The following is a 144,179-nucleotide window of genomic DNA, read 5'->3' on the forward strand; positions in this document are numbered from 1 at the left end:
GCTTAGAGCAGGGGTCGGCAAACTCTTCCTGTGAAGGGCCAGATGAAAAGCATTTTTAGCTTTTCAGGCCATAGGGTGCCTGTCTCAACTACTCACCTCTGCTGCTGGAGCACAGAGCAGCCTCAGACAATACTTAAACGTGTGTAGCTATGTTCCAACACAACTTTATTTACAAAAACGGACAGCAAGCCAGATCACTGTTTGCCAACTCCTGGTCTAGAGAACTCTGCTTCTCTGTTTTTTTCTTATTTTATCAAGGATATATTCTATTTTATAGCTCTGTAACTCAACACTTTTTTTATATACAGTGTTGCCTAATTCTGTTTTATCTTGCCATTGCTGTTTTAATTGGTTCTACCATTTATCTTTCTAATCATAAAGCTTCTAGGGGCTACTCCAGTTTCCCTTCCTTTTTTTACCTTTACCACAACCCAAATTTCCCCAGCCATCATCAGCTGGTGAGTACAATTGATACATGGGCTGTAATGCCTGTATTAATTAGTTATTGCTGTATAACAAAGCACCCCAAAACTCAGTGGCTTAAAAACAACTACTATTATTTTTCCTGAGTCTTTGGGTCATATAATTATCTTGCCTTTTTAGTACTTGTTATTCCAAATGAATTGATAAAATTGTAATTCCCCCCTAAAAGATTCATTGAGCTTTTAATTGACTCAAAATCATGAATTTTAGGAAAACTGACATTTTTATGCTATTAAGCCTTTTCACCTGGGACCAAGGTATACTGTTCCACTTTTTTAGATCTTGCTTTTATGTCTTTTCATAAAATTTTATAGTTTTACTCAAGTAGACCGTTTCTTTTCTTCTTAATTCTGTTCCTAAGTATTTGACAGGTTGTGTGACTGTCATCGTTGGGACATTGCTGGTTTACAAACTTAGGAATTTCCCCAGTGAAATCTGAAAACAGCTCCTGAACACAGAGGGCAGGGAGCAAAGAAAGCAGCAGCCACTCCAGATGCCTAGGCGGCAGTTTTAATAAGCAAGGGAAACTTACAAGGCTTGTCTCCTAAGGCTGCAAAATGAGTACATCTCCACACCCACCCGTCAGAATCTTGAGCGTGTATAGCAGCCTGAACAGGGTTCAGCCCCGCGTACCATCCAGATGGTCTCAACAACACATTATCTCTCAAGGCTGCATCCTTGAAATGGCTCTGGCTGTGGGACTGGTGAGCGGAATGTACATTCCAAGGATGGAGAGGGATGAGGAATGTCTGATTGCCTGTGTCCAGTTCGCAGGTCAGCTGGCAGTCATGCCCTTTTGATGACCCCTGCAACAGACGTTTTCACGTGTAGTCACTGATTGTTAATACAGATTTTGATTTTGGCACATTTATGTGACTTTGGTTTTTGCATGTTTCTCTTATACTCAACCTCTATCAAAGTTAACTTTTAATGTTAATTTCTCTTCTAACAAAATTATATTGTTAATTTCTACCGCAATTCTTTGAAAAAAATTTTTCTTCTCCTTTCTTAATAGTTCTTACAATGCCAGTTACTGTTATAAGCATTAAACACAATAATACATGTAAAGCACTTAGCACAGTGTCTGGCAAATAAAATAGTAAGCACTTAGCAAATGTTAGCTATTATGATGATTTTGATTATTCAAGATAAATTTAAATTTTATGCTATTCTTTACTCATTATCCTACTCTTAGCTATGAGATCTTTTGACTATATAAACAGGAAAAAAAAATCCCTGTGTGGAAAACTCTGGGAAACAGTATACTATTTTGTATTTCATATTCCTAATACCTTTAATTCCTGTTATGTCCATAGAAGATACAAATAATTTTCTAGTACATGAAACACCACTTACAGTTCAATTCTAAAAGTTAAATATATTTAAGATTTTATGCTTTGATCAGAGGTGTCAACAAGCTGAACTTTTAAATGAAAAGTGTTAACACTTGTAAAATGCGGCTTTAATATAGGTAATGACCACATTAATTAAGGCAGGCCTTCTTCAGTAAACTTGATGTTGAGAATAAACTACCTTTCTAATCTTGATCTTCCTCTCGATGATGCTTTCCCAAAGGACTATCATTTTTTCACAGGATTAGTCTATGCTTGCTTTAGGCAAATGTGTATATTTTTCTGCTTTTTCTCTTTGCAAAAATGTACTAGTTTTCTTAATCTAGAAAACACAGGAGAAGTTGGACACAGGGAAAAACTGAGGGGAAAGTATGGCTGAAACAGGGATACTGTGTCTGCCTTTAGATTTGTATCTAACATATATACCTGTATTTAGTCACTTTGCTCAGTGGGCTAGAGAATGGTTTTATGAAGCAAAGATTACAAGGTATAGTCTCATAAATATTGATATCACTGTGTTTCCTGGCCAAAAGACTACATCTTTAAATAAAATAATAATAATAAAGGAGCAGTGCTTTACAAACATTACCTCATATAATTCCTGACTATAACCTTTGGTCCACAGATAAGGAAATCAAGCCCTCATGAAGCTGAAGGTCACATAATCAACAAGGAATTGGTCAAGTTCGACTTCAGAGCCTGAATTCTTAACCACAAAACTATACTCTCTCTTTTACGCTTGTGCTTCTGTTTAAGTCTAAATGGCTCCTAAATAAACTTTTTTTATTCAAAACTCTCTGATTGCAAATGCCCACTAGAATTGCCCACAACGTATCAAAAGTCATATTGCTATAACTGCCCTGTGTACGACATATAGATCACACAAAATAGCACTAGTCACACACTGAGGTTCAAAGTCATTCGGGGCAGGCTCTGGGCAGCCAGGTGGTGAACCAGTCATGGGTCAGACAGAACTCAGTCTCTCCTTCGCTTGGCTTTTTTTTCTTGAGGACCTGATTGTGCAGCAAGGCCCCAGTTTACTTCTAACAGATAATTACTTTCTCTTGGGCAAAAGAAGTGGTTATGCTCTCCGAGAGAACAGACACTTTTCAAAGAGGACAAGCCAGAGCTGTTGGAAGAAAAGCAGAGAGGGAGTCGGTGTTCTAATTCATTTCAGTGGAGAGGTTTTCCTGTTCTTTTCCTTTTTTAAATTGAAGTATAGTTGATTTACAATTTTCACGTGTACAGCAAAGTAATTCAGTTTTACACACCTATATCTGTATATTTTTCAATTTTCTAGATTCTTTTCCATTAGAGATTATTATAAGATATTGAATGTAGTTCCCTGTGCTATACAGTAAGTTCTTGCTGTTTACCTATTTTATATATAGGAGAGTGTATCTGTTAATCCCGGATTCCCAATTTATTCCCCCCCCTCTTCCTCTTTGGTAACCGTAATTTCTTTTCCTAACAAAGGCAGATCATTATAGATGCTCAGTGCTGATGCAGGTCTGGGAAATAAAGGTCCATGATGAGATTTTTCATGTTTCTAATTTCAGTTCTTCAAATCTAGGCCCTAAACTCTAGTGCCATTTTCCTGAGGATCTGTTGAAACAGGAAGTTAGGAAAAAGAGGTTCCAATCTCAACACACCCCTGGCTCAATTACAGTCCTCAAGTACTTACCTTTAGGGAGGCCAGCTTTTACCTTAGTCCAGAAAAGACTGACCGAGAGTTAGGAGGGCAGAATGTGTTTTGCACAACTTATATATAATTATATTCAGGACAAGACTGTGTGGAGGAGGAAATGGAATCCGCAGAAATACAAAGAGGCTTATAGGCCCTCTAAGAACTAGAGCCCACACATAAAAGAAGCCCGGTCGGCACATACTTCCTCACTTTGTGAGCCAACTCACCCCTGGATACATCTGTGCTAATAAAAATCTACCATATGTGGGAAGCATGACTTCTGAATTTTTCCTGATAAGGTATTTAAATGCTAACTTCCAAGATATGCACATAATTGTTCCCCTCTTGGATGGAAATGAAACTTAAATACGTGGTCTTATCAGAGTGGAATACAGAATTGACAGATTTAAAACACTGTATTTCTGCCAAAACCTTTTATTTCTGTACTTTCTTTTCCTCCTTCTTTTTAAAAAAATAATTATTTTTCCATTCATTTTTCCAGCTGATGGATAGATAAAAATGGCATTCAGATTTCCAACACCACTTGGCAGTAGAGGTTTGGTGTAAGGGGTAAAGGTTTTAAAGATTGGTTTGGGGTCATTTTTATGAGCTGGGAAAGAAAAAATTTCTACATATTTCCTATTTGTAGATTAAAGACACACATACCAACCTGTGGACTGGTAGAAATCACTGGGTACTTTTATTTTCTTCTCCATCTCTCTAAAACACACAAGTGGGTGGCCAATCCCAAGAGCAGAGGGGCTTAGAATCATGTTATTATCATGTCCCACTCCGGTGGGTTGAGGACAAGGGGCACTATGGGACTAAGAAAGGACAATTACGTGACAGAACACAAAGCTCCTTTTTCGATCACATTTCACCCTGATGCTGTTGATTTCTGTTCTAAATGTTCTCAGCTTGATTTTATGAGTATATTTTTGTAATTTTAGAAGGATAAGTTTTCTGAGTGCTAAGAATTAAAATTTTTTCTCTATATTTAAACTTTTAAAATATGCTAACAGGGACTTCCCTGGTGGCACAGTGGTTAAGAATCTGCCTGCCAATGCAGGGGACACGGGTTCGAGCCCTGGTCCGGGAAGATCCCACATGCCGCGGAGCAACTAAGCCCGTGAGCCACAACTACTGAGCCTGCGCTCTAGAGCCTGCGAGCCACAACTACTGAGCCCACGTGCCACAACTACTGAAGCCCACGTGCCTAGAGCCCGTGCTCCACAACAAGAGAAGCCACCGCAATGAGGAGCCCGCGCAATGAAGAGTAGCCCCCGCTCACGGCAACTAGAGAAAGCCCTCGCGCAGCAACGAAGACCCAACGCAGCCAAAAATAAATAAATAAATTTTAAAATAAATAAAATATGCTAACAGTAAAAATCACCTTGAATTTAGCAGTATCAAGATTTTAATGTGAAGTATACATTTTTTCACATCACCTGTTACAATCAGGTTGTTGGCAAACAACAGAAACTCTAGATAATTTAGGCAGCAAAGGAATATATGGGGAGGCTGTTGGGTCTCTTACAGAATTGATGGAAAATGCAAAAGAATGAGGCTTGGAAAATGGTCAGGAACGAAAGGAGGTGAGTGGCAGAGGACTCAGCCAAAGTCATGCCCTGGAATATTCAAGATAGGGTACTACTTTTGCACAGGAGACCCCCACTGCCATGAGCACCACCACCACTGCGCCCAGAATCTTGAGTGTCGCTGCCACCATGAAACCACGACTCATTCTGTCCTTACAACTTTGCATCATTCCTACACATTCAACACTTCAGGTTGGAGTTTCTGAATTAGCTGAGCTGAAGCACTATGTCACACCTTAGCTGTCTGTGGTTGGAAAGCCGCTCTGCAATCTTTCAACCTCTATATATACATAAAAATTGAAGATTTATACAAGATTTATATAAAGGAGATCTCCCTAAAAGAGATCTAGATAATGTGTAACCAAAAAATTCATATCAACTATCACCTCTAATTCTTCCCATCAACATACGCATTCATATACTTTTTACATTGTCCACTAATGAATATTTTCATTCAGTATCCACTAGTGAATAAATCCATCCACTAGAAACTTTTACTCATATTCTCCATTTTTTTTTCTATTTATCAACTTTCTAATTGATTCCCTCAGTGATCTGCTTTTACTTTGTTTTCGTTTTTCCTTCTATTTCTTTTCCTAGTGGCATTTTATTCCCATTTGCATTAATGACAATACACTCTCTCTGTGTATAATCTGCCATGTCTTTGTAATGCTGAATTTTCAAGGCCAGATCACGCAAGATTATTTCATCATAGGAAATACGACTGCAAATCAAAAATACTGGCATCTCAACCAAAATTAAATATCCAGCCCCTAAATAAGCATCTCCTCTTGAATATTGTACTTGAGGATATACTACAAAAGCAAACTTGATATGCTGCCCGCCCCCTGCCATGAACTAACCTCCCCCTATCATGTCTCTATTACTAGTACCACCATCTTAGGTATTCAAGAATATTAGAGAGATATTTGGGGAAACAGGTTGAGCTTTTGGATGGAATGAGAATGCATTATTATTTTCCCACTTAAAAATTCACTATGAAACAGTGCTTGGAACTAATTATTATCAATAGATTCCAGTAATGAAAGATGCCTGACGCCTGTATTTTCCCTTCCCCATGAGAAACTTCTTCACAAGAAGGATAAGGTATGTGTAAACAAAACAATATTTTTAAAAAGTCACATAAATAAGCCAAAAAGTTTAATTTTATTGAATAAAGTTCATTCAGGGCTTACATAGATATTAATATACTTTAGATTATAACAGTTGAGAGATCAATAGCTGATGGGAAGGAAGGAAGAAAGCAGTTTGTACTTTCAATGTAGAAAAAAAAAATCTAAATGCTACAGACGTCTTGTAAAATTCCCAAAACAAGGTCTAGCCAAGTTTATTGTTTAGTGGATTTTTTTTCTTTTTTCAAGAGATGAAAAGTGAGATTCAATGTGTATACTATTGGTTACAACTGATATAACAGCTTGAAAAATAATGAGACAGAAGCATAAATATAATACAAAAAGACTGTATTGTAGGAATATTTAACTATAGTAAGTGGAAAAGATACATTAAAACCAGGAGTGTGTTACACTAGTTCAGAACAGAACTCATAAGGCAGACCAAAACTGATGCTAGTTAAGGAAAAGGGTCTGTTTTTAGGAAGCATGTCCATACAGATACCACCACACTTGTTACTCAGTGAGGTGTCAAAGGTGAAATGACTGGGTTAACAGCTTAAGCTTTCTCCAAGGATTTGTAGTATTCCATCAGCACGGTCCAGGCCTTGGGAGCCATGAAACCTTCAGGAGGTTTCTGGCCTTCTCGGGCAAGTTTGCGCATTCGTGTTCCTGAAATAAATTCAAAGTCTTCATGGCTGAAAGGGAGAGAAAAAAATATTTCACATTTTTAAAAACTTAGTTATAGTGAAATTTTAAAAAAACATTCGTTCCTTCTGTTCATGGAAGACAAGCTTAATGAAAAAAATATCTGGATGAAATGTACTACTTATGAATATCAACCTGATTTTAAGTTTGTCATTGAGCAAAAAACACCACACTATCAAAACTTACCAAAAAAAGCCAACAAAAAAACAATAATGATCCCTCAGGTTGCCCTTTTATAGACATACCCATTTCCCTCCCTCCTCCCCAACCCCTGGCAACTAATAATTTAGAAATTTTTTTAGAAAAACATCTAATTTAGATGCACATATTGAAAACTTTTTAGGAAGTCTGAATCTGGAAAGCTAAATGCATTTTGGAACATTAAGAGAAAAACTGGAACTTAAAAAATAACAACAGCACATAAGTAGCAATAATTAATATTATTCCATTGATAAGCTATTACACAAAGGTAGTGTTAGTTCTTTTCACCTTCACACCTACAAAAACACACAAAAGCCCTTAGACCATTAAGCACAGAGCACCTATGGCTATGACACATACTGTCTATTGGTAATTTCAACCTCTTCCCTCAAACAAGGGAACCGACTAGATAGCAGACCCAAGAACAGAGCAAGAGTTCTGGGTCACTCAAGTCACCAGATCACATCCCCTGTTTACTCCTAGTCAGCGACTGTATGTTCCATCCCCACTTTGCTATTTGTGGAGTTAATCTGAGAATTGAGTGAAACCATAAACTGCAAATGCCCCTTGTTTCTAGAGGTATGCCAGGTATGTTTTAACTAATAATCACACTTCTAGGAATCTACGTAAAGGAAATAATCAGAGATGCCAACAAACATTATGCATAAAGATAGCTGTCTGAAAACTGTTTTATGATAGTTAAAATGTTGTAAATAATCTAACAGTTGAAGGTCTAAGTAAATTGTGGTACAGTCCTGAGCAGAATTACATAGTCATTAAAGTATAGTTAAAAATTGGATAAAATGTTCACGATGTAATAATGGGAAGTGAAATAATCAGGATGCAAAACTTTATATACAATACCAATGCAATTCTCTTAAAATAAGGGGGTGCGGGGAGGAGAAGATCATAAAGAAATACACCCAAACGTTAATAGTGGTTATTTCTATGAAGTGGTATCACAGGTGCTTTTAGTTTTGTCATGATGTTTTCTGTAGTTTTCTACAATGATGATTTATATTATCAATATCAAAATAAAATTTTAAATAATATATTATTATCAATAAGAGCTTATTTTTAAAATCTCTATCCAAAAGTGACTTAAATAATTTTAAATAATGTGACCTTTAACTGATCTGAAACCTCAATCATTTAGAACACTGCCCTGATGAGAGCAGATAAACAGGATGCTGACATAGCATTACACTCCCTATTCTGGACCAACAGGAGTTACAATGGCTATTAATTCACCCCTAAATGACAGACATCAGCAGTAAACAGTATATCTGAACAGTGCTGGGACATAACAGCATATTCAGTAAATAATGACCAGTGATCAAGTACTTTATTAGCTTTCTAACTAGGAACTCAGTATATATTTGGTGAAATACGAAAGAATGAAAAGGTATATGTACAGAAAATTTTTATTCAATATAGAACCATTTAGAATCTTATACAAATCACTACTCTCCATCCTCTGGCCAAAAAAGGGTAAGAAGGGGTTTCTGATTGCTGTAGTTCATCTGAGCTCCTTATATATTCCCTTTCCTCTAAATCTGGACTATTCACACTAGAGGTTTCTACAAGCCCTTCATGACCTCTTCAATAGTCATCTTCCGATCTAGCTTCTCTCTTGACCTTGCTCACCTCCACTTTATTTGGGGGAACCTGGTTCACTTAGTCTATCTATGAGTTCTTGGGTTGTCCACTTGGTAGGACTGAGCTCCAGACCAAGGAAGAATTATTGTGATTTCCTCATGATCCAGTGTGCCCCAGTTTCTGGCCTCTCCTGCTTTTCTAATTTGCACTGTCTGTGTGCTCAATGACCCGACTGCTCACTGGTCTTCTGAACGTTGGACTTGGTTATATTATCACCAGCCTCTACGTATCTTGCATCTGGCCTGTCCTTAGGCCTGCCCACTACTGTTAGTTCCTAAGATCAACTTGACTCTTGGTCCTGGATCTAAGGTTTCCCTCTCATATTTGCTGCTGTCCCTAATTCTGGCCTTTCCAACTCCCCAGTGAGGTACCCAGACTTTAATGAATGTCCTACCCCACTCTGAAACACCTAAGAGTCTGAGAGTTTTATTCTGGAATGCTACACATACAGGATAAGAATATTAAAAAGTGGGCTTCCGTGGTGGCACAGTGGTTGGGAGTCCGCCTGCCGATGCAGGGGACACGAGTTCGTGCCCCAGTCAGGGAAGATCCCACATGCCGCGGAGCGGCTGGACCCGTGAGCCATGGCCGCTGAGCCTGCGCTTCCGGAGCCTGTGCTCCGCAACGGGAGAGGCCACAACGGTGGGAGGCCCGCGTATAGCAAAAAAAAAAAAAAAAAAAAAAGTGTAACTCATTTAATCAGCCACAGGAAAATCAACGTTAATGCTTTATAATCCCATCTCTTGCTATTAAGCAGAAGTCAGTACTTCTTTAACTCAGGCATGTGACACCTTCCCCTAGTCACCTGTCCGCTCTTCTATTCCCTGCACTACCAGAAAGACAGGAAGATATACATTCAACTCGATATTTCAACAGCTCTCATCTTCTTAGGTAAAACATCTTTTAAATGTCTGCTCACATTTTCAAAGATGACCGAAGAAAAGGAAAGTTTAACAGATATTGCTCCAAAGCAAGATGGATTCAAGTAGTTTAAATCTAGGGAGTATCTCCCACTTCTATCATGTGTTCAATGTGCAAGAAAAGTCAAATCTACTATAATAAACTGGCCCATGCAGATGTGTTGGTTACAATAGTTCAAATATGAAGTAAGCTATCATCTTTCTCTTACATAAACGACTACAAACTTAAGGGGAGAAAAAGAATTGACTGCATGTGAGATGGGCCTAGGAAGAAAGCAAGACTATAAGAGGAGATTTCCAAAAAATTCAGGAAAGGTTGATAAATTTTTAAATTTATCAACACTAAAATGAAAACCCAGTTTGAGAAAATGGATAAGCTCTCCAAGAAAGAAGACTTGCCAAAAGGGAAAGCATTTGTCGAAAGAGTAAGAAGAAAACCAAGATGATTATATGCAGGTCATGGAAAAAGAAAAAATTTTAATGTGAAGGCCACAGAGGGGCTAAGGAAGATGACCATGGGGGGGGCGGAAAAATCCACTGGATAAACGCATCAGAATTTAAATTTTCTTTAATCAAGGAGTTTCAGTGGATGATGAAGGAAAGAGATGGAGTGGTAAAGTGGCGGAGACACACAGTGGAGAAAAGATTTTCTTTTTTTTTTTACAAGAAAAGGGAGGTCTTAGCATGTGTATAGGCAGAAAAAAATAGTGGCATAGAATGAGAAAAGGGAGGAGGATGAAAAGCCAGGAGAGGGTAACAGGAAAGAAATGAAAGATGGAGAAGTCTGGGATGAAGAACACACAGAAAGGAGCTCTGACAAGGAGGGTGAAAAGTGAAGGAAAGAAGAAATAGTGATGACGTGGAGTTAGAAAAAGATGAGGGGGTTAATGCAAGATGGTCTCAACCTTCTCAATAAAAATGTAAGGTTGTCTCCTGTGGGTAAACAGAACCTGTGTGGGAATGAACTGATAACAGGATCCATCAACACAGTTTGGTGACTATCTCTAGGCTAGAGAGGTTACTCCTCAGGGCAGGGCTCGGCAAAGCAGCATCTGGAGAGGAAGTCAAGGGTGTGGAGGGGTCCAGATCTCTCCAATTGCATCTAAAAAACCCTCATTCCAACCTGATGTAAAACTGGTTAGTTCAGCTGAGAACCATTTGACAAATATTGCTTGAATGTTTTAGTTCCTTAGGAGGGTCACTTATCAATTCCCTAAATAAGTGTCATTAAGGAAAATTGTGACCGTAGATCTTTCTGGCCATGTCAATTTAAAATTTTGAATTCAGAAAGGAAACCCTGTGTCCCATGCATAAAGTACCTGTTCCTGATGGGGCAAGGAAAAAGAAATGAGGGAGCAGCTTGTAGAATGACTCTGTCCTGACTTTGTGATTAAAAGGAAAAAGCCAGACCAATTAAAGTCCTTTCTTTCCTCACAATGCCAAACAGTCTGAAATCCAGAAGTCGCTTGCATTCCTTCTGAAATTGAATTTTAAAACCGAAGTCCCTGGGTACCTCTTTTCCTGATGCTATTTCACACTCTATCTGCCCCGCATGCCACAAGCATTTCTTCATCGCATGAAACGGGAGTTTCTGCTGCCACATGCTGGTGGTTCCACTCCACCCTGGCTACGGAAAACATTTATTTCCCTCTGCCTCAGACTTGTATTTCTATCCCTCACATGAGGATTTTATTTTTTTATCAGAAGTCAGGTGCAAGGACTTGACACTAGAGTCACTATCTGTAATCCAATCACAGTTTTCACAATTACATCTTTAAATGGATAGCATTTTACAGAAAAAAATAAATCAAGTAAAAACTGAGGCATTTGGGGAATGCTCTAAAACGAGCTCTGAACTTCTTTACCTGTGAGTAATCGGGAATCTGGCAGAAGCAGAAAAGGCTACTAAACCTTAGGCTTTCACTACAAAGCAATTCTAGCTAGTCCATCTAATTACACTCGTTAGCCCATCTCCATGGCACCTGAAAAAGGAAATGCAAGTCTGCTTTTTTTTTCTTCCCTTTTCAAAACCACTTGGTCACAGATTCTTACAATCCACAGCTGACAGAACACCTCCTCTTAAAACACACACACACACCAAAAAACAAAACAAAACAAAAACAACTGAACGGGAAGGGGTTAGAACGCAAGGACAGAAAAAGCACACCCCTGTGGGTCCAGCATCTTGTCCCATGTGGGACACACAACTACATATGGCCAGCATCTTGACCAACTGCGAAGTACAACAGCTCTTGGACACTTGTTGAAGATTTTAATTCTTTACAAATATCTGCTGTCTCTCAGTTCACATATGTGGCCATCAGAGCCACCAGCACAAGCTGTCAGACAAGAAGCTGGGGTCAGCCCAGGGGCCTTCAATTTTATCTTTCAAAAGTTCATATTCAATTAGACCAGCTTTTTAAAAAATACTAATTAGATGATAAGCAATCAGAGACGCAAAGGGGAGCTTCTTCTCTGATAGAACTAAAAATAATGGTAGTAACGTATAAGTGAATCTAATTAACTATTTGGGGGCTAACTACCTTTCATTTAACTCGAAAGAAACTCATATATAATACAGTATACATAAAAAACTAAGAATTCTCTTCAAATACAAATCATCTGTTCAAAACCAGATAATTAGTTATTTATGGCTTTCTTTCCAGGAGCCAAAAAGCATGGCATCATGCATGACAAATTTAACCATTTTTGTTTCCAAACCAAAGACCAACTGAAATACATGAAAAATTTAATTGTCTCGAACTAATTTATCAAAATCCTTAATTCATCATGTTTTCCTCCCCTCAAAAATCTTATAAATAAAAGCTAGAGAACAGCTCCTATCAGACATTCAGTCAAACAAGAAGTTTCCAGGGAAGCCTACTCATCTTTCTTCCAATCCCCCTGTTGCAAGGTACCTAAACCTAAACCATCATTTCATTCATTCTCGCCTGCACTAATGCACACCTTCATGCTGACTTCCCTCCCATCTTTCTCTTTTCTATACTGCTAGGTCATTTCTATACTTTTATGTGCCGTGTAGTAGTTTCAAACTTGTTTTTGTTTTAATAAACACGGCAAGTATAGTTACTTTGTAATCCATGTCTGGTAATTCTAGGATGTGAAGTCTCTGCAGGTCTGCTTGTGCCAACTGTAGTTTCCCTTTTTTTTTTTTTCCTTGCTTTGGTGCTATGTTTCCTTGTATACTTTATCATTTTTTACTTAAGCTGTTCATTACGCTTGTATAATTATTTGTGGGAATAAATTGAGGTCTAGGACACAGGAGTAATGCTCTAGCGACAGTCTACATTTGCTTCTGCTGAATATTTAGAAGCATGCCCAGTTAAGAACCACCAAAAACTAATTTCATGGCTTGAGGGCTTTTTGGTTGTTTATCTGTTTTGTTTTGATACAACCCGGGTAGTATGAGTTTGGCCCACGTGAACAGTTCTGAGCTTTGAAGCCTAAAGCTCAGGGCTGTGCTCAGTCTCCTGGGGTAGGGGGATGGGTGGGGTTCCCTTCAGATTCTCTCTTAACTACCTAAGGTGGGAGGGAGCATCAGCTTAATGGGAGTGTCTCCTGTTGGGACTCCCCACCTTGGTCAAGACCATGGAAATCAACACTCAAATTTGCTCGGTCAACCAGGACAAAAGCAACTTCAACCCTCAACTTACCTGAAGTTCTAACCTGCATTTAGTGGCTTAGCCTCACAGTTCTTATCAGCACCACAATACTTTTATGAAAACGTTTTCCTTTATCCAGAATTTTTAGTTCATTTCTCAGGAGAATCAACCTGTATAATCCAACTTACCTAATGACCAAAAACCTGAACTTCCCAATATTTAATGTACATGGTAACAACACACTATCTTTTCAAAATCTATTCCAGTGTGTACCTTTCAAAGAACTGCCTTATCTAGTCCCTGTCTCATCCTCCTCCTTTCACTCTCTTTTCCAGCCCACCCTGGCCTTCTTCCCAAACCCTCTGAGTCTATCTCACCTCAGCACCTTTGCATGTACTTATCCCTCTGTCCAGAATGCTATTACCTCCTTCTTTACCAAGGGAATGCCTAACTCATCTTTTGGAGCTCAGCTCAAATGTCTCTTGCTCCAGGAACCCATCCCTGATAACCCAGACTTGGTCACACAAGTGCTAGCAGAGCTTCCCACAAGTCTTCTGCAAAGCACATGCCATCCTTAAGTGGTTTACTGTCTGTCTTCTCTAGAATGTAAGTCCTATGAAGGCAACAACAATATCTGCTTGTTTCCAACCACAGTGCCCACATTTAGCAATGACATGTACGTAGTAAAGACTCAACAAATAGTTAATAAATGAATAAAGCATAGCAAAGTTGGAAAGTTTTATACTAATTTCAATGTAACATGTTGACTTTAAAACAAGACACAGCATATATAAAATATATAATTGGACTTTCAAAAATATACATAGTATTATGTCCCTAATTATGATTAAACTGTATAGTAAGAAAAGACAATGCAATAGATTTTAAATTAGACCTTATCAGTTAATAGTTATGCAATAACCCCCTGCAATAAAATATGTGCAAAATCTACAAACACAGGACAAGATTCATTGGCAAGTTCATGCAGTTACAGTCAGACTTCTACAAGTTTTTATAAGAAACATCAAAATTAATAAAAACAAAGCACGTTATAAATGAATGGAAAAGACAGTTCCCCAGTACTCTAACAGAAATATTTATGTATGGCAAAGACTACATAGCAAGAAAGAAAAAGAAAAGAATTCACACAAGAAATATTTCAGGGGTCAATATGACAAGACCTGGATGTGAAGAGTGAGGTGGAAGGATAAAGGACTTCAAGATTCTACACAACGGGGAGAACAAGTAACTAAGGAAATTTAGGACTTGGAGATATATGAGGGGAAAGGTAAAGTTGCTTCTGGGCATTTTAAATAATAACAAGAAATCTAAGCAGAAAACACCCATTAGCGTGGTAGATAGAATTCTAAGATGGCCTTCATGACCTTCACCCCATGGTGTTACTATCACGATATGTCCTTATATGGCAAAAGGAATTTTGCAGATGCCATTAAAGTTGCTAATCAATTGATCTAAAATAGTGAAATTATCTGAGTGGGCCTAACCTAATCACTAAAGCTCTCTAAAAGCAAATATTCTCAGATGACAGCAGTAGTCAGAGATTTGAAGCCTGAGAGGGATTTGACCTGAGGGAGGTTCTACTGCTGAGATGAGGGGGCCCACAAGGAAGACTCTTAACGTGGCTTCTAGCTGCAGAGAGCAATTCCCCCACACTGTGATAGCCAGTAAGAAGATGGGGAGCTCAGTCCTAAACCCGTAAGGAACTGAATTCTGCCAACAAGGGTCATCTTGGAAGTTGATTCTTTTCAGAGCCTTCAGATAAGAGCCCAGCCTGGCCAGAGTCCAGCTTGGCTCACCCAGACTTCTGACCTAAGGCACTGTGAGGTAAGAAATGAGTAATGTTTTAAGCCACTAAATTTGTGTCAATTTGTTACACAGCAATAGAAAACTAACATAATTAGCAACTTGGAAACACTGAGGAATAGCTTTAAGAGTCACCACACAGAAACCACTAGAACAGATGAGCTTTCCTGTAGAAAGTAAATAAAAGAAGTTAAGAATACATGAGAAAAGCCTTGAAGGACGCCTCTAAGTAGAATGCTTTTAAAAAATGACACTAATAGGGCTTCCCTGGTGGCGCAGTGGTTGAGAGTCCGCCTGCCGATGCAGAGGATACGGGTTCGTGCCCCGGTCCGGGAAGATCCCACATGCCACAGGGCGGCTGGGCCCGTAAGCCATGGCTGCTGAGCCTGCGCGTCCGGAGCCTGTGCTCCGCAACGGGAGAGGCCACAACAGTGAGAGGCCCACACGACACACACACACAAAAAAGACACTAATAGTACATGATTTAAGGTATACTCTAGCATTAAAAAGTATGAAAGAAGTACTCTACTGATAACATGGAAATAACCAGACAGCAAACATTTATGTCCACCTGTCCCTTCACTGACCCATTTCCACCAGGCACTCTCACTCATGTGCACTCTCTTTTTGGTGAGTTGCTACTTCAATAATCTCAACCTAAATTTTGCATTTATCTATCCAAATACAAAGAAGATTTACTGCATAAAGAGAAAAAAATAGAAATAGCTGAATTATCTCTAAAAGTTTGTAATATCTGAAAGAATGGGCTTTAATCTTGTACTCCTAAAACTATATTTCCTTGAGTCATTATTACAGCTAATATGAACCTACTTAACTTCCTAAGTATAAACAGATGATTTTTATCATAATTCTTATCAATAATATCTTGCCTGTAATCTTGATGAAGTTTGTTTCTTTCTCCCTAAGCCTTGCCTTACACTGCTATTTAATCAAATCAAAAGCTACAAAATCATTAATTACATAAAATCTGGCATTGAATAACATCCATTAATCAAACATAAGACAACCTCATATGTGCATAATTAATAACTGTGTTTTCTCACTACATCAAAGACTATCGCCTTTCCACAAAATTTTAATCACTTTCCAACACACCCCATCAACTTAATTATATTTGAACATAAATATAAAAAAATTAGAAAACTAAGGCAGTTTTAAAGCTTCCCAAGTTACAATTTATAAAGATTTGGTAACTCAAAAAAAATTCCAAGAAAATGAGCCAGTTATGCAACTAATATAGAATTCATCACTGGAAAATCTTATGAGAACTGATGTAATTATTTAGCTTTTGAATGATTAAAAGAGAGACTTAAAGAAATATTACACAGATTTAACAAAACATGAAAGTTATCAAGGGTTTCCCAGCACATCATTCAGCTACATACAGATGGGTTCTAGGATCCTGTGTGTGATTAAATCAGCTGATCACGCAAAGAAACCACAGGAAGGAAACACAGCGGCACAAGAAGTGTAAAAGAAAAGCTCAACTCTATTTAGTTTTGCTTCCTTAACTCATCAAAATGGAAACTCACCTAAGTTTTAAGCATTTGGCCACTAGCAGAACAATTCTATTTCTCACCCCTCACTCTATAAGTGATTAATTGTTACTTTCAGAACAAGGTTATGCTCAAACATCTTGTACACAAAGTATACAAATAAATTGCATGCTGGGTGAGAAGTGAAGGGTTGCCCTGCCCAAGATTCCATCTCTGACACTATATAGTCTACAGATTTGTAGGAAGGCAAGGCTACCCTCTGTGGGGCGGGGTGGGGGGGGGCTTTCAAAAGAACTGTCAACGGGTAATCCTCTCTCCAGACTAAGGAAATTAAAATCTCTGATGGTGGCCCTACATATTTTGAACCACAGAAGGACAGACCTATATTTGAAACTTTTTTATTTTCCTTAACATTTAATTTGTACTTTCAATCACCTTTTGCAGTAATATAGTTCAAGGTTTACTCTAATTGCTTTTTCTTTAAAGAAATTTTCTTTAAGCTTGTAAGGCATCTCTTTGGTCCATTTACAGCTCTCAGCACATCACTTTTATAGCTGCACTTTTTTTTAGACAGTGAAATTGTAGAATGTGTGTATGTATGTATGTAAGTATATATATATAGACATACATAAACACATTTATTTTTAGGGCAAAACAAAACACGCCACGATTTAGACCTATTTCTAGGTATTGGCAAACCCTGATTTTGTACAAGGGTAAAAATATTCTGGTTTATTGCAAATTCTTCTCATGGTGTGGTTCTGAAGTATACTGTAACCTGGGCCACAACTTGGATCTTCAGAAAATAATAGTCTCGAGTGGCCACACCAAGGCTATTGGGAACAGTCAGGAGTTCTTTCATATTTCCCCAAACCAGCTATCCAATAAGCCTTTTCTGTTCATTGACTCATAAGGTTTTCCTGTATATTGCTACAGTCCATCACTCAGAGAAGACTGCTATCATCTAAAATTATGCATTTTCTCCAGAATTATTATCCTTAAACGAGAAGCCAACAAATCCCTCAAACTCCATTGTTAACAGTAGTATTTCTTTATCCAGATAACTTATCATTTAATGAAATGACACCAAATTTTATGTCCCTTTCAGAAACAAGAGAATGTGTTGATTTTTAAAGTTTCTTTTTCCTTCTTGTCTGCACCATTACAAAAAAGGCTACAACAAATGAGGACACAGGGTTAGGATCAGCGTTATTCCTGAATCGCAGTCAACTGCACAGTCAACTGCACAGGGAAAAAGGATGAGCGCTCTCAGATTAGAAGTTATTAGACTCAGTCAGTTTTTAATTAGCACCTGCCAGTAGAGGTGAACTGATAAAACATAAATTAAAAATAGAGCCAACCCTCTATATCCATGGTTTCCACATCCAAGGATTCAAACAACCTCTGATTGAAAACATCTGGAGGTAAGGGGAGAATTCCAGAAAGTTCCAAAATATAAACCTGTAAAACCAAGAGCGGGTTTTTTGAAAGGGTAAACGAAATCAACAAACCTCTAGCCGGGCTCACCAAGAAGAAAAGAGAGAGGACCCAAATAAACAAAATAAGAAATGAATGAGGAGAAATAACAACTGATGCCACAAAAACACAAAAGGCCAAAAATAAAACTTGAATTTATCATGGGCAGGCAACTACTTACATAGCATTTACAACTATTTACACAGCATTTATATTGTATTAGATATTATAAGTACTCTAGAGGTAATTTAAAGTAGAGAGGAGGATGTGTGTAGGTTACATACAAATACTATACACCATTTTATATAAGGGACTTGAGCAGCTGCAGATTTTGTTACCTGTGGGGGGTCCTGGAACCAATCCCCCCCCCCCGCCCCAGATACTGAGAGACAACTACTTACTGAACATGAATTGCAATTTATACTAAAAAAGCAGGGGTACTAAATAAGCAGATGTAATTTGTACTAAATAAGCATCAATCAACAAAGCATGAAGCACCTACTAATGTAAAAATAACTAGGAGCTACGATTCCCGGAAATGACTACAGATTTTGAGCTAGAAGGGAATCAGCTCATCCACTGCCATCACTGTAGAGAGGAAGAAACAAGGCCAGAGGTGACACAGGAATCTCAAGTCACGCAGGAAGCACAGGGCTAGCACTCATACCTTCTGATTCTAGAGCCTCCCACTGCCACTCTAAATTGACAGAGTGTACTACCTGCAGGCCTATCTCATTTATTGCACTTCATTTTGTAGCGCTTTTCACATATTGAAGGTTTGTGGCAACACTGCATCAAGCAAGTCTGTTAGCGTCATTTTTCCAACAGCATTTGCTCACTTCGTGTCTCTGTGTCACAGTTTGGTAATTCTCACAATATTTCGAACTTTTTCGTTATTATTATATTTGGTGATCTATAATCTTGGATGTTACTACTGCAATGGTTTTGGAGTGCCGTGAACCACGCCCGTATAAGATGGTGAACTTGATCAATAAATGTGTGTGTTCTGACTGCTCCACCAACTGGCAGTTCCCCAGTCTCTCGCCCTCTCCTTGGGCCTCCCTATTCTATTCCCTGAGACACAACAATATTGAAACTAGGTCAGTGAATAACCCTACAATGGCCTCTAAGTTTTCAAGTCAAAGGAAGAATTGCACGTGTCTCACTTTAAATCAAAAGCTAGAAATGATTAAGCTTATTAGTGAGGAAGGCATGTTGAAAAGCAAGACAGGCTGAAAGCTAGGCTTCTTGTGCCCAACAGCCAAGCTGTGAGTGCAAAGGAGAAGTTCTTGAAGGAAATTAAAAGTGCTGCTCCAGTGAACGCATGAATGACAGGAAAGCAAAACAAGCCTTATTGCTGATATGGAGAAAGTTTTACCGGTCTGCACAGATGATCAAACCAGCTACGACATTCCTTTAAGCCAAAGCCTAACCCAGAGCAAGGCCCTAACTCTCTTCAATTCTATGAAGGCTGAGAGAGGTGAGGAAGTTTAAGAAGAAAAGTCTGAAGCCAGCAGAGGTTGGTTCATGAGATTTAAGGGAAGGCCACCTCCATAGCATACAAGTGCAAGGTGAAGCACCAAGTGCTGGGGTAGAAGCTGCAGTAAGTTATCCAGAAGAACCAGTTCAGATCATTAATGAAGGTGGCTACACTAAACAACGGATTTTCCATGTAGATGAACAGCCTTCTCTTGGAAGATGATGCCACCTAGGACTTTCACAGCTAAAGAGAAGTCAATGCCTGGCTTCAAAGCTTCAAAGGACAGGCTCTCTTGTCCTTTGGCCTCTCTAATGCAGCTGGTGACTTTAAGTTGAAGCCAATGTTCATTTACCATTCCAAAAATCCTACTGTCTTCAAGAATGATGCTAAATCTACTCTGCCTGTGCTCTATAAATGGAACAACAAAGCCTGGATGACAGCACATCTGTTTACAACATGGTTTACTGAATATTTTAAGCCCACTGTTGAGACATACTGCTCAGAAAAAAAGATTCTTTTCAAAATATGACGACTCACTGACAATGCACCTGGTCACCGAAGAGCTCTGATTAAGATGTACAACGAGAGTAATGCTATTTTCATGCCTGCTACCACAACATCCATTCTGTAGCCTGTGGATAAAGGACTAATTTCCACTTTCAAGTCTTCTTATTTAAGAAATACATTTCATAAGGCTATAGCTGCCATAGATAGTGATTCCTCTGATGGACATGGGCAAAGTCAACTGAAAACCTTCTAAAAAGGATTCGTCAGTCTAGATGCCATTAAGAACATTTGTGACTCCTGGGAAGAGGTCAAAATACCAACATTCACAGGAGTTTGGAAGAAGCTGATTCCAACACACATGGATGACTGGAGGGGTTCAAGGCTTCAGCGGAGGAAAAAACTGTAGATATGGTGGAAATAGCAAGAGAACTAGAATCAGAAGTGGAGCCTGAAGATGTGACTGAATTGCTGCAATCTCACAATAAAACTTAAACAGATGAAGAGCTGCTTCTAACGGATGAGCAAAGAAAGTGGTCTCCGGAGGTGGAATCTACTCCCAGTAAGATGCTGTACAGATTTTTAAATGACAACAAAGAATTTAGAATATTACATAAATTTTAGTTGATAAAAAGCAGCGGCAGGGTCTGCGAGGACTGACTCCAATTTTGAAAGAAGCTCTCCTGTGGTCAAATGCTATTAAGCAGCGTTGTGCGCTATCGAGAGACCATTTGTGGAAGGAAGAAACTTCACTGCCGTTCTGCTTTAAGAAATCACCACAGCCCCCGACACTTCAGCAGCCACCATCCGATCAGTCAGCAGCCCTCAACACCTCAGCAAGACTCTCCACCAGCAAAAACATTACAACTCACTGAAGGCTCAGATAATGAAGTTTATTTTTTAGCAATAAATTATTTTTTAATTGAGGTATGTAGATTGTTTTTTTAGAAATACGGCTATTGCGTACTTAATATACTACAGTATAGTGTCAACACAACTTGTATATGTACTAGGAAATCAATATATTTGTCTGACTTGCTTGCTTGAGATACTTGCTTTAATTACAGTGGTCTGAAACCGAACCCACAGTATCTCTGAGGTATGTCCGTACCGATATTATCTATAGATAGCAATAAAAGTGTGTCAGTCAAAGGAAGATAGATGCATGCTCAATACTACCAATAATTTGTATTAAAAGGTTGTTATTTTTTTGCTCCTTCTAAGATCTTTGAAGAAAGAAGTTGCACTCTTAGTGGTCAAGAGCACAGGCTCTGGAGCCATACTGCTTGAGTTCAAGTGCTGAGCTGCCATTTACTGGCTCTGTGACCTTATGCAAGTTATTTGAACTTTGTAGCCCTCAGCTTACTACCAACCTACAAAAGGGGGATAATAATTGCACCTACTGCACAGGATTATTATGGGGTATTAATTACAGGTATTAATACCTGTAAAGCAATTATGACAGTGCCTGTTCACCCAACGATTATACAAACATTAGTTAAACTCACTCTCATTACATAGATCCCCTGGGCTTACCAGCAAAATCATCACTAGGCCTTGGTACTAAGTCCTAAGCACTTCTATATGCTCAGTAATATGGCAGACAGAAATGTCATTACTGCCCTTGAACACTTCACAACAAAATTCCTGAGATCATGAACCATGAAACCAGATTCAATTTTTATTTCTACTTCTAACTTCTGAAATATTGAGAAATTCGTTTCCCTGGTTTGCCTTTCTCTGAAATGGGTACAACAAAGCTTGTCACTGATAAGTTATAGTAAAGATGAGACAATGTGTTAAAGCCCTCAGAGCAGCTTAGAGCACAAAGTGTTTCACAGATTCGTGCAGAGACTGTAAAGCTTACTGCTCAGAGTCATAGTAGTCCATCCGCTTCTTTTTCTTGTTATAAGCCGCGACTCGAAAGGGAACTATTTCCAAGGTGATTAGGCCAGGGGCCATGGTCAGCACTTTGGCGCCATGAGTTGGCTCATAGAGACCCTTCCCTGTTTCTGGATGAGGCATGCCAGCAGGGTCTCGTCCAACGATGTAAAAGTTGGCTCCTGCAACCATCCGTGCTCTGCAATGCCACTGGACCTAGAACAAAAATTTTCCTATTAGATAACCATGATTTTATGACCAGCACTTAGGAGTAATAAGTGGATAATAAATGCATATACTTCTTATACAGTCAGTATCAGTAGGAAATCTCAACAGATTAAAATGTTCACTTTGGGAAGCGAGAAACAAAACTGGCAACCCCTCGCCTTCCAAAAAATCTAAAAGTATATGTGGTATGGATGTTTATGTATACGTACCTATATATTTGTTTTACTGGTAAGAGATATGTGAATGTACATCTGTGTCTATGTGTAGGATTCCATACAACTACTAGATGTCATTTATATATAGTTCAAAATCTAATATGTTGGTTAGAAATCAGGCTAGTGGTTGATCCTCTGAGACAGGCAACTGAAAGGGGCTTCTGGGGTAACGATAATGTTCTTTTTTTCTCCGCAGCTTTATTGAGTATAATTGACAAATAAACCTGTTTATATTTAAAGCCTACAACGCAATGATTTGATATACATATACATCGTGAAATACCACAATCAAGTTAATGAACACATTCACTACGGCACAGTTACCTTTTTGTGCCTACGGTGAGAGCACTTAAGATCTACTCTCTTATCAAATCTCAAGTATGCAATACAGTATTATTAACCGCAAACACCATGCTGTTACAACAGATCCTCAGAACTTACTCATCTTATAACTGAAAGTTTGAATACTTGGACCAACCTTGGAAATAAAAGCTTGTACCTAAACCACTTCGATGTTAGTTCTAGGAGTCCCTGGTAATGTTGTTTCTTGACCCAGGATCCAATCCGGGTGCTGGTAATCAGAGTCTGCTCACTGTAAGAGTTCACTGAGCTGTGTGTACACTGTGATGTATGTACTTTTCTCTATGTTATACTTTAATAGGTTAAAAAAAATTGGATGAAAGTTATTTAAGTTATATGAATATTTACATAAACCGGTATTGAGAAAATCCTGTCACCTAAATGATTACTACCTAAGATACTAGGTAAGAATAAAACAAGGTGTTGGTTGTGACTAATAGCCACGCTGCATCCAAAGCTACCTCTGTAGCCTATACTTTCACATTAATACTGTTTAAAAACAAAAATTAGTTAGTCTAACACCTAGAACTATAGAACTTTAGAAGTTAAAGTAACTAAGAGACCGTCGTTCTCATTAAAACTCCAAGGAAGTAAACCCTCAAAGGTTAAGTGACTCGGCCAATAGAGTGTAGGACAAACCCAGGTCTACAAACGTGGTCTTAGCTCCCTTTCAGTGTATGCCTCCATTATTTAGTGATTTACAAAACCATCTTGGTTCTGTGTGAAAAGAGGTATAAATGATGACCACTACACATCACTTTCATTTTATCTCTCTTGATAGTTTCTCTTATATCAAGTACTTTATTTTTATTAACATAGTTCAGAAAGTGCAAGAGCACAGGGGCAATCCCATACACTACGCTTGAATTGGTCACCCTGAGGAGTTTCAACTTTTTTAGTTGTTTCTACAGATATTTACCTCTGTATTTCTTTTTCTTTTAAATATTTATTTATTTATTTGGGTGCATCGGGTCTTAGCTGCGGCACGTGGGATCTTCAGTTGGGGCACGCAGGCTCTAGTTCCCTGACCAGGGATTGAACCCAGGCCCCATGCATTGAGAGTGCGGAGTCTTAACCACTGGACCACCAGGGAAGTCCTTACCTCTATATTTCTAAGCAGCATGTGTACACTGCTGCATCTCGACTGTTTAATTTTAGATATTATATACTGTCATCCTCGATATCTGTGGATGCTCATGTCTCACAGTCAGCCCTCTGCACCCAAGGTTCTGCAACCATGGATTCAATCAACCAAAAACTATGTAGTACCGCAGGTATTTACTGAAAAAAACCTGCGTATCAGTGGACCCGCACAGTTCAAATTTGTGTTGTTCAAGGATCAACTGTAACATAGCCATTATTCCCACATGACTTGTATTTCCTACTGTAAAAGAAGATATGGGACTTCCCTGATGGCGCAGTGGTTAAGAATCCGCCTGCCAATGCAGGGGACGTGGGTTCGAGCCCTGGTCCGGAAAGATCCCACATGCCATGGAGCAACTATGCCCGTGCAGCACAACTACTGAGGCCTGTGCTCTAGAGCCCACGAGCCACAACTACTGAGGCCGGCATACCTAGAGCCCGTTCTCTGCAACAAGAGAAGCCACTGCAATGAGAAGCCCCTGCTTGCCACAACTAGAGAAAGCCTGCAGGCAGCAATGAAGACCCAACATAGCCATAAATAAATAAATAAATACATTTTTTAAAAAAAGAGAAGAAGAAGATATTTGGCTCTTACTCCACTATCTCATTCCCTATCCAATTTTTCCAAGAAATACAGTGATACCAATACTTTGGTGAAATAAACATTCATCTGTAAAATGGGAATTACAATAATATTTATCGCATTCAATTTTTAAGAAAATTAACACATGCAACATGTGAGGACTTTGAATAGTACCTGGTATCAAGTAAGTACACAACAAATGTTAGCTGTTATCATCTTTATTTTATTCCTCTCCTTGTACAGCTGTTTGCTTTTCCTAGAGTTAATAATTGTCTTGATTTTCTTCCACTTGCTTAGTTTTCCGTATACGTGTGTTTCTATGTACCTTGTACCATCCTTCTTCTTCCTGAACACACAGTTTAATACAATTCTCAGTCTCCCTTGCAGTGTGGCCATATGGCTGAGTTCTGGCGGAAGGAATGAGAGCCCAAGTGATGTGTGCCACTTCCAAACACAGACCATTAAAAAGCCTCCAGAGCGCTATCCTAGTTTGCTTTCCCCATAAGCCAACTAAATAGAAAGGACCCTAAGGCCCTATAATAAACTACCTATTTTCCTACTACAGTATTACTTCTGCTTGCATTGAGCTGCAACAGTTCTGTATGAACAAGATGGCAAAGCATGATGCTCTGTTCCCCACATACACCCACCCATCCCAGATTCAGCTCTTCATGAAATTTCGGCTCATTCCCCTCTGCCCCTTCACAATAGACCCACAGAAGACCTTTGCTAGTTCACACTCAGAATTTTTATCAAGGGGTCAGTCAGAACCAAATCATCAATTAACTAACTCTGCAACTCCACTTAAATGGAAAATCTTTTCTGCCTCAGGAAAAATAGGTACTGCTTACAGAGTTAAATTAAAAGGGCAGTCTAAGTTTTCTGAATTTAGGTGAACTTACTTTTCTCATTAAGTATTTATGTCTGGATGCTTAAATCATTCAAGGGCCAAATGGCCATTAAACTAGGAATATTTTTCAAAAGCATATTGGTGACAGGGGCCAGTGCTAATTCTGTCTTGTAAAATTGCCAGAAATTTAAACTGCTTCTCTGACTTCTTTTAGAAGGTATATGAGTCAATTAAATGTAAACACAACAAACATGGAGTCAGCATTCTCCTGCAGATGACCTGAATGATTTCAATATACATTTTAGTGAATGGTTCCCTTATGAGAATACTTTTTAAATTTTAACAGCCATGAACAGGCAAATCACACGTAACTCTTCCAAGAATGCCTAGTGTGAGTCAAGTTACAACCTACTGAACAGGTAATATGTTTTCATCCAGAGAATGCAAGTCAGCCCACAGCCATCAGTATCTGGTTAAGAATACAGGCTTTATTTAGAGTCAGGTTGTCCTAGATTTGAATCCTAGCTTTGCCCCTTGGTGATGGAATGCCCTTAGGCAACTTCCTTATATAAGCCTCAGTTTCCCAGTTTATAAAAATGAGAATGATAATACTTAATGCAAAAGATTGCTGGGAGTTTTGAAAATATTCAGGACACCATCCGGCCCTCAATAGAGGACAGTCACAAATATTGCTGCTGTTAGTATTATTCTGTAAAGTATTTTCTGACAATCACAGTTGAAGTAATTGCTTCCTAACCAGTGTTTCTAAAGAAAATTCATTCACTCTCTAAAGGTGACATACTACCCAGAAGACGGCTGCTAAAAATCAGTAAGAGCTATCTATCTACCCAGCAGACTGAGGTCAAGATGTATTATTTATCTTTTCATGCCCAGTGGCTAGCATCATTATCGGGAAACTGAATGCACAGTGAAGAAGGAACACAAGATGATACCTATAAGTTTCCTATAAGCCCCTCTAAGAATCTGTAAATGGCCAACTGAACAACAAATGACTTATTTTTGGCTTTACTTGCACCTGTGTAGCAAATAACAAATAGCTTTGTCATTCTTTTTCTGATTATAAAAGTAATTTAATTCAAAGGTGGCAAAGACTGCTAGTTGCCTCCACAACAACTGATGTCTCTTTGCCCTGATCTCCCTATTCCTTGATGACAGAAACAGCACCCTAAATGATGGAAATGCCGGGTCCTTGCTTTTTCAGCCTTCCCTGACATAGAGCCCTACAGCACGAGCATCTAAGCAAATAATAGAATCTCCTGGGAAGTCTGCTGGAGGGTTCTGAAAAACTTTTCCTCCCTAATAAAATTCTCAACTTTCATTTATCTGAAACGTCTTTACTTCACCTTTATTTTTGCTTGAATACAGAATTCTAGATTACAGACTTGTTTTTACTTCTTTTCTCGCTTAAAACTGTTACTCCGTTGCTTCTAGTTCATAATGCTCTTGAGAAGTCAGCCATCATTCCTATTATTTCCCTATTGTTCCCTCTTCCTCTCACCTTCCCCATCCCTCTACTTTTAAGGTTCCTCTCTTTATCATAAATTTTCAGCAGATTGACTACTATGTGCTTAATTGTGCTTTCCTTTGAATTTTTTTTTTTTCCCCCCCGGTACGCGGGCCTCCCACTGTTGTGGCCTCTCCCGTTGCGGAGCACAGGCTCCGGACGCGCAGACTCAGCGGCCATGGCTCACGGGCCCAGCCGCTCCGTGGCATGTGGGATCCTCCCAGACCGGGGCACGAACCCGTGTCCCCTGCATCGGCAGGCGGACTCTCAACCACTGCGCCGCCAGGGAAGCCCGAATGACTTGTTTTAAGGAGTCTGAATGGTGCTTTTTTCCTTTAGAATGTTAAGAGCCTGATTCTAGCAGGCAGGTAATTTACTGGCACCTCTCCTTATCTTTTTGAGGCTCAGTTTTAAACCTTGTTGGGCTGGTCCAGTCTAGTTTTTTGGGCCAATTATCAACCCACTGCCTTTCAAATCCAAATTCACCCTCAGTATTTGCTCTGAGATAACGGATTGAAAACTAAGCATTTCCCCTTCACAGTGAGCAAAATGTTAAGTTTTATCAGTAGAGGGACATTGTAGAAGGAAGGGTGTGTAGTGGTACCTGAGTATGGGGATAGTTGGCGGCAGTCTGGTCCAGCAGCAAACTCAAAGTGCACAATCCTTCAACAACCTCAGAGCCCTAGCCTGAGTCCAGTGACCACCTTGCTGCAGCCCTCCTAATGCAAACACCAGTGCGCTCCAAGCCTACCACCAGCAGCTAGCTCCCAGACTCCCTCTGCTCACTCACTCACCACGCTGTGCTCACCTGTGCCTCAGAGGGTTGTTTCCTGCATTAATTCCAACATGGGTATCACACTGTGCACCAATCTGGCAGCAAGCCAGCTCCCAATGCCCTGACCCCCACTGAGCCCAGTCTATTAGCCCCAGCTAGCTTGTGAACCAGAGGGTTGTTCCCTGCTATGTGGCATCTGTGAACCAGTGCGGTCCAGGCAATCCACTGAACTTCACCATCCAGTGGGATGAAACCATACCTTTTCCAATGAGATCTGAAGCCCAGCTTTGGGGAGAGGATCCCTTTTCCAAGTGTATCTATTTTTCCTTTGGTAATCTCCCTCAGCCCCAGGACACCCTTTAGAGTTCACTCTGCATTTTTATAGTTACTTCTCTATTAAAGCTTAACAATTCTTTAAACTTCCCCTGTCCAATTCTGTGTGATTTCCCACCTCCTGACTGTACCCAAATTGATACACTGTTTCTCTAGGGTGTGGTCTCTGTTCCTAAAGCATGTGTTTCTGATGTCTTAGTTGAATGCCAAGGGTGTTAGCAAGGTTTCTCCACTCTAGCTGAGCTGGAATGTCATCTTCCAACAATGAATAACCTCTGGTGTCTTCAATCCACTCTCAAACTTACTGCAGCCACTCTCTACCAGGTCTCAGAGTCTTGCCCTGCACGATTGCAGTCCAAGGAACCACAGGGAACACCCTCACAGTCTTCTGCTGCCTTAGCTCTATACTGCAAGTCTCAGCTGCTCCAGCAGCCCTAAAAGCCAATCTCTGCCTTCTCAGCTCAACAGGTATATTTATACAATGGAATATTACTCAGTGACAAAAAAACGAAATACTGCCATTTGTAGCAACATGGATGGACTTAGAGATTATCATACTAAGTGAAGTCAGAGAAAGACAAATATTTTATATCACTTATATGTGGAACCTAAAAAAATGATACAAATAAACTTATTTACAAAACAGAAACAGACTCACAGACACAGAAAATAAACTTATGGTTACCAAAGAGGAAAAGGGAGGGGGAGGGATAAATTAGGAGTACTGTATGGGATTAACAGATACACATGACTACGTATAAAATAAACAACAAGGATTTACGGCATAGCACAGGGAACTATATTCAATATCTTGTAATAACCTATAATGGAAAAGAATCTGAAGCTGAACACCTGAAATTAACACAATATTGTAAATCAACTATAGTAAAATAAAATAAAATGGATGCCAGAATAATGACTACTCAGAATAAGTCATAGAAATAAATCAATATTTGTTTCAGAATTTCCTCCCCAAATACATTTTTGCAGCTAATGTTTACTTGACTCTTTACTTAGCTTCCACAATGTAACAGAAGTAAGAATTAAGTTCTGCTACCCAGTAGTGCTAACAGGGGAGTAGTTCATGATTAAAATTATAATCAACTCTTAAAGAAATGAGATTGATCTATGCAAATCCTATAATGGCTTCTCCCCGCCAGCCATCATAGATTAAGATATTGTGCAGGACTTCCCTGGTGGCGCAGTGGTTAAGAATCCGCCTGCCAGTGCAGGGCACATGGGTTCAAGCCCTGGTCCGGGAAGATCCCACATGTCGTGGAGCAACTAAGCCCGTGCGCCACAACTACTGAGCCTGCACTCTATAGTCTGCGAGCCACAACTACTGAGCCTATGTGCCACAACTACTGAAGCCCGCGTGCCTAGAGCCCGTGCTCCACAACAAGAGAAGCCACCGCAATGAGAAGCCTGCGCACGGCAATGGAGAGCAGCCCCCACTCGCTGCAACTAGAGAAAAGCCCGCGCACAGCAACGAAGACCCAACGCAGCCAAAAATAAATAAATAAAATTAATTAATTAAAAATAAATATTCTTAAAAAAAAGATATTGTGCGACTAACAAACCAAAAATCATTGATATATAGAAACCTAAATTACCCATCTCCATACACATAATATTTATAATGTAAATTCTTTAGAATTAGAACTGTTCCTGAATCATCCCACTATGGCATATTACCTCGGAGTGTGTCACTCCCCCATTTTTAATTCACGCCCCTTTTTATAAACATAAAAGTCTCATTTGCTCCCTGACTCCATTAGAAAACAGTACCTATCATTTACCTCTCTACTTGCAAACCTAGCAAGGATTTTGGTAAATTTTATTTTCAGTAGTTTCCGAGAGAAAAATAAACAAATTACTTTCCAAATTTAAAATATTACATTATAAGATTATAAAACTGGACTATACACTTACATACAACACCACTAGTACTACACCATCTGCTTCGTACCCCACAATGGAGAAATTCCACTGTCCTAGAAGCCTGGTTAAGTATGTAATATTTTCAATTTTATTTAATTAAAAATACTGAAGATAATAAATAGAACAGTTATTTAAGTCCCCACTTGAATAACCTATTTCTTTATACATTTCACATCAAAATTTTCTTCAAGTGTAATGAATTTTATTAAAGTCAACATTCCATAAACCCAAACTCATATACTCAACTGGTTTATGAAAGAACTTCAGGCACAGAGACTTTTTTTTTTGTAAATGTGCAAATTTGTTTTTTCTAAATCATCAAAAATGTACTTGTTTTAATGTACGAAAATTCTTTAGAAGGTCAAATCAATTATCTATTTTTGTTGGGTAAAAAAATCTATATCTTCATCTCATGAATTTCACATTAAAATACTTGGTCGTACATTATCACATCACTTTAGTATTAACCTATTTTCCTGAAATTCCCAAATCTTAATGGTCTGCCTCTTGATTTCTCAATGGTAGGAACCATTTTAAACTCTTCAAGTTGACTGGGAAAATCAAGAGAGGCAAATGAAAGACAAGGTTCATCCTTCCCATCATGTAGATTCTGGGTACTTATGACTTTCAATCTTTGTACAACTAAGTATTCTAAATGCTTCTAGAATTTCCATCCCTCTGTACAGGCACTGAACAGTATTCAGTCGTCATGAGAGTCACATTTCTGATTTGCAAAAATTATGAAATCTACTTAGACATTCCATTCTCCAGCTTGTAGGAGAGAATTAGACACACCTTGTAATTACTCCCATCAGAGAATTTTAAGAGTAGAAAGGGAATTTAGATTGTGGAATCCAAACCCTTCAGTCTGCACGCCAGGAATCTGAGGCCTGATTCCTCACAAAATACAGACTTTCCCAAAGATTTCCTTTACCTTCAAGGATAAACCTCAGCTGTCTCAGGATTCAAAATAACACAATTCAAATGTAAGAGAAGTATTTGCTCAGAACCATCAGCAACCAAACTGATTTTATTCTTGTAAATTACCTTGCCCTGGCTGAGCCCAGGCCCCCAGCAGGTGTGAAGAGAGAGGGTCATGGGATAGAGAGCAAATCCAGTATCCTCCTCCCTCTTCCTGCCTCCCAAGCACAGGGACCACAAAATTTGCTTTTGATAAAAGCCAAGGGGCTTCCCTGGTGGTGCAGTGGTTGAGAGTCCACCTGCCAATGCAGGGGACACGTGTTCGAGCCCTGGTCCGGGAAGATCCCACATGCCCCGGAGCAACTAAGCCTGTGCGCCACAACTACTGAGCCTGCGCTCTAGAGCCATCGAGCCACAACTACTGAGCCTGCGTGCCACAACTACTGAAGCCCGCGTGCCTAGAGCCTGTGCTCTGCAACAAGAGAAGCCACCACAATGAGAAGCCTGTGCACTGCAATGAAGAGTAGCCCTCGCTCGCCGTAACTAGAGAAAGCCCGTGAGAAGCAACGAAGACCCAACGCGGCCAAAAATAAACAAAAAAAAATAAAAGCCAGGGCTGCCCTGGTGGCACAGTGGTTGAGCCGATGCAGGGGACGCAGGTTCGTGCCCCGGTCCGGGAAGATCCCACATGCCGCGGAGTGGCTGGGCCCGTGAGCCATGGCCGCTGAGGTTGCATGTCCGGAGCCTGTGCTCTGCAACAGGAGAGGCCACAACAGTGAGAGGCCCGCGTACCACAAAAAAAAAAAAAAAAAAAGCCAAAAGTCCTTGATAATCTTCTGTCTCTCCACCCCCTCACTGATTATTAAGGAAGGCAACCATGGTGGTGTGTCATTGGAAAGCATTTCATGATATCCCTTACAGGGGTGAGAGAAGAAAAAAATAGGTACCAGTTATTGAGTTCTTCCTAATATGAAAACAAAGTGTTTTATAAATACCTCATTTAATGTTTAGAGCAAATCAGTAAGATAATATTTCTGTTTCACAAATAAGAAAACTTTCAATAACACATTCAAAGCTGCAAAACGAACGACTAAGAGACGGAATATTTGAACTGGGTCTTTCCGACCCCAAAGTCCACGCACACCTACTCTTATTGAGCTACTTACACTGCATCACGCCCTACAACACAGGACATCAGAGCAGGACAGGAAACACAAGTTAGTACTACATTTAAGGAAGAAACAGCATAGATTACAATTGCAGAAAAAAAGTGAAAAGCCAAACTAAAACACAGTATCTGCCTGAGTAAGAAACAGGTAGAAAGAGATTCTGAGTTGGAAATCTACAGAAAAGTCAGGAGAAAAACAGGGTTTCCCACTCCCCCAGGAAAAGCATCCTGAAACACCTGTAAAATCTAATGTTTCTGAATTAAGTTAGTAATTTCAGTTCTTAAGACACATATAAGCTAAAAGTATATAAAACAGACTACAGGAATCCCCAAATTATTTTTTAAATAAATCAACAGACTCTAAATGTTTTGGTGATAAAGATCCGCAACTGCTTACCAGAAAATCTGAAGTTCAATTTTTTTCCAGCTTTGTTGAGATATAATTGACATACAACTTTATGTAAGTGTAAAGTATACAACATGATGATTTGATATAGGTACATACTACCAAGTGGTTACCATAAGAAGACTACTCAACACATCCATCTGAAATCCAAAGGCCCAGTTTTTTAACTAACTTAGCAGAACCTGATCAAAACTGACATGAAGTTATCTATGGCCTTTGCTGATCCCAGTTACTGTGGAAAGTCATTCACTTTGCTACAGAAATATTAATGTGTTTTATGTCTCAGAACCATCAGGAGAATTAAGTAGTAATACATGACCCCAAGTATTTTGGATAAGAGACTGTGAATCTGTGTTACGCTATTCCAGATACATCAATAAAATAAATGAGCAGAAGACAAAATTATCAAAGACCTCAAAGAGAGTCAAAGGTTACAATTAAAACTTGGGAGTTTATGGCTCCTATAATTAGGCTCAGACCCTAAGAGTGTCCCTTTAGGTTGTTAAAGCTCTTGGAAGTGTTTAAGGGGAAGAACAGGGTTTATACCCTAACAGACATCCTATTTACTACTCCAAATACTGGTGTAAAGCAGGAACTAATTAAATATACTGGCATCATGTGGCAATATGTTCCTACTGTAGCTGTTTAAGGGCATCCGCTCACTTAAATCCAATCAGTTGCTATTAAGGAGTCATTTACCAAGTGCACGGATAACTTTCATGGCAAAGAAAAATCCCAGCTTCTAACAATGCATTTTCTCCAAAATTCAGCTCGTAATTTTCACTCAAATGCCTTAAGCTCAAGACAGAACTTATTATTTGTACATATCCACATTCCAAGATACATCTTACTTTCAGCACTTTCACGTAACATGTCTTAAAAAGTATTATTTGTCCTTTACAGAAATGGATTTAGCATTTAGTGAGATGGGACAATTTTCTACATAGTAGATTAATGCCTCAAAAAAAAAGTACATGTATGACACATTTTTAGCATTAGAAAAGTAGCTCTCCCACATGCTGCCCTGCACCCCACCTATCCAATTCCTAAAACGGAATTTAGGAATCAAGCCATTAAATCTTTACAGTCTGAAAAATCAGGGACATCCTGTTGATAACCAAACAGACTAACAGCTGCTCGTTGTTCTGAGAAGCATTTGTGCTGCGGAAGCAAATCTAGTACCAATGCCTTCTAAATGACCTACAGAAAACGATTAAAGGAAGAGTCACTGTTTTTTATTTTATTATTATTAGTTGGCAAATGAGCATTACTGGCAGACTTTTTCCTGATGTCACTGGGTCAGCTACAAAATGAGTGTTGTTTTGGTTTTTTTTTTTTTTTTGAACTATAAAAAAATTCTTCACTTGAGGCTGTGAATAAGCCAAATAAGTCAAACACACAAGTGAGGCACTTGAGAAAAAGAAATGGATAGTTTTCAAAATCCACTCAATCTAACAGTTTAAATCCTGCCAGTTCATAAACATTAATATATTTAATGGTTTAAAAATATGAAGCCGTGGGCTTCCCTGGTGGCGCAGTGGCTGGGAGTCCACCTGCCAATGCAGGGGACACGGGTTCGTGCCCCGGTCCGGGAAGATCCCACATGCCGCGGAGCGGCTGGGCCCATCAGCCATGGCCGCTGAGCCTGCGCGTCTGGAGCCTGTGCTCCGCAACGGGAGAGGCCACAACAGTGAGAAGCCCGCGTACCACAAAAAAAAAAAAAGGAAGCCGTTTATCAGAATTTCTAAAGTTTGTTCTATAAAAGTTCAGAAGTTAAAAAATGGCCTTTGCTCAAGCACCAGATGCGGTGCTTCCTGAGAAGAGCTACACCTCTTAGCATGTAACTGACACTCCAAACAGAGATCTACGGACAGAAACTACTCTAACACACCTTTATACCCTTCTAGGAAACCTGGGAGCTCTGTGTAGGCTCAGGGGATCCTTAACTTCTTTGCCCTCCCACCGACTGCTAAGGCCCCTTGGAGGCTTCCAGGCAGCAAGGAGCCTTGTGCAAAGAACACACAGGCCTTGGAGTCAGAAAGGCTCGAGTTTCAGTTCCAGCCCTGTGTCTTGCTGGCTGTAAGATCTGACCAAGACTCTCTCCCTGACCTAACTCTGGTCAGGTTCCTCCAAGCCCTCTATGCCTCGACCTTCAGTGTCTATCCTTGTAGGGCCTGTACCACCCAGTTGCAGCAAAAATCTAAGTCAGTCTTGAAACCCTCCATCCTCGATATCTGATCAAATTCTTCATCCTCACCACCCCCCAAGTGATATCTGATGAGGCTGTCCTGCCTTCCGCAAGGATCCTGCTAGGTCTGTTTAACTAGAATTATCCCATGCCCATTGTTTCTGATGTTTCCTCTTAGTAATTTTCCATCCACTGACTCCCACTCTGCTCCTTGGCTATAAATCCCCACTTGACCACGATGTATTCAACTGAGCCCAGTTCTCTGCTGAGGTCTCTTTTCCCCTGCTCAGTAGTTCCTGAATGAAAATCTGTTTTTATTGCTTTAACTACTATCCAGCTCTGGTTTTCTTGGACAGACCAAAGTTATGTTACTTGGTCTCTCTGAGCTTCAGTAACCTCAGCTATAAAATTGAAATAAAACCTATCTCACTGAGCTGTTGTGGGGATGAATACAGGCTAAACAAAGATCACAACCCACAACTCTAGGCTATGATAAACAAAAAGTACGTTTGAAAGGCCCTGTACTAGAGATTCCACCTCTAATGAATGTCAGCCAAGGCCATCCTAATTCAGCGTTCTGGAACTCCTACAGGATATTTTAAGAATTTATTTCCAGTCTGTTTTCCAAAAATCTGCGGCCACATATTTTAATATTATACGATAAGATAAAAAATATGCTGTGGCAGTTATAGTACCTGGCTCTGGAGCCAGACTATCTTGACACTACTGTGTGATCCTGAACAGGTTATTTAACCCCTCTACCTCCGTTTCCTCATCTCTGAAGTGCGAATAATAATAACAGTACCTATTCTCTTGGTGTCGTCCTAAGGATGAAGTTAGCTAATACATGTCAAGCACTTGGAACATTGCCTGGCAAATACAGTAAGAGCACAATAAAAATAGGCTATTCTTATATTCTCAATCATGGTATATAATTTACTTCTCCATTTCCTCTTCAGTGAAACTGTTTCAATGAAAAAAATTTTGAGGTTCGTTAAGAAATAGTAAAAGTATTACAGAACGTTTGGTTAAATAGGGCTAGAGGGCCCAAATGGCTAAAATGAAAACAGTCATCAAGTTTAGATGAAGAAATACACTGCTGACGAGAATATAAAATGGTACAACCACACTGGAAAATTGACTGGCAACATCTACTAAAGGTGAACAAAGGCATACCCCTAAATTGTCTAGAATTCCTAGGTATATAACCAACATAAATGCCCACAAAAAGTCATGCATTAAAATCTTCGTACCAGCACTATTCTTAATAGCAAACAACTGAAAACTGCACAAACGCCCATCAACAGTACTGGGTGCAGTCACACAATGGGGCACTCCACAGTACTGAGTGACCAGTTACAACTAACTACACACAACACTAAGGGTGAGTTTCAGCAACATAATGTAAAGCGAAAGAAGCCGGACGCCAAAGAGTATATACACTGTATAATTTCGGTTATGAAAAGCTCTAGGACAGGCTGGACTAGATGCTGTGATGCAACACCCTGGTCCCCCCAGGAAGGAAGGATTATTCCCCCAGCTTTAGGAGTTGCCAACACAACACCCAGCAGCTGTCAGCCCTCCTTAGAAACTGCCTCTGTGGAAAAGAGCAGCAGTGCCCAAAGGCATCATGTCCTTCTTGTGCAACTCAGAACATCTCTGAAGGGCCTTTCCAGAATTCCACATGGGGTCAACTGAGGCTTCCACTGAGACTGAACTGCAGCTCAACTTCTCCCCCTGCCCAATCTTGCTCGCTTCCTATCTCTTCTCTTCCACAAGCGTTGATCCCAAGAGCCATCCCTGATACATTTCCTGAACGCTAATCTCTCACTCTTAGAGTCTGCCTCCCAAAGTATCCAACAAGCAGATGAGATCTATGATGCGAGAAGCGAGAACAGTGACGACTACCGTGGGGAGAGCAGGTAATGACAGGAGACGGCAGGAAGGAGACCATCTAGGGTGCTGGTAAAAGGCTTTTTACCTATCTGGGTGCTGGTCCTGTGACTGTTCAAATGGGAAAAATCCATTTAATTGTAAACCTATGAAATATGCACTTCTTCCTACGTATATTATACTTCAATACAAAGTTAAAAGAAAATAAGGCAAATAAGAAAATGATAATGGGACAGAACCTTAAAGAATATTTAGTCTCACCTCCTTGTGCATCCCTTAAATAACCCTTTTCTGTGCACTTAAACATAGCTCAGCAAAGTCTAACCTGCTATTACAGACCAGCTGGTGACAAACCAGGCCAAGAACAGGCCCAGGCTTCGACAACAGCCTGTGTTGTCTTGACCAGACCACACTCTTGTGGGTAGCAACAGGAGTCAAATCCGAGGTCGGGGAAAGGCCTGCTGCAGCCGGCTCACCTCGCTGTCAGCTTTGCCTTGCAAGGAGGGAGACTCTGAGGTTAGCCGAAATGCAAGCACCCCAAAGGCACCTTTAGGTACCTTCACCTTTGAATCTTGAGAAACACACCTGGCTCTGAAATCAAAACGCTTAAAAATGTTTCTAGTGTAGACAAAACAGCATGCTTGACCCTTTGTGGTGTTATCTCAAGAAAGGCCTTTCTCTCTTACCATAGCTGTTTTGTTTTGTTTTTTAATTAATTAATTAATTAATTTTTGGCTGCGTTGGGTCTTTGTTGCTGCGCTCAGACTTTCTCCAGTTGCGGCAAGCGGGGGCTAGTCTTCGTTGTGGGCACGGGCTTCTCATTGTGGTGGCTTCTCTTGTTGCGGAACACGGGGCTCTAGGCGTGCGGGCTTCAGTAGTTTGCGGCACAGGGGCTCGTAGTTGTGGCTCGCAGGCTCTAGAGCGCAGACTCAGTAGTTGTGGCACATGGGCTTAGTTGCTCCGCGGCATGTGGGATCTTCCCAGACCAGGGCTCGAACCCGTGTCCCCTGCATTGGCAGGGGGATTCTTAACCACTGAGCCACCAGGGAAGTCCCATCTGCCTGCTTTTATTATTTATCTATCCCTTCATTGCCTCCTTCTCAAAAGCAGCTTTTAGTTTATTTAGGTAATAAAATGTCACATCTTCCCCTTTTACATAGGGAATAAAAAACACAAATAGGACAAAATATGTCCTCAATAGGGAAGATAAATTCCTTCATTTTCTTCATTGGCTCTTAATGAGATTATTGATAAACTCATTCCTGACCCTAAATTCACCTACATCATTCCCACAGTGAAAAGCACTCACCCTATAATTCTGGAAAACTTCAGTCCAAATGATTCCCTTAAAATGATGATGATGAAGACAGCACCAAAAAAGTTGAGAAACTATTGGAACAAAATTGTTACTTTATTTCCAAAATAATTTAGTTCATTGAGATGTAGGAACTAAAGACCATGGTGGTCTCTGGGAAACTAAAAGGGCTTTTGGTGCCCAATTCTTATGAACATTTTATACCAACAACCAGGGAAGAATATGAGGAGTTTTACCTCATATGGAAGTTCTAATGCATTATTTAGGCTGGATCCAAGAGAAGAGTCAAATACATTGTAATCTTTTAGCTTGTTGTTATTGTAGTTTTCTGTCAGTATTTCTTAAAGAGTTGCACAGCCCCACAACTAAGGTCAAATAAAAATTTTTAGGCTTGCATAGCACAGGGAGATCAGCTCCGCGCTTTGTGACCACCTAGAAGGGTGGGATAGGGAGGGTGGGAGGGAGATGCAACAGGGAGGAGATATGGGGATATATGTATACGTATAGCTGATTCACTTTGTTATACAGCAGAAACTAACACAACAATGTAAAGCAATTATACTTCAATAAAGACGTTAAAAAAACCCACAAAATTTTAGGCTTCATCCCAAAGAATAGCCAAACACACTTGTATTTCCTTTTAAACTTTTTTTTTGAAGGAAGATATCTCAGAGTATATACAACTAAATTATTTAATTCTTTCTAAAAGGGTTTGCCTCTCAGATAAATCTAAGTAAATTCATCTCCCTTCAAGGCAGGGATGAAAAAGAATGCAATAATAACATGCATTCCATTCTCTATCTTAAACACTCAACAAGAAGCTGGCTAGGAATTTCCCACACACTGTTTTTTAGGTCATTTATTGATTTATTCATTTATTCAAACAAATATTTTTGGAAAGCCAACTCTACTTTGAAGCAAAAACCTAATTAACTCCTCTTCCTTACATATGGTTATAAAAAGATCTCAAAACCTCCCTTTTGACCACTAAGTAGAACTCGAAAACTCTCCTCCACCCCATAACAAGAAGCAATTTTACTTCCTAACCCTATTAGTCCTTCAATAAAGAACAGATGAAAAATGTCTTCTGAATGTTTTTTTGAAAAGATACCATGCTTTCCTTCCCACTGAAATACGAGAAGCAAAAGTCAGACCAAATCTGTCCCCTGGGAAGAGTTACTCTGGACTTTGCTAAAGGGATAAGATGAGTGTTATCAGATCTGCATAACATGGTCAGACAAGAGGCTGTGTCACACCTTCCCAAGCTCGCCCATGCGAGCATGCCCTGTGTTTAGAATAGACCTACAGATGAGAGAAAAATCAAAAGTCAGGTCTGTTGTTGACACTTGCTGTGTGAGTAACAGTGGTTCAGCACTGCTGCCGTGAATACCTCAGTTGGTCCAGCATACATCATGGGAGATGGGAAGATGGCCACCACTGTGGTTTCAGGATTCAGGACTCCTTCCTCCAGCACTGCAGCATGCTGCTTCATACGCCACATCAGAGGAACATCATCGTCCTTTGTCCAGCCACCAAGAGGGTGAAGGAGAAGGACAGGGCGCCGGTAGCCCCTCTCTAGAAGTTGCTTATGGGTATCCTGCATTAATAGAGCATGGCCATTGTGCACCGGGTTGCGTAACTGAAATGCAAAGACAGCATCTGAAAGAGAATATTCAGAGTTAATAATAGTCCTTTTCTAACAGATTCCCTTCCAAAGGATAAGCAATGCTTCTTGAAGCTCGATGCTTAGGATTAAGCAAACACGCATGCCTCAGAATCAGAAACTGGTGAAAAACATGTACCGCGCTGACCATGTACTCCAAGGCAACACGATACAGTAATTATTACTTTACAAATCTTACGAGCCTGAGCATGTGTCACATAGTAGTGATGGATTTATAACAATTACTTTCTGAATTCATGGGCAACCTGAGAATGATAATCAGACTTTCTGGCCCTAACATCTCGGTTCAACTGCTTGCAGCGGATATAAATTCTTGGTCTAAGCCTTAATTACCCATCAAGTCAATCCTGCCGTTGGATCTAAGATACTCCTTTATTGAAGGAAGACAGAAAGACAGAGATATGTAGAGTTTAAAAAATTTACTTACTACCCAAATAAGCTCATTTATACTGATTACTCTGCTTGACTGGAACCCAATGTTGTTTTGTGATGCCAGGTCTCGAGTTTGGATTATAGTTTAGCAACAACAATATCCCTTACAAGGACCATTGCTATGACTCAAATGTTGAAAACTGCTGGATTAATTAAACTGGTTAACTATGTAACATCTGGTTACAACCCTGGCTCCGCTCCTACATGGGGCTCTTGCTCTCAGAAGACCTTTCTTAGAAGGCATGGTTCCTTGGAGTCATAGAGTAATTTCACAGAACAGAGTTAACAACACAGTTAGAGGAGCTCTGTATTTGATGCCCTCACAATATCTGATACATCATCACGCCGTGTTGACCCAATCTTGACTCAGAGAGGAACAACTTCCTCTTCCTGCATAATTTTAAGCCGAATAATACAGCATCCCCAATCTAGTCTCAGTTCTGACCCTCTTCTATCACCGTGACAAAAGGCACAGAAAGAAAACTATGGCGCCCTACCTGACCAGGAGAGTTTTGGGGACACATCCTGTGATATTCCAAGATTTAGAGCATTTTCACTATGCTTTGAAGTTCTCAAGTTACCTTTTCTTGAGAAACAAGGCTGGTTCTCACCAAAGAAATAGCTGCTAGCTTTTATCTGCTAGTTTTAGCATGCTGCAAATACTGTCAAATGATGATTTTTTTCTAATTCCATCATTCCATCCACATTTATTAGTTGAATTTCTACTATAAGTTAGAGTTTCCACTTCTCCTCCTTATATGACATAAGGTACAAAAAAGAAGTCTTGATACAAATATGTGAGTATTTAAAATTATGCTGCTTTAAGGAAATGGGAGGAGGGGTACAGACTGGAAAGTTTTTCTATCCTTCTGAAATCACTTCAAATTTTGGATATAGTATATGGATTTCAAAAGATTTCAAAACATCCCTTTTAGCCATTAAGTAGAACTCCAGAACTCCCCTTCCCCAAGACCAAGAAGGAATTTTACTTCCTGACTCTATTATACTCCAGTCCTTCCAAAAAAGAACAGACGAAGACTGTCTCCTGCATATGAGCACTAAGGCTGCTCCATTTGGGGGCGATTACTGCCTGAACTGAACCTGCATTCTGATTCCGGCCTAAGTCTCATCAGCAAGTTTAGTGCTCTCCCCTCTCTTCCCTTCCCTTTGTACTGCCCATTCTTTGTAAACAGCCTTGAAGCACAACAGAGACACTTACTAAGCATTAATAAATCCTACTACTGGGCTAATGTGAGTTACTGCACTGATGGAGAGGTTGGGGGCGAGTGGCTCCAGGCTCGCACCACGGGGAGGAAAGAGAGTAGGAGGACTCTGGCCCAGCACAAGCCTGTAGCACCAGGGCCGAGGAGATGCCTGCGTGGTAGGGGCAAACACGGCCAGGGCTGAGAAGACAGCTCATTTGCCTGGGAGCGTAAACAGAGCAAGTAAGAGCAAATAAGTAAATAGATTGAGTAGAATGGCAGCCAGGATTCTCACTGTAGGAGAGGAGGCAAAAATACCAAAAAGAAGAAAGGCTAGAAAAGACCGCGTGGTATTGGATTAGGGTTGAAAATGGCAGCGTGACCTCATGGTTTTCAGCTACATAGACAGATATATATACAGGAACAGATATAAATGTGTGTGAGTGTACGTGCTTATGCACATTTCTTGGTTCTGTCTGCTGAAAGGTCCTACGAGCAATGACTACCCAGTGGCAATGAGCAAAACTAAAGCCCAAATCTTACCTTCTAAATACTATTCCTCACTTAAAGCAGGGTTCCTTGGCAAAATGGCCAATTCTAGGGCTAGGGCACGGAAAGTACAACATGAGCTGGAACGTCTTTTGTGTCATAAGGAAAGGAAGTGCTCAGAGAATAACGAGGACTTGTCAAAAGGATACAGCAACCAGTCTGACACGGTCCCAAAGGCCAACCTAGGACAAGCTAAATATCAAGTAAATAATAATATTAATGGATTGTAAATCACCGAGTAAAATAGGAACCTGTAAATCCAGAAAGAATAAAATAAATGAACAAAACGAATGGAGGAGAAGTGGAAACTCTAACTTACAGTAGAAAGTCAACTAATAAACGTAGATGGAATGATGGAATTAGAAAAATCACCATTTGGTAGCATGTGCAGCATGCTAAAACTAGCGGATAAAAGTTTGATGACAAGGGGATATTTATGGAGTCTCAAGATCTCTCCCCCAAAACACCTGTTAGTACATACAAAATAATTTGTTAACTTTACAGCACAAAAACCTGGTAAACGTGATCTTAAATGATAAAAGTTAACTTTGAAAAAGTTAGCCTCATCTGTAATAGGACAGAATCAAAACTGTGAGCCACCAAATATGACGCCCCAAGAATTCAGCATTGCTTCCTGCAGGATTCCTGACAAAAACGTGTAACCGGAACCTAATCATGAGGAAACAGCAGACAAACCCAAACTGAGAGACAGTCAAGAAAGTAAACGACATGACTATTCAAAAATGCCAAAGTTGTAAAAGACACGACAAAGACTCAGCGACTGTTCCGAATGAAGTAGACGAAAGAGACATGACTGACATCCTGAACCAGGAAGGAAAGGTGGCAAAGAGAAGATTTTAGTTGTCATTGTTGGTTTTGTGATAAAAGACATTATTGGGACAGTGGCGTGATGTGAGTGAAGTGCACAGATTAGACAGTATTTTATCAATGGTATTCTCCTGAGTTTGATGAGCACACTGAGGTTAGGTAGGAGACTGTCCTTATCTTCAGGAAATACATATGGAAATAACTAAGTAATGAGGCATCATGTCTGCAACTTTCAAAGAAAGTGAGAATGAGAAAGCAAAGAAATATAGTGTTAATTATGGAAACTGGGTGAAGAATATATAGGAGTTCTTGGTACTATTCTTGTAATTTTTCTGTAAATTTAAAATTATTTCAAAATAAAAAGTTAAAAAACAAAGTAAAAAATTATGACAGGAGACATATGAACTGGTTATAACATGTAGATTTTATTTAGATCCTGATTCAAACAAACTATAAAAAAAGAAATGTGACTACTATGAAATTATCAGAAATATAAACACTGACTAGATATTTGATAGTATTAAGAAACTATTGATATTATTATTATTTAGGTGCAACAGTGATATCATGGTTGTATTTTTTAAAGTCCTTACCTTTAAGAAATACTTTCTGAAATATTTAGATGGTAATGACATAGGGTTTGAGATTTGCTTCAGAATAATATGCAGGGATGCAGTGGGGTAGGTAGGGGTACAGGTGAAACAAGAGTAGCCAAGAGTTGGTACCACTGAATTTGGGTTAGAGGTATATAGGGATTCATTCACACTATTGTATCTACTTACAGATTAAGTATCATATGTTTCAAATTTTCCCTAATAATTTTTAAAAGAGAAGATACATGTAGAAGCAGCACTGCTTTGGAACATGATATTTACGGGTTCAAATTACAGGTCTAACAATTTTTAACCATGGACTGTGGTCTTTAAGGACTTAATTTCACTTTTGACATCTTCGTAGTGGGGATGATACTAAGGTTACTGTTATGAAGATAAAATAATATAAAGTACCCAGCACGGTGAGATGTACAGTGCCAATTCATTTAAAAAAAAACAAAAAAACACCATATCTAAAAGTTCCTGGCAGGAAATTGAACCCACTGTTCTACTGGTGACTCAAGGTCTACTCTAGTACGAACCAACACTCCAGTGAGTGTTTCCAAGAGGAGGGTGCATTAGCTCCGTGCTGCAATATGCAGCCTTCGCCTTCCTTAATCAGGAACAGGTGCCTAACTGTGAATAGGACCCCTGGGTAATACATCTCAGGTGTATGATGACTACATTCCTAGACTCCAATCAGGTCAAACCTGATTTTGTAAAACTGCCATTTAGCAAGATTATTTATATGAACAGCATGTGCAAAAGGAAACATAAATAAATTCTGTCTCAAATATACGTATTTCACAGATTCTAATAATTCATCTACCTAGGTTTCCTTTCCAAAAAGAATTAATCTAGCTCCACACTGGACATTTAACAGATAAAGTTAAGATGAATGACTTATTAAAAGTTTACATTAGCAGCATATAAAGGATTTTGCTGCCAAAATTTCTTCCAGGTAGAATTATTTCCTTATTATCAGTTCCATTCAGAAATCCAATGATCATTTGCTCTGTCTGCCCATTTTTTCTTGCCAATATTAACAGGTCTTTCCTAAACTTCCAGCCTTTTCAATCCCTTGTAACTATTTATCAATGAATTACACAAATGGCTTTAACTGCCTGTAGCTCCAGACTGCATTTTCATCCCTACCATCTGGTTTCCCCACTAGAGAACTTATGTGGATGAACAATGTAATGGAAGCACCTGATCCACTGGAAGCTTACATTCCCAAGGTATTGTCCCAACTAACATAACCCAGTATGCATCACCATTACATTTTCCTCCAACAATTTTCCATCAAGGATGGAAAAAGAATAATGGGCCACTATGGACCTGGGGCCACTGATACTTAGAGCAACTTTCAGTAATTCTTCACATTCTCATCCCCATTTTCTAAAGGACAAGCGAATTCCCTGTTGTCACACCATAACTGGTAGAAAATACTTGTCTTTTCGCTTATAACTCTTTACGGATTAGTTTAAGACTGCTTTACCTAAGATCAGGGTTTCAACCGTGTTTGAAAATGGGACATTATCTTCAAAATGACTGGAATTTAATATTAACATTTATGATTTCCATTTCTTTCTAGCCTTCTGCCGCCGTCCCTGGGAAAGGACCAGGAATTCCATAATTGTGATTTACAGAAATTACACTGTGAAGCTGCTGGTGCCGTGCACAAAAACAAACTTTTTCCTTCAAGAGCTAGAGTGAATATTTTAAGCTTTGCAGGCTATGCGGCTTCTGCTGCAACTACTCAACCCTGCCGAGCAGTGCAAAACCAGCCACAGACGATGCATAAGCGACTGTGGATATTTCCCAGTAAAACTTTATTTACAAGAACTGGCAGTGGGCCAGATTTGGCGTGCAGGCTGTGGTTTACCAACCTCTGAAAGACAAATGAAATTCGGGTGATGGAAGTAAGAGCACTGCGACCAAGACGCCTGGTGTGAGCAGAAGTGTGGAGGCAGGAAAGCAGATGCGTCTGAGGACACAGAATCGTCCATCTTGTCAAACATGGATACGAAGCCTAGCACGTGAGATCGCGCAGAATTTTGAATGATAGGTTAGGAGGGATACTGTGTTCCAAACAGAGACTGTGAGTTAATCAGTAATGTTGCCCAGAAAATTAGGCTAGTAGACTGTGCGGGACTGAGCTGGGGGAGGGTCAGTGGGTGGAGTGGGGAGACAGCAAAATCAGAAGACTGTGGCGCAGAAACGTGCTCCCATATTTTCCATATAAAATAAACCATCCACCAACTCTTCCATTCTCCCCACTCACTCAATCTATTCCTCCCCCAGGATACAGACAGGCTCGTCTGACCAATGACAACCTACACAGTGGGAATGGGGTCACAACGGCAGAGACTGGCGCTGCCCGCTCCCTCAAACCCCTCCCCGGTGCTGAGGTCACTGAGCAGCGCTCTACGTGTTACTGACTCACAGGTCTACGTCATCTGACCGAAACTCCTCTAAGCTCCAGACCGTCTCTCCACCTGCCTCATAGCACTCCCGCCAGCCTCCTCCTGCACCTCTGGTCCTCCTCCACGACCTCTGAGCGCAGGCACCACTACCCACTGCAGAGCCTCAGACTCTGGAGGACCACTGCCATCCTCCACACGCACTGCATCGCTCTGCTCCCTAAACCTCACTAAACCCTGCTTTCTTCACTCCCCGTGCCCAAATCAGCCCTTCATCCCTGCTTCATGAGGCAACTGGTCCCCCCCGCAACCCCATCTAGCCTCCATCCAGCAGCCAAAGCAGGCAGGGGGGCAGGGAAGAAAGGAGTTGGGACAGGATGAAAATTCTGTTTTAGATACGCTGTCCTGGGGGGACAGTGAAACTGGTCCTGCCCCCAGGAGCTTACAATCTAGTCAGCGGAGGAGAAGCAAACATTCACTTATCAGAGAATAAATCCATGTTAGAAGGAATATACTTCCTTCAGCTCCAAGAGGACATGATTAGATCTTTGTTTTCAGAAGCTAAGTCTGGTGACAATGTGAAGGATAAAGTGATGGAAGAAAAGAACGGGAATGGAGTCACTCCTTCAACTAATTCCTTCCTGCTCTGCCACACGGTGAGTATGAAACCCCTGGCAAACCCAAAAGGTACTTTCCTGTTTTAAAGTCCTGACCTCTCTGCTGCCTCTGACATAAAAAAAAAAAAAAAGACTATGCCACTGTCTTCATAGCCTCAAGGCCTGTTAACCGTGGCACCAACCTTTTCTATTTCATCTGCCTCTTTATGCTTTTTCTTTAGTAAAAACCATGAAACACTGAAGAAAACTTGGAGGGGAAAAACCACCCCAAATGCACTATCTTAATATAACTGTTTTTGGGGTTTTGCATAGTCTCCTAGTTTTTCTCCTTACGCACACGTTTTTACATAGATGTGATCAAATGTGTATGACATTTTATATTCTGCCTGGCCCATTTTGGTCTAGTCACCTGTTTCTGACATCCTGTAGTCCTCTCAGAGCCACAGAGTTCATTGCTGGGTCCTAGGAAATTCTTTCTTTACGTACTCATTCAGGAAACTTACCCCACTTCGCCTGGATTCAATTACCACGTGCATACAGATGGCTTCTGTTAGCTGCATCCCTAAGTCCTGAGCTTCCAACTCATCAGTTACAGAGACTTACTAACAATGTTTCAATAGACGCTGCTCATTACCACCCCACCCCTCAATTCCTTCACCTTCACTTACCACCCTCACATCTCAAGCCAAAAGCAGGTCCAGCTGCTGAAACCTGCACCTTCTCCTATACCTCATGTCTAAGTAAAGGAAGAGCCCCGGACTACAGTTTCTCTCCCTCTCCTCCGGATTCGACACCATCCAGTCCAGGAGCCAACACACCATGTTAACAAGTACGGTCTGATCCCTTTCCCTCCAGCAGACGGAGGGGGAAGAAGACAGTGAAGAAGGTTCTTCTCAGGATGCGCTGATTTCTGACAGGGGAAGAACGGCAACCCTGAGTGTTTTCTGGTGGTGGGAGGGGGCTGGGCCCTGACCCCCAGAATACGTGCAGGACACAGGCTGCCTAATCTAGCGCCACGGCCACGGAACCTTGATGTGGCACAGTACAAACACTGGGCTGGACCCCTGTGCTGCACTTTCTCAGCGAGGGGTCCGGGGACAACTGCAGCTCCCCAGCAGGGCAGCTGTGGGCAACGAATGAGCTGGTCAGCAGGGGAGCGCTGCTAACTCCTTCCCCCAGATTTCTCAGACCTGCGCTTCGCTGCCCAGCCCACAGGCAGAGCCCCGGCCTGCATCCCAACCACTAGACCCAGAATTACAACATCCGCCTGCTGTCTTCCTTTCAACTTCTCTGAAAACTGGCCTGCATACAGCAGTAATTGATAAGTCTTCTCTTGCAGTCCTACGCAAGCTCTATTATCTGCCACTTTACCCCAAAGCTCTAAGTACAGGCATTTCTGATTTTCCCCAAATCAATACAGTAGCTGAACAAGAGGGTCCTGACAATCACTCCAGCGTTGCTGGGAGGCAGGCTGGGGTGCACGCACGCTATGTTTCTGTGGGAGTTTTTTGAAGAGAGCTGGAAATGAGAAAGAGTTTGATCCCCCTCCTCCCTCGGGACTGTCATTTCTTTTACTTAAACTGCTCATGAGGGGGGAAAAGAAATCAACAAGACAGGGCTAGGCTACTTGAGTAAATACGAATAGACTAGAATTTTTCACCAACAGGCACTCTCATACCCCATAACACGGCAGCAAGTTGTTTCTCTTTCTCAGGACTAGAAATGCTTTCAAATTAGAGTGAAAAATAATGTTGGAAATAAAGCTTTTTTGCCAGCTGGACACTGTACTGCCTGTTCTCCACTCCCCTTCCTGTCCAGTCCTGTCTCGTGCCTCTGTGCGCGTGTGCACATGTGCATGTGTGTACATGTGCATGTGTGTGCGTGTTTGGGGGTGGGAGTGCTGTACTCCTGCCTCCATACGGGAGACACCAGTAGGCAACCAGAGGACGGAGGACAGAAGTCTCGCCCCAGTAGCATCCTGCTTCAGCGCTGGGATCCCAGCGGGGTCTACACCCCGGACAACTAGCTCCTGCCCGGCAGCCCCTTGCCACAGCTCCAGCTCCTCTTATCCCACTTCAGAAACAATGCTGCCTTCCGATGCCCTGCAGGAATGGTCATACTACCCCAAATTGCTAGTCCCCGGATGCCTCATCATTCTTTGGCGGTTCCCTCAGCCCTGACCGCCCATCTTTAAACACTCACGTTGTCAGATAATGTTCACAGCCTCATCTGAGTGGGCCTTGACCTGACTGACAAGAGGCTCCGTCACCCAATCTCAGATTACAGCATCTCCAGCCCACTGCCACATACAGGCAAGAAAGCCCAGTGCCTTCAGAGGCAAACTATCTGCTTCCACCTCAGCTTTCTCAGGCATCTGTTGTTCCCCACTTAGCCTAATATATCCATCTGCCATCTCTATCCATTCATTTAAAATACAGTCTGTGGTTCAACAACTTGACAAAGCTTTCTCAGATGTATTCAACACTGTGCTACCACATACTAGCTTGAGAGAAATGATGTCAGCGTTTCCCTTTGTAACCCAGCAGGACACCAGTACCCTGTGTGTAATAAACACTGACTGGCTCTTACTTGGCTTAAGTGAAATTCAGTCTTTCTTTCCAGGATAGTGGTCAATCATCGGTGGTTCAAAGAACGTGCCATCTGGAACCGTGTCACCTTGCAATCACTGACGTGGGTATTAAAGACCTCTCAATCCTTCCAGCTACAGAATGGTCTAGAAACAGCAAAACTGATCATATCAATGTGCACAGGATAACAACCCACACAGGGTAATCAAAGATTACCTTATATTCCCTAAGACGAGGGAAGGAGAAGGAGGGAGAGGTAAGAATAGAAACCCTAAGTAAAAGAAAAAAAAAAATTCCCCGTTTTCCCTCCCTTGAACTATGATTTGTACACAAGAGTAGATGACTTGTTATTGGCTTCCAGAAAGAGTTGAATAAGAACTATAAAGGGACCTCCTCAGTCTGTTGCTTATTTGCCTTAGTCTAAAATGGAAAAGTAAACAAAATAACACTCCATCATCTTTTTTGCTGGATTTAAGGCTAATAACCAGCTCTCAGCTACTTTAAACAAAGTTGCAATCACTCATTATGCAACAAATCCTCTAAATGATTTAAAATGTTTGGTACACAAGGAAGAATGTAAAACAGACGTAATATAAAGTCTTGGATTATGAATGATAATTTCTTGATAAGACCCCTCAACAGTGCTAAAAATTTATTTAGTAACACGAATTCCAGATATAAATTATTTTGAAAACAAATTAAAGTAAGCAAGGCGGTCTCAGCAAGTCCTCAGTGAAACATGTCCTGTTCACCAGAAAAAAAGAGAGAAGTCTACACATATTAAACTATCAGATGCTTCTGGATGGAAATAAACAAAGACCCAACTAGAAGTGTCTTATACAACTCAAACATGCATTAGGTCTTTGAATAACAAATCTGGATACAGATGACCCAAGGGCTGGATCAGAAACTCAAACAGTATAAGATTCTTATGGATCCTCACAGTACAAAATGGCTACCAGAGCTCCAAACACTGCACCCTTACATGACAGCATCCAAAGCAGGAGGAAGAGGAAGGATGGGAAAGGATAACTTTTGTCCTAAGCCAGTTTCTTTTCAGGAAGGAAAACCTTTCCCAGAAGCCCCACTTGCTTACATCTCAAAGGTCAAAACTGACTTACACACGGACCTTTAAGTCACACAGTGACAAAAGAGAATACGGCACCATCACTGACTTACAGCAGTCATAATACAGTTCATGACACAGTCCTCTACGACTGGGCCCAAAACGTGTTAGCAAGAGAAGAAAACAAGCTGCTGTATTAGCAAGCGCCGAGTGTAATATTCGGAGAAATTCCTGCACAAGTAGTTTAAGCCAAATATGTGCTTCAAATTCAGAGGAGAGGAATAAAATTCGGAAGGAAGAACGGGGCACCACACGATCAAATACCGTAAGGGGGCCAACAAAAGATGTGCATGAACGAGGCAGGCTGGTGGGGACTGTGGAGGTCTGAAGAGTGTGTGTCCATCTCGGGCCTCCAGTGCGTGATCCCTTTCACATCATTTCAAGTATCAGCTAATTACGACACAGCTTAAGAAAAAACAGATACTCTTTCTCTTCCCTTTACTTGTATGCCCTTTACTTACTGGTAAAACCAGCTTCCAACTCACGTAACAGAAATAGTGACAACCTTAACCTCTTGCTGTGTGCCAGGTACGGTTACGGTGCCTAAGCATCTTAGCTCATTTCACTTTTTAAAAATAAAAACCTATCTGTCGGGTACCATCACTGTCCTCATTTGTACAACTAGGGAACTGAGCCGTAGAGAGGAAACCCCTTTCCCCACAACCACGTAACTTCTAAGTGGTAAAGTAGGGAGCAGTGTGCACACAGGACTCTGACCAAGGATCTGAGAGGTCACAGGACCTAAACACAACTGATGAAATGGGAGCTCTTGCCCAGATCCTGGAGTCACTTGGGAAGGCGGGCTTCTGCTTAATAAATATGGCTGGGTGGCCAGGTAGTACCTTAAAAGGCATCCACACCCACCTGACTTTTCTCGGCCACATCTCCTCAAATTGTACCCAGAAGATATTTTAAAAAGCAGCACCAATGCTTAGTGCTTAACCCTTTCTGTAGTGGGTGAGAATTCACTAGCAGCATGATTGTAGGCTTCAAATTCTTCAGACCTTAAAAAACAGCCTCCTAAAATCTACAGCGAATGCTGTGGCAGGCCCCCGGAATTTGCAAGTGTGGGCGCACCCGCGTAAACACATCATTTGCCTACTTCTGTGTAAAAGGTCTGCTAATCACAGATGTCTCATATAAAAATCCCTGTCCTGGGGCACTTTCTAAGACAGTATTATAAAGAACAGTTTCTACAAACTCTCTATATTTACTGCTCCGTTTCCTCCTAATCCAGAAATCTGAAATCATGATTAACCTACTCTTCAACAACCTTTTCTGTTATTTGTTGACAGTCTCTCTCTTCTACACCATAAACTCCTGTCTTATTTATTTATGAATCCTCAGCACTTGGTACTCTGGCATATCAAGATGCAAAACAGACACTTGCTGAATGAATAGCAAATGTGATACTGTTGTTCTATTATTTTCTGCAGTGGTACATTCCACTCCAATAAGACATTCTGGGATATAAAGCACATTGATACGAGTGAACTACGTAGGGTGATTCAGATTGACTACCTTTCCTTACATATTCCATTGCTAAATTTATCTTTACTCCTCATTCTGCCTTACATTTTAGCAAGCATTGGAAAAAATCTTCGAGAACCTCCCCATCAAGGAGAAACTCCAAGTAATCCCATGTTAGATAATTAGGTCCATGTCTTACCTGCATTCATATCTTTAAACTTCTGCTTTAGCTCAGTAGGAGTAAGACGGTACTGATCAAGACCATCATTCCAATAAATTCGGTCCAAGACTTGAAGATCTCCTCCAATCAGCCAATCTCCTTGTTCCATAACCATCTAATGGCAAGAGAAAGGAGATAATTTTTTTTAACAGGAACCAATATCAAAATAAGTAAGAACATTTCTCTCATACAAGCTAAATATACCTGTAAACTACTCTCATCTTAAGGTCAATGGTAAATCTGTTTGGTTTATCAACTGAACTGGCATTAGAGATGCTGTAGAATTAGAATATATTCTATAATTTTGCAAAGGATTTGTGACGCAGCTATTATATTTGCATATGAAATGCAAACAAAATCAAAATGAATAATTACGACTTTTTTAAGCAACCTAAACATTCTTTTCATTGCTGTTGTATGTCGATTAACAGAAAAGTGTGTGAGCCTGGGTCATCCCGCCCTCTTGTGTTCTCCAATCCTAAACTTTTGAGCAATTAAAGTATTGATGATGGAGCTGAACACAAATTCTTGCCTTCCAATCTCCACACCACCTCAAATTTCTTTCGGCTCCACTCGTGTCCTTTCTCTGCATCTGAGAGGAGAAGATATACCCTCTAGGACCCAACCATTTTTGCAATGCAGCTCAAGCTCTTCCCCCACGGCTTCAACTTACCTGCTAACAATGCACCTCAACTGCGTAGTCACTTCCTGCCTGGTCTCCCTCACTAGTAGGTCTCTACCCATCCACCAAACCACTCATTCAACAAATATTCACTGAGCACTGGTATGTGTCAGGGCCTGTGCTAGGCACTGGGAAATACAGCAGAAAACGAGAGAGAAAGATCTTACTCCAATGGAGCTTATATTTTAGTGGGCAAGACAGAGGAGAAACCAGAGAACTATCAGCTAGTGATAAATAAATGTTGCAGAGAAAACAAACAGGGCACTGGAACACAGTGTCCAGGGAGTAGAGTGAATGGCATTTAAGAGAAAGGAGTTAGTAAATGCCTCTCTGAGGAAGGTGACATTTAACCGGAGATGATGAAAAGGAACTCGTCACAGAGGTAAAGTAGTTCATGCAGAGGGACACCAAGTGCAAAGTCCTGGCGAGAAACACATTTCTGTCTTTGAGGAACAGAAAGAAAGCTAATGTGGCTAGAAGGTCAGAAAGGCCAAAGCAAGGAGAGGGGCAGCGGTAGTGGAAGAGATGGTGGAAGAAGGCCAGGGCCGGGTCCCACAGGGCCTCACAGGTTTTATTCTGATTACAATGAGCGGCCACTGGAGAGTTTTAAAGGGAGCAGTGATATGTTCAGATCTATATTTTAAAAGACTCACTCTGGCTGCACTAAGGAGAATGGATTTCAATGAGTATGACAGGAAGCTGGACTCCAGCCAGGAGACCGGGAGGGCATGGCTGGTACCGGGGGGCATGGGGCTGGAAGAGGGACACCCTGCTCTAGACCACCCAGCTGGCTTCCCAAATCACCACGTCGTTTGTGACCCTGTCAAATCTGCCTGCCACCTCTCTGTTCCTAGGAAGGCAGAGCAGCATAGGGGAAAGAGCACAGAAGACCTAAGACAGACTCTAATCCTGACACCTCACAGGTACCTCTGCAGCTCTGGGCAAGTTGAACCTACTCTAAGACTCCTCAGAATAAAGAAAATAACCCTGTCTACTTCTAAGGGTCACTGTAAGGACTGAAAAGCAGAAACATGGCTGAAAAGCATAAATACATGTAAATTGTTATTATGACTGAACAAAATTTTAACACCTTGGAGTAGAAACTGAAGCCCAAGGTCCTCTCTCCCACTCGAACCACCAACCCTCTCTCAAACACACCGAGTCTTTGCTCGCCCTGCCACAGAAACCTGGGAAGCCGTTTCTTACAGCTCCCTCCTATCCAAATCCTATTGGCTCCTCAAGGCTGCACACCAAGTCCTAACTAACCTAAGAAGTCTTACAGACTGCTCTAAATAAAAGTGGCACACAATATAAACAGCATTCACATATGTTCAGTGATTAAAAAATGTCTCCTCCAATGAATTCACACAAAAAGTACTCTCTAGTGGTAGGGATTACAGAGTACGGGAAGCTCTACATAAGCCAATAATGACTTTCTGCTAAGGATTATGGAAGATGGCTTTAAAGCCCAAGGTCCTGGATTCAAATCAGACCCTCATCCCAACCATAAGCTGCCTAACTTTGGCCAAGAACATATATCCCCCATAAAGTCTCAATTTCTCCATGTGTAAGATGGAAATGCCACCCATCCTATAGGTCTGCTATGTGGTTCAAAAAATTTACATAAGCATGGTTTGTAAACTATGTTATTTGTTATTAATAACTGTAGAATTTTAATGCTGAAGGAATGTCTGACACCGTTAGTTCAACCTCTTTATTTTATAAAACAATATATTTGCCTGTTTTTTAAGTTTATCCCTTTTTTGTCCTACATAAGACAATGAAATGAAATTGAACACACTTCCATGATCTAAACAGCTGCTATATAAAGTTTCTAGGTAAAGCTACTAAAATTTCACTTAGTTTCTTTTCTTTTTTTTTTTTGGCTGCACCATGCAGCTTGAAGGATCTTAGTTCCCCGACCAGGGGTCCAATCAGGGCCCTGGCAGTGAAAGCGCTGAGTCTAACTACTGGACTGCCAGGGAACTCCTTCGCTTAGTTTCTTTAAAAGTTCACACTAAGTTCCAGCCTTGATTCTGCAAAATATTACCAGTTCCAATGGCATAGTTGATATAGAGGTAATGCCTCACATTTCAGCACAAACATTACTGGCAAATCAAGATAAAATGCGGCAAGGTTTACTCAGGACCTTGATGTAGGGGTGGTTCTTGCATGTTGTTCCCCACTGCCTGGCACAGCGCTCCTCCTTCCTGTGCTCAAAAAACTCTGGATTGCGAAGAATAGCCACGCGGCGGCCCTCGTACATCAGAGCAAAAGCCGTGCAGCCGTCCAGCCTCTCTTTATCTTCCTGAGTAGCTGTCAGAACTATCGGTACTGACAAGTTAATGACACCCCCTGCAGGGCACAAAAGAACATAAAGCACACAGCTTGCATTACTCAGCAGGCCTGACATCTACCTTTCACACTTCAGTAGACGCTCTTCAAATAATAAAAGATTTATTGCTCCAGTGACAGTGTTCCACTGGTACCTGGCACAGAAAAGCAGGGAGAGAACAAGCAACAAACCCAGAGTTGAAAACAAAACAAAACAGCAAAAATTAAGAACATCAACACTGTGTGCAGCAATACTCCTCACAACCACTCATGAAACTGTCTTTAGGGGGAAGAAGCGCAGAAGTTTAAGCAACTGTTGAGTAAGGAAGAATCAGCGGGTTAAGCCTAACATCACCAAAAATACATGAGTAAGACGAAGAATTATGCTTCAGGGCCTTTACAGGAAAAATATTATAACTGATACCGCTGACAACTACATTTTGAGTGGCAAGTTGGTTAAGTAACTTGAGTATACTTGGTATACCTGGATATCCTTGAGAGAGGAAGACGAAAACACTCAAAAAGTTTTTTGTTTTTTAATCAGAATGGAACTGATGCCAGCTATACTGGTCAGGAAACAAAGGCAGTAAATAATCAGTGGCTCCATTTAAACCAAAATATGTTGCCAGTGAGCCCAAAAGCACATTCTCAGTTCCCAACCTTTCAAGCTCTGAAAGTGTTTTTTTCTTTCCTATTCGTTATGCGCAAGTTAGAAAAATAAAATACACTCTCAGATTCATATGTGGATATTATTTACGTTATCAAAGAGAAACCACACTTTTTGGGAAATCATGGCATGCCTTCTTTGGGCAAAAGACGTCAACAAAATCCATGATAACAGTTTGGTTGTTTTAAAATTACCACCGTAAGGTGGAGTTCAAAATGGAAAATTAACAGGTAGATTTACACCACACCCAAGACTAAGTCATAACTAAGAAGGCAGTTCACAAAGACTTTACCATTATTTCCAAGGAAGAAAATCAAGAAGTATAATTTAATTCTTATGTTAAAGGTTCTTGAGAACAATGAGTAGGAATTACATCTTCTAGTATCTATTTTACTCGCCAGTCAAAAGAAGTTATAACACAGAAGAACGTGGTCGCAACTTTGCAGGGTTCTATGACTTTTTTTTAAAAGTTAAGTATTATAGTGGACGTACAATATTATGTTCATTTCAGATGTACAGCATAGTGATTCAACATTTAAACATATTAAGAAAGGATCACCATAATAAGTCTAGTAACCATCTGTCACTATACAAAATTATTACCATATTATTCCTTATGCTGTATATTATATACCTGTGACTTATTTATTTATTTTATAACTGGAAGTTTATACACCTCTTAACCCCCTTCACCTATTTAGCCTACCCCCACCCCCTTCTGGCAACCACCAGTTTGTTCCCTGTATCTACAAGTCTGTTTTTGTTTTGTTTGTTCTTTTGTTTTGTTTTTTAAATTCCACATATAAGTGAAATCATATGGTATCTATCTTTCTCTGTTTGACTTATTCCACTTAGCATAATACTCTTCAGGTCCATCCATGTTGCAGCAAATGGCAAAAGTTCATTGTTTTTTATGGCTGCATAGTATTCCACTGTGTGTGTGTGTGTGCGCGCGTATATATATATATATATATGTGTGTGTGTGTGTATGTATATATATATATATATGTATATATATATATACACCACATCTTTTTTATCCATTCACCTACTGATGGGCACTTAGGTTGCTTCCATATCTTGGCAATTGTAAATAATGTTGCAATGAACATATGTGAACATCTATCTTCTCTAGTTAGTGTTTTTGTTTTCTTCACATAAATACCCAGAAGTGGAATTGCTGGATCATACGGCATAGTTCTTTAACATTCAGCAATATTCTCTTTATTGTAGTACATTAATCTTACCAACAATATACAAAGTTTAAGGTAGCTGGAATGTAATTACAATACCCTAAATATCAATTTCTTTGGCAATTTTTTTTTTTTTAGTGTTTTAAAAGAGTAGGAAGAACCATCCTTTTAACCACCTATTTCAGGACTCCTTAACTTGGGACTCCCTGATTCCTTGTTAGAACACCCGGCTTAAGCAAGCATGGGCTTCAGCACAGCACAATTAGTAAGTATGTACACTTTCTGGGGAGAGGCTTTTTACCGTGATCAGGTAGATATGGCATAGGGAAACTGTATTTGTTTTTTAAATCCATTTTTAGCCTTAATCCCCAGGTTGTCCTTCTCCCCCTGCAATAAGTCACAATCAAGAAAACTAAAAATGGCAAGATCTCATGATACGTTTAAAATATTCAGTACTGATATAATTTAGTCTTTAAGTGCTATCTCCGTTAAGATGTTACCAGTACTCTCTATAAATAGTGACGAATCCCTGCAACTGTGTGCTTTCTTTTCCATACTCAATGTACTTGAATATTTTTAAATGTCTTACCATCCAGAAGACAATCAAAATGAAGACACTGCAAGTACTCCCTCTCTCTCATAAAGCCATTCAGCGGGGTTGCCCAACCTTCTGCCAAAACCTGCACCCACTGCATATCCACCTAGTAAACGAGACCGTAAAGAAAAATGCTTTATTTCATGTACTTATGAACAAAAGCATTAATGGCTTTTTGGAGTTTAATTTTGAAAGCAATGGAAACGAACTTCTCGAGAATGTTTATAGATTTTACAAATCTAATAAACAATAAGGTCACTAGGAAAGTATGTATTTTTCTTAATAAATCTGAATAACATTAGGCTTCCCATAAGAATAGCATCTCCTAAACCAGTGGTCCTCAAACTTTAATATGTATTAAGAAACCTCTGGAAGGCTTGTTAAATGAAGACTGCTCCACCCCCCAGTTTCTGATTTAGCTAGTTTGCTGTGGCACAAGGATTTGTATTTTTAACAGGTGCCCAGAAAATGCTAACAATGATGGTCTGGAAACTACACTCTAACAACCACTGTCCTGAACTAAAACAAACTTTAGATAAAATATTTACCAAAACAAAATCCCTCACCAATGACAGAGTACCCTTCATTTTACAAACACTGTATTATTTCTTGAACTTTAAGATTTCTAGTAGATCCCATCAGAATATTAAAGAATTGATGAATTAACGCAAGCTGGATATGCTCATTTTTTAACTGTGTGTGTGTGTATATATATACACACGGAGCAGTGATTCTCATATGAGAAAAGATAAAGCACCTGGCCAAGAGGTGTGCATTATGATGTGACTTACCATGGATACCCAAAGTATTAGGTTGGCATGTTCCACTGAAAAATCAAATAATGGTAAAGCATTCCCCTCCTTCAATTCACAGGAAAAAATTATATTCGTGCACCAAATTGTTTCACTTTCAAGTTCTCCTCTTACTAATTTTTCCTAAACCTTTGACAATGGCCACTATTCTTCTCTATTGGAATCTAATTCTAGATGGTATCTATTATGGACTGAATGTTTATGTCCCCCTGAAAATATGTTGAAGCCCTAACCCCCAATGTGAATGTATTTGAAGATAGGGCCCTGAAGAGGTGATAAAGAATAAATGAGGTCTAAAGGGTGGGTCCCAACCCAACAGGTCTGGTGCCCTCATAAGAGAAAGAGACACCAGAGCTCCCATGGACACCCTGTGAGGATAAGGTGAGAAGGCGTCTGACAGCAAGTCAGCAAGGGAGCCTCGCCAGGAAACAAATCAGCCAGCACCTGGACCTTGGACTTTCTAACTTACTGAACTATGGGAAAATAAATTTCTGTTGTTTAAGCCATCCAGGGTATGGTATTTGTTATGGCAGCCTAGCATACATTATATGATGTAACCTAATTTTTTTAATTAATTACTTTGTATACTGCTGTGCAAAGAACAAACTACAGTATTGAAAAAAAGATCACATTTAGAAAAGGCAGCTGTTTTTCTGGGTTATTGAGTCTAACTGACCTGGATTCATATGCATTCATTCTCAGTTTCGTTCTCTCTCTCTCTCCCCTTCCCTCCTCCCTGCCGTGTGTGTGTGTGTGTGTGTGTGTGTGTGTGTGTGTGTGTGTGTGTGTTCGTTCATTTGATGCACAGTCTGTCAGTGACAAAATCTATTGTGCCTTTGCAAAGTCAGCTTTGAGTGCCTCTGCTCTCCAACTCTCCCTCTCTCTGCTCCCCTGCAGCATGTCTTAGCTTCTGGTCAGAAACCCAATCACACAAATCACCTAGATAATATACTCCTATCAGGAATGTGAGTAAGTCTTTGAAGAGTCTTCCTCCGACCTCAGAAGGCTTGGGGGGTTATTTTTCTTTCTCCTTACTTGCACATTTGGCACCTCCCTGGGTGTCCGGGATTTTAACTATATTAAAAGAAAGGCTGGGAAATTCTAGTCCCGGTCCACGTTCTTATTCCTAAATCTCTCCATTTTTAAAGTATATCTGAATGACACAATTTAAAATTCTCTAAGATTTGAAAGTGATAAATTATAGTCACCACTGTCATATCTAGTTTAACTAAGCAGTTTTTTATTGGGAAAAACACCTAATGCTATTATTAGAACTAACATACACAGCAGAATTATTCTTCACGATATAAGAAAGGGAAAGTCAGGGTTTTGACAAGGGATTAGGAAACACGTTTAAAGGGAAAAAATGTTCATTTTAATTATTTAATTATTAAAGGTTTTTAACCTTTTAGAACCCATTCCTTCTGATAAGCCTAAAAATCTTACATAATCTTTGTTCTTTGATATTTCATAATAAATAAATGTTATGACTAAAATGTTGAAATCAAAGCCATGGTAATTTGGAAATATGGTTTTACAAATTAAACATATTTCCCATCCCTGGGGAATTGTGATATACACAACTACCACTATCACCCACACCCTCACACACAAAAATAAAATCACAAATTCTATAGACTAACCACTATACATAAGGTTAAATCACTCAGTAGGAAAAGGAACAAAGCACTCACTTTATTAATTTTCAATGCTGGTAATGTTTCTGCATCTGTTTTTGCCAAATGAAGTTTATTTTCTGGCACATACAGTTCTTTCACTTCATAAGAGGCATCCACAGGTACAATATCCTATACATCCACAAAAGTACAGTTAAATGTTTGATTCAACAATTTAGCTTTCCCCAAAGGGTATCTTAATGAAGAAAATTAACATTTCAAAATAAGACTTAAAAAACGACGTGTAAGACAGGGATTTAATGCTGTACCTCCCAATCAATCTTCCTAGTGACAGCTGGTCTACTTGCAAGCAGGTAACATCCCACATGCAAGACTTCATTAATCATAATCTCCCACTATCTAGTGAGACAGAAATTCCTGGAATATGCCATATAAGTCAAGATCATGCAACGGCAAAGAAGAGGTAACCTCAAGTAAGGGGTAATGATAAAAATAATTTGGAAACAAAGAAATAAACAAAAAGAGCACTCTAAACATAATCATTATTTTCTATAACATATTATAAAACCATTTCATTCCAGCTTCCACGTGCATCTTTGTCACCATTGTCACTAAAGCCACCTTCTTAGTCATGTAACACAGTATTTCAGAGCACGTCAGCTCTACTCCCACCACTGCAGTTTGAGAAACAGCAGTCTCTGATGTCTTACGAAATGTAGTCCGGAAATTTTAACCAAACGTCCTAGTATTCATTTATATCACATTGGGACAGTGCTCTATCTCATCTGTCCCACAAGTATCTGTCTGTAATTACCACAAACTTATATACTGCTCTTATACACGGCTCATCCAGTGACCTTTACAAGGCCTGTTCACACTTGTCATATACCTAGGAATAATTAGTAAATGTGTTTTGGGGGGTTTTCCTTTTTTTTCCTTTTTTCTTTTTTGGCCACACTGCACAGCCTGCAGGATCTTAGTTCCCTGACCAGGAATCAAAGCGGCGCCCCCTGCAGTGAAGAGCAGAGTCTTTTCTTTTTTCTTCTTTTTTTAACATCTTTATTGGGGTATAACTGCTTTACAATGGTGTGTTAGTTTCTGCTGTATAACAAAATGAAGCAGCTATACATATGAAGGGCAGAGTCTTAACCACTGGACCACCTGGGAAATCCTACCAAATGTGTTTAATTACTTTAAAACTTTCCAGTCAAATCAATCAAGTAATCTCTATAAGCATACAAAACTGGCACTGATTAAGGGTTTTCCATATGTACCCAAGCAATAATTTCTTATGCAAAATAAATTAATTCTCAAGAGAATGAGAAGACAAGCCACAGACTGAGACAAAATAGCTGGAAAAGGCATATCTGAAAAAGGACTGTTACCCAAAATATACAAAGAACTCTTAAAACTCAACAGTAAGAAAAGAATCCTATTAGAAAATGGGCCAGAGACCTGAACAGACAACTCACAGAAAAGATATACAGATGACAAATAAGTATATGAAACGATACTCCACATCATATATCATCAAGGAAATGCAATTTAAAACAACAATGAGATACCACTATTAGAATATACTTATTAGAATGACCAAAATCCAAAACACTGACCACGTCGAATGCTGACAAGGATGCGGAGCAACAGGAACTCTCACTCACTGGTGGTGTGAATGCAAAACGGTACAGTTGCTTTAGAAGACAATCTGGTGACTTCTTACAAAGCTAAACATACTCTCACCAAATAATCCAGCCATCATGCCCCTTGGTATTTATCCAAATGAGGTGAAAACTTACATCCACCTGCACACAGATGTTTACAGCAGCCTTACTCATAATTGCCAAAACTTGAAAACAACCAAGAAGTCCTTTAGTAGATGAATGGATAAACTGTGGTACATCCAGACAATGGAATATTAATTATTCAGCACTAAGAAGAAATGAGCTATCAAGCCATGAAAAGACATGGAGAAAACTTAAATGCAGACTACTAAGTAAAAGAAGCCCGTTTGAAAAGGCTACATATTGTATGATTTCAACTATGTGACATTCTGAAAAGGCAAAACTATGGAGACAGTAAAAACATCGGTGGTTGCCCAGGGTTACAGGGGAGGGGAGAAGGGACGAATAGGAAGAACACAGGGGATTTTCTAGGGCAGTGCAACTATTCTCTATGATACTACAATGGTGTATAAATGTCATTACACATTTGTCAAAACCCACAGAAGGTTCAATGCTAATGTAAACTATGAACTATGGATGATAACAATGTGTCAATGTAGGTTCTTCAATTATAACAAAGGTACCACTCTGGTGAGGGATACTGGTAGCAGGATAAGCTGTGTGTGGCAGGGAGGGGAGCCATGGGAGTTCATTCTCTATACTTTCCACTCAAGTTCTGCTGTGAACCTGAAACTGCTCTAAAAAATAAAACCCATTTTAAAAAATGCTAACAACAGAAAAAGTAATTCAAAATGAATATTAATGGAAGAACCAGGTGTTTAAGGACAATACCTACTACTTTTAGAAAGAAAATGTTTGGGAAGAAACTTCAACTTACATTTGGACTTTCATTAATATCTTCAGTAGTAGAAAAAAGCAGAGTCAGATATGTGTCTCAAAGCTAGACGATCTCATGAAAGCCTGAGTGCTACCACTCAAGCAGTCCGTATGGGTTCTGAGAATCTAGAAAGAATTATTCTACTACATTTTTCTGATATTCTGTTCCCTCAAAGATGGAAGAGCACTGGCTAAATCATGTACCAAAATCAAGCTCCTCCTACCAGTAAATTCAAGGCCTCTGATCTTTCTCATGAAAAACCCAAGAATGAATAAGAAGAGTAAACATGAAGGAAAAAAGAAAGAAAGAATAAAATTAAAAGACATAAATAAAGAAGCACTGCTTACTACCACACCACATTCAGCTAGGTCTCTGGAAGCCCTGTGTCCTTTGAGCATCCCACCACTCACGGCAAAGTAGAAAGTGTGTGTTAAGCACAAACTCCGCACAGCACAAGGCACTTCATAAACCTTCCAGACCGCCTTCTGCAATTAAGCCTGCAGCAGGTACCCACAGCAGACGGCTACTTATCGTATTTACTAAAGGTAAACACGACATGAGGGCATCAAAGAATAATGATGAAGAAGAGAGACAGCCTCAATTTTCTCTTTGTAGATGTAAATACCGTACAACCTTGTAAAGACTCTTTTTTAAATCTAGCGAGAGAAATAGCTTAAGGTAGTCCATTCTGTACCTTCTAACTCCAGGAATTATTTTTAATACATTTATTTTAAATTATAAAACAGCAATAAAGAGAATGTGGGAAGGAGAAAAACCCATCACCCTATATATGTTCCCCGCCAAGCGTTTTTCACCCATGGGCATTACAGGGCAACTGGTAGTTTCAGCATTTTCTACAAAGGCTATTACTCCCTCAACCAGAAAACAAAAATTCAGAATCAACTTTTCCCAGAACAGTATGATGTGCATTAAGGGAACTGCACACACTCCCTATATGTTCAATTAGCTTCTTGGACATGTAAAGCTCTGAAAGGTACCTTGAGGAACACACATTTTTGTAAAATAAAGAATTTAAGTCCTCCACACTAGGAACAAATGCTAAATTAAATTACACAAAAAGTCAGGCATTCATTAGGGCTTTTGTGAGAAAGAGTATGGTAGTTTCACAAAACACACTTGAAATTAAATATCTGCATTAATCACAAAACATTAGACACACAACATTTTCAAAACCAAAAAGAGCTACAAGAACGCAACACAGGTCTATAGGTCAGTTATTTCTGATTTTTGTACTTAAGACCTGAGTTCAGATTCTAACAGTGCAACCTTGAGCAGGTTATCTAACATTTCTCACCTTGTCTCCGTCTCAGCTGTTTAACAACACTGCCACCAAAAACTGTGTGTGTGTGTGTGTGTGTGTGTGTGTGTGTGTAGTTACAGGGCTGCTGTGACAAATGACTTAAAGTATGTAAACTGCGGGGCTCACATTTACTGGATGCTAACAACAATACCAGCAATGTTCTAAGGGCTTCACGTGAACTAATTCATTTAATTTTCATGCAATCCTACCTATGAAAATAGAAGAAGCTATTGCTATCCTCCTTTTACAGATGAGGAAATTAAGGCTCAGGAGACGTTAATAACGTGCCCCAAATCCCTGTTGTACTGTGTTCCAACGTGCTTACCACACAAATAAATACTCAATAAATAATAGTTATAGTGTGCTTGCTACATGCCAGGAACTGTCCTAAGCACTCTACATTTATTAATAGAATCCTCAGTACAATTCTGAGACAGGTACTATTTTTATTTCCCATTTCACAGATGAGAGAATTGAAGCCAGAGAAATCAGGTTATTTTTTCCAAGGTCGTACAGTTAATTGATAAGTGTTGGAACTGGGATTCCAACTCAGGTCCCAACACTATTCTCCTCCAGATACAAAAACGAATTTTAAAAAATAAAAATTAAAAGAAAAACCTTTACTGTTTTTCCCATAAAACTAAGTTATGAAACATTTTGCCACATAAATTGTTCTTAGTTTACTTTCATGATTTTATTAAACATTTACAGTTCCCAGGGTTTCTGGTCAGTGTGTGATCTTTCTGTGTTAATAAAGTCCTAGACAAAAAGTAAAGATATTCAACATTTCAGTTACATCTAAACATTTCTATTAATAACAAGTGAACGATGTTCAACCAACTTTCTCAAACTCCATCACTGTGAATAAATTGAAAACCTCCACTTCCACCACTTGAGACCCCTTAGAACTTTGAAAACCAGAATCACAGTCTGGGAATAAATGACACAGGAACTCCAGGGAAGAGAAGAATTTCACTGATACAAACAACTCTACGTAAAGCTTTCTTTGCCATCTCTGAAGCCTATATTATTTTGTAAGGATGAGATGCCTTTTTTGCGATGTGTGTTGACTACTCTCCCCCACCCCCCATTTACCACTAATAGCTGTCAACAATCTTGGAGGGTCAGAGGAGCGCATCCAATAGACTAAATCTTTTCATCTCTGTTGGACGCAACAGGGCATTTTTAGCTGGTTTCCTAAGCCATCATCACCAGAGTCAGCTCACAAATACTAATGAATAGCAGCAGTGCACACTGCCCACTGTAATGCTCCCAGCACGAGGCTGGGTGTGTCTCCGCCTTGCCTCCACCCTGGAATCCCCCCTTCTGTAGAACGCCAGGACACTGGAGTGTACACTCAGGTATGTGAACCTGCTCCCTCTGAAGAGACTCGTTCAAAGTAAGAACTGAGAACCAACAAATGCTTCTTTCTATACATCGTGTCTATTTCCTTCCAACCACACCCTAAGTTAAAAAACAAATTACAGTTTGTGAGCAAATCCAAGAGAACTAGTTTGAACATGAAAGAGTGGTATCTATATTATAAATCCAACCAAATTATTTTTTTATGTTCTGTACACTAACAATGCCACAGCTTTAGTAATGCATGTTAGTAATGTGCTGCTTTGTAGGCATGAACTTAGAGGCTATAATCACTTTTTTTTTTTTTAATTTTTATTGGCCATGCCACATGGCTTGCAGGATCTTTGTTCCCCAACCAGGGTTCAAACCCGTGCCCCCTGCAGTGGAAGTGTGGAGTCCAAACAACTGGACCGCCAGGGAATTCCCCTATAATCACTTGCTTTTCAAAAAGGAGGGAAGTCGTTCGAGAAAATAATTTTAAATTACATAAAATTTTATTGCTTAATATTTATAATTAAAATTATTTAAAGGGCTTCCCTGGTGGCGCAGTGGTTGAGAGTCTGCCTGCCGATGCAGGGGACACGGGTTCGTAACCCCGGTCCGGGAAGATCCCACATGCCGCGGAGCGGCTGGGCCTATGAGCCATGGCCGCTGAGCCTGCGCGTTCGGAGCCTGTGCTCCGCAACAGGAGAGGCCACAACAGTGAGAAGCCCGCGTACCGCAAAAAAAAAAAAAAAATTTAAGTATAAAACTGTTTTCATTACAAGCATGTCACAAAATTCTTCCCTTTTCAAAACTCACACCCTGCAATTATTTTAAACTGAATTTTAACCTCACAACTTAGATATAAAATTCTTCTGATATCTAACCAATGGCAAAATAAAGGTTCAAGAGGTTGCTAATGTTTTTCTCTTCTAAAAAGGTACATAAAGTGAGCACTTTTGGAATTAACACAAACATAGCAGGAGCCAACAGGAACATGGAACACATACTCAGAGGAAGTGAGTTCTCTGTGGACTGGACAACTATCAGGAACACAAAAAGGTTTTAAAATGCAGACACAGTCAGTTCCTAGCACATTCTACTGACAAATAGTTTTCGTTTCCAAAACCACTACTGACCATCTAAAAGAGTCAAAACCACCTCAAAGTGAGACAAGAGATCTGGACAACAGAACATGAAGTCCCTGCCACGTGAGCTACCCATTTTAGTTGGGATTCATTCAGATTCCCAGAGACACGGTCAGCTGTTAGAAAATCATGTGTTCTTCTGAAACCTGTACAAATGAAACCCTTTATTTCAGGAAATTTCCTTTAAAACAGAAATAGTTCACAAGCCAGGTCAGGAACAAGTGTTCATGTACCTAACCCCTTACTTCCAGTTTTAAGAGCGCCAGAGTCGCCAAGTATTCAAGGGTAGAGAGGAAACAGGGGTGCTCCCAGGAGTTCTCCTGAGTAGGGGGTCAGTAAACAATTCACATGCTACCGTTAATGAAGTAGGTCTAGAAATATTTTAAAATTTAATTTTAAAATGTAACATGGATACTCAAAACTTTTTTTTTTTTTTGCTTGACTGACTAAATACAATCTAAGACCTAACATATGTTGTATCCATATCTTTGTTCAAAGAGAAAATTGTTTTTTTCCTGGAAACTGGCCAGCAGAACAAACAACATTCACTACCTGAAAATATTAGTTCTTGCCTTCTCTTTTTAATCTTCCTAAAGAACTGTGAATAAGTTAATAAAGGCAGTGACTTCACATTTAAAATTTTTCCTTTAAGTATTTCCTGAACTTTTTCTTGAGCCAAATCTCAACAGATTTGAACACCAGAGCTCAATCATCTTTTTATGAAACTATTAAATTTCTATTATCTAAGCTACATGCCTCCAAAGCATGAACACCAACGACATACTGGCATCACTTTAAAACTCAGCTGCAAAGTCTGGTTTTACATGCAGTATAAAACCCATTTAGAGCACTAAACCACCATTTCATAAGAATATAAACCCTTAAATAATTTATAGCACTACTAAATCTAGAGTTCCTAGTAGATTTAAAAACAGTATTTAAAATATCACTTTAGATTAAAACCATCAGCAAGAAGCCTACTTCTTTATGTCATAACCCGCCAAGTTAAAATGCAATACCAGCAGGCCATCTAGTGACCATTCAAGGGTTAGGAAAAAACTTAAATAAAAAACCCTCAGTATTCTCCAGTGTCTTCTATCTTCTTGGATAAAAATGTGCCAACTGAAGCATACTGAGAAAATAAAGATGCTCTGACACAATACTGAGAAATTAGGTATTTATTTAAATGACCACACTGCCTATACCAATTATACTACGTAAGCCAGATCGAAAGAGAAATAAGACAATCCAGAGATGACAGAACCAAAATACCCACCATACTAAAATACCCACTGTAGACCACACTAAAAATATTTTTTCTTGGGCTTCCCTGGTGGCGCAGTGGTTGAGAGTCCGCCTGCCGATGCAGGGGACACGGGTTCGTGCCCCGGTCCGGGAAGATCCCACATGCTGCAGAGCGGCTGGGCCCGTGAGCCATGGCCACTGAGCCTGCGTGTCCGGAGCCTGTGCTCCGCAACGGGAGAGGCCACAGCAGTGACAGGCTCGTGTACCGCAAAAAAAAAAAATTTTTTTCTTGGACAGTGAAAATCAATTCCATATCTTAATAATGATAAAATTTCATATTCTAAGGCAAATCAAGGAAAATTTAAACATGAAAATTTTTCACTGCCCTTTGACCTCTCTCCCCTCTACTGTGCATTGTGTATCCGCATTATGCATTGGCCTAACCTTCCCCACTGGCAGAAATTCATGTTCAATCATAAAGAGCAATGTTCTCCTAGTACCAACAAGACAACTCCTTAAAAGATAATATTCCTTCTTGGGGACTTCCCTGGTTGGCGCAGCGGTTAAGAATCCGCCTGCAATGCAGGGGACACGGGTTCGAGCCCTGGTCTGGGAAGATCCCACATGCCACAGAGCAACTAAGCCCATGTGCCACAACTACTGAGCCTGCGCTCTAGAGCCCGCGAGCCACAACTGCTGAAGCCCGCGTGCCTATAGCCTGTGCTCCGCAACAAGAAAAGCCACCACAATGAGAAGTCTGTGCATCACAACGAAGAGTAGCCCCCACTCGCCACAACTAGAGAAAGCCCACGCGCAGCAACGAAGACCCAACGCAGCCAAAAATAAATATATTAATTAATTAATTTAAAAAAGAAGGTAACATTCCTTCATGATCTTGTAAGGGGCCACAATGACCCCCACTTTGTACTCACAGATCTGGATTGTGCAAACTATCTACGTCATTTAATGTACAGCCCTCTGTCTCAAAAACCTATACAACTGTGCTTTGACCTTTAAGGGCAGAACAGTCCTCAGCTTGCTGAGGGCCTGTTCCTGGGTTAAAATCCTCTATTTGACTCGAATAAAGCCTTCCATTTCTTTCTTAGATGGATTAATTTTTTCTCGACAGTAAAGAATGTTAAAGAAACAATACCTGGTAGAATTCATTTCAGAAGAGTCTCTCCAAAGTAATATGGAGCATCAGACAGAAAAAATTCCACTTATCACCAGAGGAGGCAGCACTTGTCAAACACCTGAACTATCCTGAGACAGACAACTTCACCTCCCTGAATCTGTTTCCTCATCAGTAAAATGAGGAAAATTATAACTACTTCTCAGAGTTTTAACAAAAATTAAATGCAATAATGCTACTGAAGGGACTACCAAAGGCTTTGCACATGCTAAGAGTTCTGCTCTTCCATCTCTACCTGTGCCATTCCCTGCCAGCACTCACAATTATATTCTTAGACATAATGCTAGTCAATGAAGAACCTCTAATCTTCACATCCCCATTCAAAGCACACACTAGAAAGCTATGGAGATTTAGTTACTATTCCCTGAGAACACCATTGCACTTGACATCTTCATCCCCTCCACCCGCAATCTGTATTTGTGATATTAGCTCTACCATGTGAGCTCACATAACCCACCCTTGGAAAACCTAACAGATATCTTTGAGGAACTTTCCTGGTGGTGCAGTGGTTAGGACTCCAAGCTCCCAATGCAGGGGGCCCGGGTTTGATCCCTGCTCAGGAAGCTAGATGCCCCATGCATGCCACAACCAAGAGTTCGCATGCCGCAACTAAGGAGCCTAAGAGCCGCAACTAAACGAGCCTGCCTGTCACAACTAAGACCCGGCACAACCAAAATAAATAAACAAATAAATAAATAAAATATTTTTTTAATGTCTTTGTGATGACAATGAAGTTGAATTGCACTGGCTACCCCTGGACCACCAGGGAGAAGGAGCTTGTTAGGAAAAGCACATTACACTGTCACCTTGCGATAAGGGTGCAGCAGGCAAAGAAACTCCTTGTATCACCAACTGACCATAAACTCTGAGCTGAACGTCAGGTATGAACCGGTTTCCCCATGTATCCTAATGTTCATCTGAGATTCAACTTTGTGAGAAAATCAAAGGAGAATATGCCGGAACAGAAGTAGTTGGGTACATGTGCATATTTCTTCCTTCAATTGTACTTTTAAATCCTATATCATGTTATAAAAGAAAAAAAAGAATTTATATAGTCATTCTAGTTTATAAATAATGGTAGCAAGGACCAAAAATTAAGGTCCATGGGGCAGGAATCTGTACTGTCTAATTCACTGCCACATCCACAGTGGTTTACAACAGTGCCTAGCATGTATGGCACTAGGTATTTGTTAAATTAACTCACAGGATCAACCAGTACAAACAGAAATACATACTTTCAATGGGAAGTGAAGTCATTTACTTAGGAAAGCATACAACTGAAATCTTCCCCAAAAGAAGGTGGTTCCCAAAAAAAGCAATTGCATTAAGGAGGCATTTACATTTATTCTTTTGTCACCACCCAGCTTTAGAATAAAAATGAGTAATTTTCAAAAGAAAATTTCCCTGTCTTAAACTAATATAACCAGAATACCTTTCTAGCCGTAAATTTAATTATATTGTACTTGAGTTGTAATAAGAACACTCTTGAAAGTAAAAGGCAGAGGCATATGAAAATGAATTCTAGGAATTCATGTACCTGGAATCCTAGGTATGGAGTCTAATAAGTTCATGAACAAGTTAGTTAATATCTCTGAAATACTTCATAGGTTTACTCTGTGAATAAAATTAGACAACATACACAAAGTACTCAGTGCAAAGACCAAGTAGGAAACCACCAAAGTAATTCAAGGGAGAGGTGGTTAGAAGCTAAAGTAGGACAAAAGACCACTTCCCCTGAGATTCTAACAATCAAAGCAAATATTTTAAAAGACACAAAGCCCCACATACATGTCCCTTACAATAAGTATTCACTAGATGTTAGTTTATCTATCCCTCTTTTTCAAAACCTTGAGTGAAACTGTCCAATTATCAGATTGTCTAGCAAGAATAATATAGACTAATATCTGTATAAAAGGAAGAATAATAGGTATAATCATTAAATAGGAACAAACAAATTGGGAGCAAGGCATTAAGGCCACAGAGACTAAGGCAAGCAATGGCATCAAAAAAAGAAAAAAAGTAAACACTGTGGTGAAAGGCATAAGGACAATAATTTTTAAAAAAGCAGCTTGGAACCAAACTATGGAGAAGCTTGAACACAAATTACCTTAATTCTATAAACAATGGGGAAAAAAATCAATATATATTTTAGAGTAAAAAACGGAAGGGATTAGACTACACTTTAGAAAGATGATTCTGCCAACAATATAAAATGGAATAAGAGGCAGACAGGACTGGAGGTGGGGTGACCAATTGTACAGTGGCAGTCAACACTCAATTTTTTTACCGTTACAGGTGGAAAAAAAAGGCAAAGTCCTGTGCATAACAGACACCACATGAGCCTGCATTTTCATTTTACAGAATCATGGTTAAAAATAATTTAAGTCTAAATACAGTGAGGGATCTTGGATTAAATCCAAGGATAGGAAAGGATAATAGTGGAAAAGCTTGTGAAATCCAAATAAGTTTGTGCTTTAGTACAAAGTACCAAGCTTAATTTCTCAGTTTTGAGAAATGGTCTATGATCATGTAAGTTATTAACCTAAGAGGAAGCCGGGTGAAGGATATACAAGAACGCTCTGTAGTATTTTTAGATTTACAGAAGAATTGCCAAATTTTCTCAAGATAAATTTTTCTTGAAAAACAGCAAATCATCTTCCCACTACAAAAAAAGAAAGAAAAAAGTCTCTATGTAGGTAAAAGTGTCAAACTCAAAGGACACAACTCTGAGTAGGGCCCCAAAGAATTCAGGAATTGAAGGAAAGAAAGAATGGAAGGAGGGTAGCCATCACACTCTAAGTTTAATAATCCCTTAAGTGTCTGAACTATCTGGAATTATCTATAGCCCACAAAATGGCTTCTGAGATTCATGAGCCCCCTAAAATTTTATGAGAATATCTATGTGTATTTTTCTGAAGTTTTGTAAAACACTTAAGAATCAGTAATTAGATATAAAAACAGACAATCCAAACTAACAGAAAATAGAACTATCGGGAATTCCCTGGCAGTCCAGTGGTTGGGACTCTGCACTTTCACTGCCATGGGCCAGGGTTTGATCCCTGGTCAGGGAACTAAGATCCTGCAAGCCACATGGCGTGGCCAAAAGTAGAAAAATAAAAAAGAAAATAGAACTAAGTATAACTTTCTAACATTGATATGACAAATCTCAGGTTAAAAAAAAAGATAGGTTCAACATATAAAAAATGCAAGCAAAACTACAATCTAAATATAAAGGAAAAATACTGAAAACATAGTTTCAATGAAAATGGCATAGAATTAATATTTATTGATTTCATACAAATTTATAAGAAAACTATAAACAACCCCAACAGAGTAAAAGTAGAGTAAGGATAGACAATTCACTGAAAACGAAACAGAGATTACACAATAGACCACCACCTAACAAGCAGAAAGGCCAGCTAATCTATAAAATCAAACTTTCTTGAGCCCATCACAGAGCTGAGGTCCTAAAGCAGTAACATGAGCTGCTTCCAAAGAGTGACAAGTCCCACCAAGAAAAGTCAAGACACGTGAATTATCTCCCTTTAGTAAAGCCTGGGAGGAAGAGATGGCTGCAAGAAAAGCAGGAAGAAGAAAACAGCTTTAAAGTTTTGAAAATTCTTCAAGGCTGAGTGTGGACTAGCGTGACAGGTGAGTATCCCTGGGAACCCAGACGTGAGGAGCTCTGCGCTTACTCACAAGCAGGCCTACGGGAGGTATGCAGAAGGAACGCGAAGAGCAGGTCTGGAGACCAGAGTGCGCTCCCTCGGTGGCGCGCAGCACAAAGCTCTGCCCACTCCCTGCAGCACTGTCTCATCCAAGACAAAAGCCTGAGGCTGATGGGGGAGGGCAGGAAACCGCTCCCCACCCGATCCCTAGCCTCCCAGGGTCTGCTGTTTTGGGGGAGGGGTAGAAGCAAGTATGGTCTGCCAAAAGGAGGTGGAAGAAACTCTCTTGGCCCAGGATCCTGAACCGATACAAACCAGGGATCTGCACGTGAGGAGCAGAAAACTCACCCTCCAAGACCTCCCAGGTTCAAAGAGAGGCTGGCTACCATGCAGAGAGGGGAAGCAACACTGAGGAAGACCCACTCCAAGATCCAGAAGCATAGGTCCTGCTTAAGGCTGAACCTGGACCAGCAGAACTGAAAACCACCACTGCTCCTCCACCATGAGCTTAGCACTAAGTAATAAGCAAGAGTAGTTTACTGCTGTGAGAGAGGAGCAAGAGCCTAGAAGGGGACCCCTTCTGTGGTACAGGCATATAGGGAATGCTAAAAGCTGAGGACGGAGCAGAAACACTGGGGAAAACCCTCCAGCAGGCCAGATCCCACACTAAGCACAAGGAAAACAGCTCACCCCTGGAGAAATGTGAAGCGGGTGCTGCATGAAGAATAACTATAGAATAAGGAAACCCTAACCCAGCTGAACTACTTATTAAACTAACTCAACTCACTACACTAACAGTGTGACAGAAGAAGCATAAATGCCCAAAGCATAAATACCACTTACCTTAATCTCTACTGTTCTTCCAGACACAACACCCAGCATTCAATAAAAAATTAGGACACATCAAAAAGAGCAAGAAAAAACACCCACTGTTAAGAAATACAGCAAGATCCAGAAATGACCCAGAGGTTAGAACCACCAGGCAGGACTTTAAGATAATTAAAATTACTATGTTAAAAGATCTAGTGCAAAAGTGGACAGCATGCCTAAAAAGATAAAGGATTTCAACAGAGAGATGTACACTATACTAAAAACAAAAAAGATAGCCAAATGATGATAGAATTTTTTAATGATCAGAGTTTAAAAATTCCTCCTATGGGCAAATCAATATATTGGATACAGCTAAGGAATCAGTAACCTTGAAAATAAGTGAATAGAAATTAATAAAGCTGAAAAGTTAAGACAAAAAAGGGTGAAAGAACAGAGCATCTTTAGGCTGCGGGAAAATATTATATTGTCTAACATATGCGTAACTGGAGTCCCAGAAGGAGGAGAGAGAATAGGACAAGAGAAATATTTGAAGACACAATAGTCAAGAGTTTTCAAAAACCAATAAAAGAATAAACTACCAACCCAAGAAAGTAAAAGAACTCTGAACTGAGAGAAATCGACCTAAATATACTGAAAGACCTATAAACTTCATACTAAAACTGCTGAAAACCAAAAAGATTAAGAGCAAATGTTGAATTTAGGCAGAAAAAAAAAGAAACATTATAAAGAGAGGGGGAAAAAAGAAAAGAATCACATCAGACTTTCATCAGAAACAATGCAAACAAGAGGACCATGGAACAACATCTTTAAAGTACTAAAAGAAAAACACCTGTCAACCCAGAACTCTGCCCAACAAACACATGAAAAGATGTTCATCATCACTAATTATTAGAAAAATACAAATCAAAACTACAGTGAGGTACCACCTCACACCAGATGGAATGCCCTTTATTAAAAAGTCTACAAATAATAAAACACTGGAGAGGGTGTGGAGGAAAAGGAACCCTCTTATGCTGTTGGTGGGAATGTAAACTGGTGCAACCACTATGGAAAATAGTATAGAGGTGCCTCCAAAAACTAAAAATAGAGTTGCCATATGATCCAGCAATGCCACTCCTGGGCATATATCCAGACAAAACTATAATTCAAAAAGATATACGCAGCCCAATGTTCACAGCACCACTATCTGCAATAGCCAAGACATGGAAACAACCTAAATGTCCATCGACAGATGAATGGATAAACAAGATATGGTATATACATACAATGGAATATCACTCAGCCATAAAAAGGAATGAAATAATGCCATTTGCAGCAACATGGACGGACCTAGAGATTATCATACTAAGCAAAGTTAAGTCCGAAAGAGAAAGACAAATACCACCTTACATCACTTATATGTGGAATCTAAAATACGACACAAATGAACATATCTACGAAACAAAAACAGATTTACAGATATAGAGAACAGACTTGTGGTTGCCAAGGGGGAGGGGGGTGGGGGAGGAAAGGACTGGGAGTTTGGGATTAGCAAATGCAAACTATTATATATAGGATGGATAAATAACAAGGTCCTATTGTATAGCACAGGGAACTATATTCAATATCCTGTGATAAACCATAATGGAAAAGAATATGAAAAAGAACATATATATGTATAACTGAGTCACTTTGCTGCACAGCAGAAATTAAACACAACATTGTAAATCAACTATACTTCAATAAAATTTTTTAAAATGTATCCTATGCCCTCCCCCAAACATCTTTTTAAAATGAACAAACAGATGAGAAAGATCTGATATAAAGCCTTTCCAAACTCAGTCATCTGTGCCTCCCAGTATGCTATGTATACATTGAAACTATGGTTTCTAGGACACTTTCTAGAAGTTACATACTCTAATTTCTATCACCTACAATGTAAATTCCTCAAGGACAGAAACACAGCTGGTTAAGCTCTGTAGTGCCAGTGCCCTAGAATGTGACTAACTACAGTAGCAGGCATTTAACAGATATCGGATTGATGATGGATAATGAGAGAATGAATAATGAAGGGATGAGAGGGAAGCCAGAAGCAGAGCAACAGGACTAGCTCAAGAGCTCAGAAGTTGGTTAACCAACAGAAAAATGAAGAACAGCAGAAAGATGAAGTACGAAACCTTCTGGGATTAGGTCTGCAGAGAGTACACCAATACATATGAAGAAAAACAACAGAGCAGGGCAGTTAGCAATTCATTTTATTTCTATCTATTCAGCTAAAATGCTTATGTAAGGGAAATAAATTAGGAAAGCAAATCCCAGACTAATCATCTGGTAAACATTTTATAATATGGAAAAATTCAAAGGCTAAACATTCATAGTATATTCAGATACAGGTAATTTTTATTTAAAAGTTGTATGCCTAGTATATCCAGTAAGAAATACTAGATGAAAGAGTTTTATGGTAATAGGATTTTAAAAATCAAGAGTGGGTTGAGAAATCACAAGCCACAGTTAGGACAGAATGAGGAGCAATGATACAACGCCGACTGGGTACCACCATATCAGGAGTTCCTGTGCAGCACTGAACAGCAAAGGCAGGAACCCCATGACTGGGGAGAAAGGAACTACTGACCCCCACATGAAGGCCAGATCCTCTTCAGCTAAATGAACTGTGACCCTCCACTAGGAAAGGGGAAGTATGGAGAAAGGAGCAGAGAAGGGAAGAAAAATAACTTCTAAAATCTGAGATTAAACTAAACTCAGAGAATCACGCACCTAGTGGGCCTGATAACATCAAACCTCTTTACGTTTCCATATGTTCAGGAACGAGACAAAGGTCGTTATGTCCTGGAACCTTCACCTACCTAAAATTCAACCATAAGATGTCATCAAGTTATCACAGGGGAAATCTGGACTCTCTAAATGTTTAGGAAAAGTTAAATACACTATGTAACTCAACTTAAAAATATACTGATGCCAAGTTGTAGAGCTGAATAACCAAGGCTGAATTTCCTCTATAAGGCATTTGTGTGTTAAAATTACAGGTAAAATAAAAGATTGTTTGTCTCTCAAGCCTCCTGTGGTTTAGACTGACTGGAATATTTCACATGTGATACATATATGGTGCCCCCCACAGCACCTAACACAGTGACACACATGCACAGAAAACCGTCAGTGCTATAAAGAATTTAAAATGCACGTATTCAGCACTTAATGTATTCAACAACACATTAAAAGGATCATAAACCTTGATCAAGTGGGATTAATCCCAGGGATGCAAGGATGGTTCGATATCCACAAATCAATCGATGTGATATGCCACATTACCAAGATGAACAATAAAAATTATATGATCATCTGGATAGAGGCAGAAAAAGCTTCTGACGAAGTTCAACATCCATTTACGGTAAAAACTCTCAACAAAGTGGTTATAGAGAGAACACACCTCAATATGATAAAGGCCATATATGATAAGCCCACAGCTAACAGCATACTCAATGGTTAAAGCATTTCCTCTAAGATCAGGAACAAGACAAAGTTGTCTACTCTCACCATTTTTATTCAACATAGTAATGGAAGTCTTAGTCACAGCAATCAGACAAGAAAAATAAATAAAAGGCAACCAAACTGGAAAGGAAGAAGTAACACTGTCACTGCAGATAACATGACACTTTACACAGAAAATCCTCAAGACACTACCAAAAACTACTATAGCTAATCAACAAATCTCGTAAAGGTGGAGGACACAAAATTAATATATAGAAATCTGTTGCATTTCTATACAGTAAAAATGAGCTATAAGAAAGAGAAATTAAGAAGATAATTCCATTTACGATCACATCAAAAAGAATAAAATAGGAATAAATCTAACTAAGGAAGTAAAAGACTTCTTCTCAGAAAACTATAAGACACTGATGAAAGAAACTGAAGATGACACGAACATGCAAAGATATACCTTGGTCATGGACTAGAATTAATATTGTTAAAATGACCACACTACCCAAGGCAATCTACAGATTCACTTCAATTCCTAACAAAATACTAATGGCATTTTTTACAGAACTGGAAAAAATAATTGTAAAATTTGTATGGAAACACAAAAGACCCCAAACAACCAAAACAATCTTGAGAAAGAAGAACAAAGCTGGAGTTATCATGCTCCCTGATTTCAAACTACACTATAAAGCTACTGTCATCAAAACAGTATGGTACTGGTACAAAAACAGACATAGATCAAAGGAACAGAACAGAGAGCCCAGAAATGAACCCACACTTATATGGGCAATTAATCAATGACAAAGGAGCCAAGAATATACAATGGGGAAAAAGACAGCCTCTTCAATAAATGGTTTTGGGAAAAGTGGACAGCTACTTGCAAAAGAATTAAACGGGAGCAGAAGCAAGAAGAACTACAATCCTGCAGCCTGTGGAACAAAAACCACATTCACAGAAAGACAAGATGAAAAGGCAGAGGGCTATATACCAGATGAAGGAACAAGATAAAACCCCAGAAAAACAACTAAATGAAGTGGAAAGAGGGAACCTTCCAGAAAAAGAATTCAGAATAATGATAGTGATGATCCAGGACCTCGGAAAAAGAATGGAGGCAAAGATCAAGAAGATGCAATAAATGTTTAACGAAGAACTAGAAGAATTAAAGAACAAACAAACAGAGATGAACAATACAATAACTGAAATAAAAACTACACCAGAAGGAATCAATAGCAGAATAACTGAGGCAGAAGAACGGGTAAGTGACCTGGAAGACAGAATGGTGGAATTCACTGCTGCAGAACAGACTAAAGAAAAAAGAATAAAAAGAAATGAAGACAGCCTAAGAGACCTCTGGGACAAGGTTAAACACAACAACATTCGCATTATAGGGGTTCCAGAAGGAGAACAGAGAGAGAAAGGACCCGAGAAAATATTTGAAGAGATTATAGTCGAAAACTTCCCTAACATGGGAAAAATAGCCACCCAAGTCCAGGAAGCGCAGAGAGTCCCATACAGGATAAACCCAAGAAGAAACACGCCGAGACACACAGTAATCAAATGGGCAAAAATTAAAGAAAAATTATTGAAAGCAGCAAGGGAAAAAAGACAAATAATACACAAGGAACTCCCATAAGGTTAACAGCTGATTTCTCAGCAGAAACTCTACAAGCCAGAAGGGAGTGGCATGATATACTTAAAGTGATGAAAGGGAAGAACCTACAACCAAGATTACGCTACCCAGCAAGGATCTCGTTCAGATTCGATGGAGAAATCAAAAGCTTTACAGACAAGCTAAAGCTAAGAGAATTCAGCACCACCACACCAGCTCTAAAACAAATGCTAAAGGAACTTCTCTAAGTGGGAAACACAAGAGAATAAAACAACCTACAAAAACAAACCCAAAACAATTAAGAAAATGGTCATAGGAACATACATATCGATAATTACCTTAAACATGAATGGATTAAATGCTCAAACCAAAAGACACAGGCTTGATGAATGCATACAAAAACAAGACCCATATATATGCTGTCTACAAGAGACCCACTTCAGACCTAGGGACACATACAGACTGAAAGTGAGGGGATGAAAAAAGATATTTGATGCAAATGGAAATCAAAAGAAAGCTGGAGTAGCAATACTCATATAAAATAAAACAGACTTTAAAATAAAGAATGTTACAAGAGACGAGGAAGGACACTACATAATGATCAAGGGATCAATCCAAGAAGAAGATATAACAATTATAAATATATGTGCACCCAACATAGGAGCACCTCAATACATAAGGCAACTGCTAACAGCTATAAAAGAGGAAATCGACAGTAACACAATAATAGTGAGGGACTTTAACACCTCACTTACACCAATGGACAGATCATCCAAAATGAAAATAAATAAGTAAACATAAGCTTTAAATGACACAACAGACCAGATAGATTTAACTGATATTTATAGGACATTCCATCCAAAAACAGCAGATTACATTTTCTTCTCAAGTGCGCACGGATTATTCTCCAGGATAGATCACATCTTGGGTCACAAATCAAGCCTCAGTAAATTTAAGAAAATTGGAATCATATCAAGCATCTTTTTGGACCACAACGCTATGAGATTAGAAATGAATTACAGGGAAAAAAATGTAAAAAACACAAAGACATGGAGGCTAAACAATACGTTACTAACTAACCAAGAGATCACTAAAGAAATCAAAGAGGAAATCAAAAAATACCTAGAGACAAATGACAATGAAAACACAACGATCCAAAACCTATGGGATGCAGCAAAAGCAGTTCTAAGAGGGAAGTTTATAGCTATACAAGCCTACCTCAAGAAACAAGAAAAATCTCAAGTAAACAATCTAACATTACACCTAAAGCAACTAGAGAAAGAAGAACAAACAAAACTCAAAGTTAGCAGAAGGAAAGAAATCATAAAGATCAGAGCAGAAATAAATGAAATAGAAACAAAGAAAACAATAGCAAAGTTCAATAAAACTAAAAGCTGGTTCTTTGAGAAGACAAACAAAATTGATAAACCATTAGCCAAAATCATCAAGAAAAAGAGGGAGAGGACTCAAATCAATAAAATTAGAAATGAAAAAGGAGAAGTTACAACAGACACCACAGAAATACAAAGCATCCTAAGAGACTACTACAAGCAACTCTATGCCAATAAAATGGACAACCTGGAAGAAATGGACAAATTCTTAGAAAGGGATAACCTTCCAAGACTGAACCAGGAAGAAACAGAAAATATGAACAGACCAATCACAAGTAATGAAATTGAGACTGTGATTAAAAATCTTCCAACAGGGCTTCCCTGGTGGCGCAGCGGTTGAGAGTCTGCCTGCCGATGCAGCGGACACAGGATCGTGCCCCGGTTCAGGAAGATCCCACATGCCGCGGAGCAGCTAGGCCCGTGAGCCATGGCCACTGAGCCTGCGCATCTGGAGCCTGTGCTCTGCAACGGGAGAGGCCACAAGAGTGAGAGGCCCACGTACCAAAAAAAAAAAATCTTCCAACAAACAAAAGTCCAGGACCAGATGGCTTCACAGGTGAATTCTATAAAACATTTAGAGAAGAGCTAACACCCATCCTTCTCAAACTCTTCCAAAAAGTTGCAGAGGGAGGAACACTCCCAAACTCATTCTACAAGGCCACCATCACCCTGATACCAAAAGCAGACAAGGATGTCACAAACAAAGAAAAATACAGGCCAATATCACTGATGAACATAGATGCAAAAATCCTCAACAAAATACTAGCAAACAGAATCCAACAACACATTAAAAGGATCATACACCATGATCAAGTGGGAATTATCCCAGGGATGCAAGGATTCTTCAATATATGCAAATCAATCAATGTGATACACCATATTAACAAACTGAAGAATAAAAACCACATGATCATCTCAATAGATGCAGAAAAAGGTTCTGACAAAATTCAACACCCATTTATGATAAAAACTCTCCAGAAAGTGGGCATACAGGGAAGCTACCTCAACATAATAAAGGCCATATATGACAAACCCACAGCAAACATCATTCTCAATGGTGAAAAACTGAAAGCATTTTCTCTAAGATCAGGAATGAGACAAGGATGTCCACTCTCACCACTATTATTCAACACAGTTTTGGAAGTCCTAGCCACAGCAATCAGAGAAGAAAAAGAAATAAAAGGAATACAAATTGGAAAAGAATAAGTAAAACTGTCACTGTTTGCAGATGACATGTTACTATACATAGAGAATCCTATATATGCCACCAGAAAACTACTAGAGCTAATCAATGAATTTGGTAAACTTGCAGGATACAAAATGCAGAAATCTCTTGCAGTCCTATACACTAATGATGAAAAATCTGAAGGAGAAATTATGGAAACACTCCCATTTACCATTGCAACAAAAAGAATAAAATACCTAGGAATAAACCTACCTAGGGAGACAAAAGATCTGTATGCAGAAAACTATAAGACACTGATGAAAGAAATTAAAGATGATACCAACAGATGGAGAGATATACCATGTTACTGGATTGGAAGAATCAGTATTGTGAAAATGACTGTACTACCCAAAGCAATCTACAGATTCAATGCAATCCCTATCTAATTACCAATGGCATTTTTTATGGAACTAGAACAAATCATCTTAAAATTTGTATGGAGACACAGAAGACCCCGAATAGCCAAAGCAGTCTTGAGGGAAAAAAACGGAGCTGGAGGAATCAGACTCCCTGACTTCTACAGACTATACTACAAAGACTATACTACAAAGCTACAGTAATCAAGACAATATGGTACTGGCACAAAAACAGAAACAGAGATCAATGGAACAAGATAGAAAGCCCAGAGATAAACCCACACACCTATGGTCAACTAATCTATGACAAAGGAGGCAAAGATATACAATGGAGAAAAGACAGTCTGTTCAGTAAGTAGTGCTGGGAAAACTGGACAGCTACATGTAAAAGAATGAAATTAGAACACTCCCTAACACCATACACAAAAATAAAGTCAAAATGGATTCGAGACCTAAATGTAAGACCAGACACTATAAAACTCTTAGAGGAAAACATAGCAAGAACACTCTTTGACATAAATTACAGGAAGATCTTTTTTGATCCACCTCCTAGAGTAATGGAAATAAAAACAAAAATAAACAAATGGGACCTAATGAAACTTCAAAGCTTTTGCACAGCAAAGGAAACCATAAACAAGACGAAAAGACAACCCTCAGAATGGGAGAAAATATTTGCAAACGAATCAACGGACAAAGGATTAATCTCCAAAATATATAAACAGCTCATGCAGCTCAATATTAAAGAAACAAACAACCCAATCCAAAAATGGGCAGAAGACCTAAAGAGACATTTCTCCAAAGAAGACATACAGATGGCAAAGAAGCACATGAAAAGCTGCTCAACATCACTAATTATTAGAGAAATGCAAATCAAAACTACAATGAGGGGCTTCCCTGGTGGCGCAGTGGTTGGGAGTCCACCTGCCGATGCAGGGGATGTGGGTTCGTGCCCTGGTCCAGGAAGATCCCACATGCCATGGTGCGGCTAGGCCCATGAACCATGGCCGCTGAGCCTGCGCGTCTGGAGCCTGTGCTCCGCAGCGGGAGAGGCCACAACAGTGAGAGTCCCGCGTACCACAAAAAAAAAAAAAAAACTACAATGAGGTATCACCTCACACCAGTTAGAATGAGCATCATCAGAAAATGTACAAACAACGAATGCTGGAGAGGGTGCAGAGAAAAGGGAAACCTCTTGCACTATTGATGGGAATGTAAACTGATACGGCCACTATGGAGAACAGTAGGGAGGTTCCTTAAAAAACTAAAAACAGATTTACCATATGATCCAGCATCCCACTACTGGGCATATACCCAGAGAAAACCATATTACAAAAAGACACATGCACCCCAATGTTCATGGCAGCACTATTTACAATAGCCAGGTCATGGAAGCAACCTAAATGCCCAATGACAGACGAATGGATAAAAAAGTTGTGGTGTATATATATACAATGGAATATTACTCAGACATAAAAAGGAACGAAATTGAGTCATTTGTTGAGATGTGGATGGATCTACAGACTGCCATACAGAGTGAAGTAAGTCAGGAAGAGCAAAACAAATATCATATATTAACGCATGTAGGTGGAACCTAGAAAAATGGTACAGATGAGCAGGGCAGAAGTTGAGATACAGATATAGAGAACAGACATATGGACACCAATGGGGGAAAACTGCATTGGGGTGGGGATGGTGGTGTGCTGAATTGGGCGATTGGGATTGATGTGTATAAAATTGATTAATAAGAACCTGCAGTATAAAAAAACAAACAAAACAACTAATACTAAACTTTCATTGGGTTATTTGTATGGAAATATGTTAATATAAATGTTTCAGACATCACATGAAATTTCTAAAAATCTTATATGTTCTGGTATAATGTTATAAGTCATAATTCTAGTTATTACTTTAAAATGTATATCTCAGAAATAACTAAATTTCCTTGTCACTTGCATTATTATGAACTTTCGTCAAATCTTTAACCATGGTCATTCTTAAGTCTTTTGTCATTCACAGACAGTTCTGGGTGTACTCTGAGGCTTTTGCAAAAATGTTCCTATAAAAGGGTTTCATCTTCAAGGAATTCATGGAAAAGACTCTGACAAGTACAGGTTTCTGGTAACTGACTATACTGCTGAACTGAATGAATAAGCATTTTCAGAACTCTAATGGAAAACTGATGAACTCATCAAAGTGCTAACAAAAGATCAACATGAAAAAAAATTAATTACATGGGACTGAGTGAACTGATGAGGATGATTATAATTTTTGTGACTTTCTGTCTGAATTAAAAAAAAAAAATCCCACAAGGACTCAGAGGCAAAAAATATACAAATCAATTTTCACTGCAAAGTAAAGGAGCTGTTACAGTGGAGGATTACTGGACTGAATGTCAATATTATGACATAGTATGAGTGTGTTTCGTGTTTGGTAATTACATTCATTGTTGCTTTTATTGTGGTCATCCATTTACAATGCTTGGTGTCAGTCTATCTCTTGTAAAAATAAAATACATCGTGTGTGTGTCTGTGTGTGGGTGTGTGTGTGGGTGAAAAAATAATTATTTTAAAAAAAGAATCACACTGGGACTACTTTCTCACGCCATACACAAAAATAAATTCAAAATGGGTTAAAGACTTAAATGTAAGGCCTGAAACCATAAAACTTCTACAAGAAAACATGGGCAGTATGCTCTTTGGTCTTAATAGTATATTTTTTTTGGCTATGTCTCCTCAGGCAAGGGAAACAAATGCAAAAGTAAACAAATGGGACTACATCAAACTAAAAAGCTTTTGCACAGCAAAGGAAACTATCAACAAAACAAAAAGGCCACCTACTGAATGGGAGAAGATATTCGCAAATGATATAGCTGGTAAGGGGTTTATATCCAAAATATACAAAGAACTCACACAACCAAGATCAAAAAAACCAAACAGGGCTTCCCTGGTGGCACAGTGGTTGAGAGTCTGCCTGCCGATGCAGGGGACACGGGTTCATGCCCCAGTCAGGGAGGATCCCACATGCCGCGGAGCGGCTAGGCCCGTGAGCCATGGCTGCTGAGCCTGCACGTCCAGAGCCTGTGCTCGACAATGGGAGAGGCCACAGCAGTGAGAGGCCTGCGTACCGCAAAAAAAAAAACAAAAACCAAACAATCTGATTAAAAAATGAGCAGAGGATCTGAGGATCTGTTTTTCTAAAGAAGACATGCAATTGGTGAACAAGCACATGAAAAGATGCTCAACATCACTAATGATCAGGGAAATACAAATCAAAACCACTATAGAGATAACACCTCACACCTGTCAGAATGGCTATTAACAAAAACACAACAAATAACAAGTATCGTCGACGATGTGTGGAAAAGGGAACCCTCATACACTATTGGTGGAAATATAAATTGGTGCAGCCACTATGGAAAACAGTATGGAGATTCCTCAAAAAATTACAAATAGAACTATCATATGATCCAGCAATACCTCTCCTAGGTATTAGAAAACACTAATTAGAAAAGCTATACACACCCCTATGCAGCATTATTTACAACAGCCAAGAAATGGATGCAACCCAAGTACCCATCAATAGATGAATGGATAAAGTTGTGGTATATGTATATAATGAAATATTACTCAGCCATAAAAGAGAATGAAATCTTGCCATTTATGACAATATGGATGGACCCACAGGATACTATACTAAGTGAAATAGGTCAGACAGAGAAAGACAGATATTGTGTGATTTCACTTTTATGTGGAATCTAAAGAACAAAACAAATGAACAAACTTAACAAAACAGAAACAGAGTTATTGATAGAGAGCAAAAAGATTACCAGAAGAGAGGGGACTGGGGGAGGAAGAAAGAAATAGGTGAGGGTGATTAAGAGGTACAACCTTATAGTTGCAAAATAAATGAGTCATGAGTATGAAATATACAGTGTGGGAAATACAGTTAATAACTAAGTAGTATCTTTGTGGCAATGTAACTAGACTTATTATGGTAATCATTTTGAAATGTATATAAAACATCAGTATGTTGTGTAACAGAAACTAACACAGTGTTATAAATTATACTTCAAAAACAAATGAACATACAAACAAACTCACAAAAGAAGAGATCAGATTTGTAGTTACCAGAGGCAGGGGGTGGGGGGAGAGGGAACTGGATGAAGGCAGTCAAAAGGTACAATCTTCCAGTTATAAGGTAAATAAGTACTAGGGATGTAAGGTACAACATTATAAATATAATTAACACTGCTGTATGTCATATATGAAAGTTTCTAAGAAAGTAAATCCTAAGAGTTCTTATCACACACAAAAAAAATTTTTTTCTATTTCTTAAATTCTGTACCTATGTGAGATGATGGATGTTCACTAAACTTACTGTGATTATCATTTCGTGATGTACATAAGTCAAATCATTATGCTGTACACTGTAAACTTATACAATGCTGTATGTCAATTATATCTCAATAAAATTGGAAGAAAAAAAAAGAATATAAAATACAAATGTTACTCCATATTACCACCACCCTTTTTTTGGAGGGGGAATGTTATGAGATGGATATAATTATTCTCTAGGGATTCCCTCTTGGACCTCCTCTTACCCGTTCCTGTAGAAGTTCCACAACCTGCTGGACACAGTCATTTACATCACAGGAGTCTGTTTTCAGCACCAATTCCGGGGCCTCTGGTTTTTCATATTCAGAATCAATCCCAGTGAAACCTATAAAAGGTAAAAGATAATAGAGGGAGTGGAAATTAAAATAGGTTTGTTTCCTCAGTGCAAGTCTCTGCTATGCTGAAGTTCATATTTATGCTGCCCCTTCTAAGTTACGGGGTTATAATATTGAAACTTCTTCCCTGGGAGAAGATTTCTAATTAAACTTTTGTTTCTTCTTTGAACACAAACAGTCGATCCTTCTTATTCGCAGTAGTTCTCTTCAATAAGTTGCCACACACACAAAATTAGTGAATACTGAACCACTGCTTCTAGGAGAAATGTGGGTTTGGTTTCCTGTGGGCCTCTAGTCACCAAATTTTTGTCAACCAATTAATATATTTGTTTTATGAGTGTTTCTGCTTAAAGACACCTTATTTCATATATAGTGCTGATTCATTAACACCGAACTCATGGCCAACAGCACCAGAACTCATGTCTGAACAAAGCTTATCTAACACATGTATTTTCTCCACAAGGCAGGTCAGTCTTCCTGCCCTTGGGAACACTGGACAGTACTTCAGCATTGTGCCAGGGGGTCATTTTAAACAGCAAAATCACCAACAAAAAGAAAAAAAAAAAAAGTAAAACACATGGCACTAAACAGGCCATCAAAAGGACACTTCTTGGGCTTCCCTCGTGGCGCAGTGGTTGAGAGTCCGCCTGCCCATGCAGGGGACATGGGTTCATGCCCCGGTCCGGGAGGATCCCACATGCCGCGGAGCGGCTGGGCCCATAAGCCATGGCCGCTGAGCCTGCGCGTCCGGAGCATGTGCTCCGCAACGGGAGAGGCCACAACAGTGAGAGGCCTGCGTACCAAAAAGACAAAACAGAAAAGGACACTTCTTTACAGTATGAGAGCTGATACACAAAAGCTTTGTTCAACTTCAGCTGGGAATGTATATTCCGGGTGACTAAAATTCTGCTGCTCTGTGTGTGTCTACAAGTGACAGCCAAAGTACTGTGGGTATATGGATGTGGGGTAACAAATTTTAGTGAGTAGGCACACTTGCAAATCTGGAATCTTCCAATAATGAAGATTGATGATATTTCTATCACCCTTCCTTTTTTTCTGTTAAGTAAATGCCTACATTGCCTGTGAAGAAAACAGGAATGAATACCAAGTAATCCAGAGCATCCCATTTCTCCACGGGAACACAGGATATAGTGCCGAAAGCCTGGGCAGAAAACCAGACTCGACAAGATTTCTTTCCCTCTCAGTGCAAAAACCAACGCCAAGCTAATCTGCCCATCATATTCACCAGGATTATCTACAGCCGAATCGAGGCTCTGCAGGGTTCTCCTGCCATCACATGAAGTGTTCAGGCAAGACAGATGAACTACTATTAGCTTAAGCAGAACATAAGTAAGGAACCCTGTTATATCACCAAAAATGTTCCACAATCAAATGTAACCCATTTAGATATTAACCACTAGTTAGATTTTCCCTATCTGTACGTGTGCTACCGTGTAACTGCCTAGAAGAGAAAGAACACCTGATGTCAACCACAGAATGGGCTGGCTGAGCTGAAGATATGCTATTCCTATCTTTCATATTATTCCATACCTAAGTCATTCGAGATCCGTCTGCCTCGGAATGCCAAGTCATTCTTGGGTTAGAATGGTCAACCTGAACTTACAATCATTACTAAAAAGCTTTAAAATAAACACTGCAAGTCTATAGCGCATCTATTTCATTCTTTTTTCTATTTCATATTTTTAAGTATCACATGAAGTTCTGAACCCAAGAAGAAATTTTTGCATTACCAATATTCCCAACAGTATTAGTGGTGAGTCACAGTAAAATACGTGGGGAAAAAACAAACCTGGTTAAAACACTAGTTCTTAAGCTCTGATTCTCAAATGTGGCTACACGCTGGAATCACTGGGTCCCACCCTTAAGAGATTCTGATTTCAATGGTCTGCGGTACAGCCTTGGCACTAGATTTTTTAAGTCCCACCAGATAATGCTTATGTGCAGCAAAGCTTTGAGGATCATTGTGTTAGAAGACTTGGTTTAACATTTTAAAAGCCCAGGAAGTCTCTTCCTAGTTAATTTAGCCCATAAGTGATTACAGTAAATGTATACTGTGAGAAAAACGTTTATATTTAAGTAAATAATAACTACTTGAGCGTTACTCATGAAAATAATCTAGGTATTTAAGAGTAGCTGACACAGGCATATCTTTACAGTTTAGTAAATGTCATATAAAGGCCTATAAAAGCCTGAAGTCTGCTGAATGTATGCAATCTCACCTGTCCCTGAAATGTTTACCATCAAGGCTCTGAAATAGCATTGGTAGGAAACTTTTTAAGCACCATTCTTACGATGAGTAAATGATTTTGAAAATTGTCCAGTCAGGAACTCTAGAACCATGGCAAACCTAAAATAAATAAACATGTGTACACACATGCACACAAGTATACATTAACCTAAGAACATTTTAACAATGTCTATTCAAAGGAGTTATGAAACACCTGGTAAACAAGTAAAACATAGAAAACTGAATTAATACAAGCACATTCCCAGATACAGAATGCAAACTGTAAGTGACTCAAGGTATTTTGGATTCAGTCTTATTATTCATCTTTGCATCCCCAGCACCAGATATAAACCATGCAAACAGAAAGCACTGATCAAAGTGTTGAACATCCAATTTCCACTCCACCTTCTAATCCATTCGAGAAGCATTTACTGTGTGTGTGTACCAAGTATTATGCTTTGGGCCACGCTCTGTGCTAAATTCTAAAAATACAAAAATGGTAAAGATGTTGTCCTGGCTCACAGGGTGCTTACTCCAGCTGAGCAAACGAATCTATCTCCCTCACCAATCCATCCTTGCAAAAACAACAAAAGCAACTACAGTTAAAATAAGTAAAAGATTCAGACTTCAGGATCCTGGACACACTGTTCTGCTTCTCTTTGCAGAAGTGCACACTGGCCGTCAACAGAGAGAGGGTGACCTAGAAATTAAATGGATAAACTGTTTTCCCTCCTGTTGTCATATATTATTCGGGTCAGGCAGCCTATTCTCACTGAGTCAAGAAAGTACAGGCTTAATGGGTGAAACTTGAGTCTCCATGATGGCAAGACTGGATACGAGCCCTGCCCAAGGAACCAGATTCACCACGGCCAGTGGAACTTGCCCCAGCTGCTAATGGGCATCCAGGTCCAAACAGAAGAGCCCAGAATAACAAGCATTTTCCTTCCTGTTCCACCTTTTCCTTTCTAGGGCCAGAAGCTGGTGCTAAAATCTATACTTCCTTGAGCTCCTGGGAGCTCCTGGAGTCTGAGGCTATCACACTCCCTGCTGGGAAGGCAAACAAAAGTTAGGGGCATGAATTGATCCCAAGCAATGCTGAACCTACGTGCCCTCTGTTACTGTTAATAATAATACCGGTAATAGACCAGGGCTAATGTCAAAGGATGTCTAAAAGATAAACAGAATGACTGGTATCAAGGGCGACAGCAGAACGGGTTCTAAATGTCTCTTTCTATGTCCAAGTTTTCATCATAGTTGAAACTCTGGGAGCAGACCATAAAATCGAAAATACAAGCTGTATGTACTTTGATAAAATCACAGATATGTTAATTTAATCTACTGCAACAATCATACATAGAATGAATTTCAGACCATTCCAGGCACTATGATATAAATAAGAATGAGACATTTTCCTTGCTCTCAAGATGCTTATAATTCAGGCATTTTTCCCAGCAGCTATGGAATGTCCTACATCTTCACTGGAACAAAGAGAACAGAAGTGGCAGCAACTATCCGACTAATAGCCAATCTAATGCTAGGTACCTAATTATACCAAATAGGCTTCCCAAAGTCCCAATCCTCTAAAACTGCCTTGTGAGTAGGATTTCAACCTGATCGATGATACTGAGCGTACACAGTGCCAGGTACTACTGGTAGGCCTGAGAGACACAACAGTGTAACAAGACCTGCTTTCTCTTCTCAAGTAGCTCCAAGTTGTTTGAAAACTTCCATCTCTTAGAAAAGATTATCAGTCTCAGATATGGTAAGATGAAACATCTAAGGAAAGACAAACTGGGAAAAAAATATTGCTTACCTTTAATTTCTCCAGCCCGTGCTTTTTTGTAGAGTCCTTTGACATCCCTCTGTTCACAAACATGCAGGGGAGCATCAACAAACACTTCAAAAAAAGGTAAACTTGCACCCTCATGAATTTGCCTTGCATTGTTGCGATCCTTAGAAAAAAGGCACATACAGAAACGTAATAAAGAGTGTTCATGTGAATCAAGGGTACTGTATTAATGTCAAGGACAAGTAAAAGTGCTTTTCAGCCGTGTTAGTGGGAAATAGACAAAGTTTAATTTATATTTTGAAAATATAAACTGAAAAAAATAAACCCAAGAAATTATTAGATTAACACACCCATTCTTCATTAAGGATTTTTTTTTAATTTATTTTTTTAACATCTTTATTGGAGTATAATTGCTTTACAATGGTGTGTTAGTTTCTGCTTTATAACAAACTGAATCAGTTATACATATACATGTGTTCCCATATCCCCTCCCTCTTGTGTCTCCCTCCCACCCTCCCTATCCCACCCCTCTAGGGGGTCACAAAGCACCGAGCTGATCTCCCTGTGCTATGCGGCTGCTTCCCACTAGCTATCTATTTTACGTTTGGTAGTGTATATATGTCCATGCCACTCTCTCACTTTGTCACAGCTTACCCTTCCCCCTCCCCGGATCCTCAAAAGGCCTGCTATTCTGAGATACTGGCAAGTTCCAGGAGGGAGAACAATGGATGCCCCATTAAAACTTCCACCTAAATTTTACAAGGAAGCTGAGCCAAAGCCCAGCTTAAATGCAGATGTCAGTCATCAGGCCTCTCTCTTAACAACAGGCTCAACCTCAGCCTGAGCTAGCGTGAAAGTAACTTCACAAGGGATCCATTCAGAACCCTGAGGCCAGTTTATTCACCTGCCAAACACAAACCCCTGCAGCCGCTACACATCTCTAGCATTCCCAAAACTTTACTTTTCTGCATGGCTCCTAACCCCCAGCTCTGCTAATACCTTCACCGCTCGGCCTCAACTCTCTCTGGAACACTGCTTCCTTTGTAAGTGAAACTCTTCTTCTTTCTGGTCTTAACTGAAACCAAGTTCTCCCTTGAGGATTCACTCATCTTCCTGTTCTCAAACGCAGGCTCCACGTTCATATTCTATAGACAAGGCAGCGCCACCATTTTCAAAGCCAGCCCCTGCACCTTCCTCCATCCTATCCCCACATGGCTCATGTTATCATTTACCACCTTTCTTACGGCCCCTCAACCCATGCCTACTTCCACTCTTATCAGATGGCCACACTTCTCATTTCAAAAAGAAAATCCCCAGGGACTTCCCTGACCGTCCAGTGGTTAGGAGTCCGTGCTTCCAATGCAGGGGGCATGGGTTCAATCCCTGGTCAGGGAACTAAGATCCCACATGCTGTGTAGCATGGTCAAAAAAAAGAAAGAAAGAAAAGAAAAGGAAATCCCCAGACACGAACTCTCTCAATCTCCCCTCTGCCATATAATTTACCTATATCCCCCACCTTTATCTCCTTCCCTCCTGCCGCTCCTCCCTTCACGGATTCAAAATCCCCTACTCTGCAATGGAATACTATTCAGCCATAAAAAAGAATGAGATTTTTGCCATTTGTAGTAACACGGATGGGTTTGGAGGGCATTATGCTAAGTGAAATAAGTTTGACAGAGAAAGACAAATACTGTATGGTATCACTTGTATGTGGAATCTAAACAAATACAACAGGACTTCCCTGGTGGTGCAGTGGTTAAGAATCCGCCTGCCAATGCAGGGTACACAGGTTCGAGCCCTGGTCCGGGAAGATCCCACATGCCGTGGAGCAACTAAGCCCGTGCGCCACTACTACTGAGCCTGCGTTCTAGAGCCCGCAAGCCACAACTAATGAAGCCTGCGTGCCTAGAGCTCGTGCTCTGCAACAAGAGAAGCCACTGCAATGAGAAGCCCGCACACAGTAACGAAGAGTAGCCCCTGCTCGCCGCAACTAGAGAAAGCCCACGCACAGCAATGAAGACCCAATGCAGCCAAAAATAATAAATAAAATAAATAAATTTTAAAAAGTACAACAAACTAGTGAATATAACAAAAAAGAAGCAGACTCACAGAGATGGAGAACAAACTAGTGGTTACCAGTAGGAGAGGGGGAAGGGGCAACATAGGGGTGGGGAGTCAGAGGTACAAACTATTAGGTGTAAGATGAGCTAAAGGATGTAGCGTACAACATGGGGAGTAGAGCCAATATTTTGTAATAACTGTAAATGGAAAGTAACTTTTAAAAATTGTACATAAGAAAAAAAAATCCCCTTCCGGCTAATGAACCTTGCTCAATCCATTACTGCTGCTGCATCTGGAATTTTCAACCTCCCCCTTCTCCACTGGCAACAAACAAGTAAAAGTCACTCTCTTCCATTAAAAAGAGATGAGCTAACAAATCATACAAAAATTCCCTCAATCCTGGCACTTTCCAAGCCATTCTGCCACATTTCATACTACTAACCCTGTGTACTGCAGTCATGCTACTCCCCGGTCGTTCCTATGCTCCCCTGCGGCACTGGTGTTGCCCACATTCTACCAGGAGACCACTGCTCACACTGCACAGTCCCTGAGCACTTTTCTCAACTGCTTTCACTGTGTAAACTACAGCATATAAACCAACACTCAAGCCTGAACTCTGACCTCTCCTGAAATTAAACACACCTTTCCAACTTCCTCCAAAATACACCCACCTGGAGATCTCCCAGGTACCTCAAACTTAACACGTCCAAAACTGAACCCACTCTCTTTTCTCCCAAGCTTGCATTCCCACCTATACTGCCCAAATCAAGGGATGACGACACTACTCACCCAGAATCCCCAGAGTTGTTCTGGTTTCTTCCCTTTGCCGTCCCACCCCCTGCATTTTGTCACAAAGTCCTTCAGATTTTACCTCTAGACATTACACTAACCCAGTCTGCACTTCTTCCCTAGCTCCTGGTTCAACCTCATTTTTCCTGCCTGGACAACACCCTTTTAATACGTCTGCTGGCTTCCAGCTTTGACTTGCTCAAAGCCACACTCTACACTGTCCCCAGGATGACAGAGGATGCAAATTCAACCACGTCACTAAACTCTTCAGAGACTGCCCAGCACCATCAGGGTAAAACCCAAGCTTCTCAATGTGAATCGTCAGGCCTTCTCCACCTGGCCCCACCATTCTCAGTCTCGCACCTGATGTTCTATTGATAATTAACACCTGCCTGGTCTACCAGGCTGTCTGGGCCTAATGCCTTTGCCATCCCCCCTGCCAAAAACACTCCACCTCTCTCCTCGGGCTACAGCAATGTGTCCCCTCACAGCACAGCTCCATGCTAAGTCCTCCAGGAAGCCTACCCTCATGTCCAGGCTGACTGAGGCCTCACTTCTGCTGGGCTCTCAGAGTACCCACCATATACCTCTGTCACAGATCTCATCCCAATATACTGAAATAATTTCAGTAGCTTTATAGCCTTAGTATCTGGCAGAATGATTAAGTCGTGATCCTACTATTCCAACTGTCCTTTTAAATGAAGGTGTTCCCAAGTTTCCATCTGTGACTCGCTTCTCATTCTATATACTCTTTTGTACACTCAACTTCATCAAGGTTTCAACAATAAAGTTAATGATTCCCCAATTTTTTTTTTTTTAATTTATTTTTGGCTGCACTGGGTCTTTGTTGCTGTGTGTGGGCTTTCTCTAGTTGGGGCGAGCGAGGGCTACTCTTCGTTGCGGTGCGCGGGCTTGTCATTGTGGTGGCTTCTCTTGTTGCGGAGCATGGGCTCTAGGTGCACAGGCTTCAGCAGTTGTGGCACATGGGCTCAGTAGTTGTGGCTTACAGGCTCAGTAGTTGTGGCACATGGGCTTAGTTGCTCCATGGCATGTGGGATCTTCCCCGACCAGGGCTTGAACCCGTGTCCTCTGCACTGGCAGGCGGATTCTTTAACCACTGCACCACCAGGGAAGCCCCTGATTCCCAAATCTTTATCTCAATTCTACACAACGTTCCTGAGCTCCAGAACCAATTTCCCAATGACCCAGTGGTCATCTTCACCTAGATACGCCACCAGCATTTCAAGCCTAACCCAGCTAAAATCAGTCATCTTCTCCCTTCCTACCCTATATTTTCTAACTCAATCATACCATCTTCTCTTCTGAAAGCACCACCCATCATGTTCACCCCCAAATTCAGCAATCAACCCGGGCACCACGTTCTACTGATGCTACAGGCTCAAGAGCCCTCAAATATGCCCCATCTTTTCTATTCCCATGGCCGATACCTCAATTCACGCCAAAAGCCTCCTGACTAGTCTCCTACCTCCAGACCCTTCCCGTTCCAGGCCTTAAGGGTGACCTCACTAAAATACAAAGGCACCAGAGACACTATTCCCCAGTGCAATCTCAAACTCTCGACCACCTGTGGGGCAAAGCCCCGAGCAGTCCGGAGTTCACCGTCAGACCTCTGCAAATCGCTCAAGCCTCATCTCCCCTCACGTTCATCCGGCAGAACAGCCAAAACAACCTACAGTTCCCCAAAGACCTAAGTCCCTCACATTTCCATGCTTTTGCAAATCCTGTAGCATCTCCTCTGTGAAACAGTTTTCTCCTGCGAGAAAACTGACTCATCTTTCATGACGCATTTCAAGCAGCACTTCCTCTGCGAATCTTCCACAGCACCTTTATATACATGTACGAATCACTTGCCTCACGATACTGCAACTGTTCGCATCTCTATGCTCCCACTACCTACTGACTCCTCAAGGATAAGAACTATCAGGTTTATTTTTACAACCAAGATGCCCAAGGTTAGTGGTGACAGAGAATACACATATCCTATAATATATGATTTGGTCCAAATATTATCATGAATTTTTTTTTTTTTTTTGCAGTACGCAGGCCTCTCACTGTTGTGGCCTCTCCCGTTGCAGAGCACAGGCTCCGGACGCGCAGGCTCAGCGGCCATGGCTCACGGGCCCAGCCGCTCTGCGGCATGTGGGATCTTCCCGGACTGGGGCACGAACCCGTGTCCCCTGCATCAGCAGGCAGACTCTCAACCACTGCGCCACCAGGGAAGCCCTATCATGAATTTTGACATGACCTAAGCATAGTCCGAACCTCATTTTCATTCTTAGTGCTTTTGGGGGTGAGATCAAGAAAAGTGTTGCTCCGTGTTATGGAAAGAAGGGAGCCAAAAAAACAGATCAGCGTATACTTTTCGATACCCAGGTCTCAGCTGCTCGCTCTCCAAATTAGGTGTTACTAACTTTCTCTTTTTCCAAGAGTTGCAGAGCTTCCCAGAAAGTGCAAGAAAATCACTGTTACTATATTACTATGAAAACTGTTTATATCCTAGAATTCAGGAACTCTAACAACTCTCATACACTTCATTATTCAGGATACCTTAAACTGACATATTGACACCGATCCCAGTGTTTCAGGAAAACGAAAAGTACCTAGTCCTCAAAGAACCTTTTAGGACTCCTGCCATGAGTGAACCTGTATGATTAACACTCAGTCTCACACTTATCTATAACCCTTACTGCTCAAATTTAGTTTTTGTTTTAAAAAAAAGTCTAAGTAACCAGACAGATTTATGATACAGTACTAGAATTGCACTATTATTTACTACACTTACTGAGTATTTATTACACATCAGGCACTATGCTGAAAGCTGTGAATGCAGGATTTACCTAATCCTCAGAGCAACCCTACGAGGTAGGTATTATCTGAGCTTGGAAGGTTAAGTAAATCGGCCAAGGTCCTAATAGTAACTGGCAGAGCCGAGATTTCAGTCTCTTGTTTCTGGCTTCAAAGCCGCTGTGTTTAACTACTACACTAACTCACCTGTTCTTTCATATCTGGGCCTCCTAAGGGCTATGCTATCATTTAACAAACACTAAATATCTACCGTGTTCCAGGATCTGGGCTTGGCATCAAGATTATAAAGATAAATCAGATGTAGTCCCAGCCTTCAAAGAGCCAGTGGGGTTTAGAGACAGCAGAGCACAGTGGGCAAGAGCACAGGTCACTGACACTGTCTGGGTGCAAATCCTTGCTCTGCCACGTAGAGTGTGTGAGGTGGGGTGATTGACACCTGTTTCCTCACCTCCACCCTCCTCACTGGGTGATGAGAACTAAGTGAGCTAATTCACATAAAAGCACTTTAAAACCATTACCAGTACACAGTAAGTGTTCAATCAACGTTAGCTGCTATTATTATCATTATTATTATTATTACTGCTGCTATCAGCACCACCAACCAAAGAACTGGTATTTATAATAAAACAATGTGCTATGGTACAATAACAAGGGCACCAAAGACAGGTACCCAACAAAGCCTGAGAGACTCAGGAGGAAGAAATACCCAACCTGAGTCTCAGAGCATAAACAGGTGTCAACTGATGCTGAGGGGAGGCTAAGAGGAAGAAGAAGAGGGCCTTCGAGGCAGAGGGAAACAAAATTCTCGTGGTAAGAAACAATGTGATTTTTTTCAGAGAAATACAAAAAAGTGAATTAGTGCTCTATGGTCTCTAAAATAAGAAAGAGTGTGATGAAAGATGAAACTCAAGGATTGTGAGCAAAGAAGCCACGACAGGACACATGTTAAGAAACCTAAGATTCTCCCTGGTGTTTGATACATGTTGAGTATTTATTATAGGATTTTTGAACTGAAAAGTCAAACTTGAAATAATTTGGCCATTGACTTGTTCAACAACTTTGATTATACTTTTGAGGGGGGCGGTGGGTGTGTGGGTTATAGCAAGCTTTTCAAAAATGAATTTACTCAGGAAGTTGCGGCACAAAAATGTTGTAGGTTAATTGTTTTAATTTGGACTTAGCCTCAAAGTACATGTCAGTGTTTATTCACTTTGCCTGACACCATATCCTCAATACACGTAATTAGAACAGCAATGGCGCAAAAGCCACATACCTGAGTATAAGGTGATATAAAACTTGTGATGCACACTAAGCCAGCATCTGCAAACAGCTTAGCAACTTCTGCGATGCGTCGAACATTCTCTTCTCTGTCTTCAGGACTAAAGCCAAGATTTTTGTTGAGACCTTGACGAATGTTGTCACCATCCAAAGTGTAGCATGGAATACCATGGCAAACCAAGTACTCCTCCAAAGCCATGCTTACTGTGGTCTTTCCTGCTCCCGACAAGCCTAGAAGTGAACAGTCCAAACAGATTCCATACATAAAGTTAGGGGGATAAGTAATAAAGAATTTTAACCACAGGCTTAATTACATTCATTATTCAGAGCAGTCTCTTAGCAACATTCTTGTCTAATATTTCTCTGTAAAATTTTACTACATCTTAGCTCGAAAAAACATCTGTAGTTCAAATATAATAAGCATTTATCTTTTTAGTAACTTCTGTCTAACCCCAAAGGTATCCTAGAAGTCACTGAGCTACAAAGGCTTAACCAATTTTAATATTACACATGGCTGGGTAGATATTCACTTTGTCCTCTTGTTACCACTATTCTAAAGCTGCGTGCCAATTTTAAAAGAAAGTTATATGACCAAATTATTTCTGGTGAGGGAAGAAAAAGAAAGGACAAAAGTAAGTGAAATAAATACTAGAAAGTTACCTCTATATCCCAGGATCAACACCTCCCAAAGGCAACCATGATAAAAGCACCTGGGAATCCAATTTATTTTATATATATATATATATACACATATATAATATAAATAAATAAATAAATAAATAAATAAATAAAATATATATATATATTTATAATATAATTAACTCATTTCACCTTCCTCTACCAATGTTTAGTCACTAAACGATGAGGAATAAAGGAAAAGGAAAGAATACATTTATGCACTAATATTTGTCACCTTGGTGAGTGTATCAGAATTCACAACTAAGACAGGTACTTCCCTGGTGGTCCAGTGGCTAAAACTCTGTGCTCCCAATGCAGGGGGCCCAGGTTCAATCCCTGGTCAGGGAACTAGATCCCACATGCCACAACTAAGAGTTCGCATGCCGCAACTAAAGATCCCACATGCCACAACGAAGATCCCGCGTGCCGCAACTAAGACCCAACGCAGCCAACTATATAAATACACAGATAGATATTTCAAAAAAAAAATTAAGATAGTTATGAGACAAGAGATAAAACACTGAAACCTAATGTACTGATACTTCGACATGCTAGTATAGAAGGCTAACTGAAAAATCAATTTTAAAAAGGATGATATGTTAAGAGGATCAATATAGTGTTATATGGTTTCTACATTAAAAATGTATATTAACATGAGTACAGCAGGTAGTATTTTCCAAAGATTGACTGAAAGCTTGTTTACAATGTGACACTGCCACTGTCACACCCAGAGGTAGAGTAGTTCTCAGCCCTTGAATCTGGGCTGGACTTAGGAGTCGCCTGTAGCCAAAACAATATAGTGAAAATGATGAGCATGACTTCCAAGACTGTCAGAAAAGGCTATTCAGCTTCTCTTTGGATATTTAATTGGGGAGAAGCCAGCTGTCAAATACTCTGAGACCACCGTGCTAGAGAAATCGCAAGTAGGTGTTCCTGTCGATAGCCTTAGCCAGCTAAGCTCCCAGCTGACCAGCAGCGTCCACTGGGGAGTCATTGCGGACACCCTGCCAGTTGTGGCTTTAGATGACTGGAGCCCAAGCCAGCATGACTGCAACCAAGCAAGACCCAGGGGGAACCGCCCAGCAGAGCACTCCTGAATTCCTTACCCACAAAAGAGTGAGCAAGTTAAAATGGCTGTTTCACACCACTAGGGTTTGGGTAATTTGTTACATAGCAACAATGACTGAACAAAGAGATGGATGTTGGGGGGACTAGGTTTTTCTGTTCTTTGTTATTGTTGTTTTTAACTACCAGTTGAACACTAGGAATCAGGGGGAAAAAAAACTGAAAACATCAGCTTCTTATACAACAAAGACAACCTAATCAACTATACTCCAATATAAAATAAAAATTAAAAAAAAACAGATAACCTAAACTACAATTAAAGTGTCTGTTTATACATACATGTGTACATGTACGTATTTTATGTATATATTTAATTTGAAACAAAGAACAGACACTGCTGAAAACTGAACTAATGACACAAAATTTCACTGAGATGATTATAGTGAACGTAGACAAAAAGGCTAGGATATCAAAGTGGTCAGAGAAAATTAATAGATAATGCAAGACAGATCATCCAAAACTAAGATAAAGAAAACTGGTACACCAAAGAGAAACCACATGTACTAGATTGAAGAGCGTCCCCCCCAAAATTCACATACAGCTGGAACCTCAGAATGGGACCTTATTTGGAAACAGGGTCTCTGTGCATGTAATTAGTTAAATTAAAATGAGGCCACACAGGACTACGGTGGGCACTAAATCCAGTGACTGAAATCTTTATAGCAAGGCCACCTGAAGGCGAAAGCAGAGACTGGAGTGGTACCCATACAAGCCAGGGAACGCTAAGGACTGCCAGCAGAACCAGACGCTAGGAGAGAGGCATGGAACAGATTCTTCCCCAGAGCCGACAGAAGGAACCGTCCTTGATTTCAGGTTCCCAAACTGAGAGAATAAACTTCTGTTGTTTGAAGCCACTCGGTTTGTAGTGATTTGTTACAGTGGCCCTGGGAAACTCATATACCAATCAATGTAAAAATACAAAACCAGAAAGTTTATCCGAAATAAGATGTAAGAAAAAACAGTGTCCCAAGAAAATGACATACAAACCACTCCATACCTGGACAGATCTGGTTAAGCTACTGAATTGCAAGAAAAAGAAAGAAATCATGACTTCCGTTTCCAACAATATCAAAAAAAAAAAGTGAAGGCTATAAATTTGACAACATAATTAACAACCTTGATCTGATGAACGTATATAGAATATTGCCCACATCAGGGGAACACATTTTCTTTACAAATACACATTTATGAAACTGATTACATCCTACACTGTAAAGCAAGTACCAAAAAAATCTGATAAAAGTATTTATAAGCATCATTAGCGGTAAAATAAATGGAATATACCATGTTTAAGAAAAGGAGTACCCAATATTCTAAAGATCAATTTCCTCCCAAATTGACCTTTAGATACAATGTAATCCCAAATCAAATCCCAACTGGATTTTGGTGGAATTAGTTAAACCTATTACAAAATTTATACAATACAAAGAGCCAAAAAAAAAAAACAGTCAAGACATTCCTAATGAAGAAGGTAAGAGGATTTACTCCACTAGATTTCAAGACTCTACAAATATATAGTAATTAAGACAGTGTGGCAGTAACAGAGCAATAGACAAGTATACCAGTGGAATAGATCAGAGCTCCCAGAAACAAATCCACACGTAAATGGAAACCTGATCTATGACAGCTGGCACAGCAGATCAGAGAAAAAGGATACCCTCATCTTGGGACAACTGATTATCCGTATGGAAAGAAAAGAAAATGGATCCGCCCCTCACACTACACACAAAAATCAATTGCAGAAGGAAAAGGGCCTAAACGAGAAAAGCAAAACTTCCGAAAGAAAATATACGAAAAGAAGTAATTCTTCAGGCATGCAGATGAAAAAAGGAAAGCTCCTTAGAAGAAGAAAAAACAATTGGATTAGTCACAACATTTAATAGGAGAAATGTCTGCCTCTTATGACAACTTGGCTGGGTAAAATATATATTCGGTTCATATTTCCTTTGTCCTGGAATTCTTAAAACATTACTCCAACATAAAAACTCAGGGAATTCAGAATCCAATGGAAAGCCATCTTATAAAAAACACTGAACAAAAAAATACAGACCATAAAAACTTGACTCAAAGAGCTCATGAGTGGGCATGCCATAATAAAAGAACTGATGGGAAGGTGATAAGGTTGAATCAATTTACTTACAGAACTCAAATACAAACACCTATGGAAATTTAAGATTTGGAACAGAATGTGTCACAAGCCTAGACAATATAAATATAACAATTTAACATCAATCTAGACTTAAGAATGAGGAGATGGGAAGAACTCAAAAATGCTCTCTTCTTTCATACAGAAACACACAGACCTATCTACAGTTGAAATTTTCAATTTATAAAAACAGAAAATGGGAATGCTGTTTTTTTGGCAATCAGCAAAAGTTTTAAGGATGGGTAATATCCATGTTGACAAAGACATTGGAAAATGGACCCTCATCCACCTTTGGAAAATAAATAGGTACAAATTTTAGTGGGTTGTATGGCTGTCGGCATAACTGATGCCAACTTGGCGCTTCTCTGTCATCAAGGCTTTGTAGTTAACAGATTAATGTTCGTTAGGTCCAGGTGGCCTCTATGCTCTGTTAGTCCCCAAACAATGCTGAAGACCTTTGCTAATATATTCCTGGTGCCCAGAAGACTAGTTACCCATTCATAAATCCTGACTTAGGAATACACTTCCTGTTTCCGAGCACGTACCTCCGTACCCTAGGTTAACTACGAAATTGTCCCAGTGGCCCTTCAGCAGCGCAGAGTGCAGCTGTGAATGTTTCCAGATCACTGTTTGCCAGCTCCCACCCTGTGAATAAGTTACCCTATAACATAAACTGATCCACTGATTATATGAAGCTGCCTGCCTTGCTTTTCAGTCTCAAGGTTCCTTCTCAACTCAGTGGGCACTTTTCATTCCCTCTGTCCTCCAGCATGGGTAAATTGGCGAGATGCAACAAAATTTTATTTAAAACTCCTAGAAGTGAAAAAAGATCCATCATTTTTAAAACCACCTCCAAAACCTGGATCAATTTACCCTCTCAAAGAGAGATTCTGGGAAAATCAACACAAGAATCAATCAGAAGCCAAAGCAAAAGAAGAATCATTAGAAACTGATTGTGTGAAATTCTTTACCACTCATTCTTTCTCTTCATATGGTCTACATTATTAGCATCTTGAAGGCAGAATCCAGGTCCTATTTGCATGCAGAATTTTACAGAATGTACGGTAGTTATCAACTAGAAAGTAGTTTTAAGCTGCATTCTGATTTTTCCTCTTTAACAGCAATTTTGTAAAGAACGAAAGGAATCACCAAAAGAAAATATGTTATTATTAAGCAACTTTGTCAGTTACATATTATGGTGCTCCAGATACAAGAACAGAGCTCAAAATGTAAGTATCCTTACTCCTGGCTCAAGGCTGTCTATACCACTGCTTTCGAAACAGACTGGCTTGTCTCTCCAGACCATACCTGTTAGCCAAACCGTGCAACCACGAAAGCCACCTCTGGTCCCCACCACCTGACCTCTCTTGTTCCTGCTGACGTGGTGAGCTTGATAGGTGACATTAGTGGCCCTCTGCATCCCCTGGAAAAAAGAAAAAAAAGAAAGAATTCTGGTTTACCTGAGTCCCTTAAAAGGTAAACATATATTCCTTGCAAACATACAGTAACTGCCCTATGTAACATGCCAAAAGAAAGGAAAAAGATGAAAACTAACAGCTTTTTCTTTCTTTAGAGTACCTGGCACGGTGTTCAGTTCTTTACAAACACCAATTAATTAGTCTGCAAAGCCCCTCAAGGATGCACAAACTCCTACTACTGTGGTTTTCCAGATGAAGGTGTTAAACCTGAGAAGAGTTAAATAACTTGCCCCAGTTCCCCTAACTGGTAAGTGGCAGACTCCAGAGCCCAGTCTTCTCACTCATTCATTCGTTCAACCATTGTTTCCTGAGGTCCTACTAGTACACCAAGTGAACAAAACAGGGTCCCTATTCTCACTGAGCTCATTCCACTGGCAGGAGACAGACCAATAACAATTATTAAGTCAGAGAGTGACAAGTGCACTCTGAAAATAAAACAGGGTAAGAATGGAAAGAGAGATAGGGGATGAGTGCCTCTTTAGGCAGGATAATCAGGAAAAACCTGAGAAGGTGGCATCTGAGCAGATTCCTGAATGAAGTGTGGAAGGGATGTCTGCAGGTATCATGAAATGCATGATGAAAAAAATGGAAGGTAATTGTTGTTCTCTCAAATTTTCTTCTCCTTAAACAAAAAGGGCATAAAATTACATAGTTCTCAAAGGATCTTAATAGACGTTTCTCCAAAGAAAACAATACAAATGGTGAATAAGCACATTAAAAGATGCTCGACATCATTAACCATCCAAGAAATGCAAATCAAAACCACGAGATACCACTGCACACTCACTCGATGGCTATAATCAAAAAGACAGGAAATAACAAGTGCTAGTGAGGATATGGAGAAATTAGAATCCTCATACGTTTGCTGATGGGAGTGTACAGTCACTCTGGAAAAGAGAAGTTCTACAAAACATTAATTATAATTATCATATGTCCAAATGATTCCCCCTCCTAGATTGATGCTCACAAGAAATGAAAACATGTCCACACAAAACCTGTACACATATGTTCTAGCAGCATGATTCATAAAAGCCAAAAGGTGAAAACAACCCATCTGTCCATCAATTAATAATCAGATAAACAAAACTGTTTAATTGTATGGTATATACATACAGTGGAATATTATTTGGTAATAAAAAGGAATGAAGTACTAATACAACCTACAATACAGACAAACCTCAAAAACATTATGCTGGGCTTCCCTGGTGGCGCAGTGGTTGAGAGTCCGCCTGCCGATTCAGGGGACACGGGTTCGTGCCCCGGTCCGGGAAGATCCCACATGCCGCAGAGCGGCTGGGCCCGTGAGCCATGGCCGCTGAGCCTGCGCGTCCGGAGCCTGTGCTCCGCAACGGGAGAGGCCACAACAGTGAGAGGCCCGCGTACCGCAAAAAAAACAAACAAAACAAAACAAACAAAAAAACATTATGCTAAGTGAAAGATGCCAGTCACAAAGACCACATATTGCATAATTCCATTTATATGAACCATCCAGAATAGGAAAATATAAAGAGACAGAAAGCAGATTAGCAGTTACCTCAGGTTGGGATGTTGGGAGAGGAATGTGGAGTGACTTCCGATGGATATGGGGTTCTTTTCTGGGGTAATTAAAATGCTCTAAAATTGACTGTGCTGCTGGTTGCAAAACTGTGTAAATATAATCAAAACTATCAAATTGTACATTTTTAAGTGGGTAAATTGAACGGTAGGCAAATTATCTCAATAAACCTGTTTTCTAAAATTAAAAAAATGAATCACACAGCCTCTATTTTCTCCTCCTATGGAGCAAAAACATAATTTAGATTCTTTTCAACAAGTTATGCCTTTATAAAATAGGTAAGTGTCAGCATTCTTTTAATAGGGTGTTTGTATTTCATACTGCGTATAGCTCTTATTTTTTTTAAGACAGTTTTATTCATCATTCACTCAAAGATATCTACTGAATGCACACTACATGCTTGACATTCTTCTAGCTGCTGATGAAACAGAAGTGCACAATACCAATAAAATCACCATCCTCCTGGGGCTTCTCTAGTCTTCCCTCCCAGGGAAGCGGTTCTCAAAGCGTGGTCCCTAACCAGCAGCTTTGGCATCTCCTGGGAACTGCCAGAAATGCAAATTATCAGGACCTGCTCCAAACAGACTAAGTCAGAAACTCTGGCGTGGGGCCTGACAATCTGCATTTCAAAGCCTCCAAGTGACTCGGATGCCAGTTCAAGTTTGAGAACCACTGGACTAAGAGGAAAAATAGAGGCGAGAAAAGAAAACACCAAGATAAAGAAGGAAATTATGTAAGTTAGAAACAAGTATCAAAGAGGGGGAAAAAGTAAATAAAGCAAAAAAAGTGAAGAAATATCATACGAAGTATGATATTTAGACAGGGTGGCCAGAGAAGGCTTCAGCAAAAAGAGGATATTTAAGATCTCTGATGACCTCTGAGGGAAGCACCTTCCAGACAGGGAACAGCAAGTGCAAAGAAAAGTGAGAAAGTAACTGGGGAAATCCAGAATGATTCCTGGGCAGTCCAAACAAGCCGTCTGGAGGCAACGGTCATACATCTAAAACAAGAGCAGTGGCCATGACCATGTCTTCTGCAGCCACGTGAGTGGCTCAGGTTGAGGCACGAAATACACTGATTCACCCTTGACCCAGAGGTCTTCAAAATGGGGAACAAACACCCTGATAGGTACATGAACATGGACTTTGTCAAGGGACCATTTCTATCCAGATCTTCAACTTCCAGATGAGTTCTTTTCTAAAACTGGTTGGCCTGAGAAGGTGCCTGAGGTTCAGGATCTCTTTCCCCCTCTCCCTGCACAATTCCCCTAGTGTACAGGAGAAAGCATCTCTGCCCATCTGCATCTTACTCTCACTCACTGCCCTGGGGGTGTCCTCGGGAGCCAAAGGGACAATTGGACAATTCTTTTAATAGGCCCACCACAAAAGCTGCACCCCTCCCCCACTAACCATCTCATTAGCAGATGTATCCATAGTTCCAATAATCACAAAGAATTCTACTATGGGTCTCCCAAACCATTTCCTTTCAATTAAACTGATGAAGCAAACATAACTTTCCAGCTCTGCATTTTCAGGATTTTAAACAAAACCCGGAGTGTCTGACCCAGACATCTGTGTCTCCCGGGAAGCAGCGGCCCCTCTTTCCTGAGGTATCCAGTTTTAGCTCCCAGGCAGGCAGCCTGGGAGGAGAGGAGACAGGAGCTGGGTCTGCTGGAAGGGGACAGGACAGGGATAGGGGGACAAGGAGGGTGCTATACACATTAGCTGCCTACACTGGCAGAATCTGTTTGACTTCGTCATTTTGTTTCGCGATTTTTTTCCAAGTTACTTCGCTTTGGGGCAAGAAGAAACATGTATTTAATGAGTTTTAATTCATTTTGGCACCATAAAATATCTTCTGCTTTTCTTTTTAAACTGAGTAGAATGTATAAAAACTGAGAAGCTACAAAATGCTGAGGCTGTGGTTGAGAGCAAATATAGGATAAGAGATTGTTTTAATCACTAGAAAAGTATGCTCCCTCCGGGCTTCCTGCCTCCTACATTTAAAAAAATTCTGGCAGTAAATATGGCAGTCTGGGTACAAGGAGGCTTACTGTTTATGCATGCTTGATATTTTCCATATTAAAACACAAACTTAAAAAAAGATTTGCCACAATCTCCTACCTCCTGGTTTTTCAGAATAAATCAAAGAGCACTTTTTAAAACTCTTAGAATTGCAAGGTGGTGGGTATATGCCTGAATTTTACTAAAAATCTAAAGCTCACTTCCATATGTAATCTTCTAGTTCCCCTTCCCCTCTTTTCCTTTTCCACCCACTCTAGCCAAAGCCTTCCTATAATCCCGCCAGGAAAACATGACATTAGTGGGTGCATCAGGGAGTTATTTCCTTCCAACTCTCCATTCCTGTTCTCAGTGTCTTCAATGCCCTAGTTTCTATTCACAGAACAATGAAATCAGGCTTATTCTTTTCTAAGAGTCTGGGTGGTTGATAGTAATATTTGGCTTGTTGTACATATACCCAAGGCAGTCCCTGTAACATTTACTGCCCATAGGATTTGTCTGTTATTTATGGACCGTTTTATACGGTGTCTTTTTGTATATAATTTTTACTTCCTTGGGAGAATAGGTCAAGCACTATGAGTTATAGTTCTTTGTGTTTTTCACAACACCCAAGCTCTTTTCTTGTGCCTTGTCAGTGCTCAGTAAAAGTTAGATATAAGGCATTTATTTTAAAGCATGATTTGTGTTCTCTGTATAACCTGCAAATGAAATGATGATTGACATTCAGAAGTCTTAAGAATAGCGGAACTGGGACAATTCATTTCAAAAGAATTCCTTCTCTTTCTACGATTGGGACTAAATGACTACCAGTCCTGTTACTAAGCTAACGTCAAGTGGCCTCTCATTATGTGTGGTGTACATTTCCTACGCATTCTACAAACTGCTGTCCTCAACACCCACACAAGTGGCCCTGTGTCCCTTTTTGACCCACCTTAACTTCCACATGTTTTGTTATCTTATCCACTTCCGTATGGGACAAATTAACTTCTCCTATGATGCTACTTAGAGAATTTCATGGTCTGTGAGTTTATGATGATTTTATGAAGAACTCTGCATTTTTCAGTGAAATTTGTAAAGGCACAGAAAATATACCAAATATGAAGCATAATTCTGGCCTTCAACATCTATCACTCACCCCACCACCCATCTTAAACTGACTGCCAAACAGTATATTCTTCCAAAGGGAATACCTGAAATGGTAACACGGATGTGTCTTTTATATCCCAAGACATACTGTGAGTAAACTGGAGAGATGGTAGAGTACCATGTGGATAAAATTGAAAAGAACACAGTGAGAAGAAAGCTTTAGTTCACTGAGTTATTGATAACTGAAGTTAATCTTTTGAACATTAACGTTAACAAGCCAAAGACAAACAGCAAAACTGAGGCTCATGCATTCCTGGAGGTTAAGAAAACAACTTGAAAAGGCTACACTTAAAACCCTGCTGCTACAAAGCAGGGGGCACAGCAACACTGGCAATGACCCAGCTGCTTCTCAGAAAGTGAATCTCAGGCCCTACCCCAGACCTCCCGAATCAGAGCCAAGATACTGGCATGCCTATTCGATCACCGATTGTCACGCGTACACTCCGCATATACATTATGGCTCTCCGACTATTCTGTTTTAAAGATTAAAGAACAGTTAAATATTTACTTAATGGATATTTTAAACTGTCAATACTTTTAATGGAAGGGGCCCTGAATGGCCTCCAGTTGGGAAGTCCAGCCAGAAGAGATTCTTAGAAGTCAGAAATGAGCCTGAGACTACCTGTTCATTCATCATTTGCCGATGGATCCCTCCTAGATACGGGGAGTAAAACGGATCAAAAACATTTCAGGGAAGGAGACAAACAATAAAGAGAGAAAGACACCTTTACACTATGACAGGCCCCTGCTTCCCACTACGGTGACAGCGGGGCTTTCCCTACATACATGATGGGGATGTGTCCTCTACAGGTGGTTGTGCTTTCGTGTACTTTACTGTACAATACTGTATAGAGTACAGTAGTACAGTATCTTTATTTCAAGCCCAGGATGTCCAGAAGCAAACATAAAAGCAGCAGTGATGTAGCCAGTACTGTACTGTACTTTTCAAGGTATGTACTGTAAGATTAAAAATGTTTTATTTTTTGTGTTTGTTTGTTTTTTATTTATTATTTTTGTGAAAAGTATATAAACCTATTACGGTACAGTACCATATAGCCGGCTGTGTTAGTTGAGTACCTAGGCTAACTTTGTTGGACTTACGAACAAATTGGACTTATAAATGCGCTCTCGGAACGGAACTCATTCGTATGTAGGAGACTTACTTTACATGAATGTTCACAGCAGCATTATTCATAGCAACTGAAGAGGAGAAACAACTCAAATGTTCATCAACTAATGAAAGAAAAAGCAAAATGTGATACAACCATAAAACATAATATTATTCAAGCATATAAAGGAATGAAGTATTGATACATGGTACAACATGGATGAACCTTGAAAACATTATTCTAAGTTAAAGAAGTTAGACACTAAAGGCCATATATTATATCATTACATTTATAGGAGAGTCTAGCATAAAGAAATCCAAAGACAGAAAGTAGATTATTGGTTGGCAGGTGCTACAGAGAGGGAAAGGGGAAGGATAGGGAATGATTGCTAATGGGTACAGGGTTTCTTTTTGGGGTGATGAAAATGTTAAAAGTAGATATTGGTGATGGTTATAAAACTGTAAATATACTAAAAAAACAATGAACTGAACACTTAAACATATGAGAGATAAAGACAGAGGGAAGGGATGCAACCATCAAAGAAACTACAGAGAAGAATAAGAACAATGGCTGCAGTCATCTAACTGGATTTCTATATGTACTGTCCAATTTTTCCACTGTTTACTCAGCTAAAACTTACTTGGTAGAGAACTGTGTCCTTAGGAAAGGATATTTCACGGAAATAATTACCACTTAGGTAAATACCAAAATAAAAACAACAAGCAAAAAAAAAAACCAAAAAAAAACCCAGTCTCTTCATTTGAACTAATTACTTAGTAATTCGCTTTCAAAACAATTCAGGGTTGGGTTTTACTGTTTTGTTGTTGGTATGCTATGAGTAATTGAGCCATCTCAGAGCAAAAGATGGTAACATCCTAGCTAGTGGAGGAGAAAATGCTAGTATCGGATTTTATTTTAAATTACTAGTTTTGCATTTCAGAGTTACCTAATTTATTTCCCCTTTTTCTTACTCAAAGCGAAGAATAGAACAGGGTTTCTCAACCTCAGCATTAGTGACTTTTGGGCCTCAGCATTAACGATAATGCTTTGCTGTGGGGACTGTCCTGTGCACTGCAGGGTTTGTAGCAGCATCCCTGGCCTCTACCCAACAGATGTCAGAAGCAACCCCCCCCACACACACACACACAAATATAACAACCAAAAATGTCTCCAGATATTTTCCAAACACCCCCCTAGGGGAAGTAAATTTTTACCTGGTTGAAAATCACTGGAGAAGAAAACTACTCCTCAAAGGTCAATGTAATAGAGCCAAGCTGGGGAAGCTTATTTCATATTTCAACTTTAGAGAAGTCACTATGCTAAAGGGGAGGCTAACTGACAGCTGGGTACCCTGCTGCAGCCAGGACTACAGAATTGCCCAAAACCGTGATTCCAAAGTTGCTACCATCTCTCGAAATTTCCTTCCCCGGGGAAGAAAGTAAGAACAAATACACGAGTACAGAAATACACACATAAGTAGGAAAAAATGTCAGCAGCCATCCCAAAGTTACTATCTAGATCTGTCCAGTATAACTTTCTGAGATGATGAAAATGCTCTACACGGCACAGTCCAATACAGTGGCCACGAGCTTCCTATGGAAATGTAGCACTTGAAACATGGAACGTTTCATCTTAGTTTAACTAAATTTAAGTTGCCACAGGTGGCTAGTGGCTACCAGATTGGACCATGCGGATCCAGACCCTGCTGTCATTCTTCCCGTTCTTGTTTTCAGTCAACACGGAGGGCATTCTTGGTAAAGTCCAGTTCTCCTTCTCCTTTAGGCAACTCTTCCAGCAGTATCTCCCTACTTCCAGGGAAGGAAACTCAGTAGCTGCCCCTGCACACAGCCAGGCCAATGCTCTGAAGGAGGAATATATGGCTTTCCGTATGCTGTGTGTTCCATTTCCATGCTTGCTTCATTTTTGGACCACCTCAGTCTTCCCCCAAATCCAGAACGGGCTGCTGGCCTTCTATGAAAGGCATCGAACAGTATGAGGGACACATTGTTCAGAAAAGGTAGAACTGATAAAAAGGAAAAATATCTCATTCATTTATTTGCTTTTCGATTAACCCTCTCCCAGGTAGAATGTAATATCCATGAGAGCAGGACCGTTGGCTGTCTTTTTACCACTGCAGCCCCAGCACCTGGAACACAGGCACACACAAAGCAGGTGTCAAATATTCGATGACTTAATAAATAAGAACACCTTAAACAGTGCCCATGTGCCAGCACTAGAGCGCTCTAAATGTATTAAATAACTGAAACCTCATTATAACCCTATGAGATATGCCCTATTAGCTCCACTACAAGCTGTGTTTCATTATCCACATTATTACATTTGAAGACATTGAGGCACAGAGGAGTTAGGCAACATGCCCGAGATCACACAGGTAGTAAGTGACAAAGCTATAATTTTAATTCTACCACGTATGGAGCTTATTCTCTTACTTAAGCTGTGCTAAGTTACTAGTAAGTTATCTAAGACTTTTAATAACAGAAGTACCGAGGCCTACTCGGCACCCTAACCCTTATCCCCATCCTGTTATATAAGGAAAAGCTCCGTGTAGACGCAAAACCTCTATAACGAAATATGATTACATGATACACGATAATAGCAGACTGCAACATAACACAGAGGTGCACAAAGAATTCAGCCTATGTGCAACAGTGTGTGGACACAGGAGGCCACAGTTTCAGTACAGGAGCCCGAGGCTCTTAAGATTTCCACAAGTGATAAAGGTCAACACGCATCAGGGCAGAAGGAAAGGCTTGTGTAAAACCCTGAGGATGCAAGGTATAGAAAGAGAGTTGGGGCTTCCCTGGTGGCGCAGTGGTTGAGAGTCCGCCTGCCAATGCAGGGGACACGGGTTCGTGCCCCAGTCCAGGAAGATCCCACATACATGCCGCGGAGTGGCTAGGCTCGTGAGCCATGGCCGCTGAGCCTGTGCGTCCAGAGCCTGTGCTCCGCAACGGGAGAGGCCACAACAGTGAGAGGCCCGCGTACCGCAAAAAAAAAAAAAAAAAAGAAAGAAAGAAAGAGAGTTGGTGCTGGAGATATGGAGCTATGGGAATTTAGGGCATGGAGGAGAGAGGGGAATGGAACGGCAAACCAGAACGAGATTGTCGTATGTGCTTCCAAATGGCAATGCTAGATCTCAGACTACTCTGTGGGTAGTAGGGTCCAGCTCCACTGTAAAGCAGGTCCAAGCAAGGGATTTGGCCCAACATGAGTCTACAAAATAGGGAGTGACACCTGGGTCTGAACTGAGGGCCAGCTAACACACAGTTTGAAATGTTTTATGGAAGGCAGATGAAAACCGGTCCCAATAGAGAAAGGTTCAATCAGATGTTAAATGATACTCATTACACCTAATGCTTCGTCAGACTGAGATAAGAGGAGGCTAAAGGGGCATGCTCATTCTTGATTTTCTTTACTATTCTTGTAGGTACATGGAGACACCTCCCTTCTCTCTAGTATATTCTCTATCTCGAATTTAACCATCAAATCTTTATTTTCGACCTTAACCTAACTCAATCCCTATAGTTGTGCTGTCCACAGGTCCCGACTGAGTTTTTAAAATGTGGTTAGTAAATGTAAAATAGATAGCTAGTGGGAAGCAGCTGCATAGCACAAGGAGACCAGCTCGGTGCTTTGTGACCACCTAGAGGGGTGGGATAGGGAGGGTGGGAGGGAGACGCAAGAGGGAGGGGACATGGGGATATATGTATACATAAAGCTGATTCACTGTTATACAGCAGAAACACAACATTTAAAGCAATTATACTACAATAAAGTTGTTAATTAAAAATAAATAAATAAAATGTGGTTAGTCTGAAGTGAGATGTGTGCTAAGTTAAAATATACACTTATGTATATCTTTTAATAATTTCATATTGATTATGATAGTATTAAACTCATTTTTATATTGAGATGACAGTACTTTAGCTATACTGGGTCAAATAAATACTAAAATTTATTTCAACCTGTTCCTTTTACTTTTTTTTTTACTATGACCTCTAGAAAAATTTAAATTGCATTATGTGGCTCACGTTATATTTCTACTGGATAGCCTTGTTCTATAGACTATCTCTACTAAGGCCATCTGTCCCTTACATGCAGCATACTTAATATTGGGTCCACCTTTTACAAGCTCTATGACATCTCTGTGCCTCAGCTTCTTCATCAATAAAATGGAGATACTAATTGGAATAAAGAGGATAACTAACAATAACAGCTAACACACATAATACTCAGACTGTAACAGCTAACACACACACAACACTTACAATATGCCAGACACTGTTCTAAGCATTTTTCATATATTAACTCCTTTAATCTTCACAATATCCCTGTGAGGCCATCACCCCCATTTTACAGATGAGCAAACTGGCACAGAGAAATTAAGTGACTACCTAAAGGTTACACGGTTAGTAAATAGTGAAGCCCAGGTTCGAGTCCAGGCAGTCAGTTCCAGGGTCCTTGCTTTAAACCACTGTCTCTCATGATACCCACCTCAAAAATGTACAGAAATTCAATAAGTTAATTTAGGTAAAAAATTTCAAACTGTCTCCAGCACACAGTAAACTTTCCTTCAGTGTTTAACTATTATCACCATCACTCCAGCCCTCAACCTACTTCCCAAATTCCCTGCATGCCGCGACTTTTCTCCTCATTTCCCAGGATTAAAACCTCAGGATCCTCTTTTAATACGTCTCCCTCTTTCATTCCCTAACTCTTGTCAGGTCCTTCTTACTCAACCTTGAACGCTCTTAACGGATCTATGCTGCTTTTCCACTACCACCTTAGCCCAGTACTCTGCACCCTCACAACTGTATGAATTAATAGCAGTAACAAGACAAAGACCTTAACTGGTGCTCACGTACCAGGCATTCCTCAAGTCTATTAATTCATTTAAACCTTACTATAACCCTGTTTGTTCTCCAGGACTTCTATATCTGGGCTCTAACAGTGTCTTATTTCTTTAGCAGACCTGTCTTCCTGGAATACCAATTTCATCATGTGATGGGAACTTTAAAGGTGTCTGGATTCGCTACATGTGTCCCTATCAGTTGATGTATGTGAGAGGAAAAGATGATGGGTGTTCCCTACTGGGGCAAAGAAAGATTTACAAGGCCCTGAAAATTAAAAATTCTAGCCTCATCCAAAATCTCTCACAGAATCTAGTCTCAACTCAGCAACCAAACATTAACAACTATACAACCTAGCCCCATCCTGCTCATTCAATCTTATCTCCAGTCAACAAAAGCCCTCCAGAGTGGTTAAACAGGTCTCTTCATTGTTCCTGGAGTAAATAATGGTAATTATTATTATTATTTATATTATTTATAATAATATATATTATTATAAATAATATAAATTATTATTAATATTAGACCTTATTCATACAGTTCCCCTCTGCCTCAAAAATCTGAGCACACTTCACCTCCATCACGCCCAGACTAAACTAATCTCCCCTCTAAACTGTGATAAAACAGCTGTCTTACCCCACTCACTGGGGTCTATAATGATATATTCATCATCCGGCAAATGCCAATCACAACCCCAACCAGGCCCTGAGCAACTGGAAGGCAAGCACTGAGTCCCTCATTTCTCACCTTCCCCGTGAGTAGCACATGCCTCTACAAAGAACACGCACTTATTTGGCAAATGGAACAGTAAATGAGTTACAGTGTAGCTGAAATGACATGTAAATACCCTAATTCAGCCAACCGTATTTCCCTAACCAGGAAACACCTCAAGGTAACAGGAGCAGTATCAATAGTTTCATAGCAGTGTTATCACTGCACTCTCCAAGTCATTATCTTCTTTACTCCTCAAAACTCTCCAGTGAAGTACCACTACTATACCTTTAAGTCAGCTGAGGTTTAAAGAAGTCGAGGATTTTTACTCAGGATCACACAACTACTATACGGCAAAGCTGGAACCAGAGACCAGGCCGCTAGTCCAGCGCTCTTTCCAATGGTCTAATTCCCCTTTTATCTCTTCTCCGTCCTTATCACCTAAGGAAGAGTTAAATAACTAAGAGGGGAAAGGAATCGGGTGAGAATACTTGGTAACAACAGATGTGGTAAATTAATGACTTGAACATTTGTCTGAAATGGCTTTTTTTTTCTTTGACTCACCAAGGGTAATGACGATTTACAAGGCTGCATTTAAACCTCATGATCTTGCTGTACTGTGAAATAAAAATTTCCACCCAAACTTAAAACCAGTATCTTTCCGGCCTCCAGAGCTGGACATCACCTGCTCCACCCCACCCCCTCTACACTTAAAATCTTAGCTTAAGGCTGTTTCTTACCAAGAATAAGGAAGCAAGCAACCTTCCGAGGTTGCTTAACCATCAAAGCAAACTGGCAGTCCTTGCTAAACGTTATAAACCATTAGTTTCCCCACACTTCACTGTTTCCATGTTATTTGCTGGATATTCCGATTTAGCACCGAATCACAAAGAACCTCAGTTCAGGGCAGTCTCAGCTCATGAATGGCCGCATTGTTGGGTACTCTCCCTTCACGCTGAAAGTCAGAAATGGAAAGACGTGGAGATGGACCCAAACCTGGGCTCACTGCACTGGCAAAGCCAAGAAAAACCAGGAAACGTACCAAAGACGCCTGCCTCTGCCTCCTCCGCAGACCTTCAGGCCACTGGAGGGGGATGCAGGTTTCAGCAGCCGCCAGCTCACTGCCGAAAGAGCGTCCTCAAGGTCTCCTCTGAGGCGAGGAGCTGGAGAAGGGGGAGTTCTTCCCACGGACCCTGGATCGGACCCCCGCCCCCGCCGCGCCACTCCACCCGGCACAACCCACCGCCCCAGGTGGAAGGCGCCGCGGCCTCGGGTACCACCCCCAATTCTCCAGGGAGGATACAGAGGAGGCGGAAGGGAGGTAGCGGCTACGAAACAAGCTGCAGCCGGAGCCTCCCAGAGCCTCCTCCGCACCTCTACTCCGACTCACCCAGTTCTGCGCGTTATTGCTCAGCTTGACTTTCTTGCACAGGCTACCGGGAACCTCCATGGCTGCTCAGCGCGCGGGTGCCCGCGTTCTCAGCGCCCAGTGAGTAGTCAGAGAACTGGAGGCCGGCGTGGGCGGGACGGGAAGGCGGGGTCTCCTCGCGACCGGGCTGGCACGCGCTGTCGTAGGCACGCGCTCGTGCTCGCGGCTCCGACTGAGCGGCGCCTCGGCCCCGCCTCCTAAATGGGTCCCGGACAGAGGTGTGTGGGGTGGGGCGAAGCACCGGACGAGAACCGGACGCAGGGGGTGGGAGCGGGCCTTCAGGGCGCGCACCGACGCGAGCGCGCACGACGCTCCTCCCTTTTGATTCTGAAGTAGGGGCGGGGCCTGAGAAGGTAGTCGTGGAACTTCCAGGGTCCCTCCCCCGCTCGCTGCCTTGCGCTGCGCATGCGCAGAGGCTGGAAACGCGTCCCAGGCCTCGACCTGGAAGGACAAGGAAGATACTAGCTCCCCACGTCTTTGCGGGTTTGGGTGCGTGCTGCTGTTTACTAGATGGCAGAAGACATTGACGTGGTCTCCCGGCCCTCTGGTTTTTACTCCGTAAACCCGGCCACCAGTTTCCTATTCTCCATATCTGTGCCCTCCTCTCCCTGGCCACATTTAAAAAGGAATTTTCCAGCTTCGCGGAGGGAAGATTTGCTAAACAGCTCATTCTCCACACGTTCCACTTAGCTTTAAAATTCTGCTCAACGCACAGTTTCAAAAAAAAAAAAAGTCAATACCCCATCCCTGGACATCAGTAATTAATATCTCTCAGGTTTTAGTGGTTATCTGCAAGGTGCCTCCTTCCCCACTTGCAGATGTCTCTTCAGGAGATTTCTGTCGGATACTTCTCACCCGGTAAGCCAGAAAGAGACCTCTATTTTATTAGCTTCTCAGGAAATCCTTAGAGGAATGAAATCCAGGCTGCAGGAGGGCCCTTGGTTACCACAGAGTAGAATGTCCATGTGTGAAGGACATTTTCAAATTCACCGAAGTATATACCACAGCTACTTCACGGGAGGATGGGCTGGGGATGGAGGGGAGCCTGCTCTAGGAGTTATCTCCCCTTCCACCCCCAGTACCCTAAGGGACTTTCCATAGCTTGTCCCTGGCACCAAGATAGTTGTTTGAAGTGCTTCTCCTCCATAACCCAATGCCCTACCCTACAAATACACACCAATCCCAAAGACCTGACATTACTGCCTCTTTGCTGGAGGACAAGAGGGAATGAAAAATGCCCACCAAACTAAGAAGGTATCTTGAGACTGAGAAAATGAAGCAGGTGGCTCCATGTAATCAATGGATCCGTTTATTATACAGTAACTTACAGGGTGAGATCATGGAGGACTGTGATCCAGAAGCATTTACAGCTGCATCCACACCACTGAGGGGACATTGGGACAGTTGTATAGCTAACCTAGGGTATTGGAGTAGTGCTTAGAAACAGGAAGTGCATTCCTAAGTCAAGGTTTATGGATGGGTAAGTAGTCTCCTAGGCACTGGGAATATGTCCGCAAAGGTCTTCATCATTGTCTGGGGACTAAGATAGCATAGAAGCCACTGGGTCCTAATGATTATTAAACAATATCTATTAACTTCAAAGCCCTTGACAACAAGAGAAGTGATTTACTGCAGAGTACAGTCCTGGGTAGGGCCAGTGGAAGGACAGGAGGAACTTCTACAGGCCCAAGTTGCCATCAGTTACGCTGACAGTCATACATTCTTTTTTTTTTTTAATTTTCATTTTTGGCTGCATTGGGTCTTCGTTGCCGCGCATGGGCTTTCTCTAGTTGTGGCGAGCGGGGTCTACTCTTTGTTAAGGTGCACGGGCTTCTCATTGCGGTGGCTTCTCTTGTTGCGGAACATGGGCTCTAGGTGTGCAGGCTTCAGTAGTTGTGGCTCGCGGGCTCTAGAGCACAGGCTTCAGTAGTTGTGATGCACGGGCTTAGTTGTTCTGCGGCACGTGGGATCTTCCCGGACCAGGGCTCAAACCCGTGTCCCCTGCGTTGGCAGGTGGATTCTTAACCACTACACCGCTAAGGAAGTCACAACAGTCATACATTCTCAATAGCTAGCAAATCAGTTCCCTGTTTATTTACCCCACTGCTACTGTGTTAATATTAGGCCTTTCCTATATCCAGGATGAATCACAACTAATCCCCGTATCTGGGCATCCTGTGCATCTGCTGCCCACACACTCCATTCTTAACATTGCTGTCAGAGTGTTATTTCTAAAACTTCAATCTTGTTACTTGACCTCAAACTGTCAATGGTTTCCTTGTAGCTTTTTCTTTGGGGACTCTTCATTTGCAGTCTGTATATAGAACTTAATTTCAGTATATTTCTGAACTCTGCCAATAACGGAATGAGCTTAGAAGAGGATCCAAAGCTTCAAATGAAAACACAGCACCACATTTGGAATCAGCCATTTCTCTAAGGAGTCCCAGGATTCCTGGTTTTCAGAAGGGAGTGGTATTTAGATATCACAATCTGGGCTTCTAAAACTGTTTAGTGCTTCTGAGTCAGTCCATATTTCTGGACTTTTTCAGTGAAAGACTTTTTTCAGGTAAAATATATCATAAGTTTACCTTGATACTATCAATTCAAATGTATTATTTCAGACATCATTCATGCAAATGAGCCTGAAACATCCTGTCAAATCCAAAACAAGAAATTATCAAAAACCACTAGGATTATGTCAAAAGAACTCAGAAGCCAAACTGAAACTTTCCCCTGTCAAAATTACACAATTAGAGCACTAAAGGGATAATATCTATAAGGTATTGAAACAAATCAAATATGTTTAAATCTAAATGTTCATAATGATGACAATTTAAAAAGAACTAATTGTCACACTTGGAGGATGCTAACAAACCAACTCATTGTTTTGAAAACTTACAAATAAAAGGAAAGAATTAAGCATTTACTCTGGCTTCCATCACTAACTGTAAGTCAGGTAATGAAAAAGCTGATTGTAAGGAACGGCACCAAAAATGGAGGAGAGCTTAAACAAGTTCTATTTGGGTACGCTCCCGGGCGAGGTTCACTGGTCCGAGAGAAAGGGGCCAGAAAAGTCGCGCCCGGGCGAGGGTTTGGGCAGAATTTATAGGGGAAGAAGGGAAAGGGGTGTGGTGAATCCGGGAGGGCGCTGGGTATTCCTTCTTTGGTGGTCTTTTCGGGTATCGTGGGGGACCGTTAGTCCCGCCCCTCGAAAGGCGGGAAGGCTGGGCCGGGTGGAAAGTCCCCAGGTCAGTTCCTGGAACTGGGTGGTCCGGAAAGTCTCCAGGTCAGTTTCAACCTGTGAGTCTGATTGCGTTCCCCTGCCTCGGGCCAGTTGGCCTTACACTGATGAGAAGAAGTTTTTCTTTGTAGACATACAGCTAATAAATTAGGAAGGAAAGGTAGATTTTATAATGTCACCATTTTACAACTTTAAATGAAATAAATGGATCAAGACCATGGTCCTCAATGGCTGCTAAATCATGAAAATAAAGAACATTAGAACTTTCCTGCTTCCTGATGAAGTATTAATGCCCCCCAAAAAGTTAAAACTGATCTTAAGTCTTCAGGTTTCATTATCAATTTATAGCTAATGCAGAGGAAAGAGGAAGATGTAATATCACCATAAATGCAATCAGTCAAGTCCAAACTGTGAAAAACTACATCATAAATGACCTGACTCTTCAATAATTCAATTATAGGAAAAACTAAAGAAGAACTAAAGATTAAAAGGTAACTTATGAGAACTATCAAGCAGTTGAAATACATGAACTTATCTGAACACTGCTTCAAACAAAAAAATATTTTTAAATACAGGAAATTTAGAGAGTCCCTAGACTCTTGATATTAAAGACATTCTTTTGGCATTATAATAGCATTGTTATTATATCTTTAAAGGAGTAATTTTAGAGATAGGTATTGAAAGATTTACCAATGAAATGGCAATGCCATTGGTATTCAGGAAACAAAATTCGTCTCCTGGAAATTAAAAACAAGATAGCAGGAGTGGAAGAAAAGGTGAAGATATCTTTCAGAATGCAGAGCAAAAACCCCAAAAGATGAGAAATAGAGGAGAATTTTTAAAAAGAAAGAACAGTCTAGGAAATTTAAGATTCAAATATTAAGAGTTCCAAAAAGAGAAAACCCACCAGAGGAAATAACCAAGGAAATTATTCAACAAAATTTCCTATAACTGAAGGATTTTAGACATTCGTTGAATGTCCAGCTTAACAGATAAAAATCAAAGCACAGCACTATGAAATTTCCAAACTGTGTTCCCCAGTGTTCTGAAATTGTTTGGAAATCCTACAAGCTTCCAAGGAGAAGATGGAGAATTCACAAAGAAAGAATCAGGAGTATAAATGAATTGAAGCTATCAAGAAACACACCAAGAGCTAGAAGACAAATGGAACAATAGCTTCAGAGCTCTAAAAAAAAGGTATTTCCGCAAAAGAAAAAAAAAGGGGAAAAGAAAAATATTTCCAATTTAGAATCTAGAATTATCATACACCCTCTCTTAAAGAAATATTAGAGGATATGCTTCACCTAAATAGGAAGAGAAAAACATGGCATCCAGAGAATAGGAGTTCCCACACAGGAAATAACTGGAGGGAATTCTAGTGAAGGGAGATCCCAGGATGACGGCAGTGTACCAGGTCTAGAAGATAATCATTCAGAAGCCTCTCCAAGAAGTCAGGAAGCCCTTGGAGAGCCCTGTTTAGGAAGATGAAATTGATAGAGCATTTGACGGGAATGACCATACTGAAAATAATTTAGATAGGTGACAGAGTTTGGGATTAAATTAGTGATAACTACTTAGAAAACTAAGTCATCAAAAAGGATACATTGGGACTTCCCTAGTGGCACAGCGGATAAACTCCACACTCCCAATGCAGGGCGCCTGGGTTCGATCCCTGGTCAGGGAACTAGATCCCACATGCATGCCGCAACTAAGAGTTCGCATGCCACAACTAAGGAGCCTGCAAACTGCAACTAAGGAGCCCGACTACCGCAACTAAGGAGCCCACGTACGGCAACAAAGGAGCCCGCCTGCCGTAACTAAGACCCCATGCAACCAAGACCCCATGCAACCAAATAAATAAATATTTTACTTTAAAAAAAGGATATATTTATCGCACCCTTTCTGTACAAACTGTATTTCAGGGTAATCAAATAGTTGATAAGGGAAAGTTCAGACTGATAGAATTTTAGCTAATAAATGCAGAAGGAATGTTGGCATTTAAAAATCACCATTTTAAACAACTGACGAGGGAATTCCCTGGCGGTCCAGTGGTTAGGACTTGGAGCTTCCACTGCAGGGGTCACGGGTTCGATCCCTGGTTTGGGAAATGAGATCCCGCGCTGTGTGGCACGGCCAAAAATACACCTGAGGGGGTAATTGATATAGGCAATAACCATTAGCGACTGATAAAAGTATTAGGTGAAAGGTAGTGTGATGGCTAATTTTGTGTCAACTTGACTGGGTCATGGGGTGCTCAGATATTGGTTAAACATTATTCTGGGTGTGTCTGTGTTTCTGGATGAGATTAACATTTGAATCAGTAGACTGAGTAGCTTGCCCCTCTAATGTGGTGGTCTTCATCCAATCAGCTGAAGGTCTGAGTAGAGCAAAAATGATGACTCTTCCACAAGTAAGAGGGAGCTCCTCCTACCTTACTTCCTGGAGCTGAGGCATTGGTCTTTTCCTGCCTTCAGACCTGAACTGAAATGTTGGCTCCTGGGTCTCCAGCTTGCTGACTGCAGATCTTAGGACTTCTCAGCATCCAAGATCACATGAACCAATTCCTATCTATCTGTTTATCTATCCTATTGGTTCTGTTTCTCTAGAGAACCCTGACTAATACAGGTAGGAAAGGGAATTTTATAATGGACACATCAGGCTGACACCACCTGCGTCCACTTGTTAATCTTAGCATCTCTAAAACAGGGACAGCAGATATCTTGTACCTTAAAATGTGAAGTAACAGGAAATACTCAGCACTATTGTTTTAGTTTGGGTTGTTGAAGAAGCAGGCATGGAAAGAAGGATTCGAGTACAAGTCATTTATTTGGGAGGTGATCCCAGGAAACACCATTAGTGGAGTTATACAGGAACAAGAAGGAAGTCAATAAAGAGTGTGCTATCGGGCTACCCTGGTGGCGCAGTGGTTGAGAGTCCGCCTGCCGATGCAGAGGACGCGGGTTCGTGCCCCGGTCTGGGAAGATCCCACGTGCCGCGGAGCAGCTGGGCCCGTGAGCCATGGCCGCTGAGCCTGCGCGTCCAGAGCCTGTGCTCCGCAACGGGAGAGGCCACAACAGTGAGAGGCCCGCGTACCGCAAAAAAAAAAAAAAAAAAGAGTGTGCTATCAAGCAGCCATGGTGGGTAACTGGAGCTAAATCCCACCAGGGAACTCTGAGAAACAGTGTAGAGCATGTCCTTCAGAGTATCTCACCTGAGGGAGAGAACTAGGGCATTGATACAACTCCCTTCAGTCCTTATTCAAGGACTACTCCCAGGGAGTGTTCATTCTCTGGTACTTTTGGATTGCAATGCACATCTATAGAGAGGGCACTAGTCCCAAAGAAAGCCCTCATGCAAAGAGATGGCAGTAAGGGCAAAGTGGATGTGGATGGGCACCAGAAGTGTTTGCCAGAGCCACTAATGAAGTATTCTTTTTTTTTAAAAAAGCATATTTCTATACTATTTCTTTTTTATGTAAGAGTACTTTTTTTAAGATGAGAAAAGACAAAGAATTTTTCAAAGAAAACCACACAAGCCCACTTAAAAGAAAAAAAAAGAAAAGAAAAAGAAAAGAAACTGTCTCCAGAGGAAAAATATCACGCTGGAAAGGAGGACTAATAATAGTTTTACTACATGGCTCCACTCTAAATCACACATATTTAGTCATAATAATGTAAACTATGAATATAAACATTAACAAAATTGCAGTATGACTAGCTGGAGAGTTTGAGGGGATACAATGCGTGTGTCTGTGTTGGTATGTGCGTGTGATGATAATAGGAGAGGAAACAGATAAATCCTCATTTTCCATAGTGAGAGAACAAGAGATATTGTCTAAAACATAAAGACCAAGAATAGCAATACACCCATTGTTTCAAGATGTGGAGATATATACCAAGGGAATTTGCTAAAAGACTTAAGAGTGGTTGCCTCCAGGGAAGGAAAATTGCTCTCTGTTTTAAAATTCCGTATTGAATTACTTGACTCTAAACTATTTGGATATTATCATTTTGACACACATACAAAAAAACTTTTTTTGGAAAGAGTGAATTAGAAGTCAAATGAAGTTATCATGTGAGAACAACCCTGAAGATGTTTGGCTTGAAAAAAGGAGCAGAGATATGGGACATGTTGAAGGATAATACAGAATCAAGATAGGATAGTTTAAAAAGAAAGGAGAAAAACTAGAGTCAATTGTATGCTGATAAGAATGATCCAACAGAGAGAGAGGGTAACTGATGGATGGAGGTCCTTGCGGCTGAGAATCCAGAGAATAAGTAAAGACAGGCCTTTAATGCGCAGTAAGTAATTCCTGCAAAATAAAGTAAAAGGAGAGGATGTGCACAGATGCCAGTCCATTTGTATAGGTAGTGGAATGATGAGGGAATTTCCATTGAAGGTTTTTCTTTTCTCATTTAGTACGAAGCAAGGCCATTAGTGAGAGAGGACCATACTTTGAGAACTATTGCTGTAAATAATGGATGGGCATTCCTAAATATCTATAACTAAGTAATTAACCTTAGGCATTAAGATCTCTCTCGTAATTTAACTGTATATTTCAAACATCATAAAAATTAAAAAGAAAAGATTAAATATTTTAAGCTAAACTGAGGAGCTATAAAAATTAGGAAACCCAGAGCAACGTGTATTTTAACCCTTTGGGTACACAGGTATTCTCAGTAAGAGAATAATAGGTAAGTAAGATTGGTAATATTGTAAGTCATTTACCTTGGTAATATTGGAGCATCAGTCTCAGAAGTTCACCTGGGAGAATTAAAAAGATGCCACACAAGCCAGAGATAAATGGTCACTAGGATCTCATTCACCTCCGAACTCCCTCATTAAATCGCCACCAGCTGAGAAACTGGTGTGATGGTTTGGAAGCAGTCACGGATATTTGGTTTCCACCTGGAAGGAATCACCATAGATTCAGGAAAGTTCCCCTCAAGTCTCTGGGACTTGCCAGACGATTTCTAAGTCAGTCTGTAGAGAAAATGACCCCTCTAGTCAAGGTGGTTCCATTTTCTCCACATTTTATGTGTGAAGATACATGAAGATACGTAAAGGCATATCTTCTCCACTAGGGGGATTTGACTTAATAAAGAAAGGACTGAAAGAATCCTTGAAACATCACTCAATTTCATCTGAAGTATTTCCTTCTGGTTAACATTGTCTTTTTTTTCCTTAGAAAAACCCCCCAGATAGTGAATTGCATAAGACCAGTTACTAAAAAAAAAAGATTATATTTTAAAATTATGGCTCATTCAAAATTCAAAGGAGATCTTCAGAGTGACTGGAAATAACTTGCTAGAAATCTACGTTTTCTACTTTGCCCATATGACCTTGGGGAAATCACATAACTTCTGGCGGGGGCAGTTGGATACATTTATCTCAAAGGATTCTTCCTCTAAAATTATTCTAGGTTCTTAATTTGTGTCATCTATACATGTAAATAATAATTTAATCAAAACCACAAACTGTCTTTAAGTACCTTACTATATGTAAAGCACTGTGTTAATTTCTGTGTGTTAAAGTAGCTAAGTAGTAAGTAATAGGATACATCACCAAACACAGCACATATTCTTCTCCCTACATTCTTTCACCGTAATTATTGAGATTCATCCATGTTGCTCTGTGTATCAATAGTTCATTCCATTTTATTGATGGTTAATATTTCATTGTATGTTGTTATGACTTGATCAAATCACATTTGTGAAGTGGAGCATAGGGTGCTGGATGGTGAGCTGTGGCTCCACTACCGACAAGAGAAATTGAGGCTGCTTAAAGGAGCTCCAGAGACGGGCGCGACCTGTGGCTAACATCGCGGACCCCAGAGACGGGCATGAGACGCTAAGGCTGCTGCTGCCGCCACCAAGAAGCCTGTGTGCGAGCACAGGTCACTGTCCACACCTCCCTTCCGGGGAGCCTGTGCAGCCCGCCACTGCCAGGGTCCCGGGATCCAGGGACAACTTCCCCGGGAGAACACACGGCGTGCCTCAGGCTGGTGCAACGTCACGTTGGCCTCTGCCGCAGCAGGCTCGCCCCGCACTCCATACCCCTCCCTCCCCCCGGCCTGAGTGAGCCAGAGCCCCCCAATCAGCAGCTCCTTTAACCCCGTCCTGTCTGAGCGAAGAACAGAAGCCCTCCGGCGACCTACACGCAGAGGCGGGGCCAAATCCAAAGCTGAGTCCCTGGGAGCTGCGAGAACAAAGAAGAGAAAGGGAAAGTCTCTCCTGGCAGCCTCAGAAGCAGCGGATTAAAGCTCCACAATCAACTTGATATACCCTGCACCTGTGGAATACATGAATAGACAACGAATCATCCCAAATTGAGGAGGTGGACTTTGAGAGGAAGATTTATGATTTTTTTCCCCTTTTCCTATTTTTGTGAGTGTGTATGTGTATGCTTCTTTGTGAGATTTTGTCTGTATAGCTTTGCTTTCACCATTTGTCCTAGGATTCTATCCGTCCGTTTTTCTTTTTTTTAATCTTTTAAAAAAATTTTTTCTCAAAAATAATTTTTTATTTTAATAACCTTATTTTATTTTATCTTTATATTCTTTTATCCTCTTTCTTTCTACTTTTTCTCCCTTTTATTCTGAGCCGTGTGGATGAAAGGCTCTTAGTGCTGCAGCCAGGAGTCAGTGCTGTGCCTCTGAGGTGCGAGAGCCAACTTCAGGACACTGGTCCACAAGAGACCTCCCAGCTCCACATAATATCAAACAGCGAAAATCTCCCAGAGATCTTCATCTCAATACCAGCACCCAGCTTCACTCAACGACCAGCAAGCTACAATGCTGTACACCCTATGCCAAACAACTAGTAAGACAGGAACACAACCCCACCCATTAGCAGACAGGCTGCCTAAAATCATAATAAGTCCACAGACACCCCAAAACACACCACCAGACGTGGACCTGCCCACCAGAAAGACAAGATCCAGCCTCATCCACCAGAACACAGGCACTAGTCCCCTCCACTAGGAAGCCTACACAACCCACTGAACCAACTTTAGCCACTGGGGACAGACACCAAAAACAATGGGAACTACAAACTGGCAGCCTGCAAACCCCAAACACAGTAAGATAAGCAAAATGAGAAGACAGAAAAACACACAGCAGATGAAGGAGCAAGATAAAAACCCACCAGACCTAACAAATGAAGAGGAAATAGGCAGTCTACCTGAAAAAGAATTCAGAGTAATGATAGTAAAGATGATCCAAAATCTTGGAAATAGAATAGACAAAATGCAAGAAACATTTAACAAGGACCTAGAAGAACTAAAGATGAAACAAGCAATGATGAACAACACAATAAATGAAATTAAAAATACTCTAGATGGGATCAATAGCAGAATAACTGAGGCAGAAGAAGGGATAAGTGACCTGGAAGATAAAATAGTAGAAATAACTACTGCAGAGCAGAATAAGGAAAAAAGAATGAAAAGAACTGAGGACAGTCTTAGAGACCTCTGGGACAACATTAAACACACCAACATTCGAATTATAGGGGTTCCAGAAGAAGAAGAGAAAAAGAAAGGGACTGAGAAAATATTTGAAGAGATTGTAGTTGAAAACTTCCCTAATATGGGAAAGGAAATAGTTAACCAAGTCCAGGAAGCACAGAGAGTCCCATACAGGATAAATCCAAGGAGAAACATGCCAAGACACATATTAATCAAACTGTCAATAATTAAATACAAAGAAAACATATTAAAAGCAGCAAGGGAAAAACAACAAATAACACACAAGGGAATCCCCATAAGGTTAACAGCTGATCTTTCAGCAGAAACTCTGCAAGCCAGAAGGGACTGGCAGGACATATCTAAAGTGATGAAGGAGAAAAGCCTACAACCAAGATTACTCTACCCAGCAAGGATCTCATTCAGATTTGATGGAGAAATGAAAACCCTTACAGACAAGCAAAAGCTGAGAGAGTTCAGCACCACCAAACCAGCTTTACAACAAATGCTAAAGGATCTTCTCTAGGCAAGAAACACAAGAGAAGGAAAAGACCTACAATAACAAACCCAGGGGCTTCCCTGGTGGCGCAGTGGTTGAGAGTCTGCCTGCTGATGCAGGGGACACGGGTTCGTGCCCCGGTCCGGGAAGATCCCACATGCTGCGGAGCGGCTGGGCCCGTGAGCCATGGCCGCTGAGCCTGCACGTCCGGAGCCTGTGCTCCGCAACGGGAGAGACCACAATAGTAAGATGCCCACGTATTGCAAAAAAAAAAAAAAAAAAAAAAAACCAAATGGGACCTAATGAAACTTCAAAGCTTTTGCACAGCAAAGGAAACCATAAACAAGACCAAAAGACAACCCTCAGAATGAGAGAAAATATTTGCGAATGAAGCAACTGACAAAGGATTAATCTACAAAATTTACAAGTATCTCATGCAGCTCGATAACAAGAAAACAAAAAGCCCAATCCAAAAATGGGCACAAGACCTAAATAGACATTTCTCCAAAGAAGATATACAGAGTGCCAACAAACACATGAAAGAATGCTCAACATCATTAATCATTAGAGAAATGCAAATCAAAACTACAATGAGATATCATCTCACACTGGTCAGAATGGCCAGCATCAAAAAATCTAGAAACAATAAATGCTGGAGTGGGTGTGGAGAAAAGGGAACACTCTTGCACTGCTGGTGGGAATGTGAATTGGTTCAGCCACTGTGGAGAACAGTATGGAGGTTCCTTAAAAAACTACAAATAGAACTACCATATGACCCAGCAATCCCACTACTGGGCATATACCCTGAGAAAACCATAGTTCAAAAAGAGTTATGTACCAAAATGTTCATTGCAGCTCTATTTACAATAGCCAGGAGATGGAAACAACCTAAATGTCCATCATCGGATGAATGGATAAAGAAGATGTGGCACATATACACAATGGAATATTACTCAGCCATAAAAAGAAACGAAATTGAGTTATTTGTAGTGAGGTGGATGGACCTAGAGTCTGTCATACAGAGCGAAGTAAGTCAGAAAGAGAAAGACAGATATGGTATGCTAACACATATATATATGGAATCTAAGGGGAAAAAAATGATGTCATGAAGAACCTAAGGGTAAGACAGGAATAAAGACACAGACATACCAGAGAATGGACTTGAGGATATGGGGAGGGGGAAGGGTAAGCTGTGACAAAGTGACAGAGTGGGATGGACATATATACACTACCAAACGTAAAATAGATAGCTAGTGGGAAGCAGCCGCATAGCACAGGGAGATCAGCTCGGTGCTTTGTGACCACCTAGAGGAGTGGGATAGGGAGGGTGGGAGGGAGGGAGGGAGATGCGAGAGGGAAGAGATATGGGAACATATGTATATGTATAACTGATTCACTTTGTTATAAAGCAGAAACTAACACACCATTGTAAAGCAATTATACTCCAATAAAGATGTAAAAAAAAAAAGAAATTGAAATAGAGAAGTTTATTACTCGCAGATCCTGAACAAAGTACATGGCACACCTTGAGGGGCCACATTGGTAGATCAAAGCAGGGTGCAGGCAGAGAGAGGCAGGACCTGGGGCACGTGCCTTTATTAGGGTCTGTGGGTGAGTGCTTTGGGGCTAACACTGTATCGTATTGGTTAATTCAAACCAAAATTAATGCGGCTTGGTAAGCCCTGTGAGGGGGTCTTATTTAAGAGGCACACAAGGAAAGGTCTTGGGAGGCCGGGAAGACTTGATCACAGGGGCTGTTTGGGGAGTCGCCTCAGGAATGTTCACTTGCTTGTGACTCTGCAGGCTATTTTCTAGGGCATATACTTGCATGATGGAGCTAGTGTCAGTTTAAGTCCCCTCTCCCCCCAAAGCCTCTTAGCCACACAAAATAATGCTGAAACAGCAATACCATTGAGTAGCTTAGCTAAACTCTCAACACATGGATACACCATGATTTGTTTATTCGTCTGTTGATGAATGGTTAGGTAATTTCAGTTTGGGGCTTTTGCATATAAAGCTGCCATGAACCTTCAGATACAAGTCTTTGTGTGGGCATATGCTTTCTCTCCCCCTGGGTAACTACTTAGGAGAGGAATGGCTGAGCCATATGGTAGGTATATGTTTAATTTTTTGAAAACCTGCCAAAACCATTTTCCAAAGTGGATGTTACAATTTCACAGTCCTGCCAACAGTGTATGAGAATTGTAGTTGTTCCACATCTTTGCCAACACGTGGTATGGCTGGTCTTTTCAATTTTAGTCATGATTGTAGTACGCAATGGTGTCTCATTGTGGTTTTAATTCCACTTCCCTAATGTCTACTGATGTTGAATGTCTTTTCATGTGCTTATTTGCTATCTGTATATCTTCCTTGGTTAAGGGTTTGATCAGATCTTTTGCCCATTTTCTAACTGAATTGCTTGTTCTCTTGTTACTAAGAATAATATATATATATTCCATCTGAAACATTTTACTTTTCATCTCTAGAAGTTCAACACGGGTCTTTGTAAAAAAATATGTCTTCCATGCCTCCATTTAACATGAGAAGTCTTTCCTCTACCTGTTTGAATGTATGTAATGTAACTGTTTAATATCCTTATATACTAATTCTATTATTTGTGTTTACACCTTTTTTGTATTGATTCATTTTTTTCTCATGATGTGCTATAGCTTCCTCCTTTCCCCCACTTCTTCCCTCCTCCTTATTAGACCCCTGATAGTGTGAATTTTACCTTGTTGAATGCTGCAGATTTTTGTATTCCTATAAATATTCTTGAGTTTTATCCTGGGTCACAGTTAAGTTACTAGGAAACAGTTCGATACTTTCAAGTCTTGCTTTTAGCATCATTAGGTGGTACCCAAGCAGCCTTTAGTCTATGACTAAGTGTGCCCTACCACTCAGAACATGATTTTAAATACTTTGCCCAAAGCCAAGTTTTTCTACTCTAGTCAGTGGGAACGCTATCTATTTCTGCTGGTGTGAGCTCCCGGCATTTTCCCCTGTGCTCCTTTTGGGTGGTGTTTTTCTCTGTCCTACATTAGTTTCCTCACTTGCCTCTGCTCAGGTGGACATTCTGCCATCTCTGGAGCTTTCTCTGTGGTAGCTGTCTCCTCTCCTGCACTCCACTGTGTCTCTCTGATACCCAACTCTATCTCCTAAACCCAGGGGGACTCCTGGTCTCTGCTTGGGTTCCCCCTTCCTTCCACGGTAAGGTAAATGTTAACAACAGGGAAAACTGGGTGTGGGGTATTTGTGAATTCTCTGTACCATCTCCCTAGTTTTTCTGTAAATATAAAATTGTTCTGAAAATAGAGACTATTTTTTTAAAAATAAAAGAATCCTGACACCCTAGAGCAAACATGTTTCTCTCATGCACTAAATACCCAAATGCTCACCATCCACTGAGCCTGTTCAGACAACAACAGTAAAATTTCGTTTGCTCCTGGGGTCTCAACTTAATTTCTTCTACCTCATGTAAATTGCACTGTAGCCTCAAAACTCTTTCCAGGTAGTAAGCTGAGGCAATTGTAGGGCTTACCTTGTTTATTTCCCCATCTCACTGCCCCGCATTGCCTGGTATCTAATGTCTGAAAATCATTGTTTCACGTATTATTTTGTTGGGTTTTTTACCTGTTTCAGGTGGGATAGTACATCCAATCTCTGACACTTTATCTGCCCAGAAGTAGAAGTTACTTTTTATGTGGTTACTGTTATAGTCATAACTTCTTTGCTTTTTTGTTTGTTTGTTTCACCATTTAAATGTACATCTCTAGATAGTGTAATTAATTCTTACCAATTTAAAAAGTACGATATTGTCTTTAAGACTATTTTAATCTGTAAATTTACTTCTCCATCCTTTTCATTTCTTTACAGTGTCACTAAAGGGAAGTGGGTGCTGAACTAAGTAAATTTGGAAGAGTGGGATCTGTAAAACCAAACGCAAAAGGAACTTCACATAAGCAGCGTACTCTAGTTGATAAAGTCATTCCCATGAGTGTACTGGTTAACAATTCTGATGCTACTGTACATGTACAATGGAATTGAACAATTAAGTAAATGGATGGCACAGAATGAGAGCTAACTTTCTCACTGTTGGAGTGGGATTCAGATAAGCAAGGGGTAGGGGTTGAGGAGAGGCTAGAGTGATTCATTTGGTAATGGATTAGAATTGCAGACACTCGTAAGAACTCATGTGTAAATTATTATAGATACAGATGATTACATATAGAAATATTTATTGATATGTGTATATACGTAAGTGATATGCACATGTATATTTCTTTGCTCTGTCAGCTGAGAAGACTCAAGAGAAACAATGCCCCACCCATAGTAACAAGTACACCTAATGCCCAGATCTTGGTTTCTAATGCCACTTCCAATAACTAACCAGGTTCCTTGGAGTAATGGCTGATTTTAGAACTAGCTAAGAAATAAACGAGATGAGCCTGGGACATCTTGTAGTGTCAGAAAGTAAGGAAGTACAAAAACCAACAACAAAACAAAACAGAATATAACAAAATACCACATTCATGTGGTTCTGTCGAAGGAGCACAAGAGCCACGTGAGAGTTGCCAATGGCCAAAGCTGGAACAACTTGGGCAACAAAATAAAGTAGTATTGAATCATCACAAGTATAAAATAAATATCTGTGAGTCCATATTGATATAAATAAATGATTGAATGAATAAATAAATGGGAGAAGAGACAAGTCTCCCATGGAGAACAATTCCAAATAATTTATGTGGATACTTAACCCTCAAGGAGAGGGACCATAAATCTCCACTCCTTAAATATGGGCTGTGCACACTTCCTTCCAAATGTACATTATGGAAACGGAGAGAAAAAGAGCAACTTTACAGTGAATAAACTTGACAAACACTACCTCAACCAGGTAATCAAGATCGACATCAACAGTGATAAGTCATGTTGATGGTATGCAGTCTTAATGTGATGTGATGAAAATAACACTTTACCTCTGTGATCCTCCTTCAAAAACCCATGGCTGCAACTGAATCATGAGGAATACATCAGACAAATACCAACGGAGGAATAACCTACAAAATACCTGATCGGTACTCAAAACTGTCAAGATCATCAGAAACAAGGTAAGTCTGAGAAACTGTCACAGCCAGGAGGAGCCTAAGGAGACACGACAACTAAATGCAATGCGATATCCTGGATGGGAACCTGGAGCATAGAAAGGAATTAAGTAAAAGCTAAGAAAATCTGAATAAATTGTGGATTTTAGTTAATAATAATACATCAGTATTTGTTCATTAAGTGTTTCTTCTGAAGCTATTAACCAAAGAGTTTCCTACAACAGTTGAAAGAACTTCCTGAGCAATTTGTGTGCCGGCCTACCCTACCATTCTACCTATTATTGGCACCACTAGTAGCAGTTCCCGCTGTGTTTACAGGCTTCTGAAGAGAGCGTGTCATAGTGGTACTTCTCCCCTGAGTAGATAATTGAATAGACTGTTTTCTCATTCTGAATAAGAGAGCATCAGGCCTCCCTGACATCACATATTAGACTCTTTCAGATACTAAGAAATAGGGACATAGTTGGGCTACCACAGTTAATGGGTTTTATTCTAAAGATGGAGGAAGAAAGGGAAATAGGAAGTGTTTTCAGCAGCCACAAAACCAGGATCATGAGGAAACAGCAACCTAGGGTTGCATACAATGGAAACTCATGTGTTCTCTGCTTCTGCTTCTACGGCTCCTACCCCGGCCAACTAACTGACTGATTTTCCCACATTCAAACTACCCAAGTGACGGGATCTAATTTGCTCTGCTGATCACAATCCAATTCAGACTACTTTTGGTGAAAGCTCTTTTGCCAGGCTATCTTTCAAGTTGCTAGCCAGCCTGTAGACAACTGCCTTTGAGTCAGGTGCCCATGCGAGTCTAGTCACCTGCAGCCAGGAGATGGGGTCATACTAAAGTACAACAATTAATTCATTAGGAAGCACCTAGCTGGGGGCTGTAGATCAGGAGGAAACCCAGAATCACATACTCCTTTCACAAAGTTCTTTCCTGGAAACACCAATTCTTTGTAATGTACATGTATGTTTTGTGAAAAATGGATAAATCTCATTCAACAAATATTTATAAGTGATTACTAAGTGCCAGGCACAGTTCTATGCACTTAAATGTTTGGGAAATGCCAGGTTAAACAAAGTACATATATTTTTATACTGCAAAATCCTTACTGTTTTTAGTAAGCCATTATAAACCCAAGAGAAGGGCTATCATTTCTACTGTCTCCCAAATTATTAAACTAAGTGCTCTTTTTCTGAAAGGCATTTCTTAAGCCTCAGATAACACAAAGGATACATCCAGAGAAATACTCAGTTTTACCCTTGAGGATGCAGGAAATGATGCCATCGAGGGACACATGGACCGAAGTAGCTAAACTCCACAAGGTACCTCCTCTCCCATGATGAACTGCTCATCCTGGTATTCACACCCTGTGTAGTTCTCTTCCATCCTGAATTCATGCTGACCCTGTGATTTACTTTAGCCAACAGAATGTGGCAGAAGTGACCGTGTATCTGTTCCAGGCTTACACCTGACAACTTGAGTCTAAGCTACTTTGCCAGAAGAACTAGAGAGAGGCCACATGGAGAAATAGAGGTTCTAATGCTATCTGGAGAAGACCAAGGAATGCAGCCAGCAGGGGGAACCAAAGCCCCAAATATCTGACCATAGGAGGGCCATTCCAGTAAGACCCATTCAATCCATCTTAGCCCAAGTGACAAATGTGAGTGAAGCAGCCATCCTGGACATTCCAGTCCAGTCCAAGTAGAGAAATCAACAAGCCATAGCCAAATCCCAATCCACGAACTGTGAGGCATAACAAAGTTGTGGTTGTTTTAAGCCAATAAGTTTTGAAGTAATTTTTTTAAACAGCAGTAGGTTAACAAAAAGTATATTAACTGTTTTGGAAAAAATATTGCATAAACTTAATATATTGTGCCTAAACTATATTTATAAACATGTGTCTGCTTTAGAAATGACCCATTTTAGAGGAAATACCTTAGATATTTACTTACAAATACTTAAATAATTTCACTGTTTACTACAATCATTTGCCTTCATTTACTTTTGAAAATAACCACTTTATCAGTAAAAATTACAAATCAAATAAAGGATGTTATGAAATATTTAATCACAGAGAAGCCAATTTAATTATTCATATTTTTACAGTAATCAAAACTAAAATACTTTCATACAATAAGGAACTAAGCAAAAATTGTATTGAACCTGAGACATCCATTAGTTTATAACAGGCAAATCTAATTTACAAGAATATCTGCTTGTTTTAAGTTGCAACAAATATCAATGGCAATTAGGAAATTATAAATTCATAACATAAAAACAAGGTCCTAATTTCAGTGGGGGAACATTATCCTGTTATTTACAAGTTTGCGGATACTCAGGATTTGCCCTAAGACGATGAAATGTTAAACACAGTTCTCTTTCTTTCTTCCTCCTCCTCCTTTCCCCTTCCCTTCCGCCCAGCCCTCCCCTCACCCCTAATTCTTTTCTCCCCAGATGTCCAGGATACTAGGTAGGTCACACTGGTCTGAGTTTTTGTGAGGTAGTGTTCTGAGAAACCCACAGGGTCATTTCACACAAGCCAGTCCGAAGCCCATGCTGTGTTATTATGTTGTAATACTGAAAAATCGTCCCTATTTTAGGATTTGCCCCTTTCTAGGTTGAGCAATCTAGCAACATAAGATTCACAGGATCCCAAATCAAGCTCCTCACTCTTCCATAAAAGCTGTATTCCTGGTTAACTTTATTGGGCATGACTTCCAGAGAAGTCACTTCACACAAAAATTATTCCACTTGGATATTTTAGTACATGAAATTCATGAAAGCAAGAGTTGTAGAACAAGAATTCCAATATTTAAGAGTAAATGTTTATTTTGGAATTATAAGAACACATTTCAAGATAATATGAAAAGACACACTAATAACATTAAGTCCAATAAAACACAAAGTTAATGTTGTTAAAAGAAAAGGTAGAAGAAAGGAAGGCATCATGGAGCCTCAAAGACAAAGCTTCTGCTCTTCAAACCAGTGTGTCATAGTGTTTGCTATGGACTTGATATTTGTGTGTCCCCCACCCCCAAATTCATATTTTGAATCCAAACTCCAAAGTGATGGCATTAGGAGGGAGGGCCTTTCTTTGGGAGGTAATTAGGTCATAAGGGTAGTCAACTTTAAAAACATAATAGCCAGTTATATTACCAGCAAAACTGAGTTTATTCAGAAATAGCAGAGGAATTGCAATCCAGGATACGTGAACAATGGCAGAGCACAGGTAAATCCAGAGAACGGGGAAGGGGAACTTGCCTTTATAGGGGAAAGGTGGGAGTTGGGAGGGGCTGTGGTAACCAAAGAGTCCATTGGAGTCCAAAGTATGGAGGCTTTTTATTCATTGGGCTGTCACTGTCTCAGATTGGCTGGGCTGTCATGGGGCAGAGAGTTTTCTTCTTCCTACTGGATGGTAGAGGCACCTTCCTGTTGTAAATATAGGCAGAAGTCTCTTCCTAGTTGAAGTGATGTTTGATGATGTATGGCAGGATGTGAGAGCTCCCCCTACAGGCCTGTCCTGATTCCAGTTTTAGCTGAGCTTCCTCAATTAATTCCACAGGTGGAACCCTCATGAATGGGATATAAAAGAGACCCCAGAGAGATCCCTAGCCCTTTCAAATATGTGAGGACACAGTGGGAAGACACCAGCTATGAACCAGGAAGAGGGCTCTCATGAGAACTCAACCCTGCTGGCGCCTTAATCTTAGACTTCCCAACCTCCATACATAACTGTAAGAAATAAATGTCTGTTTTTTTATAAGCCACCCAGTCTGGGGAATTTTGTTACAACCAACTGAACAGACTAAGACAGTGCTTATGTCTATAGTTTCTCCAGGGCACTCATTTATGTCTCATTTCGTAATTTATGCAGAAACACAACTTGAGAACTAGATTCTTGATATATCTAGGTACAGTGACTTTAATGAACTATTTCCTCCAAAGTAAATTTAGATTTAAATTAGTGATACTGATCTGTTTCCTTCAATACAACAGCTGCTCTTAAGATAAGTACAGTGGGATCTGATTTATGATTAGAAGAGGAAGGACAGTTAAAACTAGGCATTGAAAGCTAAAAGATGAAACAAAGTAAAGCAGGGTACAATTGTTACTTGATAGCGCTCATAATTCTTACAGGAGACAGAGAGATGAAAGTCTGCCTGAACTTACAGTACTCCTCTATTAAATGTGTGTGTACATCCCAGCATTTAACCTGGAATAGTCAGATGTAGGAAAGAAATTGAAAGATCAAACCTGAGGAGAGTGAAGCCAGCATGTTAAAAAGAAACAAAATTAATGCAGCAAAACTTATGCTGACCTCCAAACACTGGGATGCAAGAAACAGCAAAATAATTCTCTGTTGCATTCAAGAGAAAACCTGGATAGAGCAAAAAATATATAGAAAAATATATGCAAGTATATTTTCTGTTTCATCAAATCCTAAAAAGGTCATTTTATCTAAAGAGAAAGAAACCAAGATGAATAAAATCTTTGATATATTTACTCCATTTTTGCCTTACTCTGTGTGTGTTTGTGTGTGCATGTGCATGTGTGGTATATACACACTTATATAAAAACAAGGCCAAGTTTTTTTTTTATTTGGACATCAAATTAGAGGTACTATAAATGTTTGTTAATCAGAATGATTAGAGGAAAATCTGTAGTAATTAACTATTTTATTTAACCAATAAAATGAGTCAAGAGTCTTTTGGTTGCAAGTGACTGAAGACATTCAAATGCATTTAAGCGGAAAGTGACCTTACTGGCGTAAGGAACTGAGAAGTCCAGAGGCAGTGCAAGCTTCAAGCACAGCTGGTTCTAGGTACTCAAGGGATATTAGGACTGTGTCTATTTATCTCTTGTCTCTACTTTCCACTGTGTCGATTTTACTCTCAGGAAAGTGCTCATCAAGGAGTATCAGTTTAGTCAACAACAGCTCCACGCTTGTGTCCTAGCCTAGCAACCACAGCAGAAAGAGAGGAGCCAGGAGAGGCAAATCTGTCGTTCTAGGAAATATTCTTGGACTGAGTCTCATTAGTCTGTCCCGGACAATTTTCCTGCCTATTCTAGAACTAATCACACAGCCTGGGAGGAGGGCTGGTATGTGTATGTTCTGATTGGCCAAACTGAGCCTAAGTCTTCTGGAACTTGGGCTGGAGCAGCAGAGTAGGGAATGTTATCCCCACAGAAACTATAGGGAAAGACAGGGGGAAGGGATGATTCACTGAGGAAAACTGGGGATTCTTTGACCAGCCTAAGGAGGAATAACTACTTGGCAAGCAACAACTTCGTATCAACCTGCTTAATTTCTTTCTTTCTTTCAAAGGCAGACAGCAAGGTGGGGTGAGGGGTCCAGCTATTTGTGCTCGATAGTCATTTGATTTCTAGACAAGGGAGAGGTTTTATCCAATGAAAATAAAAATAAATTCAAGAAGAGTATAAGAACTAAGGAAATGACAACTAGGTCTCAGAGAAATGTACCAACAGAGCAGCGGGTCAAAGACTCGTACTACTGAGGTTTTAAAATGGATTCCCTTTAAGTGCTTTTTCTGGTTTACCACCACCCTTTCCCTGTCTAGACAATTTCCTGCCTTTTGATCCACCTCCACGCGGCAGGAGTTAGAAAGCTCACTCTCCCAACTCACTCACAGCTAGGCTGCAGGCACAGAACCTAGGCTCCCCAAATCTCACACACCCACTAGAGACGTCAGACCACAAATGAGCTACATGGCAATACAAGGCTGCAGGAAATCCATTTTGGGGGCACAGGTAGCCTCTGAGATGTTATCTTCCATGGTCAGAAGGTGAAAGTCCTGGCACCTCATGTCCACAGTGAGTGGTGTGTAATGCAGTGTCTGGTTTCATTGGAGCCTTTACTGGCACAATCTCTCAACGTGCTTTGGGCATTGTTTCTCACTGCATGGCCTCCAAACCTGGCTCTCTAGTTCTCCAAAGATTCTCTGACCTGTCTAATATTCCTTAGGAAATGTCTTTTTTTTTTTCTCCTTAAACTTGTATGTACTAAAACATGTATGTACTAAAGTTTATCAAAAATGTAGCACAGGTGTAAAAGGGAAAACTGAACAATTGTTAGATGAGTTTATCGGTTCAAACACCAGATCCAGATAATAAAAATAATAAGATTTTGTCAGCATTATTTGGATAGTTGACTAAACTTTCTATCTAATGTTATATGGTGACCCCAGACCAAGTTCTGTACTTATTTTAGATGGAAGTGTATAGCATGTGTGTTAAGAGCATGGATATTGGAACCAGCCTCTTGGTTTAGAAAAATCAAATGACAATGTTTTGTCACTTACCAGCTTTGTAACCTTTCTGTACCTCAATTTTCTCATCTTTAAAATGGGGGTAACAGAGTAATTACAGAAGTCAAGTATGTATTACATGCAAAGCATTTAGAATATCTGGTACTCACTAAATACTCAATAAATGGTAACTTTTTATTATCTAAAACAGAAATCCTTCAAAAGTTGTAAACATCTAATACATTTTATTTTTAAAATTTCCCATCTAATACATTTCAAAGACTAATTTCACTATTTTTTCTACTGCTTCAAAGATTTGACCCTCAGCCTTCTCACATTCTTTATTCTCCCTAAAGAGTCCTGGGCATTTGCCATTTTCTCTTTCCATTGTCTATCCTCATTCATTGCGGTCCTCACACGTATGTACACACATCTTTAGTAACCTCCTCCTTTCTTTCCTTAATTTAAAAAATTCTCAGTTACCTCAGGAAACTCTCTCTTGATCTCTGGCTCCAATTTCAAAGAGTCAAGATCTTAACTACATTTTTTTTTAAATGGTTCTTTATTGGAGTATAACTGCTTCACAATACCGTGTTAGTTTCTGTTGCACAACAAAGTGAATCGGCCATATGCATACACATGTCCCCATATCCCCTCCCTCTTGAGCCTCCCTCCCAGCCTCCCTATCTGCTATGCTGCTGCTTCCCACCAGCCAAATATTTTACATTCAGTAGTGCATCTATGTCGATGCCACTCTCACTTTGTCCCAGCTTCGCCCTCCCACCCCATGTCATCAAGCCCATTCTCGTGTCTACCTCTTTATTCCTGTCCTGCAACTAGTTTCATCAGTACCATTTTTCTTTTTTTAGATTCCTTATATATGCGTTAGCATACAGTATTTGTTTTTCTCTTTTTGACTTAACTTCACTCTATGACAGACTCTAGGTCCATCCACCTCACTACAAATAACTCAATTTTGTGTCTTTTTATGGCTGAGTAATATTCCATTGTATATATGAGCCACACCTTCTTTATCCATTCATCTGTTGGTGAACACTTAGGCTGCTTCCATGTCCTGGCTATTGTAAATAGTGCTGCAGTGAACATTGTGGTACATGACTCTTTTTGAATTATGGTTTTCTCAGGGTATATGCCCAGTAGTGGGATTGCTGGGTCATATGGTAGTTCTACTTTTAGTTTTTTTAAGGAACCTCCATACTGTTTTCCATAGTGGTTGTATCAATTTACATTCCCACCAACAGTGTAGGAGGGTTCCCTTTTCACCACACCCTTTCCAGCGTTTATTGTTTCTAGCTTTTTTGATAATGGCCATTCTGACTGGCGTGAGGTGATACCTCATTGCAGTTTTGATTTGCATTTCTCTAATAATTAGTGATGTTGAGCATCTTTTCATGTGCCTCTTGGCCATCTGTAGGTCTTACTTGGTGAAATGTCTATTTAGGTCTTCTGCCTATTTTTTAACTAGATTGTTTTTTTGGATATTGAGCTCCATGAGCTGTTTGTATATTTTTGAGATTAATCCTTTTTCTGTTGTTTCATTTGCAAATATTTTCTCCCATTCTGAGGGTTGTCTTTTGGTCTTGTTTATGGTTTCCTTTGCTGTGCAAAAGCTCTTAAGTTTAATTAGGTCCCATTTGCTTATTTTTGTTTTTATTTCTGTTACTCTAGAAGGTGGATCAAAGAAGATCTTGTTGTGGTTTATGTCAAAGAGTGTTTTTCCTGTGTTTTCCTCTAACTACATTTTGAAATAATCTGTTCAGGTTACACTAATTTTGTGGGACCAATTCTAAAAGTGAACACTAGATGGCAACCTTCCTAAACTGTGCTGTTTTCCCAGGAGACAGTTTCTGACCACGACAAATGTTGAGAGCCTCAAAATGGGACTGTATGATTCTTTAATTTCTTAAACTTTTGTTTGTTTGTTGTAAAAATCAAATAAGACTTTGGATCTCTCCATAAAGGATCTCTATAGTGGCTCATTCTTGAAAATAAAGTATTCCTTTTTATATCTTGCATGATCATTAATCTCTACCTTTAAAACTTTTTTTAAATTTTGTTTTATTCCTTAAAATAACGCAAATAGTAGTTGTGTCCACTTATTCATTATACCATATGATGCTTATGGCATATTAAATAGATTTAGTTCTTTGTTATATCTAATATATTTTTATTTAATTTTATAGCCATCCAGAAATGATATTTTATATAATATACATAACAGAAGAACATATGCTTTTTTTTCTTTCTCCATGTTATCCTTATGGAAATTTGAGCTCAAGAACTGTATAATAATAGCTGAGAATTTCCTGATAGTGAGGATGAAGGAGAGCAGAGGTATGTTTTCTTTGAAAAGGGAATTGTATAACTCTCCTAAATTTCCTTAGGAAATTAAAATGTTAACTGGGAAATTATCTCTGGTAAAATGAAAATTTTATTAAATAAAAATACATGTTATTGTGGTTAAGGCAAGGAGTTTTATGACTCCAAGATAAAAATAGACAAAGAATATGAAAAATAGACTAGAGAAGAAATGCAAAAAGCCAAGTACTACATGAAAAAACGTGAAAATCACTAGCATTAAAAAAAGCAAGGGAGGGCTTCCCTGGTGGCGCGGTGGTTGAGAGTCTGCCTGCCGATGCAGGGGACACGGGTTCGTGCCCCGGTCCAGGAAGATCCCACATGCTGTGGAGCGGCTAGGCCTGTGAGCCATGGCCGCTGAGCCTGCGCATCCGGAGCCTGTGCTCCGCAACGGGAGAGGCCACAACAGTGAGAGCCCGCGTACCGCAAAAAAAAAAAAAAAAAAAAAAAGCAAGGGCTTCCCTGGTGGCACAGTGGTTAGGAATCTGCCTACCAGTGCAGGGGACATGGGTTTGAGCCCTGGTCTGGGAAGATCCCACATGCCGCGGAGCAACTAAGCCCATGCGCCACAACTACTGAGCCTACGTGCCACAACAACTGAGGCCCACATGCCTAGAGCCTGTGCTCCGCAACAAGAGAAGCCACGGCAATGAGAAGCCTGTGGACTGCAGTGAAGAGTAGTCCCCGCTCACCACAACTGGAGAAAGCCCCCGGCAGCAATGAAGACCCATGCAGACAAAAATAAAAATAAACAAAATAAATAAATTTATTTTAAAAAAAGCAAAAATAAAATTTTCTTTTGCCAAAAACAACGTTTTGGTTTTATCCCTCCTTTATAGTAAACAACTCAAGCTCAAATCCCAGCTCAGAAATCTACCTAGCTATGTGACCTTGGCCAAATTTTTTGACCTCTCTCTGCTGCAGTTTCCTAATCTGTAAAACAAGGTAAATCAGTAAAATGAGAGTTAAATGAGTTAATGAAAGTAAAGTTCTTAAAAGAGTACCTGGTTGAACTAATACTTTGGGTATACTAGGTTAAAGAAAATAACTCACCAGATAAATGACTGATTGTACAATTATATTTTTAAAAATCCAGCTAAATACTGTTTAATAGAGAGGGACATAAAACATAAGGACAGGGGCTTCCCTGGTGACACAGTGGTTAAGAATCCGCCTGCCAAGGCAGGGGACACGGGTTCGAACCCTGGTCGGGGAAGATCTCACATGCCGCGGAGCAACTAAGCCCGTGTGCCACAACTACTGAGCCCTCGTGCCACAACTACTGAAGCTTGCGCGCCTAGAGTCCGTGCTCCACAACAAGAGAAGCCACCGCAGTGAGAAGCCCGCACACTGCAACGAAGAGTAGCCTCCGCTCGCCGGGACTAGAGAACGGCCGCACACAGCAACGAGGACCCAATGCAGCCAAAAATAAAAAATAAATAAAAATTTTTTAAAAAACATAAGGACATAAAAAGGTTGAAAGTAAAAGTAAGTGAAAAGACATATGTGGCAGATAGTAACCAAAAGAAAGCTTGTTGTCATGTTAGTATTGAAATGGGGGTGGGGGGTGGGTTTTGTTTTGGGGGGGAGTTTTTTGTTTTGTTTTGTTGCGGCAAAAAGCTTTACTGTTTCCATTTGGTCCAAGGCTTGGGGGAGGGCTCCAGGGTGGTTAAAAGACGGCCTAGTGGCTGCAGAGAGAGGCTTCAGGCAGAAGCCCTGGCACCAGAGGGCTCCTCAAAGTCCGCTGGGCTCCAGAGGCTCCTTCTTAGTCATGCTTGACGGTGAGCCTTTGGAAGAGATACTCGCACAGCCCAGCCTGGGGACCAGAGAGCCATCGGAAGTTAGTCAGGTGGTTGCCCATCTTCTTGATGAGTTTCACCTCCTCATCTAGGAGGTGGCTCTCCAGGAAGTCACAGAGCTGAGGGTCTGCGTGGGCAGAACCCAGAGCAAGCAGATCTAAAAGGGCCTGGTTCAGCTTCTTCTCCATGAGAATGGCAGCTTCCATAGTGTCCTGGGTCTTATTCCACTCATCTTGAGATGTCTTCTGCCCATCCTGGAAGAGGGCACAGCCGCTGCACTGGTTTTTCATTTTCAAGAGAGGCTTGGCGCCCTCCTGCTTCTTCTCAGCCAATTTGTGGAAAACGTGGCCCAAGCCCTCCAGAGCTGTGGTGGAAATAGAAGCCCAGAGACAGGTAGGTGTAGGAGGCCGGCCCATGCAAGGTGACCGGGTGGGTGAAGGTGGCTTCCACCTCGATGGAATAATTCTGAGGAATCTGGTTGATGGGTAATAAGGAGTTAAGTTCGAAAAACAGTGCTGACTGGTCCCAGAGGCCGAGGATAACTGAGGGGCTGGTTCTGAAAGTTGCCACTGGAAAAAAGATGGAGGGTAGTCGGAGGCTTGGAGGAAGAGGCCTCCCTGGGTCTGTTCCGTCCAAACACTGTTGAAACAAGAGACAGATCTGCGGGACCTCTGAGCGCACTGCCTTGAAATAGGTTTCATGACCAAAATATAAAAAACAAAACACTAAAAACATTATTAAGAGAGACTGAGTTCATCAAGATGCTGCAACAATTTTAATTTTGTATGCATCTGATTAAAAAAAAAACCTTAAAAATTTAAAGCAATATTTGATATAATTATAGGAAGAAATTAACCATGTAATGGAAAATTTCAGTGTCCATTTGCTCATTTTATTTAATAAATGTTCTTGGGTTCCTGCATGCTAGGAACTCTTCTAGCATACATATGGCTAGAATGAAATATAAAAATCCTCAACCTTTTGAAGTTTACCATACTGGAAGGAGAGGGGGAAACACACAAATAAATACAGTAAAATCCTATGAAAATACACCCAGGATATCATGAATTCTGAGATTATAGAATGAAGGATTTGCTCCTACCCACCACCAAACGCCGCAGGTGGTAGGAAGGAAGGAGAGTAAAGTTCTTATTCTGAGGTTGGGGAATGGAATATGGCAGGGGGTGAAGGGAGGAGCCTGGCAGGAAAATAACACAAAAGCCAGAAGGGAGGTGAAGTTTGAATCCTGCTAGCTCAGTGATCTACCAACTCAGTATTCCCAAACTGGGCCAACAAAACTATTGCCAACTGGCCAGCATTTCCTGGAATCACTGGTGCTTTCTTGAAGTCCAGTCAGTTGCAGACCCTGAATCCTTCCCATCAATATGTAAACTGGAGTGGACCATCACCACTAGATGGTTCCAAACTGTAGTGGGGACCCCGATGGATTCTGGGTAATGAAGCAACAAGCCAGCATTGTGCACGGTCCCCTGACCATTTTATTAATCTCATGCTGAAAGACAAAAAAGAAATCAAAGACAAAAAGATTGGAAAGGAAGACAAAGTACTGCATTTTTTCAAAAAGGATGTGATAGCCTACGGAAAAAAATCTAAAAGACTGCTTATTAGAAGTAATAAGAATTTACCATAAGATCAATATGCAAAATTCAGTTGCATTTATATAAAATTTAACAAGTATTCAGAAAACAATTCTGTAACAACATGCACATAGAAAACATAATTTAGAAAGAGATTACATTTAAATAGCTTAAAAATAGATATCTAAAATGAAATCTAATAAAAGATATATAAAGCCTATACAGAAAAAAATATAAAATGTTATCAAAAGACACTCAGAAGACCTAAGTAAGTGGAGAAATATGCTATGTTCATGGAAAGGAAGGCTCAATTTCTTTTAAAAGAAAGTTGTTCTCCCCAAATTGACGTGCAGAGTTAATGTAATCCTAATTAAAATATCAACAGAGGTTTTGTGAAACATGACAGTTGATTCTGATGTTTACATGGAAAAGGAAGAATAACCAAGGCACTTTTCAATTTTTATTGAAGGAGAAAACTTGGTCAACCAGACACTGAAACTAATGATGAAGCCATAATAATTGAGATAGTGTTGTTTTGGCACAGAGAAGGCCAAATGATCATTGAACAAAAGAGAAAGTCAAGAAAGACCCGAGAAAAAAAAAAAAAAAAAAAAAAAGAAAGACCCGAGAACATATGAAAACTTGACATATGACAGAGGGGAAAATGCTGATTAGTGAGGAATGTTTACACTGAGATTAAATAAATAGACGAGTTTCTTCTGATAATAAATAAATAAATAAGGAAGAAGGAAAACTTCTCCCTTATAGGAGAATCTCATGTAGAAGGAATAAGGTAGAAAATCACCATTTAGCACAAGTATAGCAGTAATTGATTCAGACAAAATTGTTAATGAATGCCAAAACTATTGGGTTGAAATTTGACGAAGATAGCTACATAGTCTCAAAGTATCCCTCCACAAATTACTTATTATTAAATTACAA

The 144,179-nt window shown here is 40.2% G+C and overlaps 1 protein-coding gene and 1 pseudogene across 4 annotated transcripts; both read right to left on the bottom strand.

Annotated features, from left to right (window-relative positions):
• Positions 1-6,268: 6,268 nt before the first annotated feature.
• On the bottom strand, positions 6,269-115,089 carry PAPSS1 (3'-phosphoadenosine 5'-phosphosulfate synthase 1). Of its 4 annotated transcripts, none has more exons than XM_033427797.2 (13): positions 114,853-115,087; positions 114,505-114,583; positions 101,880-101,994; positions 96,618-96,853; positions 89,693-89,831; positions 85,503-85,621; positions 59,597-59,710; positions 57,085-57,196; positions 54,451-54,656; positions 51,599-51,734; positions 39,278-39,546; positions 22,030-22,259; positions 6,269-6,948 (listed from the first exon to the last, which is right to left on the bottom strand). In XM_033427797.2, exons 3-13 carry the CDS (start codon positions 101,989-101,991, stop codon positions 6,810-6,812), a joined length of 1,812 nt encoding a protein of 603 aa, XP_033283688.1. In that variant the 5' UTR covers positions 101,992-101,994; positions 114,505-114,583; positions 114,853-115,087; the 3' UTR covers positions 6,269-6,809. The 4 variants fall into 4 exon arrangements, with proteins under 4 accessions (XP_033283688.1, XP_049564878.1, XP_004269648.1 ...); XM_049708921.1 differs by lacking the exons at positions 114,505-114,583; positions 114,853-115,087 and adding exons at positions 113,751-113,903; positions 114,027-114,125; XM_004269600.3 differs by lacking the exon at positions 114,505-114,583 and having other exon boundaries at positions 114,853-115,089.
• A 26,516-nt stretch (positions 115,090-141,605) lies between these two features.
• On the bottom strand, positions 141,606-142,374 carry LOC101269220 (ferritin light chain-like; annotated as a pseudogene).
• Positions 142,375-144,179: the final 1,805 nt, after the last annotated feature.

The sequence above is a fragment of the Orcinus orca genome, chromosome 4 (assembly GCF_937001465.1).
Source record: "Orcinus orca chromosome 4, mOrcOrc1.1, whole genome shotgun sequence".
Classification (NCBI taxonomy): domain Eukaryota; kingdom Metazoa; phylum Chordata; class Mammalia; order Artiodactyla; family Delphinidae; genus Orcinus; species Orcinus orca.

Bases quoted from the DNA above. Each gene is read 5' to 3' on its own strand.
- PAPSS1 (XM_004269600.3), bottom strand. From the start codon at position 114,912: ATGGAGGTTCCCGGTAGCCTGTGCAAGAAAGTCAAGCTGAGCAATAAC. The intron at 101,995-114,852 runs GTGAGTCGGAGT...TCTTTTTTCCAG, and splicing joins GCAATAACGCGCAGAACTGG to GGGATGCAGAGGGCCACTAA. The intron at 57,197-59,596 runs GTGAGTGCTTTG...CTCGTTTACTAG, and splicing joins CAGCATTGAAAATTAATAAA to GTGGATATGCAGTGGGTGCA.